The 144,179-nt window shown below is 36.7% G+C and overlaps 1 protein-coding gene across 1 annotated transcript; it reads right to left on the bottom strand.

The window, feature by feature from the left end:
- Positions 1–24,194: 24,194 nt before the first annotated feature.
- On the bottom strand, positions 24,195–137,379 carry LOC131736818 (contactin-associated protein-like 5). Its single transcript, XM_059021998.1, has 24 exons — positions 137,115–137,379; positions 107,416–107,526; positions 96,008–96,201; positions 83,456–83,603; positions 82,516–82,719; positions 81,388–81,572; positions 80,851–80,994; positions 78,733–78,994; positions 75,145–75,294; positions 74,400–74,571; positions 68,214–68,320; positions 62,031–62,150; positions 61,389–61,577; positions 51,932–52,088; positions 51,523–51,650; positions 49,348–49,518; positions 44,348–44,566; positions 41,184–41,423; positions 40,678–40,902; positions 38,521–38,654; positions 38,178–38,265; positions 30,016–30,234; positions 28,824–28,895; positions 24,195–26,831 (listed from the first exon to the last, which is right to left on the bottom strand). Exons 1-24 carry the CDS (start codon positions 137,200–137,202, stop codon positions 26,635–26,637), a joined length of 3,924 nt encoding a protein of 1,307 aa, XP_058877981.1. The 5' UTR covers positions 137,203–137,379; the 3' UTR covers positions 24,195–26,634.
- Between the last annotated feature and the right edge of the window lie 6,800 nt (positions 137,380–144,179).

The following is a 144,179-nucleotide window of genomic DNA, read 5'->3' as shown; positions in this document are numbered from 1 at the left end:
CCCAGAATGCCCGATTCAATTGTAAAACATTTTTATCTGCGATCAAACCTTTAGTTGATTAATCAGTCCAATTAATCTGTTAAATCGGAACAGCCCTAATATATACAATATATGTATAAAAGTCATAATTGTCTATGTTATTTTTTATATGTAATAAACTGTGACAGTGTTACATTGATTAGGCATTGATGTTTATTGAGATCACACAAAAAAACTGACAGCAGACAACATCACATTTATGGCTGAAACACACATTTATAAAAAATGTAATTATTTCGATGTCTGTGCAAAGTGTATATCACCTGTTATGATTTCACATTTCAAATTCTGTGAGCACAAGGTCCTTTGTTGATAACAGAATACTTTCCTTGAATGTGAGTATCCTGTTAAGTTCTCTCCTGTTAAAAAAAAGAAAAAAGAGATTTATAAAACAAGAAGTTTTTTTTGTTTTGTTTTTAAGTGAATATATATATATATATATATATATATATATATATATATATATATATATATATATATATATATATATATATATATATATATTATTTGTTTATTTAGCAGACACCTTTATCCAAGGCGATTTACAGAGACTAGGGTGTGTCAACTATGCATCAGCTGCAGAGTCACTTACAACAATGTCTCACCCGAAAGACAGCGCACAAGAAGATTAAGTGACTTGCTCAGGGTCATTTCTACTTTCTCTGCTCTTACAGCCCCAGCAAACGCCTCATGAATTAAGTACTTATTTTGAATGTTTTAGTATTATTGTTTTTATTTTTATATTGTATACTTGTTTTTACTGTGAAGTGCTTTGGGATGCCTTGGCATGAAAGGTGCTATATCAAATGCATTTGATTGATTGATTGATTGATTGAATGTAAGGATGTGTGTAAAAATATATATCAAAGTGGAGTCTAATCTTTGAACATTCATCCAAACAATACCTACAGTTAATTCTCATTAAAATGAACCTGGATTGGACTAATTTCCTGATACAACACATTATCTACATGGTCTAATATAAACCTCAATTACCTGCTACAAATTTCACATATATTTTTAGCCAATCAGGATTTAAGTTGAATCTTTATTTTACCACTGGTAGATTCCAGTTAAACTTAGAAGGGATAATTTTGAAGTTAGAAGGCAAATTTGCAAATATTAACAAATAAACAAGTAATGACTACAGAAGAAGTTTTTTTTTTTGTATATTTTATAACCATCAAACTTGTTTTTATTCCTCTCTTTAAACATGATATTAAAGTGTTTTACAAGGCAGGACAGGGAACACATTTTTTTAAAAAGTAGTACTTTCAGTTAAACCTAGCACCATATTACTCCCAAATAATTGGTACTGCTAATAACAACTTGCTATTAACCATTACACCAAAGATATTCTATATAGTCAACTCAACCTTTATTTCTATCGCACGTTGCGCAAGGGATCATGGGATATAAAGAGAGCTCGAGGGCTATTTTCATATTGAGTGCCTATGGAAAGGGGTCAGACTGGGCTGATTTTATCAGTGTTTAACAATTTAAAAAATGTTTGAATTCTGTTTCATTGTTGCCCTGGGTCCATGGAAGAAATATATTAACCTGGTGAATGATGACATAACGTAATTGATAAGAAAAATGAACTTTGTCCTTCATCCGTGCATGTGCAGTTATGGTCACCGGTTTTCTTGTGTAAAAACATTTTGTGATTGTAGTCTCATATTTACATGTAGCAAAATACTTTATTTACTGTCAAAATATTTACTGCAGTAGTATGGTAATAAGCATTATATTTTCTGTACCAATGCAAATGTACTTAGGCTACTGCAATTGCTATATTTAATAATACCATAATAAAATATTATGTGAAATACATTCAATAATTAACTTAATTGATTCCAGAATTCACATTTCTCTTATTTAATTATGTATAAAACATCTCCAATACAGTTTAATTAAATAAATATTGCAAAAAAATAGCATTTCCATTAATTGTGATCGCTAGATATTAGATTCTTGCCAACTAGCAGTTTTATTTAAGCACAGAAACACGCCTTTGGGTATTACACGCACCCTTGAACCTCCTGTGCCAGTTCCTACCTAATTCATTGCCTATGCAACACCTTCCTTTTCCTACCATGTATAAAAAGTCTTGAAGCAAAAACAGCTTTCTCACCGGAGTTAATTCTTCCTGTTGAAATAAGTCATTTATTTCTTTGAAGTTCTTATAAACAAGGAACTTCAAAGCAGTTTCTTTCTACCACAGTACTCTCATTATTGCAGATTCGTGCCTAAAAAAATCAGACTCTCTTAATGAGAAATGTGACATTCTGTATGTACTGTAAGAAGTAAGAGTTTTGTCTCATTCTAAATGCTGACAGATCTGTATACTACTGTCTTTTTTTCCCATAGGGGAGATTTATTTAATATGATTTATCTCCCATTTTTGTTCTGTTTTTCTTTTTTTATTTTATGGTACTTAATACCTCCTGTGTTAGACTTGACTTAATGGTCCACCAGACTAAGGATAATGATATTGAAATTTACCACAGGAATTAACAGAGGGCCATTATATGTCTCTCTCTGTGGTTAACAGTATGTCGTAGGCAAATACTGTGATTTTACTACACTAATCCTAAGGATGACCCAGAGCATTCTGATGTAGCTCCAAACACACCGACAGTAATAAAACAAAAGCATTTGTGACAGGGGTCATTAATAATCTCTTCCTTGTGCTGTGCCTTTTTGACTCTGCAAAATCCCAGCATGAAAACTTCTATCACTGGGATCCAACGTCATCAAATCATTTGAAAGCGCAGTTGTCAATTCAGACAGCTTGGTCAAACTCCATAACGTATATAGTGAGTATTGCAAATGTCAAATTCATCATTAACTTTAGAAAACAAAAAATCCTCTCACCAAATGTGTTGACAGCAACAAGCAGATTTTAAAGCTAGAAATTCTCCATGGAAAATAGATCCAGTACTTTTAAAAAAGTGATGAAGACTGCAAAATATAGACATAATAAAATAAACGTCCAGACTTCAAATAGAGATCAAGAAATTGCTGCTGGTAAATCAAGCCAAAAATAGACTCGAGGGCATTAGTAGTATATTACAGCAGAACTTATAAGTGATTTATACATTTCAAATACACCTTACAAATATTTAAATGGACAATGGACATGGATCTTTTTTTAATAGTCAAGCCCCATGTGTTACATTTAAATGGGGATATGGTCAGGACCCCAAAATAATGCCAAATTTTACAGAATGCTGATGTGTGAAGGGGCAGGATTAGACAGGTTTCACTGTATGTCTTACAAAGACAATTGGTAAACAGTAAGTAGCTGTGGAAAACACTGCAAAGACTTATTATGTTTTTTTGGATCTGCTCCCAGAAATGTTAAAACTGAGTTTGCCTTTGTATTAAATGTTGATTCAGAACTTGAAACAGTGACACGTTTGTGTTTGTGGTTTTATTCTGATCACTTTTGAATACCAAATTGAGCAGCGGAGTGAAACGTTAACTCTCCATATGATGTAGCAGGCATAACATGTTTCATTCAAAATATATTACATTTATAGATTATGACAACTTAATATCCAACCTACAGTTATGGCCAAAAGTTTTGCATCACCTATAATTTTAAGATTTAGCCTTCATGTAATCAAAGAAACTACAAAATGATATCGCAAAAGTCTACCGAAAGCCATCATAGTAGTATAGTATTTAATGTTAGATTTTGTTAAGTATATGGAAAACTACAAAGTGGTATTTAATTAAATATGCTAATGTGACACTATTCAGCAGGTTTCATTTGACTTTATGAAGCAAAATTAGTTAATTCTATAGGGTGATGCAAAACATTTGGCCATAGCTATACACAACCCTATGGCACAGTAGGCTTTGATTTGGTGCTGATTTGATTTGAGTCATTTTTAATAATATTAGGAACAAATGTTTTATTCTTTATGAATTACTGCATTGAGTATTATGTTTTATGTTATGTTATGCTATGCTACAGCATGCTTTTTCACGCAATGCATAAACCTACCTCCTATTTAATCCATATTAAATTCATGTACATTAATGATACACTCAGCATTAATTCATATAAGCAATTCTGTTTTTTGTTTATGCTAATGCTGCCCTTGTGAGTAAGTGTAAGTGTAGCAGGTTCCAGTGGGTGCTTGCGCTTCTTATAGGAGATTGACATGATAAGGTGAAGCTAACGGATTCTCATTCAGAAGCTGGGCAGGAACCAGTACCTTGTGCTCTCATCTTAAGATATTAAACACTATACAAGAGAGTCAGACCTGCTTACATGATCTGTTACCAACCTGGTATATTTCCCTTTGTATGCATTACCTCGTATATGCCACAGGGGTCAGTCTTGGTCTGACTCCTCTTGACCGTGTTCCCCACTGCTGGCCTGAAGTCCCATCCATGGAAATCCCACACAAGGCAAAAGGTTTGTACTGCCCAATTTGGACACAAAAATCTGGGTGAATAAGTCATTGAAAAGTGTACAGCCCTTCAGTATCAGGTAACGTCTTATATCTTCCTGTATAAACATCTGACACATGCCACTCGATTTCTGCACAGACATAATGGAATTGAATGCACTGTCAAATACAGTAAGCATTTTGTATGGAAATATTTTTTTCCTACTGTGCTGCATGTTCTGGACAGGCTCCCTGTTGCCCATTAAGGATTACACATTAGCACCTTTGGGTGAATACCAAATTATAGCTTCAGGGTGTTGTGAGGGAAAACACTATTAGGGGCAAGTCAGAGCCACTGTTGTATGATACTTAATACCAACATTGGCCATATATATTTATATATGTCTTAAAATATTTAAATAATATTTTAAATAATGTGTTAACTATCTTTATACAGCTTTAGGCATACTAGAAGTATAGATGACAAATAGCATCTAGTCAAGACACATACGGCTGGCTGTTTTAGTAGCGAGGAATGTTTTGGGTTACAAAACTTAAAAAAGTATGACTGGTATAATAAATGAATAAAAAAGAACATTACCTTTCAATTGGATATTAAATATTATTTTAGATTTACTACTCTACTAAGCAGTACAAAACACAATTGTTTTGTGAGGTGAAAAGTTATTAGCACACATGTGCGTCTGTGGGTGAATACAGAGCTATCAGAAAACCACTTGGCTAATTAACACAAGTAAACTAAGAATATAAATAAACTCAAATATTAATTTGGCAATAAAACTGCTTAGATTTACAAAAAAAAGGGGGGCTATCGAAGGTTAATTATATATATCGTCATTTGAAACAACAGCTCTAATTGAACTTTGTCTACCTTTTTCCCCATACTGTCTCCAGGCAATTTACACCTCATTTCAGTCTGGTTACGTGCATTGTGGACTCTGTAGTTTTTTAACAAGCACTTGTATACCAATGGTGTCATGCAAGTATGTAAAGAAGAAAAAAACAGAATGCCACCCAGTCAACATACAATTGCAACGTAATACAAAAATACATCAGGGATGATAATACAGACCTGTCTGCTACTTAATGTTAGTTTATAGATTTTTCAAAATGTTCATTGCTAGTAAACTGAACAGAGGGATTTACATGTTTAAAGGTGTGGTGGTGGAAAAGTACCCCTTGCAATTTTCACTCTACTGAATTAGTGAATGGTACCACAGTGGCAATAAAGGCAGAATAATCTGATTAGCAAATGTAAACCCCCCAACCCGACCCCCAGTTATTAAATATATAATCTATGTCATAACAGTTTGGGACTGACAAACCGCTGGTTTAGGCTTAATTCTTAAAACTTGTAATTACAAGTCTTTGGATGCACAGAATCAAAAGGCAGTATTTGAGAATCTCTTCGGATGTACACACATTTGCTTTCTATTCGGCAAAGTTATTAAAAATAATTTACTTACCACTTACCATCTCAGCATAATTATGTGTGTCTTTTAAAATGGTTATAACATCAAAAACATGAACCTCATGGTAAAACTATAATAACTAACATACACTTTTTATTAAAGCCAATATAAAAATGATCTAAAGGGACTCGGTATAACTTTCTGTAGACTATTTTTTGTTTTCTTCCTTTGTTTTTCTTTAGCAAATAAGAAATCTTTCCATTTTTTACCCGAGAAACGATACACAGAATAATCTGGATGTATCAAACAGCGAAAACAATTCAACCAGCCGCTATTGACAAAATGCAGCTGCGCCTAATAAATAAAACCATCAAAGTACTGTGATTATTATTTATGTTTACTGGAGCAGTTGTACTAAAGCATTCAGAAATATTGTGCTTCACTGATTTGTATTCAATTATACGATGAGTAGCAAACTGCAAAGTTCAGGAGCAGCACAGAGTGCTCTGATCAGAGTTCTCCATAGGCAGAATCACCAGGCACCTGCTTCACCCACCCTAATCAGAGTAGAAATCTGTTTAATCGGAATCATGCAAGCGTACAGGTTGGATGAGAGTTTTAAAATCTATACTATACTAACCTTTGAGCTGCTAAACAAAAATGAAATATTGATGTACAGTGGTTTAGAAATAATATATAATACCGTAAACAAATCAATTCCAGATCATTTCTGGTTTTTAGTGGTGAACGGCAACCTAATTTCTTATTTGATTATCGTACAGGCATTTATCAATGATAATCGATGCATTGACGTTTTATTTTTCAAAATAAAGAACAAATATTAGTTTTTAACATAAGATCCAATAACTTAAAACACTGTTGTGCCTAATAGTTAAACAAAAAGGCACAACTTACATTCAAATTAGAACACTTCCAATTATAAAAAAAGAAATACAAAGGACTTGAGTGTTTAACAAGTGGAAATTAACATTGTTATAATAATAAAAAATAGTATTGTAACGGCGGGCCTGAGGTGGGCTGGTGAGATGAGCGGGGCAGGCAGAGCAACCCGGAAGAGCGCACCCTGCTGGTTGGGGCGTGGTCAGCGCACTGGAGTGAACGGGAGAACTCAGCCTGTACTTTTCCATCCAGCGAGGTTACCCGCAGCCAGGCTGGGGCCCCGCCCCCTTTCATCTAAAGTGTTCCGATCCCCAGACTGAGGCACCTGAGCTGGGGGATTTCCATACAGCTGTCATTCTGGAACCTTCCAGCAGGGTGAGGTGTCCGTTCTGGATTGGTTGGAACGGGCACCGCCTCCCTCCAGCTCTCCTATAAAAAAAGTTGATAGCTGGATCCCGGGGTCGGACTGAGAAAAGGAGAACAGAGTGAAGAGAGAAAGAGCTAGAGAGAGAAAGAGCTAAAGAGAAGAGAAAGTCAACTTGTAGAAGCGTAAGATGTGGCTGACAGCAGCTTTGTTAAAGCGATTATTAAGGCTAAAACAATATAAATTTGTTTTGCCTTGAAACCTTGTCTTGCGTCCTTCTTGACACCGCCACACTATATTTTAAGAGAAGTAATTTCTATCTGAACTATGGTTGTTCATTACTGTTAACATTTTATGTCCAAAGCAAAGCAAAACATTTGAATTTCACAAATCCTGACTAATTTAACTACCATGCTAAATTCTGCTTCTTTGTATATAATATTGCCATATAATCCAAACACAACATGCTTTGAAACAAAACGTAATCGGTAGATTTAATATTGGCATTCTTTTGAAATTATAACGCATACCATAAAAGGCATTGGAACAGGGGAGATCTGTGCTGACTGTCTGGCACATGCATGGTTCTGCAGGAAGAGGGCAGCAACTCGTAAGATCCACCTGTCAGTCATGACAATGACACGGAGAGGTGGGACGAGGGTGTGTGGTCTCTCCCTTTCTCTGAATGGTTGGGAGGCGGGCGATTGCTGGGCCTATAAAAATACGCTCTGTTGTTCCCTCAGCTCGACCCCTTTAGGGCGACAAATGAGTGAGCGGAAGCTCTATAGCCAAACCGAGAACGGCCGGAGAATGAAAACAAAAAGAAAGGACAAAACAAGAGAAGAAAATAAATATAGGGGTAGTGGAGAAACTGTAGGCAGACCCCAAAAGTATAAACCGTAGTCTGAGGGAAAGGTAGAGTGTAGGACAGACCCGGACCGAGCGGGTAGCGACAGTCAGGGAAACGCTATTTATTTTGTAGTTTTGTTAGTAGTGTTTTGTTTTCCCTTTTTCTTTGTTCCCTTTGTTTTTATTATTATTTTGAGCACTTGTATGTGCACTGGACTGTCTACCTGTATTGGTAACCCTGTGGTCCTGATTACTGTTGTCAGTATTCAAGCCAGGGACAACATCGCCCTCTGCGGGTAAAAATAAATCGGGGCGCCTGAGCGGCATTACAAATAAAGTTCTGTCAACTGAAAATGCAGTCCTCCCCAAGTTTGCTGTTGAAAAAATATACCAATTTATAGTCTAACAATATTTCCTCAGTATCCTATTTTTTTTCAGATCAAATATTTTGCTGCAAGCAAGACATTAAGTGAAAAGCGGACTTACATGTGATTCTTAAAATAATGGATCCTAAAGAAAAAAGCATCTTAAACAATTACAAGTACTTCCATTTTGAAAAAAATTAAATAATGATTTTATATTATTTTCTTTTAATTTTAATAATGTTAAGTAGTATATATTAATCTTTCAGTGGCATTTTTAAAATGTTTTTATGATTTAGAACGATGACAAATATCACCATAGTAATGCAATTTTTTTCATTAGAAACTATTACACTGCATCACATTTTTTTTAAACACAAGAAACTGTTAGTACTGTGACAGCTGGAGGAATAATGTGTTCTTGTTGCTGAAATGGCTTTAGATGATGAAACTCAGCCTCTGTACACACAATCAGCATACAAATGATGTGGATCTGCTGTTTACAGTTATTTCCTAAGGTTTCTTTGTAACCAAGGGAGATGTATTTTTCATCTCCAGAAATAGGGGCCTGTGAAAGGTTATGAGGTGGCTTTTACTACCTTATTAACTTGTAAGAATAGTTATTTATGGAAGTATTTTTATACCCTGACATAAATTGCAGGTGAAGGCTCAGGGTTGCAGATAGTTTTGAAAATTGGTGCTAAACTGTTTTGAAAGTTTAGGCCCAGACAGCCTACCTGGTGTTAAATGATCAATTATATATTTTTTTTCATAAGGTTATATTTGTCATGCTATAATGCAGGGTGTGGATTAAAATGAACAACTGCAGGCCTCTTTTTTCCTGTATCTTTGAATGCAAACTAGTAAATATCACAAACATACCCCTGAGCTCTGCTTATTTAAGATGATAAGTTTGTACTGAATACTACAATAATGTATTCCGATTTCCTCATTTCTCGAATCTGCTTCATGTAAAGTAAGAACCGAGTTTGTACCTAACTCTGTAAATGTACAAAGATCATCGGTTCAGCGCCCATCCTGAAAATATGACTGTCAGGAGCAGAGGATTGGCAAGTCAAAGGTTTCCAGCTACAGTTCACTCCATTTCTCTTAGTCTGTGAGAAAAGGAGCGTGAATGATTGATGGGTGAAAAGCATCATTTTACGTAGCCTCGCTGTGCATAAATGCAAATAAAAATAATCCTAGATTTACAGTTTTCCCCATAAGGCTGAATGATTATGACAACTGGAAAATTATATTCCAGATGGACATAAATTATGTATAGGATTCAGTGAAATCAGCCTTGATGTATATCTTTGTTCTTGTGTTTTGAACCTGTTGAAATTCAATATATATATATATTAGCTCAAAGAGCCAGCTGCCCTACATATATATATATATATATATATATATATATTGTAACCGGCCGGCACTCACGGTCGTTCGTTGCCCCTTTAAAAGCAGGACCCAGGACACAAGAAATGGATTTTCAAGCGCTTACGCGCTAATTTTAATACACACAACAATAAATAAACAAAACGAAACAAAACACCTAGCTCCGTTTTGAGCACTAACTAAACATTTTATGCAGGTCCCTGACTAGCTCGCAGGACGGCTAAGCCGTTTACCTGTCATAAAAACACTGAAACCACACAAGTTCAATTCAGCACTTTGACTGCTCGGAAGCAGAGCACCTCTCTTCTGCTTCCTTCTACTCAGCAGCCATGTGCAGACAAGCTGCATGTCTCAAATACCCCGCGCCTGGCATTAATTTACAATAAATATCAGGTGCGGGTGATAATTAAACAATAAACAAATTACCAAAATAATAAAACAATTAAACAAAATGTGCATACGCACATGTTTTCTTCAGGGAGGATACTAACCCCCTCCCTGATGTGTTACAATATATATATATATATATTTTTTTTGGGGGGGGGGGGGGGGGAGGGGGAGAGTAACTATGTACTTTACATATATTAGAAGTCAAATGTAATGTTACAAAGCAATCTCAAATTATATCCTATCCATAAAGTCTTATTCCCCCTTTTTGTCATAAAATGCACGCAAAGACAATGCACATGGAAGCTTAATTGGATTAATTGTTGCAAACTGTTTTTCTAAATGGATTAATTGTATACAAGCCCTTTTTGTTGTTGTGGGTACGCTGCACTTCACTCAAACAATGGCTGAAGATGAAAATATAACCTACAGTTTGGAACGTTCCAATATGAAAATCAAATAAATAAATAAACATATCTACAAACACTAACAATTATTATCTCATCTAAATATGTTTGAATTAAATATTTTTCATACAAAGCCTAAAAACTAACTCACTTGCAGTTACTCAACAGTGGAACATTTGTAAAATGTATTATCTCACTGAATTTGTAGCATCTAATGGAATAACTTGTCTAACCTGGCATCACATGGGACCAGAAAAGTGTGCTGTATAATAGAAGTAGTTTATAGAAGTAACTACTGTCAAATATAATACCTTAAAAAAGGTATACATGACATAACTATTTAAACACTCTGAAAAACTATTACAGTAGATACAGTAGGAGTACTGTCCAGGTATATCCTGCAATTCAAGGACTGTATTAATTTTAATACAATCTACCCACGGGATATGTGTGTATATACACAATATATCTGATTATAAAAGTATAAAAGAAAAATTCATGTGACTTGATGCCAGACTGCAAAGTCAGATTTGTATTGTTTTTCATCAGACAAGACTTACAAATCATGTCTGATTCTATAATAGACAGGTTTCGGGATTGTAGAGGGTATCACACCATTAATTTCAATAGGGATTTGGTCGGGACCCCAAAATTATGCCAAAACAGAATGTCGATATGTAGAGGGGCAGAATTTTACTGTGTGTTTGGTTACTGTCTCTTTAAATAATTAAAACGCAATACAAAGTGCAGAAATCCATGTATTTTCTTAAAGGTTTTGTTTCGTTTACACTTGTATATTCTATAGTTGTTATCCTTATCCTGTTTACTATGGCTCTTTCATTTTCAGTTTTTCTGTTCCATTATTCTTTTATTTTTTTGCCTTTTGAATGTTTTATACTTGTTTAATGTTGATGATGACGATGATGTCTTTGTATTTAATATAACATGAATAAACTGACTTTTAATAGCACATTTGCAATATCGGCTCTTCAATCATATTCAGAAGATAATGCTTAGAGGACAGTAGCTCATAATGTTTGCCTATTATTTCATAAAATCTCTGCAGGCTTGTTTTTTTATTCTCTATAGATTCTTAATTATTAAATCCCTTTATGCTAGCATTTGCCCACCAGGTAGTCTGAACTTTTTTGTTTTGTAAAGCACCCTAGGATGATTCATCCATACAACTATAAAACACTCTATGGCAGGGGTTCTCAAACTTTTTTTGCTGGGCCCCCCATTGGAAATGTTTCAGGCTGTGATGACCCCCCACCCCCGGTGTGATATCATATGAAATTACTGTACATCAGTGGTCCCCAACCTTTGCTGGCCCATGGGCAACAACACTAGTAACGCACCGCGGGGAACATCATACTCTGCTCTACCTATCAGCCTGAAGAAACATGTATTGATGGCAAGCAAAATATAGGAGACAGCATTGCTCTCCCTCAACCTAAGGAAACATTTATGTGTGGTTGGGTGCTGGTGATGAATCGAGATTTTTGCACATGGCTGATTTTTTTCATTGTCCCACCTAGTTGAATAATTCATTTCGGCGTTGGTTCAAATCCCTAAAAAACAACCCCCTTAACTACACCACTGACCTGGACACATTTTTATTTATTTTAAATAAATAGCAATAAAGTATAAAGTAAAATAAATATATAAATAACATTAAAAAAATACTTTAATGCTGACATTAAATGCTGGGCGAGATTGGATCTGATTTAAGAAGCTGACTGACAAGAGAAATACAAGAAATAAGAACATACCATTGGTATGTAACAAAGACAGAGCCGGCAGATACTAAACAACTACCTGTATAATGCAGGAAAGCTTAATTATAATAGACACATACAGCAGTATATCAACCCTAGATCGATCAAGCAACAGTTTGCACCTCCTTACCTTGCATTCACATAGATTCCAATATCAAAGACACTGCTTATACAGTAGTAGACTAGGCTACTGAGTACTGTACTGGTACATTTTATCGGTGTTTTGAATGTAAAGTTAATGTACGAAAGGTGCTCCTTTCTTATTCTACTGACCGTTTAGCCCATTTTATTTAAGTTGAATTAATTGCCCACCAGGTGTGTCAAGCAAGTATATATATATATATATATATATATATATATATATATATATATATATATATATATATATATATATATATATAGGCTAGACAAAAAAAGATTCCAGCTGGATTATTAATATTATTAATTGTCGTTGTTGTTGTTGTTGTTGTTGTTAATGTATGTATGTATTTTCTTATAACAGATGCCTTTATCCAGGGCGACTTACAGTTCTTACAAAAAAACACATTACAAAAATCAGATCAGATGGAGCAATAGCGGTTTGATAAGCAGGATCACGGCTAATACTGAGAAAGAAAGAAAAAAACGGATGGTATCGTAACAGAAAACAAGAAAGTAAAAAAATGTAAATTAATTAGAATAGTTAACATGTACTCAAATTTGTGTGACACCTGTCAAAATGATGGAGACAGAAGTAGAGAAATCATAAACTCACTTCCCAGCAAACAGCACAGCATAGAGACATCTGTTTGAATTCTGTAGAACTTGTGATGGCCCTTTAAATATTTAGCTTATCAGCCATGCTAATTAATGCCTGTGATAATGATAAACATTAGATACAAATGTATGTATGTGCACAAATGTTATATGCTTAAGCACAAAAATATTTGAATTGCTTCAAAGGCCATATTTGAATGAAAATGGCTAAGTTTTGTGATAAGCGTGAAAGGTTTGCAATGCTCAGAATGTTTCCATGACATGCGTTTTGCTAAGTGCCCTATCCTCAGCAACATTGGCAAAGGGCCACAGTGCCTAAGGGCTTAATCCGTATATCCCTGGCCAAAGGCTGCCTTTCCTTTTCATGCCACTCATCTTGTAACACAACCCACTGATACAACCTTTAATGACGTTGCTGGAATGTTGTAATTTACTTATGTCGTTTCTATAAGGTTGTGCGCAGGCAGCGTTTTCATGATTGCATTTGCAGATGTTAGTAACCTTACATAATAAACGAGTCAAATAGTCGTCGGGGCTACTGGCAAATATTGTAAATAAACGCTGGGGAGTTTATTTATAGTTTTACGATATTCATTCTGATTACCATAGTGTGGCACAATAAAATTAGCGTGCACCATAATATGCCCAATGTTTCCCGCGATAATAAATTCAATTGCAATAGTAGATACGGAAACCATTAACATGCACAGTAATTGCAATTATCGTGTACCATAAAGTTTAGTGCCCTTTTTTAAATGAGGCACGAAGTACACTATTTTATTACACATATGATTTAACAAAAGGTTTCTTTTTACTTTCTTGTCTTTCACAATACTTTAAATGTATTATTATTCATTAAACACAGTCTCTTAATAAGCCAGTCAAGAAACTATTAAGTATTCCATTTTCTAATCAGATTAGCTAAATAAACAAAGGCACATTTAAAATTAAATAACAATTACAGGTCTGTTATAAATATGACATTTATAAAAAGAGTTCCATTTGTCTCAAAGAAAATAAATAACTAGGAAGAGTCTTATCAGATAATAACCATTGTAGTTAGAAACAGAAAAAGGCAACTCAAACACATTTAAAGACTGTTTTACATTTTCAAATACATTTAATACCCTTATGTAAACTCTGAGTGACACTTAATGCACTGCATACAAAAAGTATTATATTAGTATTATATCTATGTTATGTAATGTACAATTGTAGAGATCTTTCATTTCATATTGCATGCGCAAATAGACAGACGATATTAATGTATCAAAATATAAACTGTATTTATCAACATCCACCCATGACATGAATACTATACTGTAGCCTCATTTACAAAAGGGCGCTAAGCTTTCTGGTGCACCATGATTGCCATCAGTGTACACGTTAATGATTTCCGTATTTACTATTGCAATTTTATTCATTATCGTGTGCGATTATGATGCACACTAAATTCAGTGCTTCACACTAAGTTAATCAGAACGAATATATGATTTTTATGGTAATTCACGCTGATGTGTTTAAATGAGCATCCTGCTCAGAATAATCAGATGAGTTGTATTCACATGGTATTTACTAAAGGACATTCATTTTAGTGAGCACATTAAAGTGATCATTTATTAGTGAGTATGGATACCAGGCTTTAACCACTGACAAGCGCGCTATTTAAACCTCTTTTTCTAGCCTGAAAATTAATGATGTGCAGTTCAATTCTTTTTACTGATTTGATTCATTCAGTTTAGTGAATCAATTCAACAGATTTGTTCATTTGATTCACTTGATTCACTAACACAAAATAAATACATCTTGCTGAATTACTTGGTTATGAAAATTTGTTTGAACAGATGAAGTCCAGAAATTATTGATATTTGATTGTAGTTGTGCTTACACATGAAATGGTGTACAGTTAAAATAAAATAAAAAATACTATGTTTTATTTTTATAAATTTAGCAGTCACCAATATTTTTTTTTTATTGTTTTCTCCCCAATTTAGTAGTGTCCAATTATTTTTAGGCTCAGCTCACCACTACCACCCTTGTGCTGACTCGGGAGGGTGAAGACAAACACACGCTGTCCTCCGAAGCATGTGCTGTTAGCCACCCGCTTCTTTACACACTGCAGACTCACCATGCAGCCACCCAGAGCTGCAGCGTCAGAGGACACCGCAGCCCTACACAGTGTACAGGCAAGCCTGCAGGTGCCCGGCCAAACCACAGGGGTTGCTGGTGTGCAGTGAGCTGAGGACACCCGGGCTGACCTAACCCTCCCTTCCCCCGGGCGGCGGTCAGCTAATTGTGTGCTGCCCCCTAGGAACTACCGTCCACGTTGGCAGTGGAATAGCCTGGACTTGAACCAGCGACGTCCAGGCTATAGGGTGCATCCTGCACTCCATGTGGAGTGCCTTTACCAGATGCGCCACTCAGGATCCCCTCGACACGGGGCATGTTTTCTTTCATTTTTTCTCTAAAGGGACCAGAACTGCTTAAGGGGTTTGTATTTTTGGGACACTATTGCAGCAGATTTGTGTTGTTATATTGCTTATTGGGGCTTAAGTTACCTTTTGAAAGAGACCCAATTTGCAACGAGGAGGCTGTGTGGTCCAGTGGTTAAAGAAAAGGGCTTGTAACCAGGAGGTCCCCGGTTCAAATCCCACCTCAGCCACTGACTCATTGTGTGACCCTGAGCAAGTCACTTAACCTCCTTGTGCTCCGTCTTTCGGGTGAGATGTAATTGTAAGTGACTGTGCAGCTGATGCATTGTTCACACTCCCTAGTCTCTGTAAGTCGCCTTGGATAAAGGCATCTGCTAAATAAACAAATAATAATAATAATTTAATATTCATAAACCTGAAAGAGTACAATATGTTTGTCCCACATTGTAGGCTATATTTACAAACTTTGTTGAAATAATAAAAAATAATTTAAAAAAGAACAGCAAGTGAAGTATTACTGAAAAATCAGAAATGAAACTAGGTAGATGGATGTAATGTACAATGAAAACAGAAGGTGCAAGTCTGCTGCTCCTCGAGGCATTTAGTCTGACAGCAGATTGTTTCTCCCACCGGTGCTGTCAGGAAATAATAAGAAGGGTGGGTCTTGCTTAGCTGTATTGAAGTGCCAATCTGTGATATGCTGTGAAAAAGAAAACTGCTGGAAGTAAAGGTGCCAAAAATGGTGTCATCACATCTGCTCCACAGCAGGCGGGGCATGTTAATGTAATCTCGTATTAAAACAACATTGATTTAATTACAGTAAACATGTCACTGCTGAAACTGGATGCATGCTATTATGAAAGAGTTACGTTCTGTTCAGAATGTGAACAACCGTCAGACACTTGAAAAGGAAGCAAGTCAATCCTGTCCTACCCTAACACACGCATACACACACATGCCTCAAAGGCAACTGAAAATGGGAAAAATATGTAACAAAAATGGTAACGCTGTACTGCACAGTCCTACTAGGGTCACCTATGTAATCAGGAAAATGATACAGACTTTGACAGCAATGAATATGTTTCACCAGAGTTATTTACTCCCTCATCACCAAAATGTACTTCAACTATACATTCAAGTACTTTTTCTTCTCGCTGTTAGGTTTTTTTGCACAGCAATTTTGGTTTCAATAATCCACCCACTTAGCCTTAGGTAGTGAAAGATTGTGTGAACACAGGGAAAAATGCATACTGTATGCTGTCCTCCAGTAAAAAGGTTATGTACATAGAACATATTTTTCCAAAGCTTGGCAAGCGATAAACCCACCATAATTTACACATGCAGGTTTTTGTAATTCTTTTTTTGTATTTTTTTTGTTGAGGTGTAACATTTCTAAAAACCTCCTTTTAAGACTATGGGCCCAGTTTTGATAACATGGGGGCAAGCGCAAGGACAACGCTCAAAGTCGTTGCGGTAGCACTGCAGGGAGTGGTCTGTCCTAGCGCAAGCATAAGCCGACACAATGGCCCTGAATATAAGTGTCCTCTGACCGTCCGAAACTCACTGGCTCCATCTGTTTTAATCTGACTCTCATCCCGAACGTTGTTTTCATCAAAAAATGAACAACTTTTCTGATGTTTTCCTGACAGGTGGAGGTGGCGCAACTTACATAAAGGTGGCGGAATAACTATTCAGTATTTAAATGAGAAACCTATGTGTTCATGACGCAAGTGACAGTTCTTTACCGTAATTTCAGGATTTCAATCAATGGACAGGTGGGATTGAAAGGTAGTAAGGCGGAGAAAAATAAAACAGACTTGTGCTTCAGGAGATATGGAAAAAGATTTAATAGAACATAATAATAAGCAAGTACCTCAGGACAAAGAAAAAAAGTAAAGTTGGAGTGCTCATTTTAATGTAGCCTAATTTGTTTATATATACTGTATATATATATATATATATATATATATATATATATATATACACACACACACTGTATTAAATTATAGCTTCATGTACCCGGATATGGAGGTCATTTTATGCCAAAAAGAAAAAAAATAATAAATACAAAAACAAATACATAAATAAATAAATACATGTAAAAAAATAGATATATAGACATTTATTTCTATATTTGTAGATTTATTAATTTATGTATTTATTTTTCATTTTGGCATAGCAGCTACATTATCCTTTTCATCCTCAAAAATTGCGGCAATCTCTAGCAGCACATTGCGCTCCATCACCATAGTCATCAGAGTCCCTGTACCTACATCAAACCCTTTTTATTTTAGACAGAGCATGTTTGAAATAGGTTCCCATCTCCATTAGGGCTCTTTGAAACAGGGAACCACTTCAGACAGAAAATACTCAATCCGACCACAGCAACCCTTTTGATTTTTGCACGGGAGGTATGTTAATTAGGTACCCACTTAATTTGCATACTGTCAGAATTGGGGTTTTGCGACCGTTCTCATGCTTCCTGGACATTTTTTATTTCTGTTCGGAACACGAAAAGTTGGAAAGTTAAAACCCTGGCATAAAAGCCCTCCCCGACGATTGGAAAAGCATTGATTTTCAGGCCCAATGTCTACGCCAGTCACTGCCAAGTGGGAGGTGAAATCTGATGCCCAATCGCAAGTCAGTAACATTCCCTTTAATAAGCTATTTGTGCTGGCGCCAGGACGCTCAGCAATTTCGAGTTGAACAAAAGAATAAGCAATGCCAGCTCTGTGTTTTTGGTATCTAACATGAAAGAGACACTATCACAGCATGAAGTGGAATTTGATAATTCGCAGACAACGAAAGGAACAGTACTAGATATTTTTACAGGAGGTTGACAATAATATATAGCACAAAACATCGAGAACCCAGGGCAAACAAGTCATAAAAGTCATGTGAACGCATTGCTGCCTCAATGAATGCTTCTGTAAATGGTTTGATGTTTTGTCTTTACGTTCCTCTTCTCTAGTTTCTCCACGCTTCATTAAATAGTGCTGTCTGAAGTTGTAATAGTAGATTCAAAGCATGACTACTGCCATCGTCATGGATTGCTATCTGGTTATGACAAAAGACAATGGCTCCAGAATCTATTAGCACAGAAACTAAAATCACAGAACTGCACATGTCGGCATACTTTATTGCATGATGCTGGTAATAAAATACACTGGCATTCAGGGACTTCACTGATGGAAAAAAAATCCATATGTAAATGTGGAAGATTGTGTATGCTTGCCAGTGGCTGGAATCATACATGCAGGGATGATCAAATATTAAAATGCAAAGCCGTTTAAGGGTAATGTAGAGGGAACCAATTAAATAAACCTCAAAGAAAACATGCAAAGAATGGGTAAGTAAGCAAAGAAAAAGCTGAATTGAATGAAGTGAAATGAAGTATTAGTGATGCTTGGTAATTACGTGAACCCTTACGCAGATGGTTATTAGAAAGTAACATGCATAGTTTTTGTCAGTATTGCTTGGACTCTGCTGCTGATCGTGATACAGTTCATGCTTCCTTCTAGTTGTGCATGTTTTTAAAGAGTGTATAGTTGAGGAGCCAGATATGAAACTGTGTTTGCTGTGCTTGAAATGAAATGTGTCTATTTCAGTTTTAAGTGATGCATGTTTCATTCACTGCTTTAGTAAACTGCAGAGCTATAACTGAGGGTATAGGCACTATAAACTAACATGTATACTGCAGTGCTTTAAATATTTTTTAAATGCATAGTACTTTTACAAAAGGAACATGGGTCTCTGCTGGAGGCTAAAACAATATTACTGTATTTGTAATTCCATCAGTTTAGCTTGGTTCAATGTTTCTATTCACATCTGACCCTTCACACCTGTTGTACAGCTTTTCTTGAATTATGAAATATCCTGACTTCATTTGGAAAAGGTGTCAAAAGCTGTAATTAAGATTAAAAGCCTTTCCCATCTCTCAGTGGGTACATGCAGTGCTGAAGTATTGGATACATTTGATAAGTAATGATAAAAAAAAAAATAACTTTGTAGTCTGAATCTCAATTACTTGACACCATAGGAGGATGAATTCTAAAAGAGATTGCATTAAAACCTCCTCTATATAACTATTGTGTGAACTTATTTATGTACGTTTGACTATGAACAAAATAAATAATCCAAGGTTAGTTCTTGAAACAAAGTGTTTCAGAAAGCCCATACAGTGTGGAATTAAGTGTGGTGCATATTCCCTGAATATGATAGACTATAAATATTCAAGCAAAACTAAACATTTTGCGCTCCACATCAATTGCTAAACAAGGTGCTGTCACTCTGCTAAACAAAACTGTAACTCCGGGACTCTGCCTGAGAACAGGACCCAAGAAGAGAAAGCAAGCTGCAAGCGACCGAATGCAACAAGATTAAGGCCCGGCTGGAGGACTGTCGTAAAATAGACTTTTATCAGACAAACCAGTCTGGGTCTGCTGTACACCTAAAACCTTAGTATCCAAAAGAGACTGCATTCTTCTTTTATTAATTGTAACACATTTTCATACAATTGAACTATTAATTGTTTACTTTGCACACCTTGCGTGTGGAACAACTTTTAGTAAAACTTGGGTGGGCTTCTCCCTCTCGTGCTGGAGAGAGCGGGGCTTCTCCCTCTCACGCTGGAGGCGGGAGCAGCATGTAGTCTCCCTGTAGTGGTGGAGGCGGGAGCAGCATGTTGTCTCCCTCTAGCGGTGGAGGCGGGAGTGGCAGGTAGTCTCCCTCTAACGGTGGAGGCAGGAGCAGCAGGTAGTCTCCCTCTAGCAGTGGAGGCGGGAGCAGCAGGTAGTCTCCCTCTAGCCAAGTTCATCAGTCTCCATGCATGTGTTATTCTTAAGGCCCTAATTTAGTTTTTTTGTGGAAATAGGTTTGATTCATATTAATATGAATTAATACTGTAGCAATCCTTGGGGGAGCTACCAGCTGCACTGTTCTCCACTAGTTTCTGGCTACACACTTGTGGCCTCCTTATGGTGCATACGGAAGTGCGTTCCCCCCACCCTGCACTTTATTAAAATCAAACATTCAGGCAGGTGAATACATCATGTTGTACTCTTTCTCTTAAAATGCTGTACATAGTGAGATGACTATGACAACGTGAAAGCCATGTGCAGTGTGTGAGTCATATCAAACAGCCTCTGTTCTTTCAGGATTCAGATGAACCTCCTGTAGCTTGATGTATTGTCATTATTTCTACTGTCTTGTGTATTGTTCCTTTAGAAGACTAAGGTTAGTAAGCTGAAACCAATTTTAAAACAAAATGCATATCTATTTGCAGCACAATAATATTTCTGATACATAAATGTCAACTACCAAGGAAAATTAGAAGCTTAATAAAAAAAAAAAAAAAAAACTCATAACCTTAGTTTAGTGCTGCATTCCATTGTGCAAAATAACAACTTCAACAATTGGAGCCTTGCTGATAAAAGTTTTATTTAGATGTGTCGCCTACTCAAAAGCAGCATATAATTGGAATCTATAAAAAATCCAACAAACAACAAAATTACTCACAACATGACCTCCGAGTGCAGCTCCTGTCTTTGGTTTCAAACCAACCAACCTTTAAATACGGGTATCCATTTCAGTATAGTTCTAGTAACTATTACATAAAACAATAAATCTACTGTACTGCTTGTGGAGTTTTTCAACTCTTCCAAATGCTTTCCGATTTTCCAAGGTGTTCTCTATCCTATCATCTTTCAAAGGCATCTTAGTTTTGCATTCTGCAGTGAATTATCTGGGTGTTATAAAGACTGCAAAAACAAAAATAAAACACAGTGAATCACTTAAAAGTTCCCTCTTATAAATTAATTATAAGACCATTCAGGCAGTCAGAAAGGATATTCGAAGATGTACCGGTACCTGTAAGGTTGGTGATATTTTTCTCTTACAGTTCTTTATTCGTTATTATTGACATACATTCAACTTGGTTCCATCTACACATAGTAAAAATTGATGGTTTTATTTTCTAAACAGATCGAGACAGACCGTCAAACAGTAACAAATATCTATGTTTTATTTAGTTTTTCATCTACATGTGTTGGTTGAAAATACTTGCACTCTGATGCACACACACAAAAAAAACGTTGATTTTATTTTTAAACTGTGAACTGGGACAGCAATGTAGCATTTCTTTTTATAGTCTTTACTTCTTACTTTGATATAAAGTGTTAACTAGAATCACATCTTAGAATACAATTAAAATATATATGTATTTCTGGAAGAATGTCTCTCAAAATCTATTTTACTGTAACTCATTATAATGTATATCAGTGTAAAACCTTAATGATATGGCAATTTCAAAACAGAACTGATGAGAGAACTACAGAAAATTCCGTTGTTGGGCTAAAATAAACCACAACTGGTATGGTACTGTATGTTGAAGCTTAAATAGGCTTCTGATATCTAGCAGTCATAATTAGTTTGTTGAAATTGAATCCACAAAGATGTCTTTTTAAGGCTTATTTTCAGGTTAATTCCTCTATTCAGTGTGTTACTTCTTTGGGGTATACAGCAGGTGATGTCTCTGCTTACAGATCCTGTATCTCCAGGAGAATGGAACAGAGGAAGCAAGTCCCCAAGATCCCTCTCAGAATCTCAGCTTAGCCTTATAATTAAATCTGTTTAAGTTGAACTTTGCAATTGACCGGAGGTGTGTGTGCGTTTTTTAAAGCTAATTATGGTTGTTTTGTTTGTTACCAATTTTTGTTTAAGCCATTTTCTTTGTGCGGAAATACTGTAAAACATGAAGCCTTACCCTGTGATTATTTTAGTGTTTAACTTTATTGCTGCTGTAATTTTCAAACTTTGATAATTCAATAGCGAATAAACAAAACAATGAATAAATGAATTAATAATAAATGAATTAATACTAATTACAACATGACAAATAATATTGTGAAAGTGTAAATAAAAATACATTCCCAGGGTTTTATTACAGATGGCTTATACCGTTTGCAAACCTCTCTTTAGACAGTTGATTGTTATTCATGCAAGTGACAGTTATGGAACAAACAAAACTAAACAAAAAAAAAAAAAAAACCACGAAGGAATGTTTGCGAATCACACACTGACTTACAAAGGAGACTTCAAGATTTAATAACCTGAAACCATTTAAGTGGATATTACTGTTGACAGTCATATCTGGTAATAGCAACATCTTGAATATAGCATGTTTCAACATTTTCTTTCTGCAAAATGTCAGAATCATGTAAAAAAAAAATACTACACAACCATGTTTAATCTGAAATTAAACCCTGAACCAGATCAAATCATATAATTAAACTAGTGACTGTGAGATATGAGGAGGTTATGAATCTAATCACAGTTGGGTCAGTCTATAATATGAACATAATCACGCTAAACAGAGTTTGAATACTGAATTGGGCAGCAGCTTGTATAAGATCCATCATGGTTTTCAAGGTCATTACCAGGGAAGTATTTAGTAAAGGTCAGATCCACTTGATTATTAAAAAAAATAAAAATAATAATAGCTAGATAAGAAAAGGCAACAACACACATTGCAAACAAAATGATATGTGAGGCTGTTTATATGCAGAGGCTAATTCTGTTTTTTGAATGCAAACTTAGTTCCTGAAGATGTCCATTTACATTTCTAAAACATTTTGCACAATTATGAACTGGAAAGCGGCAGCACTGTTGGAGAATGAAGCATTATCTGGTTACAATATACATACTTTAACGCAAATGTGAGGTTATAATCCCAGCAGATGTATGACCCATGATGTATAAATAAGGATTACAATATGTTGTGAAATATATAGCGGTACATACAACACAGAATACAGCAAAGGTAAAGTAATGTACCCGTGCTGAATTTTAATTTTACCTTCAATTGTTCTATACTTAGTACTATAGATGCTGGCAGCCAGACACAAAGTGTAGATAAAGTCGATAAACACCCAGATAATTATTAAAAAAAAAAAACTTAAATATAACAAATTAACTCAAAGCTTGTTTTATATCAGCCATAGTCTAGTTTTTGACCTTCATAATGTGTGTCTGATCCAGTTTAACCTCAACCGCTTGCTGTATCAAATTTCAACATCAATCAATTAAATATTTAAAAAACGACATACTGTAACCAATCAACATGCAGCCCTTGCATTACTCATCAGTGCCAAAACGTGATCAAAGTAATAATGTGGTTGGCATACGTGCATCTTTATCTACTGAGCTTTCTGATAAATCAACAAAAAACAAACAAACAAAATCTACAGCTCGTATGTCAGAATAAAAGGGCACTCCAGGGCAGGATGCCTGTCTAAATGATGGGTCAAATTCTAATTGATGATGCAAAATCTCAACGTGATTCCAAAGTTACTGGCGGAATCTAATAACTTCACCACTGGAGAGGAGCTTGTCTCTGCTTGCGTTATACACCCTTGAGCAAGCAGTTTTAGTGCATAGTCCATCAATGAAACATCCCATGGTAAATAATTGTGATTTGATACACAATGGTGTCAAATCTACTTCCCTCAGTTCTCTATAGATGCATAATGAATGGTGTGCTTGGTGTTGCTATATTGATTCAACTCAGGGAAGTGTATTTGTTTCTGGCTTTGTTATCTGACAAATTAGCAAACTGTTGTAATTTTCACAGTCACAATCTGACTACATTGAATAATGCAAAAAAAAACACAATCTCACAAAATGGCAGCTGATTCTGAATTTACTTTATTACATTTACTTACAGGAAATCTTTAAATTCAGAAATAATTAAGTCAAATCAATTTACACTGAAAAAAATGAACAATGCATCTTTATAAAAACATCTAAACAATGTAGAGCTTACATTGACTAATAACAGTTAATAATTTAATATAAACTTTACATTCTGACCTTGAGATCAAAAGTTGAGTGCCTTGTCTGTACATTTTAACAAGTTCCTATGACAAAAGCATGTGGACTCGGATACATCTGACTCACTCATCTAATAAGATCAGACCAAACAGGCATTGGAATGGTACTGTAATTTATTACAGGTCAGAAGTACTGTTACCAGCGAGAAAGTAAATACATTGCATAAATGAGATATCACATTAAAAAAGTATAGATACAGATTGAAGATGCACCATTTCTGAACTATATGAAAGAAGAATGTAAGGTTTCTATGTGTTTAAAAAATGTGTCATTCTCAGAACTAACTGGCATAATTGAGATGTCTAGTTACCTAACAGAGGTGGGCAAACATATTGTAAATAGCATATTACTGGGGAATAATGCAGTGGTTACCAGATGTTTTTTTTTTTGTCTAAAATTTTAAAACCTTCCAACTGGATTATATATTGTCGTGCTTCTCAGAACATTGCGCATATAGCAAAAATACAGTGCATCGAAAAAAAAAAACTTTTTATAAAAATATAGGATATTATATCCATTGCAAACAGAGGCACTACAATAATAACCTTTTTGTTAAAGCCACAAAAAAAAAGAAGTACACATTTGCCCAGAGAACTGAAATCGAACAGGCACTCTAGAAACTATTACCACTTACAAATATGTTTATTACAGCAGAACGGTGGCAAGGTGAAGTAAATGGTCTCAAAATCATTTTATATAACGATGAACAAATACGAAGATTGAATTCAAATTAAGAGCAATTACTAATAACTGGTAAATAAATCCAGTAAGATACTTAAGACAAAAACAGACATGTTACTTACGAAAAATGATCAGTTATCAATTAGCTGGAAGGTTCTGAATCGTAAGATGCATGTCAGTTAAGATAGCACTGTGTATATATAAAAAAAAGAAATCCCAAGACACTGGCAAAGCTGCAAGCTGCATTAGCATCCACTGATGGTGCGTTGCTGCTGAGTTCCCAGCATACCCAAGGGTTATGAAATATAATGAGCTATAACCACATTCAGGAAGGACAGAGCAAGTACTTAATATTATGTTGCTACTTCACAGACAAGAGGGAGACATGCATACTGGGATGTTAATATACAATACAGTAGTGCAGATTATAATTTATGAGCGAGGAAGACAGAATAACTTGCGTGTGGCAAAGCTGTGAGCTTCAGGAGTTGTTTTAGTTTTTCCAGCAGCAAAGTGGATGTATTCATTGAGATCCCACATGTCTCCATCAGAGTTTATACCACTTGCAGTTTGGCTTCAGATAAAAGTTCATGTCTTAGATATATCTTCTTTAGGTTGTTTGATTGTGTTTATGAGGCACTATTTAATGGCAAATGTGTTTCGATACATATTAAATATACAGGATCAGTACACAGGAGTTTTGTAACAACATATAAAGAGCTATTTGTGTGTTTTGTTTTTTTTTACTTTAAGGACACATCATTTTATTGTAATGTTCTCTCTAGTTCTGACAGCAGGTGTACTTGGATTGACATTCATGCCCTTTTGTACCTTCCAATGACCCTGTACTGTTCAGTAGGCTTATAATAATAAAATAAAACAAAGAAGTTCTCAAACAAAGTTATTTAGCTACTTGATATAACAAAAATCTAATTTAAATTTTTTTTCCAATCTTTTTTAATGGTTCTTGTTAGAATGTTAGAGCTGGATGATCCGTGGCATCACACCTACGCTTGTACTGCACAGACTTCATTTCACTTTCAATAATAACAAAGCATGGTTTTCTGTCCAGCCTCTACATTTACACAAATAGCACAGCTGTGACTCACTTTGATCACATCTAACGCACATTTAAAATGACTTCGCTTTTGGTTACTACTTTAGGGTACGCTTATATTACCTAAAATAACATGCATATTTGACCTTGTTACATTTTAAATAAACCAAAATAAATAAACACAGTAAAATAAAAACAATTGAACAGAAACGAGTTAAGCAAACTTGTTGAGTATGTTACGAACATGTCAGAGCAACATTTACATAGTGCAGAATATCTACAATACAGGAATGTGAATGACCGGAGCACAACCTCTTGATTATCACTCTATGTGGAGTACAAAAAGCAAACAAAAGATACAATGGGTGAACATTTGAATTTTGCACAGTTTAATCTATTGTGCCTTGACAACTGAAAACTGCTTTTGCACAACAGATTTTTATGTCTAAAGACAGTCTTGGCAAAGCTTTGCAATTCCTTATGTTTTGTTGATCGTTCATCATATGAAGTATTCCCTTTGATTTTCACTCAGTGTATTCTGTGAGTTGAGTTCATTTTTTAAAGTAAGGTCTGAGTTGTCATCATGCTGTGGTCCCTTTGCTTCCCTGTTCCGATAGGTTTCTTTTCGTTGATATAAAAACCGTGCCATTACTGCGACAACACAGAGGATGACAAATATGATGACTGCTATCACACCTGTGGATTGAGATAAATGAAGTTATTTCACTGAACCTTGAACTACCCAATCATACCGTACTGGTTTAAATTAATGTTTTGCAAGCTAAAAATATACAGTATATTACTTGGTTAAACAATTAAACTTACAGAGTACTATCAAATAATAATAAGCATAATACTACATTCAGTTCTTCTGTATTCCAAATTAAGAATCAAATAAAAACTAAACCTTAAGAATCAAATATTTAAACTGCAATCTTAGTATTTCATAGCATGTAAGATTCTGCCTTTGACAGTTACCCCAAATATATATATATATATATATATATATATATATATATATATATATATATATATATATATATATATATATATATTTCAAATCAATTACTGCATTAAAGAGAAGCTGTTATCTGATAAGACTTAATTTGCTGTAAACTATTAAACACCTCACAGTAATTGTACCTTATTTTCAAATTAAGATCTTGACTTCAAATAGTTTACCAGGAAATGTGCTATTTTAACTGTTCTGGTAAATTTCCGTCATGATAATATTTAATGAAATTAAACTATACACTGCAATTGAGAGAGCAATTTATGAAACAAACCTCCATCATTTGTGTGTCATTATGCCTGGCACATTCAATTACCAAGAGAATAAGAAACACCTAATGAGTGTCAAGACACAGTTCAAGTGAATTTCATACGACTTTGTAGTGGATTTGAAAATTGCAAAGTATTTAAATATAGCTGGTATTAAAATCCTTCTTAATCAGCAAATAGGTAAAACCACAAAAAAAGGTAATTTGTTTTTGGTGCCCTTGTCACAGTACATCCAAATAACCGCGTTTTGGTTTTACTTTATAATTTATGGTAGGCTCCTAATGTGCTGCCATTATTTGGATGATCCTTTATCTCTTTTTGAACGCAGGCAGGGAGATTAGACTGTTTTCCTTAGCTGCTGGATGCTCAGCACTGAGATTTCCATGAGACAGCACTGAATTAATCAATGATCTCCACAACAATTTTTAACACCTTTTGTGTCTCTTCGATTCAGTGCCCTTTCTGGCTGCCCATGGTGGCCCACACCCTGTTGATGGTGTTATTACAATCTTATGTTTTAACTTTTTAGTTTGTGTGTATAGTATACTTAGCATCAAAAGAAACATATCACTTATAACTGAGCATCAAAAGAAACATATCACTTATATCTGAGTATCAAAAGAGACTTATCACTTCTATTTGGATAAAATTCACTAGGTGTGATCGAAAAATGACACACTCTGTTTTAGAGCAGGTGCAGTGACTTTTCATTGTGCTGGTTAACAACTGACTTCACGAAGATGCTGCAAAATGATCTGCTGATCTTGGGCAGGTGTTGTGACTATTGGTCTACCAGTTCGTGGCCTGTCATTGACAGTGTGTCTCGCCAGGTTTGAAATTGCTGGCTGTGAGCACCCAAGACGACGAGCCACAGTACGCTGCCCTAGTCCAGCCTCCAACATGACGATTGCACGAGGGCACTGCTCTCTTGACAGATGTGGCATATTGTTTTTTTTCTGTGATTTTCTTTATTGCTTTTATTCAAGCTTGCAATTCAACAGCTGAAATCACTCCATATCCAGTGTCCAATCAACTGTCTCACTAATTAGGTGATTAAGTGCATATGCTTCAGTCATAGTCACTCAAGCATGTCATGGTCAAAAGGATGAATGATCGAGTGATTAAAAAGAAACCAAAAACATTTTGTCAATGTCCACCATTTATACACCGTATTTTTTCGAAAATAAATGTGTTATAATAGTGATAAGTTTATTTTGATGCTCGGTATATTATTATTGATGGTTTATTATTGTAAGGATATATGAGCTGCACCATTAAATAGTAGGCATGAACTTTTAGGTCCTCGTATGACTTAATTCAGTAACATTTTCTTTATTATAATGGAGTTTATATGGCTTTTTGTATTTTGTTCAAATATATTTTGGTGACAGCTAATGTCCCCTTTACCTCCAATAAGAGCAGAGTCACTCCTGATTGCATTTACTATTGGCTCACCCTCATCTAATGGACCAGAATGATCTACAGCAGAAAAAAGAATAAGAGGACAGGCAGTTAAACAGATCTGTATGCTTCTGTTAATTGGAGACTGATACAGAACAGAAAAAAAGTAATGTGGTTTTAAACAGAAAATAAATATGGACACAAAAAAGGCAAAGAAACAGAAAAATCTGTACTCTTGTGCATATTTTACCACAGGAACGAATACAACGGTTAACGCCAAGAGCTACCCCCAGCCCTCAGATGCATGTCCATTAGAAATAACAATATCATATTGTAAACACCTTCATTTCAACACAGTCACATTTCTGTAATAAACACATTCATATAATGTTAACCGTATATTGAAGTTTAACTGTAAAAACAATATTGATTTATTTTAAGTCATCTTAAGATGCATACATGTGTTCACTGTATGCACAGGTTCTTTATGTTTCAACTATACCCTAAGTTTGTGCCTATTCCTTTTGCTGTGTTTGCTTCCTGCATTAATGATGTAACAGTGGCTCCTGTTAAGCTGCATATCTTGTGTTGTCCATACATAATGCAATAAGAGCAACCACAATGTACTGTGTAATGCCTGTAAAGTAGGATGGCTTTGTATGCAGCTATGGCCGAAAGTTTTGCATCACCCTATAGAATACTTAACGAAAAAAAAAGAATATATATATATACAGTATATATTAATTATGTCTCAATTCTAGGTGATGCAAAACGTTTGACCACAGTTGTACACTAGTTTCTGATAAAAGAGGAATACATGTCCCCAACAAAGGCTATAATTGTAACTAACTGGTTTAACCTTTCATAACCCTACATTTACCCACATAGTCTATTGATCTGTCGAATCTAGACCACTGTGATGCCATACAATTGAGAAAAGCATTCCTAAAGCTCTTTAAAATGTTATGAAATATTATGAATAATAATTATTATTATTATTTTTAACAATTGGTTGACTTTTTATTTTACATACAATTATACTTTGACAAACAACAAAACAAATTACTGTACCATTTCTGCTACACATTTTGCTAACACAATACCATTTTTTTTCTACTGAACCTGCTGTCTATCCGCCCCATGCTGTCCCCGCCCTCTCTCATACAAGTAATGACTTTCTAACCCCTCCATGAAATACCTGACAAGGAATGCGTTGTTTCAACTGAGGACGGATCAGCTGCTGAAGAAGCTCCACAATGAGAATCAACCAGCTGTCCTTTCACTGTGACTGGGGCTGAATCAGGGTACAGCAACGCAGCTTTTAATGGAGCAATGTTGTTGAACTGCACAGAGGAGAGACAGCCACTGAATCCAAGGGAGTTAACCCTTGAAATATCTTGGTCCAGGTCACTGCTTTCTATATACAAAAAACAGAATTAGAACAGAATTAAAAATGTCTTGACATATGATGCAGCATTTAATTCATATTTCTTATAGCATATTCTTATAATTATGCCATGCTTACTGATTTTCAAGTGAGATGTGGACACTTTTTAGCATTGCTCTTTGCACTGAAGCCCATATGTGAAGTGTCAGAGGTCGCTAGAGTAATCACGGAGCACAGTGTATACCAGGAGAACATTCCCGCAACAGGGCGATGTCCAATCAGATTAGGTAGACAGATCCTAGTGAAGTGGTCAGGCAGTGTATATAATAATAACAGGAATAGTCTTCTTACATTTCTTACATTTCTAATATTCAAGTTTAAACATAATGGGGGACAGGTATCAAGTGTTTGTGACAGTATTAAGGCCATAGTGCTGAGTTTACACCGGTCTTAAAATTGCCCCGTATGTACCATGACACTTTTGGCAAGTTAAGGCTGTGTTAGCACCGCCAAAATGCTCTCCGCCGCTCATTAACCACGCACTTTAATGTGTGTCAATCCTTAATTATATGCATGGGCAAATTGTAGGTGGGGCTTATATGTAAATGAAGTCTGTGATATCAAAATGAGATTAATGAAGCAGCAGAACAGCTGCTTCATAAATCTTCATATTTGTGGACCTAAAAGGGTCCACAAATAAGACCGATTTCAAATTGGTCTTATTTGGGCGCTATGAAAAAGTCAGAAAGCAGCTGATAGGAAAGAGCATTATGGTAGCAGTCATATAGAGGCCTGGAAAATTCACAGTATTTTTAAAAGAAATTCACAAACGACTATAAAACAAGCAGACAAAATAGATTATTTAAAAACAACCTTGAATGACAAATTCAGCAACATTTTTTTAGTTTTGTAAACCTTTAAAACGTTAGGTTACTTACCGTAACCCTGGTTCCCTGAAAAATAAACCTCTCACATGACCTGAGCATGTGTCTGTTGCATTCTGGAACAAGACGCTGGAATGTCACACAGCAACCTTCGCAATTTGATTCCATATGGCAATAAAGGCGAGCTAACGACCTTGTAAATTTAATAGTTGACATTTCTTTTTCAGGGAACCAGGGTTACAGTAAGTAACCTAACATTCCCTTTCAAACTAAGGCAGCCACAGAGGAATCAACGGGGTGGAAATGCTGGAGCCCCAGCTTCTCCGCGCCATGGAGGGCATACAAAAACTGCAACTCCTTCACAAAGTCCGGGAGGACATGGAGGGGCTTACAACGGTGTGTAGTCGACACAGAGTTTTCAAAAACTGATTGGCGAACCTGGGTCTCCTCAGTCCAAGGGCTCTGGACCCGGGCAGTAGCTCTGCTCACAAGGGCTGCTAGCTCATCTGCCAGCGGACCGCTAGGAGCCATATACGTCTCCGAAGGGGAGCCCTCTAAACAGGAGGGGTCCTCTGTTCCCCCTTTGAATTCGCCTTCCTCCATGGAGGCGGCCAGGGACAACACATTGTCCTGCTCCTTCTCAATCAGCTGAGGGAGAGGAGGGACCAGTACTGGGGCTGAGGGGGTCTCCAGTACCCCAAAAGTCGGAGTGGGTGCAGCGGGAGCTATCAAATTGACAAGATGCTCCAGCAATGACTGCTGATTAACAACCGTGCTTGCTAGCTGCATCATTTGTGCCTGTAAGGCTGACACATCTGCATTGGGAGAGTGCCTGCGCGTCTGCTTTCTTGGTCTTGTGCTCTGGAGAGCGAGACACAGACCAAGCACTGCGGCTCGCAGACGCCTCATGCGAGGAGCTCCTCGAGAGAGTCAGCAAAGGCTGCAGAGAGTCAAAGGAGCGACCTTCAGCATGGTCTGCCCTCTTAGCCCTGGACCTTTTTTGGAACCGGGAGCACACAGCACAAAAGGGGATCTGTCAGTGCTCACCAAGCATGGTCAGGACCCAGGCATTGGATGCACATATTGTGGCCGTCCTCTGGAGGGAGGTTGGCCCCACATGTCATACAAACGTGGAAAATAAAATGCATTTTTTTCATGGTAGGCAGTCAAATACACGATTTCCGTGAAATTCGTGATAGCGTGAATTTTCAGGGGCATTTCTTACGACAGAGAGTGCAGACTCCTAACCTTCCTGAACAACCCAGAAACAAAGGGAGAGTATTTAAGGTTACCCTTTCTGTCCCTGAGGATGAAATTATAGCTCAATACCAGCTATTTCATTATGTACAATTGTTTGTATTGGTTGTATAATAAACTTGGTTCATTATATCATTTTCATTATGTATATTTGGTTTTATCCGTTGTACAATAATAACAATATAAAGTCAAGACATGATTTCCATTACATGAGAGTAGATGTTAAAACTTCATGCTGATTTGAACTTGGCTCTCGCCAAGATAAGCACCAACTAAGACATAGCTTTACAGTAAACTAATGTGATCCATCTGCGTCTCCATCCATTTGCATTTCCTTCCATCTGATGATGTAGATATCCTTCTGCCTGGTGTTGATGACTGAAGTGTAATGCTGGCTCCGGGGATCAGCTTATTTTGCCTCCCCAGCGAATCAGCACACACAACAGCTGTGATACTGGCTCTGGGGATCAACCAGAGTGCGGTCTCCACAGCGCATCAGCATGACAACTGTCTGAACTGAGCTAAGTAGGGTACATCTCTGTGGGCCATCTTCAAGTGGGCTCCTTCCATCCTTGGTGTTTCGTCGACTAGCCCACGACACCTCAAGAGGGCTTGACGGTGATGTTTTGATGGAACTGGTGGCGACTTATTGGTCATGTTAAGCTTGTCTTCCATGGTCAGCATGGGTCATTGCCTCTCCAAATGCCCTACCTATTGTTCAACTGAGGTAGCCCATTTGGAGGGGAGACACTATTTTTCAGATTAGTCTGTTAATCTGTGCTACCAGTAGCCCATTTTGCGGGACACCGATGCAGCAGAATTTTTCACACTTAAATATGCCAGTTTTAAGCCGTGCCTCATTAATTTTAAGCCAGTAAATACATTCTGGATGTGGTAAAATTTGTGCTGCGGCAGAGCGATACTTTACTCTCCGCCAATTTAGCACTGTGTTGGTCAGTCTTGATACATGTCCCCCAATAAATAATAATAAATACATGTCTGTTGCCTCAGGCCAAACCCTCACAGAGGATGAACACACTGAAGGTACCTTTTCTTTTCTTTTAAGTGCTGCGTTATTCCATCATAACGATTCAATTTTATACCATACAAGTAATATACATAGTTTCATTTAACCTTTGCAATGCCTACAGTTGTTATTTTCCCTTCCATACTTTGTATTTGTACATCAACCAATAAAATTATTATAGTAAAGGTGGTATTTTTTTCACAGTTATCACAAATCACACAATTCCAAAGAAATGTACCCAATGCTGTGTAATATGTAGTTCCCTGTGAAAATCCTCATTTCTGAAAGAATATTGTAAACATATTTTTTAGCACTACTTGTCACATTTAGGAAAACGGCAGCCAGTTTAGTTTGCTTCCTGTAAATGATTAAACACATTGCATACAGCTGTACACGTTTTTTAAAATGTCTTCAATGAAAAAGACAGCAGCTGTACAAAAGATCGGAAATTGCTCTACAAAAACGGGACATTTCATGTGGCTGGTGATACCGGGCAGCAGTGTGGAGTAGTGGTTAGGGCTCTGGACTTGACCGGAGGGTCGTGGGTTCGGTCCCAGGTGGGGGACACTGCTGTACTTTACCTAGATTGCTCCAGTAAAAACCCAACTGTATAAATGGGTAATTGTATGTAAAAAAAAGTGATATCTTGTAACAATTGTAAGTCGCCCTGGATAAGGGCGTTTGCTAAGAAATAAATAATAATAATAATAATTATGTGTTGTTCTACATCCAGTACTGTTGTGGATCATAAATGGAAAGCTACATGCAGTTGCCATTTAGAAGACTTGTCACATATAGAGAAAAAGAAAAAGCTGAATTCCACTGCAGTTTCCTCAGCAGAAAAGCAAGCAACAGTGACAGAACAGGAAACAAGAAAAATGTTATATTACCGTATACTGTATAGCATTTTAGAACATTTCTATGATACTGGTATGTGGCTCAAGTAAAAATCACATCTTTTCAAAAGCAAACAAACAAAAAAAGTCTGCTCCCACAGATATTTACAGGGACACTACTGAAATAGTTTTTGCAATAATACAATTGTTGTAGTTAAATTGCCAAATACCAATGTGCTGAGAGTATAATGCCTTCAGATTTGTTATTATTTCGCTGTCTTTTCATGAACAAAACTTCACATTTTCCACAGTATTTCCTGTATAATCAATCCCGTAGATCTATTTTTTTTCTGTGCTATTTCCACGTTACCACAGATACATCTCCCTTTTTCTTGAATTAAATCCCAGTGGTTTAACAAGCATCTCATAAATCACTTTGTACTTAGTACTCAGTTATCCCTACCTATAGTTACTTCATTTGTGCCTTTTGAACTGTATGAGTTCCAGCTATTCCGGAACCACACTCCAGTGGCTGGTGCCCCCACTCTGTCTTTCAAAGCTATGAAACTCACAAGGGAAATTATGAGGCTATTATCGGGATCACCAGGTTCAACTTTTCTTACATCTTTACTGCACTTCAGCTGTTATTTGTGCCCTTATCTCATGAAAATGTAACATTTTGTTTTGGAGCTTGTCACTCCCGATGCGATATCTTAATGTGTCCCCGGTGTACTGTGAGGGCCTATTTGATATGAGGAATATTACTTGATATATCCATTCACATTAATCTGCTTGTTGGCAGAATATAATAAACAGGATCATTGTTTCCCTTCACCCCTACCTATTTATTTATTTATTTATTTTTAATCAAAAACATTTAAACATTGTTCTGCAGCAGCCTAAACTAATCGCTGTCACAGGTCATATTGACATTACAATCCCTGTCAGGGAAAAGGAGATTTTAATCTTAATGAACAACACACAATGTATCACAATCATAATAATAATAATATCAGACCGTTATCAGCCAGTAGAAACCGACTGTGACATCAGCACTGTTATTTAAATCAATCATTTTCACTTTTCAGCTTCTTAAACATGTCACTAGCAACTCAGCAATGGGTATCTTTCCTGTTTCAACAACATCAAGCTGATTATTATTATTATTATTATTATTATTATTATTATTATTATTATTATTATTATTATTATTTTTATGTTTGAATGCTGTTCTTGTTTATTTAATAACCAGGACTATTTATATTAATGCCTAATAGGGTTAACAAATGATTCAGAAGTATTAATAATAGGGTTAAAAAAGGATTCATAAGTATTAAGCTTTGCTACAGACGCAGCAAGATGTCAATTTAGGAGTCCATTTCTGTTAACTTTACCTTCAGGCTCTGCCACCTGTTACACACAGAATAGGTGTGGTATGAAAAAGGCATTGCATAGTGTTTCTATACTTCAAATAAATGCTGAAAAGAGAACAGTGAACACAACAAGAACTATTTAAAAAATGCCATTAAGGCAGAGTCCGATTACCTTGATTCATGGTTCAGTGTTTTGTCTGCTGATAAGCAGCCTTTATAATGAATAATAGACTGGGCTAAATTTACATTGCAGAAACTGTCACAGGCCCTTTCATTCCGGTGGAAGTATTCTGGCATTACATACATCAAAATGGTTTAATCTTATTTTGTTAAGTAGACTCATACAAGATTCATATCCCCCCCATCCCCCATTTGAAAAATAACTAATTGTATTTTTCATAAGTTATCAGGATATCTCCTGTACTTTAGTAGAAATTTTGACTTTGTTTGGTCTTAAGTGATCAATTTTAAACAAACCTCAAAACAATGACAATAATGTTTGCTGTAACATGCCCAATCCGTTGTGAACATATTACAAATAACACAAAGAGCTTCAAGCAAAATATCTTTTTGTGGCAAATCATTTTCAGACAGTTTCTCCAATCTGCAACTACTCTTTCGACATTTTGACATAACTACAACTTTTTGTGTCCTAATTGGAACATACTGTATAAGGTACAATAAACTTGATAAATGACTCACACTGTCAATTAAAATATGGAAATAATGTAAATTTCTCCACGTGTTTTTACTAGATTATTGTTACTGTGAAAGACTTCACTTGTAATAAAGGTCCGATAGCCCTTTTGAAGCAGACCCAGAGTCAGAAATTGAAGTTTTTAAAGCACTTTCATGCCATTTTATTAAATTAAAGGAATAAAATAAAAACAAAACAAAAACCTAACTCACACATAGAGTTCTTTTTTAAAAAAAATTTAGTCGTTGCCAATTATTTTTATTATTTTCTCCCCAATTTGGAAATGGCCAATTATTTGTATTATTTTCTCCCCAATTTGGAAATGGCCAATTATTTTTAGGCTCAGCTCACCGACCCCAGCGCTGACTCGGGAGGGCGAAGACGAACACACGCTGTCCTCCGAAGCGTGTGCCTTCAGCCGACTCACGCTTTTTTTCACACTGCGGACTCACCATACAGCCACCCAAGAGCTACAGCGTCAGAGGACAACGCAGCTCTCGGGCAGTTACAGGCAAACCCGCAGGCGCCTGGCCAGACTACAGGGGTTGCTGGTGCGCGGTGAGCCGAGGACACCCTGGCCGACCTAACCCTCCCTCCCCCTGGGCAGCGCTGCCCCCTGGAAGCTCCCGTCCTCTGTCGGCAAAGGAATAGCCTGGACTCGAACTCGTGACGTCTAGAGCGCATCCTGCACTCCACGTGGAGCCTTTACTGGATGCGCCACTCGGGAGCCCCACACATGGAGTTCTAACTAAACTTTGCACAGTTCCTAAACTAAAAAACTGTACAGCTAAGCTGTTTACCAGTCACCAAACACAAACATTATGACAAAAACACTTTTTTTTTTTTTTTTTTTAAACCACACAGGTCTCTTCACAATGACAGCCTCTCTCTTCACACAGACTAGAGACTGCCTAGAACAAACATTTGATCCAGTTTTGAATACCTGCTATAGGTATGTGACAATTAACTTTAATGACAAATAATTACACATGTGGCTGTGCGAACACAGCCACACTCCCACACTTCTCTAGCAGGAAAACAAATTAACCCTATCCCTGCCAACCCCCAACACATTTCTTCCAGGCTGAGATCCGCTATGCCACACTACATAAAAATACTACTGATATTTTCAAAGAGACTTAAGAATATTGAGTTTTGTAACATACATTATTTGTACTTCTGTGTGAGAGGTTTCCATTCCTTTACTTTACTTTGATACAGACCTGAACTAAATGTTAATATAAACATTATGTATATCAACACTTGTATACAATTAGTAAAATTGGACTAAACTTTAGAGTACAATTAAATTAACCTCTCTTTTTGGAAAGGCATATGGGGGAAATACTGTAAGTTAATGTAACATTCAGAAATAATTTGATTTGGGTTGAAATACTGTATATTACAGATGTGTTACTCAAATCAAAATAAATATTGCTACACGTTAGCTGCAGTTGTTGCTCAAACGTATAATATACATTGCCAATCCCAGTTAATTAAAATATTTGAATTGTGCCCAAACTATAGTCTTATATTGAAGTATTCATACTGCTAAACTACATACTGTAAACAATAGTCTGGTTGTCGACCAGTAATGAATTTTAAAAATACAGTACCCAAGGGAGGGAGGGGAGTATCAAGCAAATCCTAAGCAGAAATCACCTTGAGGAAAGTGGTAAACACCCTGCTGAAAAAGGAAAGTACTGATGCTCACTTCCAGCTGCGCCGCAGGGTTACCGTGGTATATGTGCCACGCCTCGAGGCACCACAGATCTGTTGTGGTGTGGTGGAAGTTTTCCACCAAACCCACTGTACTTCTACAGTAGATGTGTTTCTCACTGATGAAACAGACAAGAGCAGTTGGTTTCTAAGAACTATAACAACTGTAGATTTACTTACCAAAGATTTTTCCAAGGATGATAGATTTGATGGCATTAAACTCAAAATCAGATGATAGACTAAATTCTTCTCTGGGATGCTGGTCAATCTGAAAAAAACAAACAAAAACAAAACATTCAGCGCCTATTAATTAAAAAAAAAACTTAACAGTGCATATTAATAACTTGATTGGTTGTTTGACAACTCTAGTATTCATATTATTTTGAATAAACCCACTCTTCATCATTAATTGTAGGGGGGTTTCTCAATATCAAGGCATTACCAATAAGAAACAGTAAGCACCCATTAACTCATTAAATCGTTAGCAAAAAAGAGTATGCAATAGTACAATACAATGTGTTACCTGTACAGAAAGCTTGTCTCCTTCCCTATCAATTTCAACTTCGTGAGGGTGTCCATTTGCCAGGTTTCGGAAATTTATCCTGAAAATGTCTGGAGCTTTGTTATTATGAAGCTTATACTTGATTTGTAAATGGCCTAAGAACAGAACAGAGCAGACAAGTATTGGACAAGTAATACTGTAACACTATTTTAATGATATGTAGTTCCTGTTCCTACCCCTCAGATATGTATATCATACAGACATACATCAGGACACACTGCACAGTTTAAATATTGAGTAATTTAATGAAACAGAGGACACATGCACTTTTTATAAACAATACTTTTTGTCCTGCAATTCATATGAAGGCAACACAAAACACAAAAACACATTTATTGTGAGGTTATTCATCATCGTATTTGGTGCATATTTTATGTTTCTGTTAGCTTGTATTAACTACAAGCAACAAATGAAATGGTCCATGGTCCACAGAGCATTTTTTTTTCTTTTTGTAATTTAAAGTTGAACGGCTTTATTTATTTTCAAATCAAATACAAAATATTTGAAGCCCAGTTAAGATAACCTTGGTTAAGGTCAATTCTTGGTTACTATCAACTTTGGTTTATGTGCCTGAGCCGATGATAACGCTCTGTTATGTCGTAGTCATACAGTACCTTTCACGTTAAATGATTATTAAACAGACATAATATATAGAAAAGAAGTGAACACTTTTTTTTTTAAATATGGGACTGGGAATGGTTGTACTTAGGTAATGAGCAGTAACAGCATATGACTGAATAGTTTAATATGGGTTCTTAAATAAAATAATCTTGTTTATGAACTAATCAGAGCATTACATACCCGTACCTCCTATGTTATCAATGCAATAAGTTCATTAATAAAAACATGGGAATGAATGGCCATGTTGAGCAATAACTGAAATTGTAAGAAATGATGTTCAATATTTTATTCCCCACGGTTTCAAACATGTTCAGCCAAACTATTGTATTCCCTAAGAGGAGGTTTGACATCCAAGGCTGCTGTTTTTAAGAAGCCTTTAAGAAGAAGAAAACACTGTACTGTATATCAGACAATAACAATCATTGTGCAGAAGGAATAGCTTATCACAGTATAACATTTAAAAAAAATGCAAATCATGAGCTTGATTGGACAAACATTTAATATGCTACGTTTTGGAGAAAACAAATACATTGTTTTCTTCTTGTAGTTCTGTATTCCCTGGCAGCAGAGCAATTGAACAAGTTAACATAATTACTGGTTCAAGAGTACACCTGCAAGAAGAAAGATACTCCTGCAATCAATCAAAGTTTGCTTAACCAACTCAGACTTTACAATCACATAGTTTTATTGTTTCCTGTAAAAGGAATTGTTAATTTCATTGCCTGTCACATTTGAGTGAGCATTTTTTTTTCTCACAGAATTGGGAGTCAAATAAAACAATGCTCATGAATTAAATCCTGACAGCTGCCACAGAAAGTGCAGAGTCCTTTGATATGCCAGAAGAGATTTCAGAATGGTAGTGTGCTTATCCCCTAATTGGTAAGTCATGGGTGCATGTAGAGTGCAACTGTCAAGCAAGCTGGCCTTTATCTGCCACCATGTTCATACCTTCTTGCATTTTTTTCCATTTATAGCCGTCACCCCTCCGCATGGATTCTGCTAGATGTTTGAATATCCCTGGAGGTATCAGGCACCATTCATCTTTCAAAGCCTCAGAGAGAGCTTTGTTTTATAGCAGATTAGGGTCCCAATACATGCTGAGATTGTGTAAGAAGTTATTCCTATGATGTAATGTTTACTGGCACAAAAGAAATTGTCTGCCCAATGAACACATTTTACTTCATTTCAAACCCTTGAATAATGTGATCTGGAAAAGCCACACAAACCTGCACATTTTAGACTTTGAAAGATGTGTGGTTAATGATACTGCAGCATCTTGCTTTAGGCACTTACAGACTCCAGATGACCACTGGTAATGAAGTATATCAATATGATTTGGTAGAATAGAAATTAATAGTTCTCCATGCATAACCTGAACAAGATGGCATGTAGTCTGTAAATGCTTCCTTTTTGCTCTCCCTGCACCACACACATACTGGTTTGGGATCATTATGTATGGCATCTTTCTATTTTTCTACAAAAAATAAATGAACTCACCATTTTTATTCAGTGTAACTGCCAGATATTCCTTGTAATAGGAGCTTACATATAATAGTAAGCTTGGTGTCTGAGTTGTACGGAAGCTAAAATAAATCTTCTCACTTCTAAGTGTTACATCAGAGTAAATGGAAGATGACTGAGCACTCGAGTTTGTATTAATCTCATGAGGCTCCTTAAATGTATACATGACAGATGTTCCACTCTTAAAGTATGCAGCGACCTCTGGAAACACAGAAACAAACACAGAAAAGTTATTCATTTTAAGAAAACCTTTCGAAAAAGAAACACTATACATCAGATGTTTTTATGAACAAATTATCTTGAAAATGAGGTGATGGATTTTAGTATTTTTAATTTTTTGTTTCCAATTATTAGATAATACATAGGAATACTACAAAATTAAAGTTACATGTGCAGTATATATATATATATATATATATATATATATATATATATATATATATATATATATATATATATATATATTTAAAGTGTTTTGTTACCTTTCTTGCAAAATGGCCCTGTGAAAGCTGAGTAACTACAATCACATGAGAAGCCATTGTATTTCTCAATGCATTTTCCTTTGTTGTGACAAAGACTACCATAGCTGCTGCAATGTCCTGGACAACCAGGTTTCACACCAGGGGTAATCTTGGCTCTCTCTTCAAGGTCAAGTGTTATTCCATTTAACTGCAATGAACGGATACATCCAAGAAATCCTTTTTGCCTAGAAGCAGTGCCTCCTGCAAGGAAATCAACATCATTACGTGAGTTATCTTTTGAGTGCAGAGAATTACACTTCACTTAAATACATTAGATTGCATGGACTTTTGTTATGGACCTTCTCTGATATTGTGAGCCATACAAAGCCGCAGATGTTTGTTTGTAGAGGACACAAAGTGACTACATCCACAGGCGGCGTGTATAAGTGGCTTGGGGAGGCTAAGCCTCCCCAAAATAAACTGCCAAAACCCTCACAAGAAATTGTTCTGACCAACACAAAAAATATTTGTCAGAGAAGATCGATTTTTTTTTTTTCATACAAGCACGCAAAGCAGGTCTAACAAACATATTTCTCATTTTCCTACTGTGCAAACACCAGACTGCTATAGGGCAGCTGGGATATCAAGGTACAGGATTTATTTACATTTCAATGTCATTGTAGGAGACAATGCTTGGCTGGTTTAATGTCAATTCATCCCGCCGATCTGAGCCCCCCATACCGCTGCAGGAGGCAGCGGACGAAAACTCGGAATCCTTTTCGCTCATTCCCTTGCCTGGAACATCCTCTTCACAATTTCAACATTTAATCAAATTGTTGTTATTTATACAAACAGCTTGATCCAAATCTGATTTTACAGAACTTTTGGCAAAATATTTTCGTAGCATATAATGTCCGTTTTCACGCACCACCGCTTTGCGAGAATTTGATAACTGTGACGCTACAGTCAGAACATACTTCCTTCGACTGTTTGAACAAATGCCACTTTTCAGAACACTGTTGGTGTTGCCAGATTATGAATGTTTCTGAAGTTTTTTCTTTAGATTTTTTCAGTCCTTCAATCCATTTTCAGTGAAAGTTGGGTCTTTTTAACTTCTGAAAAAGTGTATGCAAGGAAAGCAGAAAACTGCATCTGCCTGCTTTAATGTACGCTAAACATGAAAACGTATTTTAATATTCTGATGAAAATGAATGGTTTTGCTTACCAAAGACAGTTTTCAGATACACAGGTAAACAAGGCCATGACGGCCCTGTTGCAGTATCACCAAGGTCCAAAATACAGGATTTAGTGAATTTCAGTGTCATTCCTGGAGACAATGCTTGGCTGGTTTAACGTCCATTCTTCCCATCGATCTGAGCCCCATATAGATATTCGAAAGTTTACGGTAAGAACGCAGTTATTTTTTTTTGCAAATATGAAATACGTTGAATGCCCCTTGATTTTAAGTATTATAGTAAGTGCGTGTTTAGAAGCTTAATAGACAGTATTGATGATTGATTTAAATTGGTGTGAAGTGATGGAAATGGTGTTCGAAATTGGTGTAGGTACTGTAGGGCTGCAGAACAGGGTAACGGATTTAAAGGGTTAAAAAAAACAAAAAAACAGTGCAGCTTGTCATCCTGACTGTTTTTCTAATTTGCTTAAATAGGCATAACATGTTTTAAAGTACAAGCTAGTGCTGTGTTAAACTTCATTTATTTGGCCGCCTTATGTTGGGGGAAAAAAACAATGTCAAATATATATGTAGCATCCCTGAGTGGTTTCGGGGTCTGGTTTGTGCTACAGATTATTATACAGTACAAGTTCTCAAAAAGACGCAGGAGAATGAATCCGGTTTACAGCTTTTATTTGTGTCCGTCAGTCCAACTATTTTTCAAACTCAACACAATGAATGAAACGTAGTATTCAGACTCACTTGTAACAGAGTAATAAAAAATAATGCAAGTCTTAATTATATATATATATATATATATATATATATATATATATATATATATATATATATATATATATATATATATATATAATGTGTGTGTATCTTACTGTACATTGTTGGGTTCAATAAATGCAAGGGGGGAAAGTGTGGAATAGCTTCCCCAAACGAAAGAGTCTATGACTACATCACAATTTGGTTATATCTTTTCTTGCCTTTTGTGTAATGTAATGATATGATTTGCCCATTAAATTAGGTGAAACTCCGCTCAACAGATTAGTGTTTGTGAGTTGTTTTTCTTCTTGGGATTGTCCATTGTTTTAAGGAAAAAAAATATGCTTTGGAAAACCCAAAAGGCATATGATAAGAAGGGCTTTAATGAATTTTGTGACTCTATCCATTTACATTATTGTTTAGTTTTGCACAAACACTAAATAATGATACATTCAGAATGAGGTAACCAACAACCACTCCAAACACTGTATCTGAATTTTAATTCACGCAATATTCACCATATTTACCAAACTCAAGCCATCTTTAAAATGTGTGCATTCAGCGAGGGGGGTTAATGGTTAAATAAATCCAAGTGATAAATGGTGCTTTATTGTCAATTGTCAGTGAATCTTTCAAGCTTGAAATGATTCCTAAATGAATGTCTACCTCATAACACTATATCACAGTAATACACAGATTTAGTACATCAATGTCCCACTTCATGGGAAAAGTGTATTGTTTTTATTTATTTATTTTTTAATATTAAATAGTACATTTGTGTCACAGCCAAATAGAGGAATTGTTTTTTGAGCTAGCTCCATGATTCTCGCTGATTGCTAAGAATCAATGAAGTCACATAAACATATGACTCATGGTGGGATACAGCAATTGGAAGAGAGTTCCAAAGACTGCTGAGGAACCATATAAAACAGTGCAGTCAGACCTTGATAACAGTTCAATCCATACAGAAAAAAAAACATCTAGCAATAACATCTGTTTACCTTTATTTAGACAAGGTTGTGTGTATAATTTCAAACATCGTGATCTACTGATTGCTAACCTGATTGTTAGTAGTCTGTCTATCTGTGTACTATAGCATATTCTCCCTCGCTGAATAGATACTCAGTGAGGGAGCTTCTAATATAATTTATTGGTGGAGGGCTGCCAAATATCAAGTCAGTGGTTCAGCAACAATCACATCTTGCATAAGCTTAAAAGGGAAATGATGATTTCTTACCTACAAATAACTGGCTGTTGAGTTGCAGGTGAATGTGTCCATCAGCGGGAGCTTTCTGAGTCCTTCTTGGTATCTGATCCACTTGAAGCGAAGCTTCTTTTACATTCCGCTCAGCCTTCACATAATGCCACTGGTTGTCATTTAAACGTGTAGGCGTCTTCACGGTTACATCAAAGGGACCGTTTCCCACGTCATACGAAAGATTTACTTCTGAAGGAGCTAAAAGTCAAAATTATTATATTAATCAGCTAATGAATGTAATTTAGTGTTTATCTTCAAAACTATCCAGCCATACACAATCAATGATCTTTATGTGTTTTTTTTAGTTTACTAAACAAAATGCTTGTTGAATAATACATCACACTGTGCCAATCAGAGGCTTTATAAACTCACTATTAAGGCTAGAAAACAAACTCAATGATCTGCTTAAGGTTGTACATTTAGAATTATCAGTACAATTGCCACTTTGACATCGCGAAGCCAGAAAAATGAAAGCTAATTTCTTTATTGATATTCTGCCTTCAGTCAGTTATAGCATGTGTTTTTGTCTGCATTTATTCCTATATTAAATATAGTATCTAAAATTAAAACTCTGATAAAGGTTTGATAAAAGTGCTTGGAAATAAAGATTATAATGTCATACATTATACATAAGGCCCTGTGAAAATCACAGAATTTTCTTTAAAATTCATGGCAGTATCACAGGTAAAGTATCGTATTTCGCAGGATTTGCATGGAACTATTTTATAAATTATGTGTTCAGATTATTATTATTTTTTTAAAACATCAAATATAGATATAAATGCATTGACATCATCAAAATCAACGTCAAAGTTATTCAAGCACATTACAATAGCTTGTGAAACGGTGTTGTAATTAACAGCCTGTAGGTAAAATGTATCTGCAAGGACAGCTTTCAGTTCTAGTATGTCAGATGCATGTTCACCATTTAGGTCTTGCAAAACAAATACAATGTGTAACTAATACTGATCTTGGGCATCAGTCGACTTGTCAGAGACCACTGTTTTACCAATCCCATAATCTCCTGCTTGTGATACTCGGCAACTTTAGGTCAATATTCATGTCTCAGCTGGGCTGATGAAGGAATCACTCCACCATTTGCTACACTCAGTCTGAAGAATTTACGTAACTTTTGGTTGTCCAATTTTTCAAGCGGGATATTTGTGCAAACAAATGCCTCTGTCAGGTCAAAATTTAATGTGTTTCGTGCTTCACGGTTGTCAGTGGACGTTTAGAACATGGAAGTCACAGTTTATTGTTTCTTTGCAAGTAAAGCAGTCGCAGTACTGCTCTGCATTTCTGCTCTTTCGGTGAATACTTGAATCTAAATGCCTGTCAGCAGCTGATTCTTGGTAGTGATCTACAGTAACGTTGCAGGACGTACAGAAGAGTTTATCTCCATCGCTGTGTATAACTCCTGCTGGATACTGCTTTACGTGATCTGCTGCACGTCAGCGGTTGCTTGTGTCACCTATCCGCCTACATCTATTCTCTAACTATTTTATTAACAGAAAACATAATACTAATTAAGACAATGATAAGTAAAAAAACATAAAACTGCAGTTATTTAAAAATAATCAAAAACTGAAACATGTAACATGTTATTTTGCATGATTTATTGAAATTCAGATATCCATAATGAGCAATGTGGATAAGATATAAGAAAATCTGTTGTTTTAAGGTCAAAATTATGTCTTGTTGGACATAACTAACCTGTAAGTGCACCTCAAAGCCAACTATAACTGACAATAAAAATTGACCGTCTGTTACTACAACTCGAGTTTCAACAAATTTTCGATTGGCAATCGAGTTGGTAGAATAGACCACTGCTCTATTTTCAGCAATTCATTTTTCTATGTGCCTGTGCATGCTCAGCCAATGACATTGCCTTCAGTTGTCTCGTTATTCTTTCTTTGGCGCAGCCTTGGGGTAGTGGAATGCCCTTCTGGATTCCACTGTGTCATTGTCAAGCCTCTCCGGGTTTAAAACTGCTGTTCAGCGTCATCTGCGTCTGAGGTGAACTTGTTTTAGTTATAATGCAACTGTTATTAAAATATAAAAAAGACGACAAATATAAGTAATTAGCAAATATTTATTTTTTACATTGATGTACTTTCAAAATGATTCCAATTACTATAGCAGCTGCTGAAACATGTTTACTGCAAACTGGCACCATCTTAAAATTGTGTGTGGCACGTTAAGCAACAGCAAACCCGTTGTCAGTTTTTTGCTTGTGTATATCAGGCTTCAGTGAATTCTGGATTCCCAATGCCCCTGCAGCAAAACTCCAGATTTATTTCCTGGGCCTCAGGTCCATGCACACACAGGCTGTTCTTTTATTCAAACTAACCTTGCAGCCCCATGGCCATCATGTCAGTGCGAGCATATGTGCATTGGACTCCTTCCCATCAAATTTGTTGACAAAGGACGCAATGTTCTGTTCTGTCACCAGTTTACACAAAAGTCTATGGAAAATAACTATAGTCCTTTTCATGTTCTGTGAAACATATGTCTCCACCATTGCTGTTAAGTTTCCCAGTTAACCACTCTTTGCTGTATAGTACATGGATCCCAATTGTTGTTATTATTTAAAGTTTATTTTGAAAAACTGAGCCACTGTACCAAAAATGTTTTTTAAAGTGATCTATTTGTGGGTCACTCTTCACATGACCCAGGCAAAAATGACTTTATACCGCTCCCTTGTTAAAAGGCATCTGTCTTACAACAATGGTAGTTAGTGGTAATTGTTTATTGGTTATTATAATGCGCTACTCAACTACAGTAATATATGCTAAGTTTTCTTTCTATTAGAAATACAGAAGAGACACTTAGACAGAACACACCTTTAGAATGTCATGCCTATTTATTTTTACACAGATAGCAGCTCTTGAATAAAGATTCAAGACTGATTACCAGACATGTCTGATTTTTAAGCTTGTTGTAGGTTGTTTTTAAGCAGGATACATTTATGGACGTTACAGTATATATATATAAGTATACAGTTTGAATTTGCCTATTTGATCTAGTCTGATCTCTCAAAATTGAAAATAATAATAATAATATTTGTGGCCAGTAGTTTCTCATTGGTGAGTTCATACATAACAAGTGTGCATTTACAGTACATGCTTCAAGTAAAGTTTTACAAGCCTGGAGATGTTCATACTGTAGAGGACTACCTGAGTGACAAACAGTTGACTGGCACAAGCTATTCAAATGAATAGATGTGCATGGCAGCAGGCCTGGTGCCAGGTTTTTGTGGGCCCTAGGCAATGGACCTCCACTGCCCCCCGCCCCCTCACCCCCCACCTTCACCCCCAAATCAAAAATATTTTTCTATCAAAAAGGTTTTCATAATCAGTAGTCCCTCGCTAAACCAGACATGTCTTGAGGGAGGCACGAGTTGTCCGATTTATAAGAGAAAAAAAAAAAAAACATTTGGTAATAAATCTGTACAGTAGGCCTATACAGTATTAAAATCAAATGAATACCTATAGCACACTTTCTTTTTATTTTAGCCTACCGGTAACACAAAATAAAGCATGCTGCTGCATTTTACACATTTCTGTACAGTGTGAAAATATTAAAATATTTTTTTTAATTAAAACTAAATGATTTTAGCACATTTTCCTGTTTTTACTGTAGCCTAGCTTAGTACACAATTAACACAAAACAGAACACACACTTTACAGAAATAATATTTTTTTAATGCACATATAAAATTTGCTTATTGCAGTTTTTTTTATTGTCTTTTTTTGTTGTCTTTTCCTTCCATTTTTGACATCCAAATTTGTGTTTGTTTTTATGTGGAGGTATGGCAGGTTTCATTTTTGATCGTTTAAAATCGTATAATTATAATTGGTGCTATGATAGTAATAGACGTTATGATAATGAGGCTCGACAAAACGCTTGTGAAATGAAAGTTGGATTGTTGGAAAGCAAATGTGCCAATTATAGAATGTCTTTAATGTATGTTGAGATCAGCCAATAGCTTTTGGCTTTACGATGACATGAGGAGGACTGAAGCTAATAGAGAGTGAGAAGAGTCGAGACTAAGAATGCATACGGTTTAGTTTAGTTTAGTTTAGTGCAAAATAAGCATTTCTTGCCCTAAAGACTATTTGAGTAGGATAGCTGGCACAGAAATAGTACATTTATTCATATTTGCAATTTTATTTCTGTATGTGTATTTCTGGCGCCAGAGCCCTGGGCGTTTGCCCGGGTTTCCCGGGTTCTGACACTGGCCCTGCATGGCAGATACATTTTATGGAACTATTGTCCTGCAGTAACTATCAACACCAGGCTAAAGAAATTTGTGATGCTATTGAGAGCATTTTTCTTTCTAAAGGCCTAATCCTTTTCATAATTTTCCAAACACATTTTTTGTGTACATTACTGTTTTGTTTGGAGTACTATACAGTAATCTGTTGCATATCCGACTGCGGTGACAATTACTACATTCACAGAATTATTGTTTTGAGAGTCAGCTTTTATTAAATCCCTTGTTTAGAAAGATACAGGGTATTTATTAATGCTTGTCACAGAGTAGCCGTCTGCCGTGTGTGTGTGCATTCACTGCTGAATGACAGGCAGGAGATCGAGACGGAGGTTGAAGTTGATAAGCCCCGCAGGCGAACAGGATTTATTTACATATCAACACACTGAACAGCTCACATGACACTACCAGCATTGGCAGCGCACGGAGCACATACAACACAGTGTACGGAAACTTTGGTAGGATCAACAATATCTGAACTAATCTTGTCTGTTCAATAATAAACATTGCTGAAGAGGTTGATCATGGCGGATATGTGACGGGCGGATACGTGACGGATTACTGTGTTTAAAATGTACTTTTTGGTCTTACATATTCAATGTTTTATTATTTGTAAAAACAATAAGGAAACTAAAAGCAACAGTAATTATAAATATAATGTGAATGATCATGCTAAAAAAATAAAAACTATTAACCATTTACTTACATTTGAGTTCAATCCTAATAAAATCTTTAATTCCAAGATTTTCCAGAAACACACCAGATGAAGCTGTGGTTTTGAATAAGAATGATATGTCTGCACTTAGTTCACCATGGAATGTTGGGAAGTGCAGGTAGGAGGTTTCTGTATTGAAGGAGGCTGCATTCCAAAAGTGCTCTGTGTAGCACAAGAAGAAGAAGAAGAGGAAGAATAAGAAGAACAACGACAACAACACAAAAAATGAATTAAGGCCCTATTAACAAAACTTTGAAAATATATATTAAAAAAAATTGATCAACAGTGTAGAACATTTGTATAAATATCAGACTTTAATTCAATAAACAAAGCCATAATAACTGAATTCTTTGTGAATAGTCACAGTGGATTCTTTCACAGAGCTCAGATCCTGAATTGCACAACATCCTTTTGAGTCCCATCCACAATTGTGGAATGGAGTTTGTATTGATATACATCAAGTATACACTGTATATTACTACTTGGCCAACTGCACAGTCATATAAAAATGTATACAGAACTCTCATATATTCATGATGACCTGACAAAGTGCGACTCAATCTCTGGGCCCAGGATTTTTTCTTCTTTTAAACCCCTTTAAATATGAGCAGAATATAATCCATTAAAAAAATAGACATAAATACAAAATATTTTAGATTTTTTTTTATTAACTATTAAACATGTCTGGTTATTTGTTAATGATAATGTGGACTGTACAGTAGAGGTCTTCACGGGTCTACCCGGACCCGAGGACCCGAGACCCAACCTGTACCTAACAGGTTTTCGGGGGAAGAATTGTCATGCACCACTTGGGTCGGGTTTTTGTTTACTCAGTAATACAAAAACTGTCGATTACTACTAAAGAGGCTCTCTTTGGTACTAAAAATCATTATTTATAATTCCTGTTGCGTGGATTGGCTTCCCCCAGTAGCACATGACATGGCTTCCAGAGAGCAGCAGCAGACACGTGACCCATATTGAAGGTGCTTCTTTTAGATCATTCTTAAAAGTCGGAGTAATGGATTTGTTTATGAAGGATGTGAAAGAAAAACTTAAGAAAAACAAATTCCATGAACAAAAGCTCACAGAAAAATGCAAGTCTGCGGTGTGGGAATCATTTGTTGTTATTGTGGACAAAGAAGGAAAACAAATTTGACATCTCAATTGGATTTGCTCTTGTGTTAAGTTTGTAACAAAATCACTCATTTACGAGATCGTACTTCGGTTCATTTGTTTTTCAGATACTGTATTTATCTTTGTATCTTTTACACAAGCATCTTATATATTTCATTTTACTGTCCTCTGTGTAGGTTCATGATTGAAATAAACACTGTCTGTAGTTTAGCAAAAAAAAAACCCACTGCTTTAATACTGTATCTAGTCAGTGCATATACAAAGCTGGGGAAAAGAAAAGCGCTCCACTTTTTTTCGGGCTGGGTTGGATCCGGGTCTAATAACAAGAATTTTACATTGGGTCGGGTCGGGTAAATGATTGTCGGTTCGTGGTCAGGTCGGGTTGATTAACTTGGACCCCTGAAGACCTCTACTGTACAGTATAACAATACATTCAACTAAATAACAATGCTGAATAAAAAACAAAATCCTGCAATACACACTGCCCCATCAGTTTAACATTGGCCACTTTTTTATTTAAGTGTGACGTTCCTTAATTTTTGTGCTTTCTTATTTCTGGGCATGGTTTGTGGAGTTTATCGACAGAATCCAGGAGATAACATTTCAATGAATTCTTCTGAGTCATGTATGCTAATACTGTGTGCTTAGCTAAATATGTACTTTTTAATTCCACATTTTCATCTCTATAACTTATACCAGGCACAAACCTTGGTCTGAGTGGTGAAGGACGTTATGCTACAAAACATGGTTTTAACATTAAAGCATTTATCTTAAATATATACAGATCTCAGCTATATGCCGTTTCACCTTGATATGAAAAATTGTCTGTATCAGTTTTGCATACTTTAAGGTTGTCCCAAATGGATTTGAGTAAGAATTTCACATTTTACCCTTGTGTGGCTGAAGCAGAAGGTCCTTTGAGATTGTAGTACAAAGACAACTGTAGTAAAAAAACTCAGCATGGTTTTCATATTGTATGGCTTACATAGAATACATCACAGTTTTTAACATTAACTCCATAAAGACACTTACTGTCACCATTGCACTGCAGAAGTCCAACTTTATAAGCAGCTTCTGAACTGGCTCTGTTTATGTCACCAATTACAATTTTAGTAACCGGCAAATGTTCTTTGAAGGTCAGAAGACCTGAATCATTGGTCCTAAATACAATTGGAAAAACAGTAAAAAAAATAATGTATATGTATAAAGCATTTATTTTCATATAGAATTACCATACATTCATGAAGATAAATAACAATTATATATATATATATATATATATATATATATATATATATATATATTTATATATATACTGTACACATCTACTGTTAAAAATATATATTTTAAGTTTAAAGATGCTTAGTTCGTGCATATGTGAATTACACAATACAGTACATGTTTAAAACAATATAATATTCTATGAAGAGTGCAATATTACCATTCATTTCTGTCAGAATCACAATTACAGAAATGTTTTGTATCAATGCAATTTTCCTTAAGGCCACAAGCACATGTCTGCCTCCCAGGTACTGCACCTCCCCAATATGTTTGCAATTCATTTGTTCTTCCAACCCACCAAGTGAATGGCGTTCCTTCTACAAGATAAAGCAAAAAAAAAACAACATTGTATGATACAATTTAAAAAACATTTTGGGTATATAGTTTTCATGACAAAATGTTAGGGTTCCAGTTATTAGCTTAATATTCCTGCTTTTAATAAAGCAGTTAAATTGCCTGGGAATGTGATAGATTGCAACATGTTTTCTGTATACAGTACTTCACGCAAAATCACGTTTTAACTGCGGTATGTCAGAAAACGTTAAAGAATTGTGTAACATTTTGCAACACAAAATACTGTATCAGTAAAAAAAACAAACATATATTTTAGAGCCTTTTATTGCTATTCATAAAACTGTAATGCCTGTATTCATAGAGCCTATGCTGCCCAATGTTTTCTCTGCTATGATTTATTGATGACTTAAAAAGGGTGACTTCAGCCCGCTTCGACATGTACCTGGATGAAGGTGCCTTTACTAAGAGTTGATGTCAGACTACAGAGAGCACAAATTCACCCAAACAAATGTTTATTTAGGGTTGGCATTATAATTTACTTTGATTTATTTAAGATAGACCAGAAAAAGTGCCTGGGTCACATTCAGTAATTGATTCTTGTAATGTAGATCTTATGATACAGCTTACCTGTCAGAAGCTGTCACTGAGATCATTTAAGTCAACGAACTAGGATGAATGAGGTAGGGGTGGTTACAAATATAACATGTATGATGTTCACAGTGTTTTACAGTATGAAGATTCAAAACTTCACAGGTTGTCACGCACATTACATACTGTATGTTATACACATATAATATTGTACTTTAGTAGTATAATTTGCACTTACTGTAAACTATACTGTATTAAAATATTTACCTGGCATTGTAACCCTGTATCACCTGTAAGTCTGCCAAATACATCAATAATAATAATACTAATATTGGGGCATACCCAAGACCTCACTTGTTTGCTGTGTTGAGTGGAGTTATTTGTCGTAGACATCTTCAGTGTTGAATGAATTAATGGATGTTTTGTAAGAGTACAGTGACTGATCAGAATCAACTGTAAAGATGTACAATAACAATCAATTCCTTTAATTTCTTAAATGTGCAAAAGATGTGTAAACACAGAACCTTAGTTAAAACAAATTACTGGTCAGCATGATAAAGAGCCCTTCTGATTTTACTTCTTGTAAGTTAGACCAACTCACTGTATATTCAAAATGAATCTTTTGGTCAAACTGGTACGCGTAATTTGAGTGACCATGAAGCCAGCATGAGTCTCAGAGGTAAAGGCTGCCAGTAAAACTGGAAGAAGCACAATAACATGATCAGTATTGCTGTTTATGTTCACTCTGATTTCCCAAGCTTGCAGACAGAACACATGTAACCATACTCCAACTTGAAAGACGGTGTGAGTCAGAATTGGAACAATGGAACTGACGACCACAAAAAAGTCGAAGCCGTACCAACGGCTGGATTTTATTAGCTGACAGAAAACAACGTTAATGTAATATCTCTCCTAGAGAGATGACCATATATATTAAAGCCTAATGTTTTTGAAAGTTATCATTTATTCAACCTTCTATACCATATGCTAATCTCTGCCTTGAGACTTTCAGAACATTCAATCATTTCTCTGGAGAGACTTAAGTGTTAGAGCATGACTATCTGGTAACTAGGAACCTGCAACTATCTGAGAAATCCAATGTCAAAATACTTTTCCAATTAGATGGAGGCACAGAAAATGCCACTAGCGTCAGAGACAAGTAGCCAAAATGAAGCTTTATACCTTCTGAAACACATGGACCAGTTAAGATATCCACCTAGGAAATAAGACAAAAATGCCACCAACATTTTCCAACATGTACATGTTGCTCAGACTCAGTGAGTAGGGTAGCAGATGTGATTTTAATATTGACAGGGCAATGTTTACTAACAATACATGTATTTTACTTTCCTCAGACACACAGGCACTCATTGGATCCCTGTCCAATACTGTTTTTAAAAAACTGAAAACTAAAAAAAAAAAAGTTATTTTATACTTACATGGTCCAGGATTGAAATCAAGCTAGATATATACTTTAAGCTTTAGAATAATCTAACCCTGTGTGGGTTCTTTTGAAAAGAAGGGTCGCTTAAAACTGTGTGCAGACTCTAAGTAGCTTACTTTTCAATACCAAACAAACAATACACAGTGAACTAGGTTATCAGGCAGTAATCAATCAAAAGTCATTGTACTCAAATCAGCAGATTTTGTCAGAATACAGGTAAATGTGATACTAACTAATTGCACTTTCTACATACAGCAATACAGTATTAAACCATATGCATTTACATTAATAAATGTCACATATCGTGATATAGTTTATACACATAATATTATGCAGATTATAAATTATGGCAAAAAATCTGTATCATAATACCACTGCTTTAAAATGTGTATACAGTTATCCAGTATATCTGAAAAGGGTGTCAATTTATATGTAAAAGTCAGAAAAAGAATTTGGTTTGAAGCAGTTTTTTTTACACAGGAGTAAACATTTTGGTTCAAAACATGTTTTTGGTATGCTTCTGAGACCACCACTTGAATATTTCTTAAATTCCTAACTCTGCTACAGATAAAAGAAGAGCAATTCAAGTAATGTTACTAATTTCCAACTTATTTTTGTTTGGATCAGGATGATGTTACTGAGATTTAAATAATATGTCCAATGGGTCAAAATAGTTGGTCATACCTTATCTAAAGTTCATCATGGGTAAAAAATCTAGAACTTGGGACTATCGGACTACTTCTCTGGGTAATTAAGTTCACATCTAGTAGCCTTGCATTAAATGAATTACACAAATTAGAAATATACATTTCCTCTTAACAAGAGAACTTAAGTAAAGATGGCATTCTCTCCAGCAGCTTTTTCAACTCCTGCACAGTGCTGTGCCAAGACAAACTGTGGCACGGCATCTACAGCAACTGATCAATTAATATTGGAATAGCAGTGTGAAACTTACTTATATGTAATTGGATCTGGTGGCTATTTGTCACTAAAATTAGGTCTGGATTTGTGAACTCTACAGCACAATAACAGAGAAACAGCTGTGCATGTGATCCTGTGATGAATTTCCCAGAAAACAAATAATGGGATTTGTGCATCTGGGACATTTTTGGTTGTTTGGAGCTAAGTAGAAGCTGTAGATTGAATGGTAGAAGGTTACAGCAGGACCAAAAATAATTTATTTTAAACGTTTGTAGTAACTGTGAATCCTGCATACAGGAGAATGTACTCAGTACAGACAGATTGACTGATGTTACCTAATTAGTTGGCTTTTTGAGGGAAATGAGAGCAATAACTTCATGTTGTGTCCACCTGACAAACTATAATGACAAAAAAAGCATTCATAAAACTATAATGATTACAGTTATTCATAATTCAAAACTATAAGCATTTCACCAGTCATGTTTTTTTTTTGTCAGGAATCTCGAATCACATTGGGGCGATATTATTGAATTAACTGTATTAAAAAGTTAAAATGAAAGAAGACATTTCAAACTTCGTCTGGCAATTTGTTGCATGCCTTAAATAGTCAAGGTAAAGAACTTTAACAAATCCACCAACAGCACACGGCTTCAAGATGAGATAATGCAGTGAAGCGTCACATATGCCGCAGGCTGACGTGCATTCAAAATGTCTATAAACAATAAGTTAAGAGGAGCAACCCTACATTCCTTATTGCAGATTGTTTCAACGCTTGGCTCTCAAGAACAACAACTCCAACTGGGTTCAGAGATTGTTTAATTATTTGTCTTGGAAAGGACAGGGATTCATTTCTGGATTAAAAGTACAGAAAGACTAGTAGGATTTACTAGCCTTGCTGGAAATTCCAGCACTGACCAGCTTGGAACTCAAGGACAAAAGTTAAGGACAAATCCTTTTTATGAGAGGTGAGTAGCGTACTACATTTCAACCACAGAAGTGGGACACTATGTACAGCACAAATTACGTTCTATCCCATAAACATTGGCGCTTAAAATTTTACTATAATGACAAGTTGCACTTCAGAAAATAAGTCAAACTGTAACTCAGCACATTATAAAAAAAAAAAAAAAGTTTTGAACCAAATTACAATGTTCAGTTTATGAAAGTGCTGATTTACTCCCAAATGAAAAACTCCCAAAACATAGTAGGCTAAATGTTACATTTAACATTTGCTTTTTTCTTGAATAAGTGGACAGTTCTATTTTCGCAACAGAAGAAACTGCAGAGCTAGCAAAGACTCAAGAGTGGAAAACAAACTCGTGAACCTGGATTACTGGATTGAAACAATGAATGTGATGAAGGAATGGATACAGTTACTATTGAAGAAGAGGTAAGGCAGCAGCACGAGAATGCAGTAAATTCAATTCTTTAGTTTTTCAGCAACTGTAAAGGATTATCTATTTGTCCCCTGTATACACTAATGAGTACTTAAAATACTTGAAAATACATGCAGGCCCATGATAAAATACAATCTAATTAAAATAAAAGGGTACATACTCAGTGTCCTGTTTACAAACACTTTTTACAAGTGCAAGAGAACAATCATTTTGTTGCACCCAAAAGATATGGAAAGATCTGTAGTTTACTTTGTTAGCTGTTAAAATGAATCTTGCTAGCTGAATGTGGGTCTCTGCATATGCGAGGTAACATACATTTTCCAAAAAGTATGATTTAATAATGAACTCCAGCCATGATCAACAAATAAATTAGTCTACATAAAATAAACAGAGAAGTAATCTAATTCAGATTATCAGAATACAATGTATTGACTGGATCTGAAAAAATGTGTAGACTAAAAATGAAGGGCAGAAAATCTCATCTTGCAATTAAAAAGTCTGTAGTGTACAGGTGTTGAAAATCATTTTCATAAATAGTACATACATACATTCAGGACGGGGTTTACCTTTTGTGGGCCCTGCGCAAAGGCTCAGTTTGGGACCCCTACACTTTACTAGACAACCATACTTCAATTTACCACTGGGCCTGCTCGGGGCCCTGAGAAATCCCAAGTGGTAATATCAGCTAGAATTAAAGAAATGTACATTTAAAAGACAAACATGCAAACTTTTGTCTAGAACTGGACAGAGCCAAGTTATTTTCCCTAATGTAGGTGTCATTTCTTCATTTAGGTTCAGATTGGAGATAATGTGTACATAATGAAAGAAAATGGGAAAGAATCAATGCACTACAGAAAGATTCATTATTTGTGAAATCCAGGGATCCAGCAATCTGACGGAGAGAAGTCTTGAAGGCAAGAGTTGTACAAAAACTAACACTGTAGTTAGACAACATTAAACTCCTCATACATATAAAGCATTAAAGGATTAATATAGTACCGATTTGTGTAGAAATGTATGTGATGGCTATATATATATATATATATATATATATATATATATATATATATATATATATATATATATATATATAGTGTCACACCAGTAGTTCTGAAAACATTTTGTATAACAATAATACCTTTGTATCCTGAAAATAAATTATTGAAGATTTCTATCATTGAATGCTTATTGGATTTTTTTTTTTTTTTTTTTAATGAACTATAATTTTGGAAAGTGTAAATTCTTAATGAATGGTAATGTATTCTGTGTTAGGTTGTGTTGCTTGAGTAGAAACGGTGTAATATCCTTTTTTGTAATAGACTGCTACAGAGAATGGCTTCTAAAGAAGAATCTGGAGGAGACAGAACTAAACAGTTAGCCGGTACATGACAGAAAGAATTATGGACATCAATAAACTATACAAAAAGGCAAAATGAAAAAACCCAAGGCGCACGTAACACACATGAATCCCTAAACCCTTTGTCTATACACCCAAAAGATACATTTAAAAAAATAACCCGTACAGTTCTACTCATGTAAAAATGATATTTGTAGCGCTCCAAATGTCAAATAAAATGTTGTCAGCTATCACTTTATCATCATATTTATGACATTTCTATTGTGTTTTACGTGTTGTTTATGTGATGTGTGTTGGTTTGTGATCAATTGATTTTTCTTATTGTTTATTCATAGTATTTTTTAAATTCTATACAAATATGTAGTTTGTTCTTAAATTGTGTTGTTTTAATGTAGAATTCACAAGATTTTAATATTGATGGTATTCTGCAGGTCTGTTATTAATAAGGTGTCAAATTATTATATGTAGGAAAGGACGCTGGCGTTGTTCCCCAATTATTTTTTTTATACCACTTTAAAAGTATTTTAAGGACATAGCACATTATTCTGAATATTACTATATTCAGTTGGGGGCTCTGCTTGGTGGGATTTTTTTTTTTTTAATCCCCCATAACTTTCAGAAAGTATTGAAGTATACAAGCAATAAAACCCTCCACATCAGGTATTACCATGTATTAGGAAGCTTTAAAAGTGTCAGAGATTTGCCTCAGGTATCATTGCAAACCAAACTCTATATATAATCCATGGAAATTAACTTTGTGACGTGGCTTTTTTTAAACTAAAGCAAATGAGTTCATGTAGAACAAATAACAGATACCGAATGATAAAGAACAGACATCACATTATATAAACTACTGTCTGGAGGAATAATCATTAATGTGTTGAATGGGAATTTGTCTCAAGTTGTAGATCCTGCTAATATTATCACATACATTAAACCCTCTTTAATATATCAAACCCATGCCAGGACAATCATTTTTTTCAGATTAAGTATGTTTTGGGTATGTTGCTAATAATTGTTATGGAAATTAACAGTGCTTTTTTAGATAAAAGACATTCCATACAGTTGTCAAAATTTGCAAAGGAAGAATTTACATCAGAACCCTATTTTCAGAATGGAGGAGGAGCTGGGAGATGTTGCTCAGACCAGCTTAGAGCTGGGAGATGCTGGTCAGACCAGCAAGTGCTGGTAAACTGGTCAGACCAGCTAGGAGCTGGGAGATGCTGGTCAAACCAGCAGGAGCTGGTGAGCTGGTCAAATCAGCTTAAGTTGTTCCAAAACACAACATTAGCTGGTGACCATCTAGACCAGCTTGAGCTGGTCAGTGCTGGAATTTCCAGCAGGGGTAGGAGCAGCGCACAAAAAAGCAAGGCAGTTTTAACAGCGACAGCGTGGGAGCGACATTGTGTGAGAAGTGCTTCGTTGAAAAGTGCAGAGCAGTTAGAAGCATTTTGAAAGCAGGTTGACAGCTGCAGAAACTAAACTTAAACTTACAAAATAAATAAATAAATAAAAGAAAATAATAATAATAACATGGCCTTCAAGCCAGTAGCCTGTGACACCGGCATGATGTAGGAAATCTGAGAAAACCCAGCAGAACTAAACCAAGTGTATGTAAAGTGCTGCACGATCCAGGACTTGCTTAAATGAGTAAGTATGCTAGAAATGGAGCTGCAGCAAATGAGACAGCAACAGGAGCTTCAGGAGCTGGCACATCCACAATTCTTGGAAGTCTGCACCCCTAACAGACAGAAAGCCACCAGGGAGATAGAACAGGGTCAAAATAGCTGGGTTCAGGTAGGCAGAGGCAGGGAAAAAATCAAAACAGCAAACAAATTTCAGCTGTTTTAACCTTCTTCTAGACTAAAAAGAAAGGCTTGAAATAAAAAAAAAACAAGTGTGCTAGGAGGAGGGGGCGTGTCTTGTTTGCTGCAACGAATATAAGCGGATATAGACTGTATAGGAGACTGGAGTAGATTGGAGTAAAATAAAGAAAACATCCATGGAAAAAGGATAGCTGTTTTTTTAAAATGTAGTACTAGAGGCGTAAAACAATTACATCCCAAAATATTCAGAGAAAAAGGCACTTTACAGAATGTTTAAAAGAGACCAAGAACAATGTACACAGAAAGAGTACTTGGAACTGCAAACACAAGTCAAAAAGAGAGTCCAAGAGAGAGATAGAAATGAGCATTGCTAAGGGGGCTAAAACCAATTCCAAAAAGGTTTTCCAATATTATAACAGCAAGAGAACATTCAAAGAGGAGGAAAAATGTCAAAGAGATACAAATGGCAAAATCATAGATGGAAGAGAAAAAAATAGCAAATATATTAAATGATTACAAAGGAGGACACGGGCAACATGCCCCACATGTCGACCTGTTCCTATCCAGTTTTAAATACCTTTAGCATAACAGAGGCAGAAGTGTTAAAGGGACTATGAGCTCTTAAAATAAACAAATCCCCTGGGCCGGATGAGATCCTCCCAATAGTACTCAAAGAAATAAAATAAGTTATTTACAAACCGCTAACCAAGATCATGCAACAGTCTCTTGACACGGGTTGTACCGACAGACTGGAGAATTGCAAACGTAATGCTGATCCACAAAAAGGGAGACAAAACCAAACCAGGTAACTACAGACCAATAAGCCTGACTTCTAGTATATGTAAACTTATGGAAACTATAATACAATCCAAAATGGAAAATTACCTATATGGTAAACAGTACCCTGGGAGACAGTCAGCATGGTTTTAGGAAAGGGAGATCATGTCTAACTAACCTGCTTGATTTTTTTGAGGATGCAACATCGACACTGGATAGTTGCAAAGCATAACATGGTTTATTTAGATTTCCAGAAAGATTTTCACAGAGAACTGTGAGAGTCTGGAACCAACTCCCCAATAATATTGTTGAAGCCGCCACCCTGGGATCCTTCAAGAAGCTGCTTGATAAGATCCTGGGATCAATAAGCTACTAACAACCAAATGAGCAAGATGGGCCAAATGGCCTCCTCTCGTTTGCAAACTTTCTTAAGTTCTTATGTTCATGACAAACTTTTATTTGTAGCTGTTTTAACAGTGTTTTGTTCTTGTGTTTTTTTGTACCACTGTTTATATTCACCAGTGGCCCACCATCGCTGGTAGTGTCACATGCTTTTTCTTTTGTTTGTATGTACTGCCTCAAATAACTCTTGCATAGCTGTGCGGCAATTAAAAGAAAGCTGCCTTTGTCTGTCCTGTTCTGTCTACAACCTGCACAAAGAGAACTTACATTCACAGAACGATAGAAAGGCGCTAACTTCAAAAAAATAAAAAATCCAGTCCAAGTAGCACCATAGATGGGACCACATTTACTCTGAATTGCCTGTTGTCTCTTTCTAGCATTGAAGTCAACAGGGGCTGTGTAATAGTGGTACCCTAGTAAATGAAATATGCCTTTTTTGAAATTCACTAGCTGACACTCTACAGTATTTAAGTATGTGTGTATTTCCCCTTTTGAAACCTAAATATACAGGTTAATACAGGTCATTCCTTCATTGCACTGGAGCAAAATCTTAGTAAAACCATGTTTATATTGATCTGTCAATCAATATTCCTTAAAAAAAAAAAACTTACCAGGAGTGTTTAAAAGACGTGACTTTTTACAGTGGTAGACTAGCTCCTGTTCGCAGTACTCTGCTTGGTTAATTATAGCCTGGAGTTGTTCCATGTTGGCTGTGTAGTTAAAATAAACTGTGTGCTGATTGGAGCCTCTCACTTTAGTCAGCTCTGTGTTATTGTGTTGTAGCACCGTCCATGTTTTATCTTAAGAAGAAACAAAATAATGCAAGATTTTAGTTTTACAAATGAGGTAACATGGTAGATTTAAAAAACAAACAAACATATACAATTCTTTATTCTTTTTAAAAATGTGGAATTGGCAATTATTTTACCCCCGATTTTCTCCCAATTTGGAATGCCCAATTATTCAACCCGGCTCACTGCTGCAACCCCCGCACTAACTCTGGAGAGACGAGGACAAGCACTCGCGTTCTCCGGAACATGTGCCGTTAGCCGTCCACTTTTTTTCGCATGCCTGCCGGGAAGCCACAACAGAAGTACAGCGTCGGAAGACCATGCAGTTCTGAATTGCTGACAGGCAGGCCTGCAGGCGCCCGGCCAGCCACAGGTTAGACCTATTCCTGATTCAATGTGAATTATAAAGTTGTATCTGCAGCAGTAAGAAGCATTTAGCAGCACAGAAACGGTGCAGCTTACCTGTCATGTTGCAGTACACTAGCAGTGGTCTCTGCAGGCCACTTCCATCTAAATCAATGTAGTAAAAGCCTGATGCATTTCCTTTGTGCTTGTATGCCTCACATGACTGTTCATAAATTGCTTTAAAAAGACAACAAGTACAGTACTCAGTCAGGGTTTATATTGCAATCATATACAACACAGAACAGTTTATGATAGTAACTTGCTTACTGACATTATATTTGGAGGATTTAAAAATAATACCATATACATACTCCTCAGGGTGGGTAAAATCAGGTCGCAAAATGTGACCAATTTGAATATGGCCAGTAGATTTTACTGTAAACTCGCCACGTTAGCAACAAAGCATTTACTGTACATAAAACAGAACTTTGGCTCTATAATAAAAGGCTTTCTGCTTCAAAACTGGCAAAATCTACAACATCTCTTTTGATCTTGCAGAGCCAATACTTTTGAACTCGTGGAACCAACCCCCTTTTATGTTTCCATAGTAACGCACACCAGCCAGTCAAGTTAGGGTAGAACAGCAGAAATAATTTATTCTGCTCTGTCTGCAGTTCGAAAGACATGGCTTTTTCCAACTTTAATGAAATTAAAAATCTTTAAAAGCAAATAGATATTTTTCTAACTTCAGATAGTAGGTTGACAACAAGGGACCAAGGGAATGTTGAGGTGTCTTTGCAGCTCTACAGCCCAGGCGGGCATGTAAAATAACGGGATAGCTTTTAAAATGTCTCCGTGCTGCCATAGAGCTGCAGGCCATTGATAAGGCTGTATTTCGTTATGGATATTAGTCACGGATTTCACGATTTCCATGAAATGTACCCATCACCATTTAATATGTAGATCCTTGTGAAAATTCCCATTTCTGAAAGAATAGTGTAAATATACATATTTGTATCACTTAAAAATAAATACAACAAACGTTTGCCTTATTGACACACCATCTGTTACACGGCACTTAGTAACCTGGCAGCCGGTTTAGTTGGCTTCTGGTAAATGATTGAACACACTGCATAGAGCTGCACCATTTCTTTAAAATGTCCTCAACCAAAAAGACACCAGCTGCACCAAGGATCGGAAATACTGCTAAAGATCGCTCTGTCTAGTACAAGAAGGGGACAGTTCACATGTCTGTTGCATTCTTACTTTTATTTATGTTTTTAGCATTTTAATATTTAGGAACATTTGTTTGTTTGTTTTTGCAGTTGGAGATAGTACAGTAGCTAGGTTTTTGTGGGGAGGAGAGAGAGAGAAGCTGAGACTCGAGCCCATCTGGGGGTACAGCTTAGAGGCGATTAAAAATAATAAAGTAAATTCTCATTTCAAGCAAAGTGTGCTGAAGTAAAATCTGCTGTAAATTGTATTGGTTTTTTTAGGAATCAGATTTTGTGTTGCTTACTTGACATTTTTAGAGTTCAAACAAAATCAAATATGACAATGAAAAATAAAGAAATATGTTCACTTCCCTAGAATTTGTATATAGTTATCTTCCCTGGTATTTTTATTTCCTGGCATTTTATATAGCTCGATTTCCTTTTTATGTATATGACTCACTGGCATTTTATGCACAGAATACAGTTCCCTGGAATTGTATGGAGTTGGTTCTCTGGCACATCGATTGTATATAGTTCCCCTCCCACAATTTAAAGTTACTAATAAAAAATAAAAAAAACCTAAAAACAAAGCATGTAAAAGTAATTTGTGTGCAAAATATACATGTCTCCTCTTGTTCCCATTTGAAAATGGCCACCATAAAAGTTCACTTGGCCACCATTGTTTTTTTAAAGCGAGTGGCCGAATGGCCACCAGCATACACAGTGATTTGTCCCACCATGATACTTCAACAGTATATCTAACATTGAAACAGCTGTATTTTTTCCTTGCTATCTGCGAAACACATTGCAATCCATTTATCATTACTGATCCTTGTACCTTCATACACATTATACAAATGAATGTAACCTACTAATTACAGTGACCTATGCATGGTTCAGAAACTAACTGTAAGCCAGGATACATTATGGACAAAGGACACCAGTTTGACACATAAATACATCTTTCACAGATATACCACAACTGTACCTTGGTGTGTAATACACATACTTGCTACAGTAGAAACAACATGATTCAACTGAACTGGGAAACCAAAGGCTTATTATTATTAATTAGTCATTTAGCAGGCGCCTTTACCCAGAGACTTACAGAGACTAGGGGGTGAACCATGCACCACAACTGCACCTGCAGAGTCACTTACAATAGGACCTCGGTTTTACGTCTCATCCGAAGTACATCATTAATAGAAAAGCAGAGATATTAAAATCATTCTTATCTCAAGTGCTGTTGGTGAGATATTACATACACTTTTCTCTAAATTTACTTTAAGACCCAAATGTCTCCTTAATGTAAAAGCACTGAATTATAAATGTTCATCAGTACACTGCTGGTGGATCTGTCTATTAGAACGACAGGGTTACAAACCCAAGTCTGCTAGATGGCAGCTGTTTTGTCCTGGGTATGTGCCTAATATCATATTTCTACATAAACCCTTGGTTTTTCTCAAAACATTTTTCATTGTATGTTCAAAATGCAAATAAAATACATACAAAACACTCTGAATCTTAATAACTAGATATGTTTGAAGTGCTTTCACTGCTGAATGATTCTCTGCTATCTGTATAGTCTCCCAGGACACTCAAAATGACTGTATCGTTTCAACTAAAATTAGTTTTTTTGTTTTTTTCTGGTATTTTTTTTTTCTTTTTTAAATATAATGTATAGTATATTTAGACTTGGGTGGCATACAGACTGCAAAGTAGCATTTCACACTACCTATAATAAGGCAATCAAACACTATATGATCAGTATCAGAAATTAAAATACAATTAATTATTATAAATGGACAAAGTAAACATCTATTCATACATTTCACACTTGCCTATATTAAAAAAAAAAAAAAGAATGGACTGCACATATGCTGCTTTCAATGATTTCTTGCACGGTTGGTAGTTTAAAATGTGCGAAATTTCAGTAGGGCACCATGAATAAATTAAGTATGTTAATAAAGTAAATTCATGGCTGTGTGCTGCCAGTGTAACTGCACAGGAGCCTAGGCATGGTTTGTAAAAAAAATGTTTATTTTACACATTTACGCAGTTATACTTGTGTTAAATCTTCAGATACGTATGTTTTTTTTCCTCCCTGGTTTCAAAAGGTAGCACTATTCTCATAATTATGTTAAAACTGTTGAATGAAAACTGGAACAATGAAAGCACAGGGTTTTATTGATATTTGGCTGCAGATAGATCAGCCCTTCATTGCCAATTAAACATGCATCACTAATAATCATTAATAAAACTCTCCAATTCAGTTCACAAATTATCAGTAATGAGATCAATAACTAGTAAAGAAGTAAACCAAAGTTGTTGTGATGCAGTTGGGTTGACCTACAGGTAGTATATCACATGTTTTTCTCTTGACAGATCCTGGGAATGGTGCAGTTCAGAAATTAAGTAGGGTTAATTAGGGTCCACTCTGGTCTCTGGGTTAAATTATAATGTATTCTTGGAAGCACTGCTAAACTAATTATAAGCTCCATAAGTCATTTTTTTGGGAGGAACAACAATTATGAGGCGACACTGGGCCGCAGCAGCAGCACTCACTCCTGTCTAAGGCAGGTTGTTGTTCAATTACACAGGATTTTGCCAAAATTGGATTTAGTACAAAACACCAGTATAAAGGTATTGGCCTTTTTTGCTAACCTCTAAAATCACTCTGTTATATTCATATTCTACAGATTTGTATGACACACTTTCCCTGTAACTTATAAAAAATAAAATATGTTATGTTTTTTTTTTTCACAGAATTGTTTTAATTAATTTTAAAATCGGTACACAAGAGATTATTTTTTAAGTCTCATTTTCCTGTATTCACAGAGGAATCAGAATTAATGCAGGGGAGTGTTTTGTTCAGATACATTTGTGTGGGGAAAAAACATTAGTGAACATCAGTATAAACTACCAACATGCATGTGTAAAGTAAGAACATAATCACATAATGTAGTGGCAATCACATAACATACTTCACATAAACCCTTAAGTACAGGCAACAGCAATTTAAGCGCCTCATTTACTAAGCGGCGGTAATTTGGCCAGAATTGCGGGAGGAAAACTGAGATGACTGAGCATGGTATTTCCCAAAGTGTCACATCCTATTTACTAACTAATAAGAAACAAAAATACCGGTCAGAAAAATTCTAATTAGCATACATATTGTGGGTGGCAACAGGTCTGAAGTTGTGCCCAGTATTTATTCTATTGACAGCAGGTGAAGGTTACTGATGGCGGCAGGGATGAAAATATGTGAAGCCTACAACACATTGGCATGGTTTGTTTTCTACTGTATTGTTTAAGCCTATTGTACATATCTATATTTTTACATAATGTAATGTGTACAAACACATTAATGTTAATATTATTTTAGATTGAAACTAAATTGTTTCAGCATATTTTAGTTTTATCTTAGCCTACTTACAATGCCCAAAATAGCCCAAAATAAATCATAGTGTCGCATTAGCACATTATGGCTATACAGAACCAGCCATTTCAAATCGGTATTTTTATGAAACACAGCTTCCGCCACTTTGCGGCGGCATTCAGTTGGCGGAATTTTTTGGTAAATTATGCCTGCGCAAAATCCTTGTCAGACCTTCATGAATAGTTCATGAATGTATGGCAGCTCATTATCTGTGTTTAACATGCTGCTTTGCATACGTACACATCATTCATTCAATGTAAATGAGGTGGCGGCGCTATTCCGCTATTTTGCATCCGCTAAATCCTTGTTTTTCGCATGGAGATGGGAATAGTAAACAGGACAGGGACAGAACTGTGCACGATAATCATGTTTTGCGTACGGGAAATGCTTTGTAAATGAGACTCTAAATATCAGACAGGACGCTCAACAGCCAGTGACAATGATACTCAATTCAATAAATTAAAAGTATCAAATCATTTACTATATTACTATTGATGATAAAAGTCAATTTAATACATTTAAAAACATATATTGACATTTATTAACAATGCCAGTAACAGTAAATTCAATCAATTGTAAAATTAAATCATTAGCATTTATTCATGTTGTCAGTGACTATAACAAGCTATTCAATAAATTGTGAACAATTACACTCCTTTAATCTACAGTCTATTACTATTGAGGCAATAATTCTACAATTCCAGTCAAGTAAGTTGTCTCTAGATAGGGTTGAGTAATCGCAAATAAACAATGCTATCGGACTGCCTCAGCAACAATCAATTGTATCTTAAACTTTAAAGGAGAGTAAATGATGTCATTATTCTAGAAAAAATATATACATATTGATCAGATGCTGTGTGTTTTGTTTCATAGTGGTGTTATTATAGTCTTTCATGACTCCAAGGGGCTGTTTGCACAGAAGACAGAGAGGTTTGCTCTCCTTCTCAATTACAAAATATTGGTCTTGAAATGTTGGAATTATTATTATTATTATTATTATTATTATTATTATTATTATTATTATTATTATTATTAATGTCATATTAAATTGGGAACCAACAAGGAGAGCTGCATTGGCCTATGCACTTCCACAGGGTTGGGGAGAAAAGTGGGGCTAGTTTGCCTCATCGTGCTTCAGCGACTACTGCTGGTGAGGCACCCAACAAGTCCAGGCTTCAATATAAAAGGTTGTTTTTGATCTCCATATTAAAAAGAAGTGATATCGGAAACAGAGGTAGACCATTCATCTTCTGTCCCCCTAATCAGTAAGTGAGTTACTGTAGTCAGGCAACTTTTGAATTGGGAATTTCAAATAGAAGACACACATGAAATTGAGAAATAATTGTTTGAATTAGATAAAAATGTGAAAAAATTTAAACTGCCAAAAAGAATGGATATATGCTAATCAACCAGACTTATAGGTGATTACAGACTTAGGCCAAATATTCAGGGTTTTCTTTTTTTTTTGGTGTGTTTTTCAGATTATTAAATTAAACTAATTTAGTCCAAATTAATACACTATCCTTGTAAAGCTATCAACTGGAGCTGCTGGGCATGAATAATAGCAAAGCCCCTGACCTGTGACCTTGGGCAAAATATAGTCCCACCCTGCCCAGTTTTAAATATTTTGAAATAATCAATACTTACAGCTATGGCATGTGGCTCCAGTGTAACCTGTATTTGTACAGTTACAATAGAATGTATTCCAGGACTGAGAACATTTGCCACCATGTTCACAATAGTTTGGAGAGCATCTGAAAAGATCAAAAGTGTTTTTAAAGTCAATACAGGTGACATTACAGAATTTTCACTTTTAAAAATACAGTAGGGTCTGAAAAATAACATTCAGAATGCAGCCTTTCATACAGGACATATAAGTACAGTTCCATTACACATACATATTTATACTATATACAGTGCCTTGCATAAGTATTCACCCCCCTTGGACTTTTCTACATTTTGTAGTGTTACAACCTGGAATTAAAATGGATTTAATTAGGATTTTTTGTCACTGATCTACACAAAATAGTCCATAATGTCAAGGGGGGAAAAAAATCTACATATTTTTCAAAATTATTTACAAATAAAAAACTGAAAAGTCTTGATTGCATAAGTATTCACCCCCTTTGCTGTGACACCCCTAAATAAGCTCTAGTACAACCAATTGCCTTCAGAAGTCACATAATTAGTTGAATGGAGTCCACCTGTGTGCAATTAAAGTGTCACATGATCTCAGATTAAATACACCTGTTTCTGGAAGGCCCCAGAGTTTGTTAAAGAGCATATCTAAACAAACAGCATCATGAAGACCAAGGAGCTATTAAAACAAGTCCGGGATAAAGTTCTGGAGAAGCATCAATCAGGGCTGGGTTATAAAAAAATATCCCAAACTTTGAACATCCCCTGGAGCACCGTTAAATCCATTATTAAAAAATGGAAAGAATATGGCACAACTGCGACTCTGCCTAGAGAAGGCCGTCCACCAAAACTCAGTGGCCAGGTAAGGAGGGCATTAGTCAGAGAAGCAACCAAGAGGCCAATGGTAACTCTGAAGGAGCTGGAGAGATCCACAGCTGAGATGGGAGAAACCATCCATGGGACAACTATAACCCGGACGCTCCACAAAGCTGGACTTTATGGAAGAGTGGCGAGAAGAAAGCCATTGCTGAAAAAAACCCATATCAAATCCTGTTTGGATTTTGCCAAAAGGCATGTGGGAGACACAGCAAACATGTGGAAAAAGGTTCTCTGGTCTGATGAGACCAAAATTGAACTTTTTGGCCTTAGCGCAAAACGCTATGTGTGGCGTAAAGCCAACACTGCTCATCACCCTGAGAACACCATCCCCACGGTGAAGCGTGGTGGTGGCAGCATCATGTTATGAGGATGCTTTTCATCGGCAGGGACTGGGAAACTGGTCAAGATTGAGGGCAAGATGGATGGAGCCAAATACAGGAAAATTCTAGAGGAAAACCTGTTTCAGTCTGCAAGAGACCTGGGACTGGGGCGGAGGTTCACCTTCCAGCAGGACAATGACCCTAAACACACAGCCAAAGCTACACTGGAGTGGTTTAAAAACAAGAACCTGAATGTCTTAGAATGGCCCAGTCAAAGCCCAGACCTCAATCCGATTGAGAATCTGTGGCAAGACTTGAAAATTGCTGTTCACCAACGGTCCCCATCCAACTTGACAGAGCTTGAGAATTTTGCCAAGAAGAATGGGCAAAAATTGCAGGATCCAGACTTAGAGACTTACCCAAAAAGACTCACAGCTGTAATTGCTGCCAAAGGTGCTTCTACCAAGTATTGACTCAGGGGGGTGAATACTTATGCAACCAACAAATGTCTTTTTTTTGTTTAATTAACTTTTGTGTTACAATAAAAAAATATTTTGCACCTTCAAAGTGTTAGATATGTTGTGTAAATCAAATGGTAAAAATCCCAATTAAATCCATTTTAATTCCAGGTTGTAACACTACAAAATGTGGGAAAGTCCAAGGGGGGTGAATACTTATGCAAGGCACTGTATATGTATATATCTTCTGTACTTTTTTTTTATCATTCAAAAAATGATCATTTTTAGCAAAGCAGTCACATACTTGAGAAAAATAATTGTGCAAGGTCTGTTGATAGGGCATTGTTGGCACCACTGTAAATTCCAGCATCATCTGCATATAGATGAATTTTAACATTTCTAGAAATGGCATTTATGGAAATTGTAATAAAAAAGGGCCTATTGCTCCTTGTGGGATTCTATTGCAGATGCATAACCGCAAACAATTACTGGATGATTTAGACACAACATTGTTTTTCATCCAATTTATTAAATCACCCCCAACCAGCTTTTAAAATAATAAGCAATGATCAGAACTAAATTGAAAGCTTTGGTAAGGTGAATGAAGGTCAATACAAATCGACAATAACTTCTAAGCAACTAATTATGTCATTGGTAATCATGGGATGTACTTCTATAACATATATATATATATATATATATATATATATATATATATATATATATATATATATATATATATATATATATATATATATTTGTTGATCAACAAATCTTTCCATTATAGAGTTAGCCATTGTAAGAACTGATCTAGGTTGTATATGTCACAATCATATACTGTAGTTAATCACCATTTACTGCAAACAGAAATAGAAATATGGTTGTAGAATTGACAAATTCATGATATGCAGAAGGGGATATGCTATTTTCATAAAAAATGTAGGCCCTACTTATTTTTCCCCCCTAGCTTACCGGTACTTGCCCACAGATCTGATTATGATAGCCAGTGTTTACTAGAAATTGTCCAAGTAACCGCAGCCAGTGTGGGGCATTCAAAACACAAGCTCATTTTAAAGTCAACAGCTCTCTGTTTATAATCTCCACTAAATTCAATCCATAAATCAGTTTTCATACCAGCGACCACTGAACCAATTGTACATAACTAATATGACCACGGACAGGAAAGACAAACAAACTAACACTGTACTGAGCTGCTTTGAGAAAATAAGCTGAAACGTAGTTACATCAGATAGGTCATTTCCTGGTGACCTGATACAGTAACCAGTAGTCTCTGTTAAAAAAAAAAATGTTATCCACCAAGACATCATTTATGAACACAGCCTTCCTGGGTAAGGACCTGTCTGTGTTGAATAGCGCTTAGGCTGGATGATGAGTAAGGTGCCATAAGGTGAGTTAGATTTGCACCAGGTGCTTATCAAAACCATGATGCCTATGGGTCAAACAGTACTGATATATAGTATTTCATTCACATAAGAAATCGCACAGCCATAGGCACTGTGAGACATGTCTTCCTTCAAATCGCAAGCTCATTACACTTGGATATTGCAAAAACATGTACTAAAAAGAAAAGAACAAATCAAGGCTGAAGCAAAAAAATGCAACACACAGCACGAGAAAACAAAACCCTGTTATCAGTCAAGGTAACACTCTGGAGCCAAAAAAGGCGTGATAGTAGTACCATGCTGGGCCTCCCATTGAACCTGCTCATCATACACAGTGCTAATAGCACAAGCCCAATCAAGGTGACGGAACGAAAGATGGAGCCCTCGCTGTGCTGCAGTGTCAGGAAAGGCAGTCACAGCAGGCAATGAAACAACAGCTAGCAGTCTGTAGAGCTCCCCAGGTGAAGTGACACTCACTGAGACATAAATAATAAAGATGACACGGGGCTGCTCCGGTGCACCCATCACATCTTCTTGTCGGGAGATAGTGCTAACAACATTACCTCAATCAAGAAGACATGCTGGGAGACAGACCCCTAACCAGGTTGAAGTCAGTGACAAGAAGCAAGTCATAGCTGGCCTTGAAACAGACTCACAGTAGTAGGCACTCCAAGAGGACAATATTAGCTACAGGCAAACAGTTTGAGGCTGAGAAAGCAGAGGTCCACAGCAGTAGGTACTAATGGGAGGTGATGTTTAGGCCAAAACAATAAATAATATTTAACAGTAAAACTATGATGAAGAAAAGGGGAGGTAAGAATGAAATATTGAACATTTTAACTACGTGGAGAAAAGAAAAGTGGCAATATCTACATCTACAATTTGTTTATAAAATACTCAGAGTTTTCACAAAGAACACTGAAGCCAATCATTGTTGGATCAATGGTTTTGGTTCTTGGTCAATAGTACCGGTACTTTGAGAAAGACGAAAACAGATGCTTATTTGACCTACTTGCGATTCACAGATTTACTTCAAATGTAATAGGAAGCAATTAACTAACTGTTTAATTCTACAGAATTTAATCCAAATCAGAACATCGGTTCTACTCCTATTGCGAGAACATCGAAAACAGACAATTGGTATCGTGTGACCTTGACCTGGAGGTTAAAAGTCAAAGGTTTCCTACAATCATATGACCTAGTCTACCTGTGTGACAATGGCTTTCATGTCCTTCTTAGTTTGTGAGTTATGGAGTGTGAAAGACAGGCAGGTGGACAGACAGATGGAGGGAAAGTATCAATTTAGAATACTACATCCTGCTTTGCAGGCTTCACTTATATATTTTTTACTCTGCAGCTATTGTGGACAATTTTATATAGCATGCTCTAAATTCCGTGTATTTCATTATATATTTGTTTATGGCCCATTTTTTTATTTTTCAGTACAATATAGTTATAAATGTAACTATATTTGTCATTCATATATTAAAAATGACAAATAATTAATAGTAAAAAAATTCAGTATGCAAAAAAATAAAACAATCGGCAAACCATTATGTTGATTCAATTAGTGCAACCATTGCAGTGAATCTTATCTTAGACTCCAGTCAGCTCTCGGATTTCTGTTACCCAGATACATGTCAGTTGCATTTTACTGCTCTTGTATAAAGAATAAAATTAATCCCCATTATATATATGTAACAAATTAATGCACTTACCCGTCACACACGATTACTGACTCTGCCACCTTTTTACTGATACAAAGCCCATCTCTTCAATGTTATAATGTACTTCTTTATCTGCCACATCCCGCATTTTTTTTTTCTCTCACATGCCAAATCAGTCTGTCTTGATTGTGCAGTTACACAGGCTTCCTCCAATTTCACATGACGAAAATGCAGCAAAAACAAAGCGAACGAGACAAGCTACGTAATGTAAAGAAGTTTATCAGTTTTAGATACTGTGATGCATTTTTTAAAATCTGTGATCTTTAGTTGCTTTTGGGCATTTTAATTTGCAAGTGAACTGTGACATTAGGGCCTTATCGAGCACTATATTCTGCAATTTTGAAAACCGACTTTGGATACTGTTTTAATTCTGGAAACTGGTGGTGTTGTTTATTTAATCTTTTGCTTAATTGCATTGCCTTTTACGTTTTATGCAGTTCTGTGCATGGGTAACATTTTGATTTCATTTTGCTGTTGGGTTGTTAATGGGGAATTTTACATACTGCTACATACGCACCGGATTTAAATGTATTGTAGTGCTGAGCATATCCCCTTCTGTACATCATATGATGAGACAGACAACAGTTGCGGTTCAAAGCAGTGGAAACCGCTGTATTTATTTATTTTTTTAGCTTTTAGTGAACAATGGCTTTCATTCCTGTCCTCTCATTCACACACTCAACCACTTCTCTCAACTCTCTCAATTCTCCCACCGTCAGGTCCTGCTTCTCTCTTTCAGATTGTAATCTCCACACACCCCAGTCCCTGTCCCTCACTCACTGGTCCAACATTCCCTATCTCTGGTCTTGTCAGACCTGCTCCCACCCCCCTCAGTCTCAGCTCTCAGTCACATGAGCACCAAAACACATAGAACGCTAACAGATCTGAACAAGAATAACACAGTTTACAAACACACATTATTTACAGAGCACTCCCATCCCCTTCCCCAGTCCATAATCAGGTCCATTCCCACATTGTTTTGCAAATCAGCTTCCCCCCGCTACAGTATGTACTGTATTACAGTCCAGGTGTCGTCTCTTTTGGCAAGTGATATTTTCAGAAATCGTTCTGAATTAAAATACTTCTTCTGTTGAAAATATAGTAATGTACCAACAAAACCAATACGGTACATCAAAATGGAAGCTTACTTATTTTAAAACACAGTCCTTTCAAATATGTATTTTTTATATTGTATTTTTTTTTGTGTTCCCTGAATAACGGACAAGAGTTGAAACGAGCCAAAATGAAATAATCAGATATGTGTCACACACATTTAACTGTCACTGAAGTCAAAATTTTATAGGGTCAGATATGTGAGTGCTGACTGTATTAAACCAAATTGTAAAACTAATTAACTTGATCCAAATTCCATGGCACGCTGTCTTAAAAGACAATAAAACAGTCATACCTGTCTATAATACCACACAAGTCTACGTGCAAGTCACTGAAATTCCCTGTGATTCTTTGTTGCACCTGGATGAGATTCACATCCTGCTTGTCTATAGATATAAGTCTCATGCATCCTTGAAAAACACTGAAGGGATTCTTGCATCCTTGATTACTGATGATTTCAGGACAACCTGTAATAAAACAACACAGAGAATGTGAATGAATTGTGGTGCCTACAAAAGGTCTTGAAGTGGTAACACTCAGGGTAGCTGTGTCAATGGGAGCTTTCTCTGCATTGACCTGGGAGCACAGCAGGTGAGTGAGTGGTCCAGAGCCTCAATTGTAAACGTGTCCAGTCACAATTTGTGTGTGTTTTTTTGTGACACAGACCTCTGTCCACTGAGGCCTAAGAGAAGATCACAAGTTTAATCTTATTATTCAAGCCTAAGCTGCACTGTGGTGTCCCAATAATTTGCACTTCACTGAATATAACATGTGGTAAACAATGTGAATACAATAGTTGACATTTTTGGTTTACTAGCATGCATTTTATTATGGTCAGACTTTTGTTTTAAAACAGCATATCTGACCAACGTAGCTTGACCTTTTTTTTTTTTTTTACATTTATTCACTGTATTAACTTTTAAGTTATGGAAATATTTGTTGTTACGTGTACCAGTATTAGAATAAAAAAAACCTTAGTTTACAAGCCATTATTTAACAATTAGAGTATTGCTTCTATTCTGTAAAGGAATAATGCTTACCACCAAAATAATATTGTCCTCCAGAAAAGATATAAAATGGTGAGCTGGCATGAGCTGCTGCAGAGGCATCATTGTCCAAAGTTACACTTAAACGATTCCTTCTAGCACTAAGTTCAATAGAATGCCACTGTCCATCATTCAGCGTGGTTCCTGTAAGCACAAATATTTCCAGTATTGTAGAAGTAATGACATAAACCACAGCGAAGTGATGACAAAAGGTATTACGCCTGAAAAATTAGATTAAAAATATTTTATATAACACTTGTCTGAGAATACAATATTGCCCTGGAATGCTTATGCATGGTTCCAACTACCTTGTAATCCTAAAACACAGCAATGCTCTTAATAATTCAGTTTTAGCTTGTAGATACATGTTTGCTTCTTGTTTCTATACATATTTATTGCCTGTTATATTTGTTACAAGCTGAAGTACCCGGCGTTGCCCGGGGAAATTCAATATTTCAATATCTCATGCATGACAAATTGGGGAATGGTAGCCTTATGGTTTCCTATAAGTTACCGATCTTGGGTGTCACACAATGCGCTCAGACCCCTTTCCCTTTTTATAACTTTTTTTGTTTTGCCTAGTGACCAGCAATGCGGTTAATAAATAAAGTACCCCGGGGGTCCAACTTTTGGATCCAAACATAGCCCTCGAACTTCCCCTGGATGAAAGAGGAGGCCATGCAAAGTTTGGTTGCACTGGCTCCTGTGGGGTCTGAATGCATAAAGGAACAGATAGACAAACATTCTTCTTTAAATATGAAGATTAGAAAAAAAGACCCCACTGGTTTTGTGGGTTTTTCAATTCCGAGCTTCATGGAAGTAACCACCATCAATAACGGTTCTCGGTGTGTAGCACACTGGTATGCCTGTCATAAAAATGTCTTCTTGCATTTTCTTTAATATTTTTATGGAACTTAAATGCATTTGCATACTACTGTATATTCTTTTTTTTGGAGTAAAACCATTCTGCTGTTATACTGTATGTACAACTGCTCTTATAATAGTAAATGCTGTTGAATATTATGGCATAAAGTTTCTTGGGATAAATCCACACATATCATAATAATAATAATAGTATCTTTATATAGCGCCTTTCATAGTGAACCACTATCACAAAGTGTTTTGAACTGTGAATTATATGCAGAGTCACTTACAATAGGACATTGATTTAACATCTCATCCGCAGGATAGAGCACAGAGAGGTTAAGTGACTTGCTCAGGGTCACACAGTGAGTCAGTCAGTGGCAGGGGTGGGATTTGAAGTGGTGACCTTCTGGTTACAAGCCCTGACTGTAACCACTGAACCACACTGCCGCCTATATAATCACCCATGTGATGTGCCATTGTGGACTTCAACAGCACCCCTATGGGGTTTTTATTACACCACTGTGTTCCCCATGAATTGTTCTGTGCACCAAAATTCAGCACTTTATGTCGACTAGGTAAGTCACAGCATGTGTGTGTAAACCAAGCTACTTTATGCCTGCCCTACGTAACTGCAACTAACCTTTAGAATACATTTTAATTATGGTATGCTATCCACATACTGAAACAGCTTTTGGAAAGTATCAAATGGGATAGCAAAAAATTGCTATGTAAATAACTGATGGCATTTTGCATTTTTAGGCAGCATTATCATTAGTTAATTACACAACTTTTTCATAGTTATTGTTGTTCAGTATTTATTTAAACGCTGCAATAAGGATAGTGGTGTCATCATTTATTGTTTCTTTATTCATTTCTGAGAAGTTGCATTTGCCTTTGCTTCAGAACTTGGCTTTGATGTAAGTTCTTTACAAAAAGACCTGCAACTCACTAAGGAATTATAACAAGATCATTTTCAAAATTAGTTACACATGTCTCTGGTGCCGGTAATCTGGCAGTTACTGCTGGAACTTGTTCTCACAGCACCCAAGATGCAGTGATGGAAACCAGGACAGTCTACTGGTGTCAGTGGGTATTTCTACTGTATATCGCTGATATCTATGAATAAAAAAGGGCATAATGCCTTTTCAGGACAAATCCATACTATTCATCTTACTACACTTCCAACAGGACATCCACAACATAAGTATTTTCTTTTTACTCAAGAGTTAAAATAACTCTTCATTCAGGTTTTATTTGTTTCTTTTGTGAATGATCAGTAACATTCAATATTATGAATTGTATCTGCACATTACTAAGTCATATCACAAGTATCTAGATACTGTACTATTACCATAACAACATTTTCCCTTTGTAGTAAAGTTTGATAAATGATAATTAACACTGTGCTCAATGGGTCTATTTGGTTTTTGTAATTGCCACTGGAAAATGAAAACAGTGTGGTGTTTATCAGTCACTGCAGTTTCAAACAAACAAACAAACAAAAAAAACATTACTGAAGGGCATTTTAATTTCCTACCTAATTATGCTATTAAATATTTTTCCTATTAACTGCAGGGCTCTGACAAAAATAAAAGTATTGAAATATATAAAATGATCCACATAGTTCACAGCCCTAAAGGAATGTACTTCAACCCATAATCACATTAGCAAGTCTGAACAATAGACCATTACAAATAGTTTATATCCATAAATCCCATAAACATGTATTATTACAAATGTCTTGAAATAATGAAATGCATCTTATTATTTTATAACAAAAATGTAGGGAAATAAGAAGTACTGGCATTTGCTTTATTGTACAGACATTGATTAACTTGCAAACAAGGCCCACAAGTTCTGTTTAATGCAATGTTACAAAGGGAATAAATGTATAAGTGTGTTGGGGGTTTTCTCACTCATGGTCCTACACTTCATACAGCTTAATTCAGTTATTTGATTGATACACAACCCTGTAGTCAACAATGGTAACTACGACTGTAGTCAACTATAGTCCCTTTCACACTGGTACTCCTACCTGGGTCCGGACCCGGGTCCTGGCTACCCAGGTCACAATCCCGTGTAGTGTGAAACCACGTACCTGGGTCAGACCCGGATTAACCCAGCGACCCACCCCAGGATGTGTGTTGTCATGCTTTGTCCCGGGTTGAGTGAGACAAAATGCTTGACGGCCAATCGTGAGCCGACGCAATAACAAACAGCCATGCCTGCGTGAAGGTTTCACTTCCACAAGGAACGTTTCTGTTTATTCAGTTTATCCATATTTGTATTGCTTGAGACACACCATGAGTCACTGCAGCAAGGGATGTAGAAACATTTGCTCTAACCAACATTTGGGCCGCTGGTTCAATCCTGAGACGCTTGGATCGTCAGTAACAAGCTGCTTCCGGGGCACTGATACGCACATTGTGTACTTGCATCTGTCACCCAGGTCAACCCTGTTTTATCAAAAGCAGCGTGAAATCGCGTACCCGACCCGCATGACACCAGGTTCTGCCCGGGTAGGTTCTGATCCTGGTAGATCATGCCAGTGTGAAAAGGGGTTATGATTTACAACATACTTAGATGTACTACTCTGCATTTCAAATCATTGATTAACAAAACAATTCTTTAAATATACTTTGAACCACTACATTGCATTGTAATTTGTACTGATCCACTGACCACACACAACAGTGCAATTATTGATTAATGTACCTGTAGTAACATCGACAAGGTTCCTTCCAGATTTGGAAATTGACAGTTTTACTTTTCCATCAATGAGGTAAAGCCACAAGACTCCGGAACCCTGATACAGTTCGCTTCTTAGCAACAAACCAGCTATGTTCCACGTACGGAACTGGAACTTGACAGATATACTGTCTTTCTGCAGGGATCCAGGCAAAAGTAAGTAGCTAGCAGGACTCACAAAGGTGACTGGAACAGTGGCTTGCTCTGGGCAGGAAAAGGTCACATTACCCTAAAAGTACACAAATGATAAATACAATTAAAAAAAAAAAAAAAAAAAAAGTTGTGTGCAAAAAAAACATGTAACTCAGGTTTCTCATTGTTTTTCACTTTCACTCAGGTGAAGCCAGTTTTTCCTGTCACAATACAATGTGTTCACTTCTTGTGTTACTGCTACCTGTAATAGAACTCCAACTAAGCCTTTCACTTACATTCTATTCTGCCCGTAGGGAACTACAGTATGTGGGATCAAAAGGGGTCGTTTTACTGTACCTCTACATAGGAAAGTGAATGGAAAGTGTTTAGTGTTATAAAAGAATAAGTGAATATAAACTGAAGTCTGGAAAACAAAAATATAAACAGCAACACAATAAGGGAATTGTGGAGGACGTATGGTATTGAAAGGTACAATTATGTTTTTACTTTCTTGGTTACGAAGACTTTTAGGTTGTTTATTCTACGAAAATGCTTTGCATGCAAATACTGGAGAATGCAAGGTCAAGGGCATTTATTTTCCTTTACAAAAGTCAATAAATCCAAGGTGAGTTTCACAATTTAGTAAAAATTACTGTATCAGAAAAGCTACTGGAATTGTAAGAATTTAAGCATGGTTTGCTTTTTACCAGGTATTTACCAACTGAAATGGAACATACAGATACAGTATTTCAAACTACTGACATTTCAACCTATATACATTAGCACTATGAATTGTATTGGTGATAATGTATGTAGTAAATGTTAAATTCCAAACAGTGAATTCATACAAACTATAATGAAAAGATTACTTAAAATCGACTTATACTACCAGATAATAATTTGAGATCATTTGAAAGTCTAATTATCTGCATAACGTGGTTGCATATAGTTATAACAAGAAGAATAATGTTTAGCTGTTCAATGTAAGCTGGCATGTGATATCACCCATGCTGCCATGTGTATCTGGTTTTCTCTATTATGTGGGGTTATCTGATATCCAGTTGTAGATGAGGCCAGTGCAGAAGGTGAAATAACATCAACCTTTTCAAGATAAGAAGTCTGCCTGCGTTTTTGTTTGTTTGTTTGTTTATGTTGATCCACCATCCACTACGCCAAACCAAAAACAGCTTAATGGCATCAATCACAGCCTAGAGATACCAAAAAGCAACCTTGGTGATTTGTTATGGAAATTCTATTGAGATTATACGTCATTGTATTTTGTCTTGCTCTTAATTGTATTAATACTTGTACTGTGATTCTTGAAATGTATTTTTGTTTACGACTGTAAGTTGCCCTGGATAAGGGTGTCTGCTAAGAAATAAATAATAATAATAACAATGTACAAAACACACTAAATGCCATGCACTTATTTAGTTTGAAATAAATGTTCATGACATCAGTTAATATGAGAAATGATTTATGTGCCAGACAGTTTTATGAACCAGTTTCATGATAAACCATCTGTACTATATAAAATGACATTTCAACAGCATCAACCAGTCCAGGCTAATGGCTACATCACTCTATTAAGCCTGGGCATTAAATGTCAACGCTCAGTGTCCACCACCTGTTTACAAATGCAGTTACAGGCTCATTATGTTCTGTTTTTAATTCATTTGTTCTCTGGGCAGGAACATTCTCACCTTCCTGTAAATTAACATCATTCTTCTTTAGGTCTGAGATCCCACACATCCACATTGCCATTCGCACGCCCAATGAAGTTACCCAGCCACAAAACAAAAAACGCATGCAAGTAACCCTAACTTCTTTCTTACTAGTTTTAGTATTGTAATTCCCATTCTTATATACAACAATAATGATGGGGAGTTTGTATTTGTACAACTACTATATATTTGATGTATCTGTGTAAATCATTTAAATTAAAACCCTTACCACAATACGAATCCCAGGTTTTTGTCTTTTAGCCAGATCAATGATGTTTATTCCATTGTAGAATACATTTTCCAGGCACCCTTGGAAGCTCTTCTTCAAAGAGGTCCCTGGTTTCCCTGGAACTGGGATACCTCCAAAGCTGAGCTTGTGAAATAAAATCATTAAACATACCAATTCACTGTCTAGGAAAAACACAGCCACAATAGTAATAATATGTTAACAATTATGGTACAGTATATGGGTTTAGTATGCATAATGAAAGAACAAAAATAATTTAGAATTAATGTCTCCTGCCTACAAAATTGTTTTTTTCTACATTCATACTTTATTTCAACATGACTGTTCACAAACTAAAAAGGTACTTATTACAGTAAATGAGATATTTGAGTATTGTTATATTTATAATAAAAGCATGCTATTATTGTTAGCAGTATTATTATTATTGGAAAAATATGATATTGTACATGCAAAAAACAGGGGGGTTGGGGAGTTGTGATGTTTGAAAACATTGTGAAATATATGCTAAAAGTAACACACCTCATAGTCAATATTCAGGGGGTCAAATTGTCCTTTAATTTGGAACTGTTGTGTGTTTTTATCCACAGTGAAATTGATGTGCTTGTTCACTCGTTCAATAAGTACACTATGCCAATGCTGATCATCAAGAAGGCTGCCCAGAGTCACCAAGGCATGACTGTCAGAAGAAAGTGCCTTGGCGCTGTCTGCAGAAAAATAGTATTAAACACCTTTAGTGCATTCATTTTCAGTACCGTTTGTGTTCATTACATATTTGGTTAAAATATGGTTCATTTGAAATACTGCTAAATAAATACACAATAACACATTCAAGTTTTTAAAGTCAGGTTATTGGAATTAGAATTATTGTACAGAGTGGGAACAATGGTCGTACATATAGTGAAGACTAGACTTTTCAAAACATTTCCAAGTGTTGGAATACACTTCCTTACATTCTGTCTCTGTTCCTATCCAGAGCAACACATGCAAACAATCATTTTAATATTGGTGATGGATATAATAACTATAACGTTATGCTGTATGATTTGACAGTACAGTTATGCTTCCTGGAGGATGAATGCACTGTCTAGTGACATGGTGTAAAGACTCTTTTAGAACAGCAATGGCATGTTTTAGCATGTATGCATCCCATCCCATGCAAGGCAAAGTTCAACACAGCTCTAATTGAAGGCTTATTGTCTGAGATGATCTGAGTACAGTTATAACTTACTGTTGCGGAACTATGATTTTAAACGACATATACAATTATTATTATTTATTTCTTAGCAGACACGCTTATCCAGGGCAACTTACAAGATATCACATTATTGTTCACATTACTATCACATTATGTTTACATACAATTACCCATTTATACAGTTTTTCTTTTTTTTTTTTTTACTGGAGTAATCTAGGTAAAGTACTTTGCTCAAGGGTACAACAGCAGTGTCCCCCACCTGGGACTGAACCCATTACACTTCGGTCAAGAGTCCAGAGCCCTAACCACTACTCCACACTGCTGCCCCAGATTATGCATCAAATTCAATGTATATTAGTGATAACTTTCTACCTGACATTAATAATAATAATAATAATAATAATAATAATAATAATAATAATAATAATAATAATACATACATACATACATACCTAAATTAATGTGTAGAAAGAGTTTTCCTTTATGCAACTCCAATGTAATGTAGTCTCCATGCTGTCCTTCACCATGTAAAATGACCCCTGTATTCTGCATAGTCTTAAACTTCATTGAAATTGCATCTCTGATTGTTTGTATTGACTTTTGACTGAACCTGTAGAGTAATGAGCTGCTGCCATCGAAACCTGCTACATCAGACTCTGCAAACAACATATTATAAGTTAACTGAAACAAGCATGACAACATTTCCAGTATCTTTACGTGACCTAATTCCCAAATACATATTTGATAAAATAGGATATTTAATCATTTAACAATATTAATAATATTAACTACTTTCATCAGAAGAGGATGAGGTAATATCAAACTGGTAAAAAAAAATACATGTATACAGTATACTTCATACTTTTACTGTTTGCTTAACTGTAACATTTATAAAGCCTGCATAAAAATTACCAGAACATTCCTCATTTTAATGAATTTCCTAAATGAGTGACTAAATATTTTAATACTGTAAGTTTGAGGACAAACTCTGGGCCACATTAAAGGGTTTTAGAAAGTAAAACGCCTTGGTATGAGTTACATCAACACTCACCACATCTAAACAGACCCTGACTTTCACGTCTGTTCACATGACAATATTCCCCTCATACATATGTTCGGTGTTGTATAATGCTGTAATATGGCACAGAATTTATCCTCAAACTTAGTGCTGTGGCAGGATAATCGGGGAAATGAAAATCTGCAGCATAGATCAAATTGACTTCTGAGAAAGTTATTATGCTAATGAGAAGTATGAAATGTTTTTTTCAATTACCCCTTGAAGATAAATACAAACCTTTTAAGCCCATTATCACAGCCCTGAAGACCTCTAATACCCTACCATATCATCATAATCCATTTCATGCAAATAGTAAGTACTTCATTATTACTTACTGTATAAGCATCCATAAATCTCCACTCTCATGCCTATCCTACCATTTGCATTCCAGTCAAGAGGAACAAATCGCAGAAACCTTGCTATAACATGCTGCTGCAATTTATATTGCACAACACTGTCTGCATTTGTATTTCCTGAAAAGGCCTAGGAAAAATACAAACATTGAGAAAAGTTATCTTGACACCATATTTTTTTTTTTAAGAATTGTATTGCTGAGGCTCTGTTCTGATTTTCTTTATAGACTATTCTGAAAAGGTTGTTTCTCTAGTAGCTCTACAAAAAGTAAAGGGTCTGCAAGCTGATGTTTTACTCCAGTCTACATTTATTTTTAATAAAACGGTGTACATTTGTATCTAGTTTATTAACGGCAGTATGTCATTATAGTTAGAAAGACAGGAACAGAGACAAATGAAGAATTAAAATCACAACATTCAGGCTAGCTGACAGTTTCTGAGATGAAATGCACAAGCTTGCGTTCATTATACATTTCTATTTGAAAGAACAGTACCTAATTAAGTAACAAGAAGATGTGTAAATTGATAATAAAAAATAAAACATAAATTTTATCATGATCCTGTAACATTTGCCTCTGGCTCAGTCACTGCCCGCTTAGGAGCTGAACTAAGCTCTGAAGAGCTACTACATAATAAAACAGTATTTTAATTAAACATGTTTTTTTTTTTTTTCAAATAAATAATTCAATTACAAATGATCAACATATAGTCATACAGTTTTACAAAATGTAAGGAACATTTTCACCCTCAGGCTCCAAGGTCTAATATTACTATCAACAATTAATCACTAGAACTATAAGACATCCAAAAACACTGAACTTTTATTTTATTACTGCAGCTTTGACAACCGAGATCCCACACATTGGCCTCTTAGTAATTATTTATGCATACAGTTTCACTTCCATTTCTGGTGTAGAAATGCTGAATGTCTTTGAAAATGTCATTAGTTTAGGAAACATTCTTCATTTGGGAATACATTATTTCTTGTTACAACTGTAGGGCTGTGAATAAAGTGGCATCATGGTTGTTTTTCTGAGACTTTTATTAGTATTCTGTCAATTTGCTGCAACATACCTTATGTTTTGGTTGGTGCTTATGTTGGCTTCTAGTAAATTCTGTAGTTCTGTAATTTAACAGTGCCACTTTGGCCTATTTTATAAAAGTTTAGTTTAACAATTCACACATACCATTCAGGACCGTTCAAACAGTCCCTGCCTCTTTTGCCTAACTAACCCGCTGGAGCAAATGCTACTCTCCCTGCTCACCACGCAGATATGCTTTTACCAGATGAGTAGTGTTCCGTGTTTCCGGTTTATTCCAAATTTTACCGAAAAATTACAGGGTGTAAAGTGTGTGTACTGAGATTTTTCCCCCCAGATTTTTACGATGTTTCAATTAAAACTATTTATTACCGATGTTATCCCTATTTTAATATATGTAAAATAAACTCAGAAAAAATTCCTAGAAAATGTTTTTATAGATAAAAACACAAAATGCGGAACACTACAGATGAGCCACTCGGGACACCCAGTTAAGTTTTTTACACAAATTACTGTTTAATTTTATCTTGATAACTACATGAAAAATATTAACCATGACAAGCCTATTTTTCTTAAAACATTTAAAAAGTGTAATTAGGTTTGAAAATGAATGACACTAAATATGAAAGCACCTTATAATGTACAGCTGAGGCCAAAGGTTTTGCATCACCTGGAATTTTTGGATTGAGATATCATTAAACAAAAAAAAACTATATGAACATAATTTAGATCTTTTATTTAACATCATGCAATCAAATAAACTACAAAATTATATTGCAATAGTCTACCGGAAACCATAACAGTAGTACTGCATTTCCTGTTAGATTTTGAAATGTCACATTTTTCAATTTGTCAGTTTTTGGTTAAGTACATGGAAAACTACAAAGCTGTATTTAATTCAATATGTCAACGTAACATTATTCACCAGGTTATTCACTTTATGAGTTAATTCTACAGGGTGATGCAAAATATCTGGCCATAGCTTTATGTGAAAAAATGTAATTCAACAACACTTTTTAATCAGGTTGTTCTATAGTTAGAGTATGTTGAAATTGTGTTGTAGACTTTCCTGTAGTGTTTCTTGAATTAGAAAAACATCCTCTATTTTTCTTGCTGACTGTGACAGGATGACTGAGTGGGTGACGTCATAGACCAGGAAGTGGATGCACACAAGTACTGCGGGTGAGTTGCTAATGCGCTCATCTCTTTCTTTATTGTAAATGATATAAAATACACTCACAGAGCAAAATAACAGTTCAAACAAAAACCAAGTATCGTGCTGGTCTCAACCCAGCACGTTTAGCAATTGTTTTTATACTTTGTCTCTCTTACTTTCTCTCTCCGCTCTCTTGTTCCTGCTCTCCACTGAACAAGCCACCATGGTCAGCAAATGCTGAAGGTTTTTATATACGCGTGGCCATCTCCAAATTAACAAGCATTTAATCCATTTGGAGATGGCCACATTCTGCACGAGATTTTTAATTTTCGTGGTCGACAGCCAATCGTCAATAAATCATTAGCTGCCGACGATGTGGTTTGGCCCCTGCCAAACCACATCAAACTGTAACAACAACATCGTGTTTCTAAATAAACACAAAACAATACATTTAATTTGAAATCATACAAATACAACAATAAAGCATTATTTTTCAAATCATAATCATAACAATACATTCACCAGCAGGGCTCTGCCTGCCACATTGACACTTACTGTAATCTGGAGATAAACTGTAATATAAATTATTAGCTGCCTTTGGCTTTTGACTAGCTTTCTTTGATAGTCTTCATAAGCAGCTGATTCATTTCTATGTGACAAAACATTGCCTTCTGTTCCTTCATTCTACATGTTTTTCTAATGAAGTAATCTGTTTCTGTCACATTTGGCTTACACATTCATGCCTGCTTGCCCCAAGAGCTTAGAAACCTTATTAAAAATAGAATAATTTATTGGATGCACAGTGCCACTGTACACACATAAGACTCGTACCCACATAAAGCACTGACTTTGAACAATTCTTGCTATTATCTATATTAGTTAGTGAGTATGAAGGGTTTGAATACAAACAATAAAGAATAATTTGTTTTAAATGTATAATTTAAATTAAGTAGCCATATAAGCATTTGAGTGTTTTTTTTTTTTAACAATTTCTTGATGTTTAGTCCTCATTCTGCTTTGTATGTTTTTAAATATATTTTTAAGTCTGTGTTGTGCTGTCTTAGCTTTGAATGGTTCCCTTTAATGCATATTCATAAACCTGCCAATGCCCTGTGTACACCCCAGAGAGGAAGGTGTAGTTTTATTTAGTAGTTATTTCCCTTATATATACACTGCAGTACCAACTATTGGTACCTGGAAAGAAACCGGTAACCAGAACAGAGATCTGATGTATCCATGTTTTATGTCTAGACGCTTTATTACAGTCCATTGTTAGTTTATGTAACTATGGATAATTTACATGCAAAGGTCAGGTTAGTGATTGCTGTATATAATGTATTTATGTACAACACATTATCAATGTGCAGTAGTAGGAGCATGCATATTTGGCATTCACAATAGTAAGCAAGACAAATGATTTCTGCTGGTTCCTTGAAATGCATAGATGACTGTAGTTTGACTCGAGTAAGCATACAAAGTCAAATAGAACTAAGGTTCTTCACCTGTCTCCCTTGCTATTTTAAACGCTGGCCAGTGTATATTCAAACTTGATGAAACCTTGTTATTACCAATATGAGTTTATTAACACCTTGTTGTCAATCCTCTTGAAGAATCATCTAAACATCTTTACTGTATCTCAATACTAAATTTAAGAGAAAAAAGGACAGTAACCATTAACTTATTCAATTAAAATGATGTCAGTGAAAAGCAAAGTTACCACAGTGGTGCTGGGCTTGTTTGCCTAGCAACCAGGTAACACTTAGAATATGTAATGCTTCACAGAACTCTATTCAATTGCACAAGAAATGCTTCTGCGCACTGTGCTCTACAATCCAGTAATATATATATATAAGTATATAAGTGGTAATGTAGGAACACAAAAATGTGAATAATTGATAATAAAAAAAACAAAAAAAAAAATTATATCAGGACGTTTTGGACTACAAGACAACTTGTTTTTAACAGCTTGTTACACACTGCTTTTTCCATCCAGCTGTGTACCTACATTACCTAATATTAATTAATATAATATTATAACAACTTTGGCTTGCATAAAGCAGGACTGGAAGACCCAAAAAGCTGTCTAACAAGAATGAGAAATACTTGATAATAATATCCTTAAGGAATAGAAAGAAGACAAGCATTGAATTGACAACAGAACTGGCAGAAGGCACAGGTGTCGTTTTCCATCCATCAACGGTCCAAAGCACCATTGGCCAGTGTTCCATAGTCCAATTTCTGTGTTCTTGTGCATATTTTAGCCTTGTTCCCCTATCTTAACAGGTATTCTTACTGCAACACAGCCTTTAAGTCCTGATTTCAAGAATGACCTTCGTACTGTTGATTTGATGGACAACGACACCTCTGCCTTCTGCCAGTCTATGTAAGGAGGCTAAGATTACCACACAGAATCAACGTCTGCCTCAAATTCACAGAAATGCACGTTGGAATTTGGGAAACTTATTTAAAATGGCCTAATAGAGCATATAAGAAAGCCACAAGAAATATGGTAGGTCTGTATTGATCAGCTATATTCATTTTACTTCTATTATTTTGGCGGACTGTGTGTATGTCTTGGGGGTGCACTTACTAACTTCTGTGTGGAACCCCCACCAAACACACACTCATGTTGAATGTATTTAGTAGTTTTCTCCTAGTTTTCCTTCAACTTTGCACTTGATTACAAACAGGGCCCATCTCAACAAGCCCTTGCCTTTTTAAACCAGCATGTCTACATTGTGCAGTGGTGAATCATTTCCACCTGTTGCACTGAAAGGAGCTTGAAGGTCGCTGTCCCTGGTGCTGATCCTGAAACCAACCTTCAGAAACACTGCCACTGTCTCTCATCTCCCACCTGGCTCAAACCTGCAATCTGAAAATACTTCAGGAACCCAGGCAGGCTGACCAAACGAAGCAGGGCTGCGTCTACCTGCCAGCCACTCTATACTGCCTCAAAATCAGATTATTCTTGGCATATGTTACCCAAAAATGCAAACACCCCTCGCTAGGCAATTAAATCAGTTTAGCACTACATAAAGATATCCCATTTGTATATTCATAACTAAAAGAATACAGTCCCTCGGTGAAACATGCTAACCTGGACCAAAGGAAAATAAGGAATGACCTGGTTGCAACTGTGAGACTTAATACGGTACCTACAGTACAGTTGTTGACAGCCATCTTAAAAAGAAAATGCAGAGCCCCAGGAATACAAAATGCGTATTTCAGAGCAACAATTTCCTCTCAGGGATTTTCATCAATTCAGATACATTGGTAACTTTAAGCAGCCACAGAAGAGCAACCCCATGAAGAGTGTTATGCATTGTCAGAGCAAAGGGTGTTTACTCAGTTATAATGCTTTGAAATTCAGCTAAACTCTTACTTCCAAAGGTTATTTCTCAAATGTTAATTGTAATAGGGATAAAACAAGGTTCACAAAAACATTTTAAACTGCTGACATGAGATACCCAAGTAGCATAAGTCAGCAGATTTCCATACTACGGTTGAATATTATGTTCCATTGTAAAATATTTTCAGTTGACCCATATAATTTAATAAAATAATGACAACAAAACTATAATGTAAGTAAAGTGCTTGGTACATCAGGAGCCATATGGATTGCATAACACATTTACTGATAAAATACATTTCTATGCTTATCAAATCAAAGTCAGAAATGCTAACAACAGGTTTTTTTGTAATTATTATTATTATTATTATTATTATTATTATTATTATTATTATTATTATATGTGCTATAGGGCTATGTTCACAAAGCTTTAACTAAATAGTTACTATAGTTAAATAATATTTTTTTTTCTACTCTGTAGAAATAAATGAAGATAGTGTCTGAAAACAATTTATATACTCATATACATTACACTTTATCACTCATAATATCTGCCTACCCTAAGAACTTATTATCATTAAAAGGGGATACTTGGACTCATACCTGACTGAATCAGTGCTTCTCACTTAGAACATGTGGCAGGTATATACAATAAAGCACAACTTCTGGTTGTAGCCCAGGGTATGCAACAGCTGAAACATTGTACACCTCTGGGGAATCTGAGTTCCTGGCTCTAGATAGACAGCAAGCTTTGCCTCCCTTCATCTTCAGAAGTTCCAACACCATGACCAAGACATAATGCCTTCTAGCACAGAAAAAGCTAATCTGGGAGCTGGCTACAAATAGATAGCAAGCTTTACTTCATAGCAATGTATGACTTGTTGACAGAGATATGTCGTAGGGCATTAGGCACAGTGGTTCTCAGAGACACACTCCACAAGCTTTCCCTCCATGCCGCCTTGGTTAACTATGGATCAGTGGCAGAGAAAAATAGCCCATTCTAGCTTTTCAGTTCTAATAAAAGGTAGCCAGAGACATCAATGAAATTCACATACAATGTCCTCTGATTCAAAGGTTATGGTAAAGACAAATAAAAACAATCTCCCTCTTTCAATTGCATTGCATTGCACACATCAGATCTAGTTTCATGGTATGTCTGGGTGGGATATAAACAAAAAACGATTACAGTAATCCGTCGTGTCTCCACCAGTCACATAGCCACCCTAACCGTTTATCCGTCATGGCCAAGCTCTTCAGCAATGTTAGTTTATTATTGAACAGACAAGATTAGTTCAGAGGTGGTAGATCCCGCCAAAGTTTTCGGATACTGTGTTGTATGTGCTCCATGCACTACCATTGCTGGTAGTGTCACGTGAGCTGTTCAGTGTGTTGACTTGATATGTAAATAAATCCTGTTCGCCTGCAGGGCAATACAACTTCAACCTCCATCTCAATCTCCTGCCTGCCACTCAGCAGCGAATGCACACATCCACACAGCAGACGGCTACTCTGTCACAAGCATTAATACACTGTATCTTTTAAACATGGGATTTAGGGGAACTCCCTCATAAACGCCGAATCTCAAAACAATAATTGTGTGGATCTAGTAATTGTTACAGCTGTGTATAACGGTATTTAAAACAGGATTCACTTAACCGACTTTTTACATATCCGCCCTTACCCTGGTCCCACCGCAGTAGGATATGCGACAGACTATTGTACTATCTTCTGTGAGTTTAGCATAATATATTTCGGTTTATTCTTTATTAATTTAGGTAATTTAACAGGTAATGAATGACAAAATTAGAAGTGATGAACAAACAGAACGTTTTCCCCCTGTAAACTCACAGGAGAAATTAATCATTTCAGAGAGCAAATATGTGCCAGCAATGCATTGTAGACACTTTCAGTTAGCCACCCCCTTTTCTAGATTAAATACACATTATGAACACACTCCAGCATACCAAGGAATTGGGAGAAAAATAACAGTCAACAGAGGATTGAACAACCAGTGGGGCAAATGTTAAGGTTTAAAAGAAGAAAAAAGCTTACGATAGGGTGACCAGATTTTCAAAGCTCAAAACTAGGACATATTGTTAAACAAAGCCATAACTAGGGGTGGGCGAGCGGGTCAGCCTTGGGTGCAAAGCCGTGGGGGACGGAAAAATGACTTAAATGCATTGCCACTCGAGTAATGATTTTGTTCAGCGGTTCTCAATGTTTTCACTTGTCAGCTGTCAGCGCCCACCCAGCGTAATCTGAAGTTCGCATGTGCCTCTGCACTAGAAAAGGGAACGTGTCACTTCCTTAACAACTTCCTTAACAACTTTACACAAACCAACACCATAGCGTTGCCAGTTTGTTATCATTTTGGCATATCTGTGTTGTTCGCTTCCCCTGCGGTGTGCATTACTTATTTGTTTATTCGCTCCTGCAGCCTTCAGGACCAGCACTACTATAAACGTAATGAAATGTAAAGGCATGTTTCACAACAGGTTTTAACCACCTACGTAATAAAGGTAAAACAAAAACATTATGATAGGATAGACAGCCCTTAAAACTCACCATCCTGAACTACAAGATGTTAAATGTGGTACCACTATTTATTGATTGGAATAAAATTCAGAACAAATTGTGTTACGATTATTTTCAATCCATGCTTTTTTACAGTACCAATGAGAAAACGCCACACATGAACTTAACTAAAAGTTATATAGGATATTATAGAAATAGTAAAGGATTTTGAAAGGGTTAATGTGGCTGCTAAAATACAGTCGTTTTTATTGTTTACAGCGACACTGCTAAAATTCCATAAATCTGTGCACTTACTGATCAAGTTTTAATTTGATCAGAAAAAAAACACAATGTAATCATCCTTATTATAAGCAGATTGCTTGATCTCTGCCTTAGTTTTTACTGAGGAGTCAAAAACTAAACTACAGCCCTGACTAACAAAAAATATCCATACGTAAAATAAACTAATTATCATTGGCTGGTACTGAAAATGCGTGGATTGAATATAATCGTAGAGGCAGGAAATACAACCTTGCAGTTAACACATGTTAACAAGTTCCTTTCAGTTTTAAGTAATGTCTTGTTCCTTTCAAACATGTTAAAGGAGAGATTATGAAATAACAATAAGTTATTCAAAACTATGAGACGTGAGCAAATATACCATCCCAAGTTTTAACACCCAGACAGAAAATAAAACGGCGGGGTGGGGGTGCGGTGGGTGCAAATATGACTGCCTGCCCCGGGCACTAAAATGCCTAGTTACGGCCCTGTTGGTAAATTGATGAGACTAATTAAACCATTTAAATATAGGCTATTTTAATAATACATTAAATCATTAAAATACATTTACGTTTTGGCATTTTTCTTTCTTTCTTTTTTTACTCACTGCGTCAGGCTCTATTTATTGACGTTGTGGTTTAACCTGGTGGATTCGGATGATTGCAACCTCTCGCTGCTCTGTCTGGGCTAAATCCCACCAGAACTGAACCGCTACAAAATGACCGTATTACACACACTTGTAGATTCATATTGAATACATGAAAACGCATGGCGCACTCAGGAATAAGCATGCATGCCTGTGTTAATCAGTTTATAAAAATGTACCCTAGTACCTTTTTTATTTATTTTTTATTTAGTTTTCACTGCAGGTGCCATAAACTAAAAGCGTGTGTTCACGTTATTTTGACAAAAGGTATTTAGAGTGTGTCGCGCTACATGAAGTGGCTGAGACTTTTTAAAGATTTTGAGAAAAATGTCGGGACACCAGGACCTTTGATGAAAAACCGGGACACCTGGTCACCCTATTAATGGAGTACTCTATGTCTTGTTTTTGATGCTGAAATGCAATAATATGAGGTAAGTTTAAAAAGGCCTGAGTCAAAGCTTTACTAGAACCCCTTTTAACTCAACAACCCTTCCATATTTCTACATCAGATTTCCTTTCAGCTTCCCTCAGGCTTATCGAATATAACCACATGAAGTTTCCACAAACTTTCTCCCAGGTGCACTTGGATGTTCTCTGGCAACCAAAGAAACGGTGGAATCAAATGTACTTGTTGAAATTTTGTTGAAAGGCAGCAAGAGAGATATGTTTTATATTTTGTGAAGCACACTGCTAATTGCAACTCAACTCGCCCCAACACAGCATAGTCAAGAGCCTGCCTCTGTTTGCAACATTAATTTATAATTGCTAAATTATGCCATATAGTATTCAGTGTGAAGGCTTAAGGCACATAACTCAAATGTAAGGACAAGCATCAGATACAAATTCACCTATAGACTATATGTGTTTAAAAGCAAGCCCAAAAAAGTGGTACCATTCCCGTGTACTTTGTATTGTGTTAAAGTACATCTAATGCAAATATAATTATACTAATAGTTAAATCAAAGAACCTAACCTATCCAAACAAACACAATATATTCATGGGATGGTAATGAAGTGTGTCTTGCAGTTACATTTTTAAACTGGACCAATGAATCTAATGGTTGAGCAGCTAGTGTATATCAATCAGGAACAGTTTTTGGCAGGAGATTGATTGAACATTTTAATGTAGCACAAAACATTCACTAAACAGTGGTAACATGTTTTGCACGCAGTAAGCCCCTTTACTGCGTGCTTTGTACACTTGCTGTACATTTAAATATAATGAATGAGTCATTTAAATATAATGAATAATGTTAATGGGTGGAAATGTAAGCAAATTACGTCACAAAATACCACAAGGGAGGTGTTTGAAATGCAAACCAGGCACTAACTTTACTCGGTGCCTCAGCGTGTGTGAAAAGTACCGCTTATTGAAACCAGACGGTGTCACAGAACCAGCAGAAGAGCTGCACAGGAGAGCGAGAAGAAGAGTCAGTGGGAGAGTATTTCAGACCAGGCAGACGTTACTAGGGCTGTGTGAGGAGGAGGTAATAACTAGATACAGACTGAGCACAGATCATGCTAGCCTTATATGCAGGGCCCCAGAAAATTCACAAAATCACGAATGTCACAGAAATCGTGTATTTGACTGCCTACCGTGAAGAATATGCATTTTATTTTCCTTACAGTATTTTACATTACTCTTCACCTCTCCTGTTCATTTCATACTTTTATCAAGTAGAAGCAGTGCTACAGTAGCTGTACACGCTCCGGCGTCAATGCCGTGCATTTGGTTACTACGGCAATGGGGTCAAACACATACCAGCTTCATGATTGGTGAATTCCTCATACTGTACAATGATGTAACATGCGAGTCAGAGGCGGGAAGTTTAAAATGGTTGTTTAGCTCGTGTTGATTTATTAGCTTGCAGTGTATGATTAACATCAAAAAAGCAGACAGCTGACAAATAAAAAAAAGCTAGTGTTCAGAACTACAAAAAGGGGACGTTGCATGCAGATGGTGGGATTCTGTTTTGCTCAACTTGTAATCTTGAACCTATATTTTGTATTATTATTATTGTTTTGTAAAGGTATGACAGGTTAAAAGCCCATCCTCTATTAATGTCTTATTGGTTTAAGTACTCTCATGAAAATGCGTGGCAGTCAGCTAATGATTACTGAATTGGCTGTCGGCCACGCTGATAATTAAACCTATGCATATGTGGCCAGCTCCAGATTAATTGAATAATTTATTGATTTGAAGATGGTCACATATAGAAAAGGGGACATCAGCCATTCGAATAAGGAAGGAGAGGAGTTCGAGAGAAAACAATTGTTATCTACCTGCCTATTTACCTACCTACTTACCTACGTGCTTACCTGCCTACCCACCTGCCTCCCACCTTCCTGAAGGGTACTTGTATTTCATTTGCTTGTGTTTTGTTTAGTTTGGCCAATGTGCCATTTTTTTTGATTATTGAAAAGTGTTTATTATTTAATAAACATCTGGAGCACAGCCGCGTCTCAGTCACCCGCAGTGCTCATGTTGCTGCTTTCATTTCCTGGTCCGATGTCACTCTACAAGCCAACCTGCCACAGGCTCCCACACTGAATTCCTGTTACAGCCAGTCAAAATTTACACTTTTCACTTTATTAAAATGGTCCAGTATGCTAGGCAACAACTAATCAAACATTTTGTATTTCTTACTTGTGGTTTGCATTGTTATTTATTGTTTAAAGTGAGACCCAAAAATGCTCCAAAATTAAAATGGATAGTGATAATAGGAGCATGCTGAGAAGTCCTTGCAATATTCATTTTAGTTAGGAGAAATATTGTCAAATATTGAGACGCTTTGACAATTTCATTAACGCAAAAGTACACAAAAGTATGATGAGTTACAATGATTTTAACTTAATGGAAGAACTAAATGGAAGAATGCACTCTAACCTCAACAGTGGGTTTTAAATATTTAGTGAAATAAGAACTCAAACAATAGCTCCTTGCAAAGAAAGCCGTAGTCAAAGGAATATTCTACGATATAGCAGCGTCCATGCTTGCCTTGGTACTGTGATGTGGATCTCTTAGGTGTGTACTGAGCAGTGTTGAGTGGGGCACTGCCATTATGGATTTGCCAGTTCATGCCCAGTCTCCACCCTGTTGCATGCACAAGGCTAAATACTACAGTGCAAGGCTTTTTTGGCTGTTTGGGATAAGTTTAGTTAAACAAGCAAATAGCTTTGTCATGTCTCCAAAAAGCTGATAAATGAGAAGGCAAAAAATATTTATCCAGTAGCTAAAGGCGACAAAAATAATAAAAATTAAGAATAGTTATATATTTGTTAAAATAAAACCAGTTTAATTGCATTATAGATCAATGACTTCATTAGGTTAATGGTTAATTAACTCAAGAAAAATATTTACAGTAGAATATTTATGTTTGATATATTTTTTTTCTAGCCTAAGGCTATATTTTTTTTTAAGGAAGTTTAATGTTAACCACAGGAAATCCACCCATACATCTGTCTTTCTGCTATATGAATGTGTGAATGTGAATGTGCTGAGATGTAACGTATGTATGCTGGCATTCAACAGATAAAGCTGTGTCCTTACCCAGATGCTTTCTTCTTGGCGGTATTGCTTCCAGTTTCGACCGGTGTCACTAAACATTAGGAGATAACTTGTCACCCAGTCTGAACTCCCATATCTCCCTTGAGTGGCAACACCAGCTATCTCAGTTCTCTCTCCAAGATCAATTTCTAGCCATTGATATTTGTTAGAATCCAACGGGGACCAACCTCCTGCTCCTTTAAAAACAGAACAATAATATGACAAAAAGGTAAGTCAGAGTATAAAGCCTATTTTCAATTTCATGAACAATGGGACTGATTGATTAAATGGAACACCTAAAAAGACATTTTCATTCACTCCAAAAAGAGAGCCAGGTGATATACATAGCAGAGTATTCTTATCACATCAGGCTTCAGTCTCTGCGTTTATATGTTTTGAATAAAAATAAAAATAAAAAATTAACAAAAAAAAAACAGTCCAGGTAAAGCTCTGATATCTCTGCTGCTGGCAGAAGATCAAATCCTAATTAGGATTATACTCCAATATATTTTAATAAAACAGACTTGACTATGGACTTGGCTGTTAACTTGTTGTAATAGTGCTTGAATGCTATACAGCACTTTAATATTAGCTGCTGAACATTTGAAATTTGCAGAATTTAAGTGCAAATATATTAGAAAATGGAATACAGCCAATCCATTAATGGTTAGTTATGGCCCCCAGAATACTGTCTTTGAAATTATGTACAATAACTTCCACCTCAATCAGCTAAAATGACTAGAAGTAATACGCATTGCAGATTACTTTGTAGAAATATGTACATTGTATGTGTAATTTTACTGAAGAAAAAAGAGTGATTGACACTTACATTTTTAATTAAATCTAGAGATCCACTTATCCAAGTGAGAGGAAACATGTTGCTTTAATGCCACACAATCTATTGTGTTAGAAGCAAACAGGAGAGACATTTCAAGGACAGTAATCCAAGAGGAAAACCAGTTACATTATTAAAGAGAAAGTTACATTAACAGTTTTTATGTGCACTGCCCCATTATTATGCTGTTTGCAATCATTTTGAGTGGTTCTTCCTACAATTAGGTCTGTGATGAGGTGCTTTGGCTAAAGTTCAGAAACAGTTCTTCACTTCTATGTGCCTGACAAATACATAAGTAACAAAGGCTAGATAAGCCATGTGTCTATTATGTTTAATAACTAACTGGTATACAGACACATTCAAACAATCAATCAATCAATCAATCAATCAATCAATCTTTTTTTTATATAGTGGACCACCATCGCAAAACACTTTATCATTGGCTTATCAAACTTTTTTTATTTGTCAATTTGTCAGCTCCAAATGACTGGCTTGATTTGAAAGACATTATTTTACACAGAATGGGTGTTCCACGTAACTTTGTGGATTTTAGGAATCTCTTTTGTGTAATTACCTCAACAGATACTTAACATATCTGCCATTTTGGGACCAAGCATTCCCATCATGCACTGTAAATTAGATTTGCCAGCCCTGTATCAAAGTGTAATCATGAACCTCATGTTGATAACATACTCCAATCAAAGCTCCAATTAAAATGTGTTAGCTTTTCAATTTACACATAATCCTCAAAACAAACTGTATATTGTTCTAGTTCTTTGGGGTATGATGTCTAGTTTCACCAAGTCTAGTTTTTTTTTTTTTTTTTTAATATGGTGAGAAAATTCTTAAATGAAAAAATGTGAAAAAGGTGATTCAAAAGTGAAAAAGTAGATCATAATAACAAGTTCAGCAGATATTCTAATTGGCATACTACAGCAGTACATGGAGCAAATACTTTGACCTTTGCCAATTCATTTGAATGCAGAGGAACAAAGGCTGAGTGGAAGCACAGAATAATGTACTGCCTCAATATCCAGAGTATCACCAGAGTCATTTTAATCTAATAGCTGGTAATGTCTCACGTGGAATGGGTCCAGATATTTCTCAGACGATCCTTGGAGATGTCCGTTACATACCGTATCACTAAAATACCTGAATTTACTTTTGTTATTTCATTTCAAAGGCATAGTCAGTGTTATTCTTCTCTCTTTGGCTGTCATTTAAGATCAGGGTCAAGGGATTTTTCTGTCCCAAGCACAAAGGCATGGATAACATTTAACTGACAGGGCCACTGCAAGACTTGTATCACAAAAAATATGGTAAATATTATGCATAGCTATGGCCAACATTTGTGCATTACCCTATAGAATGAACTAACTTTGCTTCATAAAGTCAAATAAAAGCTGCTGAATAATGTTAGTTAACATATTGAATTACACAACGCTTTGTAGTTTTCCATATACTTAACGATAAACTGACAAAAATTAAAAAATGAGACATTTTGACATCTAACATGATATAATGTACTACTACATAATATATAATAGTTTTTTGATTATGTCTAGATCCTAAAATTGTAGGTGGTGCAAAACCTTTGGCCAGAGCTGTACGTGTATATTCACTAAAAGTAGTAATAGAATGAATTATATGTTTATTCGCTCAATCCTGTTTTTGTAATTGTTATCATACAAAAAGCCAGACGTCGAGAACTATACTTCACTACACAAAGTTCTCAACTTGAACAAGTATCATGTGAGTGATACGATATGTTTGTAAGAAGTATAAATGTTTAAATATGTTTGAATTATTTTGTCAATGAAAACAGTTAGATCACCACCATCAGTGAGTTGCTTTGTTAAGAAATCAACAATTTTACAAGAATGGCTTCAAAACTGGTACTATTGGTTTATACCAGTTTGAGCAAAAGTACTCGCTGGAATAAAATACAATTTTTTTCTTTTAAGCTAGTTGTTTGATCAATACACTTTTTTCTTTTTTTCTTTTACTCTGGCTATTTATAGTTGCAGCATAGAAAATCAAAACAGATAAGAACATAGTGAGCCATAGCGGTTTTTTGGTGTAGCATCTCTTTTTATGGTAATTTATTTATTTTTTTGTGCAAGAGCAGAAACAATTTTGCTGCAGAGTACGTGACTGTAAATTCAAAGCAGTCTTGTGCATCAAGTGTTTTCTGGTATTCTGCCAGTAATCAACCGATCGCAGACCTTTAAGTACACAGTTGAATTGCAATCGTTGACTCTTTCCTGACTAGAACGTCCTGATGGTTTGACAGCGTTGATCCTCATTGAGCCACATGATGGTTGGCAACCACAATGGAAAATGCATCTAATTTTATAACGATAAGGCCCAAGGTTTATGTTCTGCAATTTCACCACAAATCTGCAAAAATGTGTATCTGAGTTTTGGAACGATCTTAGGTACAACGTAAGTTAAGGTACAGTATTAACATCCATCCATCCATTACCTGTAACCACTTAATCCTATAGCGGGTATAGAGGTAGAGCCTAACCTGGCAGACACAGGGCACAAGGCAGGACTACACTCTGGATGGGGTTCCACAGAGTTACTACCCCCACCCAGAGTCAGCATATTTGTAATTTAATACCACTGCACATATTTGCAGTCGTTCAAGGATGTAATGTTTTTGAAAGACATAATAATGTCACCACATTGGAACAGGAAAATTATGCTTGTGAAATGTAGGATTTACTACCGCAGAGGAACACCAGTGTGATGCTCTGGCCTTTGTTTCAAATGATATAAATTCTATTAACTATGACTGGAATGAGTTAGGACGGTGTTTATAAGTGATTTTCTTAAAACAAAACAGTAACACTCTTGCTCTGCCTGTAAATAGTGTTTGTGTGTTTTGGTGGCGGTTGGCAGGGATGGGGTTAATTCGTGTCCCTGCCAAAAATATGTGAGAATGAGGCTGCTCCAAATAGAATAATTGGTGATGACTGAGAGCAGCCACATCATATAAAAGGAGAGATCAGGGCTCCATTAAGAGAGAGACTACCAGGGAGCTAGAACAAAGGAAAGGTACTGTGTGGATACTTTGAGAAAAATCTATGTTTGATATTGGTAAACGGCTTAGCCATCCAGTTTATTAGTTTACAAATTAAAATGTGTAGTTAGGAAGGAGTCAGGTTTTTGTTTTGTTCATTTTGTTTTGTGTTTAAATAAACATACAGGCCTGCCCTGTTTAAAAAAAAAAACATCTAAAAATAAAATAGATCTACCTTGTTGGAATGCTGTTTTTTTACACAAAATGACAAAGACGGTCATGCATATAGCAAACTCAACCCAGTTTGTCACAAAGACGTTACCACGATTCTATCTGCATAAGACTAACCAATCAAAAGTGTCATCTATAATGTGTTTAATTAGCATGACTCCACCCCTTCATCTTGTTTAGACAATAATACCAAAGAATACTGCAGGTTTTGAACAAAAAATTAAACATAAACTGCCCTTTGTTCATTTAGATTCAACATGTCTGCTGTTGTTTAATGTCTTAGAATGGAACTGGACAATTCTCTCTAGTTTTTTTCAACCATGTCCGTACATCAAAGAGGACTGTTCAGACAAACACATCTGTCTACTGGCTGTGTTGTCCAGTGGTTAAAGAATGTTTATATTTGTAGACAAGTATATGTAGCTAATGCAGTTTTGATACTGTTGATTATCTTTGATACATAGTACACATTTAGGATTTATTTATGAATTTTGAGATTTCTGTTCTTTTATATTTATGTAAATAATATAATGTCCTTATTTATTACGTAATAAAAAAGTAGTGTGTTAGATTATTCGTTACATATTACTTGTTCTATTGCTTTCTCTTGTCTTGTCCTGTGAAACAGCTGTTGTGACTACTTACTATTTAACTGTATGTCTGGTAATTCATTGTATTAAATGTGTCCAAACAGGTTTTTAAAATGTATGTAGTACAACAAACAAACAACTCTTAAGAATTGACTGGATATAGCAAATTGTAATCATTACAAGTCACAAGGAGTGAAATTTTAAAAAAAATAAACTTAAGTTACATAAAGGCTTTTTTATAAGAGAATAGAGTGTTAGTTGGGAAAAATGGACAATGTATATAAAACATTGTGTTGGAGAAAGAAAAGTTAACGAGACAAGCTCGTTTTTAGAAAGTAAATATTACTCCCATTGGAAATCGAAAGCGTTATATTATCATTATTGACAAAAGTAATATTACAGTAACAAGTTACTTAAGTTACCCCACCTCTGTCAATAAATTGCTGTATCATTCAACATACCATGCACTCAATGCAGTCACTTGCTAGAGAAGGCACATTTCACCTGAGACAAAATTAAAAAGGTGCTCCCAATAACACATAAAACAAGCATACAAACTTGGTAAATTGGGCCCTGTGAAATCTATTTAATATATAACAATCACACTGCATTTAAATATACTTTTTAAAGCTGTAGCACATCTTTGCCCGACATTAATGTTTCCTATATATGCCAGACCAGGTCCCCCGGAATTCCTGGTTGCCATGGTGTTGCAAGGCCACAATGTGTATATATTTAACAAGAAATGTATGTTGGTAAAAGCTACACTACCAAGGACAGAATTGTACTTTTCTGTCTTTATCAATTTTTTAAAGGGAATTGGTGCTGTTTTACTCTTTACAATGTATAGTAAATAAGAGCGTAAATTCCTTAAATTGGTAGAAATTCTAGCAGCTTTAAAGTAAAGGAGGAAAGCTAACACTGGAACTGTTTTTTGGGGTTTTTTTTGCATCGGTGCTGTATCCATTTTGAACAACAGGTCATGTTATCCACATCATTTAAGTTTCCTACTGAAATGATACTTTCCACCTTAAAAACACTTTGCAGGGAGATTGTGCATGAATTCCTGTGGAGAACAGATGCACGTCTAATGGACTGGTGATTTTCTCATCAATAATTCACTGGTTTCAGTGCTACAGATAATGATAATTTTAAGGCTAAGCATGCCCTTTTCGTAACAAAAATGTCTAGCAGAACATTATATTTCCAAGCCACCTACTGCATTTTGTTCAATTAATTGGAGAGCATGTACATTTCTAGTCATCTAATTAATCATTTACTTAAAATATGTATGCAGCCTTGCTTCTAATGTTCAAAATCTTATCAACAGGGTATCTTATTTTTAAGTGCGGGTCTCATGCAAGGTAAACTATCAACTGTATAATGGAACAAGGATTGACTTTTAATTTAATACATCATATGGGTATGTGGCGGAGTGTCCCGCCCCTGTATATATTTGTATTATTATTTGTAGTCTTGTTTACGGCACAGATCAAAGCGCTGCGTATTTGTTATTGTTTTGTTTTTTAAAAACCTCGTGAGGATGCGTGACTGATCAGCTGGTGATTTATTTAACTAGCTGACAGTCACGCATCCTTATTAAGCTCGTGCAGACGGTGACCATCTCCCGAGTTAATTAATTGATTAATTGTTGCTAATCGGGAGATGGTCACTGTATATAAACCTGCAGCTCTCTACCCTGGGGGGAGAGTGTATTAGGAGTGAGAGCGGAGAGAGCGAGGAGAGAGAGAGAAAACGAAACTTAAAAACAACTGCTAAACCTTATTTGTTTATTTGTTTGGCCAACGCGCCTTTTTGTTTTGTTGTCTGTTTAAATCTTTTGGTTTATTATTTAATAAAACACTGACCGGCGTTGCGCTCAGTTTCACCACCATCCATCCATTGTTTGGTTTCCGTTTACTTCCTGGTCCGTAACGTCACCAGTCACATGCCACTCAACAGCTGCTCGGCCACAGGATATCATTTATTTTGAGCACTTTGGTTGACAGAACCAGTCAGATGGCCCTCTTACCCACCCAAAAAGTTCTCAAGAAGACACTCTTATACCATCACAATTTAGTTCTGAAGAACTTTTTGTTTAGCAGGGAGATAAGGGAGTGATAATGTTGCCAATACTAATACAATAAAACAAATAAGGTTTGGTTACTACTTTAACTGTTGTAAGTGACTTTTAGAGGGTCCAAGTATCAAATACATACATACATAGGGCTCTAAATTGGCAAAAAAAGGGCAAGACCAAAATGGCCTTCAGTTCAATAAATTTGTAGAGGGCACCAAGGCCACTAAGCTTAAGCAGTTCTGTAGCCAGCCATGAAAAATCACTGAGGCACTTGCCCATGCAGTGCACAGCCCCCCCACCTCCACCCCACAAACGTTTTATAACGGGAAAAAAGATGAACAGTTTTTTTTTTTTTTTTTTTAATTTAGTAGTCGCCAATTTTTTTTGTTGTTGTTTTCTCCCCAATTTAGTAGTGTCCAATTATTTGGTTTAGGTCAGCTCACCGCTACCACCCCTGCACTGACTCAGGAGTGGTGAAGATGAGCACACGCTCTCCTCCGACCGCTTTTTTACACACTGCAGATTCACCATGCAGCCACCCAGAGTTACAGCGTCGGAGGACAATGCAGCTTACAGGCAATCCCGCAGGCGCCCGGCCAGACCACAGGGGTTGCTGGTGCCCGGTGAGCCGAGGACATCCTGGCCGACCTAACCCTCCCTCCCCCCCGGGCGGCGCTCGGCCAATTGTGTGCAGTCCCCCTGGTCGACCGTCCTCGGTCGGCAAAGGAATAGCCAGGACTCGAACCGGCGACCTCCAGGCTACAGGGCGCATTATGCACTCTATGCAAGTGCTTTTACTGGATGTGCCACTCGGGAGCCCCAACGGTTTTTTTCTGAATAAGATACTAGTAAATAATTAAGTACATGAGGTTCTAAATTTCAGGAATAGCAGTGATCTGATTGGCTTTTTTTTACGCAACATCATGTGCATATGATTTTAAATGTAGTTTGCCAATCTTCCTGTGACCACTGGCATCAAATTACTCATCTCTGTGACAGTCCAGCAGGGCAAGACCACAAAGCCGATCTTCAGACATGGAAGATCTTGTCGGGCCTTCAAATAATTAATAATAATTGTGATGATTAATTATTTCCTTGCATTAGAAGAGCAGTACTTAAAATGCAGCGCAATTCATTTTATTCCGCCACCTTCATTCTGCATGTTATTCGCTGGAGTAGAAAGGTCTTATTCGGCTCGTTTCACTTTTTAATAAAAATAGTCAGCAAAAAACATATTTAAAGTCAGGTACACTCGTCAAAAATAAAACCCCAAAACCAGAAACTATATACTGATATTAAACTGAAATACAGACAATACCAAACACATCAATCAAAGCAACTGTCTATATACCTGCCACTCAGAAAAGGAGAGAAGTGAGGGCTATACAGAGACTTGACATAAAGAAATAGATACAATTTAAGCATGCAGTATGTCGAGCGGCACACTGGCTCAGTAGCTGCAGCGCCCAATCCCCTTCTCCTCTGCTATAGACAAGCAAAATTAAAACAAAAAAACACACACTCCGGCTGTGAAATCACGTTTCAGCGTTTTTCAGGTCAGCACTTTAGAAATGTTTACGCCACTTAGAAGTGGTTTTCTTTCAGGTTTAACATATTTACTGTACGTAACTTGAATATGCTTCAATTGCCGTTATCCCCTTATTTTAATTTCCTTATTTTTTACCACGAAACCAAAATGGTAGGAAATACTATTCTACATTGTGTTACGATGTTTATTATCATTATTTGTCCATCTCGTGGTATTTAGGGGAAGTGGCCCCAGTGATCTGTTCCTTTTGATGTGGATACCGCTAGGACTGAAAAAGGAAACAATCTATTAGTGTCGGAAGTGTTTCTTATTGCATTTGTTTGTTCTGCTAACTGTTTGTCATTTGTGTTGTCAGACGAGTCAGCACTAAACTCGGACTACACTGCACCACTTATTCACAAACTGTTTGTTTTCGGGACTGTAAACTCTTGTTTTGCACGGAGCGATACACATGGCTGTGTAGTGCCCGTGCTTATTAGTTAAGTGTTGTTGACACGCAACCCAGCCGAATAAAGGAGCTTTTTTTTTTAACTTTAACTGTCTGTGTGTGTTATTATTGCACTGCACCAACTACACCTGTGTACTACCAACCACACGTTCACAGACACCCACAGTAATTGCTGCATGGCAGTCGTTAATTTTGAGCCCTGCATATAAAAGTCACCATAATAAATAAGAGGTAATATTACTGCGAAACAACTTCCTCTCACACTGCCTGGGCTTTGATACCATGGCAGTGGCAGCGTTGTACAATTACCAAAATAAAAGGTTTAACTGTTCTTGTACACAATGCCAAAACATCACCCCAGTATGACAGCCATCTTAGGTCACAGGTCAATATTAAGAGTGGCGGTAGAATGTGTCCAAAATACTGGACTGAAAATATGAGTTAAGCTTCTGAAATGGTTAATGATACATTAGAAGCAGCGGCAGTTGAGGCGGCTGCAGAGTTATTACAGCAACATATAAGCACACCTCACAGTGATGCTTAATAAATGTTAATGTTCTTTACAAGTCACATGCAAAATTCTCCTTTCATCATATGGAGTTGGGCAATTTAGCATTAAGAAGGTGGTGTTCTTTTGGATTTAAATATAAAAGTAACCAAATGATAATGAAAATGTACTCAATGGTTTAGCACCATGTGGAGCTGCTGCTGCCTGGCACTGATGGAGAGCTGTCAGGCAATGAGAAACCCTGCTGGCCAATTAGCAGGATAAGAGCAGACAGTGGACTGAACTCCACAGCCATCCTTGGCCTGGGATGAACCAATCAATTTCTTTCCAGGGAGAAAGCTTTGTTGCCTGGCTGGAGTACAGTTTTGCCCATGCCTAGAAATGTCACTGTCCCCACTACCCTACCCTATTTGGACAGATGAATAAATGCAGAACAGCAGAGGATGGCATAATTACTGCCCAGTTTACCCACTCAGAACCCTTGCAATTTTTGGGGGGTAAAACCAGGAATAGTGCATGGTATCCCAAATATTAATTTGTAGTACACTCCACAGTTACAAGTCGGAGGCCCATAATGACATCTACAAAAAAACATTTGGTTGTAAACACATACTGCAACAGGGCTACTTATTTTCTGCAATCGCAGAATTAGGTATTTTGGGAATGGAATTTTGCAGTGTTTTCTACTCGCAGATCCAGTTTTCTGGGTGTTTTTTTGCACTACACCCAGCCAGGTTGAGTTAGTTCTTCATGTGACTTCACTCACTTGTCTCTGCTGGAACTCAGCATGGCGACTGCACCAGCGAAGAAAGATATTTCAGCAAAAGACAGAGCTAAAACATTTTCTTATTATCTATATGATGATGGTGGGATACTATTCTGCAAATGTCAATACCATTAAATATCATATTGCCAGTTGTAAACACGTAGAGAACAAGAAAGCAAAAAAGACTGCAACAAAAAAGGCAAAGCACTGCATTCTTCTATGCTGAAAAACTTAGACCCAAGGTACTGCACTTAAGATGGGATTTCCCAAAGTACATCATCTCAATTAATTGCGTATTTCATTATTGTTTAACTTATTTCTTTCCACATTTAATAAAGCTGTAATTTCCAATGTTAAACTATGGCCGTTTCTTAATTAAATTATATTATTTGACGATTAAGAAATGAGCTCAAAGCTATTTCAAAGGAAGCTCAAAGCTATTTCAAAGGAAGCTCAAAGCTATTTCAAAGGAAGACTGTAAACATGATTCTCACAACAGTGCTGGACATTTGTTTTAATATAATTAAGTGGTCCTGCTTATTTTAATTTCAGCAATGAGCCAAGTGATGTTTATAAACATTATGACATGTGTCTTCAGGTGCTTTACTTAATATACATACCATATGGGAGATACTGAAATTGAAGAAGGAATCTATGAAAAAGATCTAGGGGTTTATGTTGACTCAGAAATGTCTTCATCTAGAAAATGTGGGGAAGCTATAAAAAAGGCCAACAAAATGCTTGGATATATAGTGAAAAGCGTTGAATTTAAATCAAGGGAAGTAATGTTAAAACTTTACAATGCATTAGTAAGACCTCATCTAAAATACTGTGTTCAGTTCTGGTCACCTCGCTACAAAAAGGATATTGCTGCTCTAGAAAGAGTGCAAAGAAGAGCGGACAGAATTATTCCGGGTTTAAAAGGCATGCATATGCAAACAGTCTAAAATAATTTAATCTATTCAGTCTTGAACAAAGAAGATTGAAAATTATGGCTTTAAATAAAAAAAGGAAATGGAGGTAATATTTGTTAATTTACAAAGTTTAATTATCAACATTATATTTATGGTCAAGTGCCAAATTGATGAAAAGTGTGAGAAAAGGAATTGGTCATTTTTGAAGAACGGAATTTGCTATTCCCCTGAATGGAAAATCAGTAGGCCTAGAGAAGGATTTGCAACACTGGACATTTTGAACAGCAGACTGCAATGCACTGTACTTGGATTTATTCAGGTATATTAAGGTACTACAAATTTATTGCAAAAACAATATTTATCTAAAATTATTTTTGCACCTTCAGTGCAGGATTATTAGCCTCTCTTTTACCATATGCCACATTTGCCAAATGAAAAATAAAGTAGAAATAGTGAACTCACCATCCCGTCTGTTAAGCTTGGCAAAGCCAGGACTGTGACTATCAGACAGCTGTGATGAACTATTAAATGATGTCTGAGGCGATGTAGGTACCAGTGGATCGTCACAATTACCTGTCAAGAGAAGAATATGGAAATCAGATTTATAAGCTACTGATTTGTATTGCTTTACAAAAAATAATCACATAAATAAATAAATACAAATATTTTGAATCACAGGTTTGAAGTTGATATATTCCAATAAAAAAAAATACTTTTAAATGACCAAAAATAAAATGTTTTATCAATTTATAATATACAGTGTGCAAACTCCTTTATATTGAGGTGTACTTTTAAATCACATTTCGATAAACTCCTTGCTAGGAGATGACATGTCTCTTTCAATATCTCTAACCATATTTATTTTCTTTGTTAATCCTTGAGGGGATGCTCTTATCCAGTTTTGTTTGCAAACCTCTCAACTGAAAATGACTGTTTTTTAACTTAAAGATTACAAAGTTCCTGAAATTGAACATCCACAATAAAATCAAATTACAAACAAACCAGGATGTGGGTCGACAAGTTTTGATCCTGGTTGAGAGAGACAAAATGCATGACAGACGTTCGTAAGCCGACGCAGTAACAAACAGCCACTTGCGTGGCTGTCACCCAGGTCAATCCTGCTTTACCAAAAGCAGTGTGAAATCAGTTGTATATCTTAATAAAAGTTTTGAGCCATTTGAAATTTCCAACTTTGGGATATCACCATAAATTATTTAATAGTTATATTCCTTTTAGATTTAATCCTACTACTAAGACTACGACGACTACGACTATGACTACTGCTAATAATAATAATAATAATAATAATAATAATAATAATAATAATAATAATACTCAATGGCAAAAGCATTTTCCACTGGTTTGTAAGTGTTTTTGATCTACTATACAATGAAATCAGTGGTGGGTGTGTATGAAAACTACCAGCACAGATGCTCCAGATAATCTGTCAACTGAGCATTTGGAAGGTACATCTATATAATAAATACAATATTCAGTGTGTAAATTCAGGCCTTTTGTTAAGTTTATTCCACCTGCAGTGTTGGAATTAGAAAAGAAAAGTTGTGTCAGCATTTATTTGCGTCACAGCCATATTGTTTGTTATCATTAAAGCAGATAAGAATTATTATTGTTTTTGTTTCTATTGTAAGACCAAGTTTTTGTACAGTAGTTCAAAGTAACATTACAGTTAAAATAGAAGGTTATTGCATTAAAGTATGTACAGTATTTATTGAAAGTACTCATGACTTTAAAGGTAATGTTGCATTTTACTCACCCAAAACACATTTTACTCACATAGGGCCTAATTTACTAAGGGGCACACGTTATTTAGTGATCAGTTTAAGATTGCAAATAGACTAATGAGATGAGCTGTATTCACATTTACTAACAGGCATTCGTGTTAGTGTGCACCTTAAAGTAATCACTGATTAATGCTGATGGAAACCAGGCATTTAGCACTGATAGGTGCGCTATTTAAAGCGCTTTTTCTGGGATGACAAATATTTGGCATCATGGAGTCATTGCTCTACAGAGGTTACAGATACAGAGGTTGAATGGTTTAGGTTCCAGAGCTGTAGAAAATGAAAGGAGGCCTTGCAGGAGAAGACAGCACATTTTCAGCCCCATCAAACTCTTCTAGGCCTCACTGAGGAGATGGTGGGAAGGTATCGATTGAGCACTGAGATTATATTAGCTTTGTATGCTACAAGCTGATCTCGAGCCAACAACTGCCAGGAGTAATGCTGTGTCTGGTCTAGTGAAGCTGCTGTGTTCATTACATTATTTAGCCTCTGGCTTTTCAATCTACTGTGGGTTCAGTTGCTGGGCTTTCCCAACCCAAGCTCACTGGGAATTATATTACATTTCCCCCACACAGGACTGGTTTACAGGACTTGAAAGTGGGCTTCTACCAGGTGGCTGGCTTCCCCAGTGTGATGGGTGCTACTGATTGTACTCACATAGCACTGCCACCACCAAGTGAGGGGAGCATATTTTCCAAAATAGGAAGCTTTTGCATTCTCTGAATGTACAAATGGTGTGTGACTCTCAAATGACAATCCTGAATGTGGTTGCTGGCTATACTGGTACTGCCCACAATAATTATATACCGACATAGTGGTCTGTTTGATGATTTTGAGACTGGAAAATATGGGGAAGGGTGGCTGTTGGGTAGGTGTTATTACATTCCAGGTGTTAATGTTGTTGATAACTGTAACTTTGCAAAAATCTTGTTTACTTGTTTATTAGGTGGTGCCAGCTAGGGGCTAAGGCCATGGCTTTAACCCCTGTGACTGATCCTAGCAGTCCAGCAATGTTTCAGTGTAATATAGCACACATGTGTCTACACCCTCGATCACTGAGCGGACATTTGAGCTGTTGAAAAGTCGATTCAGACATCTAGACAAATCAGGAGGGGTGCTACAGTATAGTCCTGCAAAATGTTGTCAGATCGTTGTTGCATGCTGCATTTTGCACAACATGGCTTTCAACAATGATTTACCAGGAGATCATGTTAGACAACCTTCCCCCTGATCCACCTATGGAGCCTGCTCTGCTGGGTGATAATGAAGGACAGGGAAGAGAAGTGAGGCTACGTATCATCAATCAATATTTCTCGTATAAGTATAATAAAAAGAATACAACATTATGCCATTGCACAACATAAATTTTATTGTATATGCATTAAAGGAGAAAGGAAAAAGTTTTTTTTTTTTTTTTTTTAAAGAATAATTCAGCTCGCATGTCCAACATATGTAATGAGTGTAGTGGTTCTCAACCAAAAAAATCAAGGCATATTTCACTTTCTCAATTGCAGTAATTATTTAACACGTGATTTTTTAACATGTACATACTATCATATTTGTGACAAATTAACATTATATAAATGGAAAAAAAAAACTTTTATACATAGTGGAGCATCTGCTTATTATTTATTTCATCTGGACTTTCTCCCAGGAGCATTTTTGTGTGATTGATTGGGCATCCCTTCTCTCTGTCTTCGTAAAGTAATTCTGCGTGTGTGTGGAGGACGGACATTTGGAATTGAAGATGCTGAGGGTGCAGCTGTGGTTGTCATTGAAGTATCATCCTCTTTGGTGGATGATGTGTTGCTGCTGTTTCTGATCGTAGTATTTATCATCTCCAGACCTCCAGTAAGTGAGGAATTCAGTGCTGTGATTCCTGCTGCTATATGTTGATTTTCATTTGACATATTAGCTGACATCATCTGTAGAGCTCTGGTATGCCCTTGTAAAGCTTGTGTTTGTCTCTCCACAGCCTTAATGAGCTTTCTTAGAGGTGCACGCTGGTTTTGGATAGCTGTAGCTTATTCTTGCAGATGAACATTCATATCGCTAAGTTTCAGGTCTAACAGCTCATACTGTTTCTGTTGGACTGCATTTTAGCAATCTACTCCTAGTCCTTGATTTTCAGGGATTACTTCACCTTCAACTGGTGATCTGAATGGAACAGGCTCCAAATTGAGAGTCAGCTCCTGGTCATCTGGGTTTTCATCCCCCACATGTGCAGGAACATTTGGCTCCTGAAAAGTCTGTTCATCCTGCTCATCTTCCGTTGTTACCCCTGGTTCATCTTGTGACGGATTTTGATCTTCCCCTCCTCAGCTAGAGGCACCTATACTATAATGACATTTTTATTTACCTGTAAGTCCAATAATTATGTTTTGGTATTAACTTACTTCCATTCATAATGTGTTAAAATAGGCCAGTAACAATTACCTCTAAATAAGCTTTTAAGGGCAAGAACAGCCATAAACTTTCATGAATGTTATAATTTCTTAGAATTTTTAATACTATTTCATAACATTGGTACACATAATTGAGTGGTTAAAATATATATTTAAATTCGTAAATCAGATTTAAATCAGATCAGATTGACATTAGATGTTATATGTTGCATAATTATGAAATACACTTTAGAAAAACAGTTAAGCGGTTTGTGTTATATGTCATTTACCTGTAGGTTGTGAATCATCCGCAAGTCAATGACACCCCTGCACACCTCGTAGTTGTTCTGGGAGAGGATGCTTTAAATTGTCCTTTCCAAGCTAGTCAGCTCCACCTGTCCTGATGGGCCTCCTCCTGGGCCTGTAACCCCAGACTGGTTCTGAGCAAGCGTCTGGAAGCAGCAGTTTTGGAGGAGGCTGGACCAAATAAGCTATTATAATTTGAGACAACCTCCTCCACTAGAATTTCAAGCTCATCTACGTGAAGTTTAAGTTTACATTGCCTCTGCCTGTCCCCTGCTGAGGCCTGTGCCTGTTGTCCAGTCATTTTGCCAATGTAAGCCACCTTCACCTTTCACAAAAAGTCACTGACAAAAATATAGGCCTGCACTGCTAGGGCCTTTTATGTCCTGCCTCTTGGGAAATTTCTCCGATTATCGTGCGCCTTAAATTACCACTCACTATAAATTAACACGCTCTGTATATTTAACGCGTGTGTGCTATGGCATATAAATTTGCCAAATAGCACTGTGGCAGGGCGGAAGCCCTACACATGGGAAATATGTAGTTTTATTGTTTATTTTTGCATTATTTGTTGTAAATTGATTTAATTAATTGTTTAACTGCTGTGGTGCTCCGCCGGGGACGATTACCTGTCTGCGTTGAGTAGCAGCTGAAAGCAATCGGCTGTTCCAGCAGGCAGGTGGGCGTGTCTCAGCGGAGCGTCAGTATAAAAACATAGAGATCACTATGATCGGGGCTGCTGCAAGGCCTGCCATTTTCACGGCACCTTTGATTTATAGTTTGTTGTATTGTGTTTTATTTTGAGTGTTTGTACAGTCGTGTATCGTCCTCTGTGCACTACCATCGCTGGTAGCGTCACATGACATTATTGTTTACTTTTTGTTTATGTTTATTGATTACATCCCGTGCGCCTGTGTCGGCGTATCAACGTCAATCTCTCTACCTCAGTCTCTTCTGTGTTCTCCTCGGCCGCCTGAGGCAAGTACACCAGGACTCTACCACAAGCACACGCACATATTAGTACCTTTTCTGTTAGTAAATCAGGTGGTAAAATTAGATTTAGTGCGCACGTTAGGCTCACTAGTTAATGGGCAGACTAAATCTGAATTTAGCGGCAATCAGTAAATGATGCCCATAGTGTCCAAATTGGAGAATAAATTACTCAATGACCCAAAACCTTATTAGGATCAGGTCGACCCCATCAGCTTAGGGTTAAAATTGACATTTTTAGAAACCCGTAATCTTTTCGTGTTCAGCTTGGGGTTGTCTTGTGAATGACCCCATCGCGATGCAGTCAATTCACTTCCCAAAGCTGATCTGAAGAAGAAGATCCATCACCAGAAGATCCGACCATTCCTTGATATCAAAGTGAGACTACTTTGAATTACTGATCTGAGTTTTCATCCCTTCATGTCAAAGTGATGTGTTAATCTAGGCTACTTTGGAAATAAAACAAACAAACAAAAAATATATATAGCCTTTTTCTGAGTGATCTATGTTTAGGCATATAAACATAGATCTACATATGGGTACTCCCACTTTTTCAGGCAAAACAGTTCATTTTCATTCAGAAGTAAACCTGGCCCAGACCTCCATTAACCTTCCTGTTAATGCCGACTCTGTTATCTGGGGTTTGATATACATATAGGACATGAAGTCAAATCAGAAATCTGTGACTTTTACTTCAGGAAGTGTTAGGAAGTGTGAGCCCTTATAGTTTATAGTTAGACAGAGACTTGTAACTCTATACATGTCTCACTTTGAAAGCTGCATCCCGTTTAAGCAGACATCCCGATTATCAATATCCCGATTAGGCGGCGCCGACTGGATTACATATTGTAAGAAATTACAAAGCTACTGGATGTGACAGTGGCTAAATAGATTTATAAAGAGAGAGTACATCTAGTACTTGTACTAGTACTTACTGCTTTATGAATAAGCAGCTTTGAAACAAATCACTGACCTTGATTTTCAGGGAGTAACAAAATCTCTTGAGAGATGGTAGCCTTAAATGAGTCTAGTTTCTTCCTCCCACTCCTCTCCCCTCCCCTCAAAAGCAGTGACATCATAAAGTAGACACTTCTACCAACAATGCTAAGAAATGACAAGAGTATTGTGCTTTTATAAATTGCACACTTTTAAGTGATAAGGATTAAGGCTACATGCAGAGTAAATAAAGGCAACTCATTTTATGGTTCAGTGTAATGCATCAAATCTTTAGATTGCCATCAACAGTCAAGACTGTATATTGTTTCATTTTTTCTTGGTAATGTCTCTGCTGAACTGCAATCTCTGTACCAAAGGGCTCTCCTCCCCCATTCTTGGTCAGGGTACAGAGAAGGTGTTTGTTTCTAAACCGTTCTATAAATACTGGTTAGCTACTGTACAGTATTCAATACAACATCATTTAAATTTTTTTTCAGATTTTTTAGCTTTCTGTATTTTTTTGGTATTTAGGATGTTTTATTAAGACCAGTTAAGGAGATAGGATTAGGAAATAGAAAAGTAGGCAACATGCCGCAGTTAAGTTATTCATCTTAATTATTATACATACCACTGCTAGTTATGTTACTCATGAGCATAAGGCAACATAGCTTGATGTGTCTGGTCACAGAGTACGTTCACATGAAACTTTTTTAGTAGCCTAAATGGCACACTTCCATATAATTATATGTCAAGACACACCTACGACAGCACTGTCACATTTCAACTGTAAATCTCCCAGTTTGTCCTGTGCCAGAGGCAGCAGCAGTATAGTAATGTCTTTAAAGCTACTGTTCTACAAAGCTTCAAGTAGATTAAGATTACTTGAAACCGTTAGCAGTGGGTATTGGAAATGCTGCACCTCCAATTTAATAAACAACATATCATTTTTGATCTATTGAGAAAAAAAAAGATAATAATGTGGCTTTATTGAAGAAAATATTAACTAGTGGTCAATAAGGTTTGTTGAAGTAAGCAGTTCAAACTTAAAAATGGCTAAATGCTCCTCAACGCTTCCCCTCTCTGAAGATGATTTATTGACTAGATCAAGATTTGCTGTAAACACAAAATTCCCCAGCTACTTGCACAAAAGTATCATTTCAACCACAGCCTTGGAAGATTCCATAATTCTCAGGCAGCAGCGTGTAGCAAAACTGTAAGGTCAGCAAAAACGATGTTGCTTCAAACAACAGTTAGGCAACCTATCCTGATATTTGACTGACTATTGATGATAATGATAATAATAATAATAATAATAATAATAATAATAATAATAATAATAATAATAATAATAATAATTCCTCCTTGAACTGTCACAAAATTCTTAGTTTACAAAGCTTGTTTACTGTAAATAAAAATAAAAAAAAACCTGCCTGCCAGCGTATACTTATTTCCCCCCATACAGGCTAATCAAAATGCATTTTGCAGAATTAAATAAATGATCACAGTGAATGATGTGCTGATCAGCATTTACACTTGTGAGCTACCTGTGCCAGCTGACTCTTGAGACCTGGTCTCTCCCAGGCCGCTCCAGACCTCTTTACCTTTGATCTCAACTTCCTGCCCCTGTGGGGTCCCAATATGAGCACTTGTGCTTCAATTACAAATGCCTGTGTATTTATTCTGTTCATCTTTTACATTTCTTTTTGGGAATAAATACCCTGTAACCTGAATAGATATAAGAAATAATAATAATAATAACAAAAACTGTTCGTCAGAGCCTGTGACGCAGTCGTGCCCGCTCCCGAGGGCATATATAGACTGTACACACAGATCTCATTATCATTTTTCCTTTCATCTGACCTGAGACGAGAGAGACTACAAACAGATAAGTATCAAGTTACTTATATCTGCTTATTCGCTTGTGTAATTACACGATTTATGCTATTTATTGTTATGTACTTACAGTATTTGCTACTTACACATAATGTGCACTCAGCTATGGTTTTCGTTAGTCCCTCAGCGGCCTTGTTTCCTGTGCGAAGTCGGCGGCTCCATCACCACTTCCCTGGGATCGAATAACCTTAAGTCAGCTACTTGTGTTCCCCTTTCCCAGCGAGCGAGGTTACAGCACTGGTCCGTGCCATGTGCACCGTGGTGTGGGCACCATACTGTGCCGTGCGCACCGTACCGTGGGCACCGTGCCGATTGGTGCGTCTGCTCGGTTCAAGCAGACTTGGTTTGAGTCTTGACTCGCCCTGTTTTAATCTTTTTAACACGTTGCTGCTTGCGCTGTCTGAGGCAGCGGGTTGTTGTTGCTGAGGCAGCAGTTTTTACAGTACTGTACACTGCAGACATGTCCAGACTCGGCTGGGGAGTTACCTAGAATGGCAGGGGGGGAGGGGGGGAGCAGGGGAAGTGCAACCCCCATTGTGCAGTCCAGTTACTCCTTTTAGCAAGCTGAGACCAATCCTTGACCAGGGCAGGTCAACCTGTATCTGAGCCAAAGGAGATTTAAAATGCTGACGACGCAACAGCTGTTGCACTCATTCAGGCCAGACGATTGGTACACCACTGTGGACCTCAAGGATGCCTATTTCCATATACTCATAAAAACCGGCACATTTAAGTACCTGCGGTTCACTTTTCAAGGAACAGTGTACGAGTTCATCGTCTTGCCGTTTGGCCTCTCTCTAGCTCGCCATGCCCCTGGGTGTATTTTGGGTTATTTTGTATAGTGTTGGTTATGGAGTATGGGTGATTTAAAATGTATGTTGGTATGTGGGCACAGGGAAGTCACAATTACTTCACGTGCAGACTGTGACGGGGCAAGACTGAATGATTAGCAATCAATCCTGGCACAGCTGCTTAAAAGAGTCACAGTTCTCGCACTCGGGTTGGTGTGTTCAGAGGTGAAATGAAAGAGACAGCGATCTAGAAAGGCACATTTAAAATAACAATTGCTACACATGCTGGCTTTACACCAGCACACTACTTGTTGCTTTATTTACCTGTTTGTTTTGACCCTCATGCCGTTTTGTTTTGTGTTCAGTGTTTGTTTTTTGTTTGGTTGAAATCTTTTATTTGTTTAATAAAACGTGCACACCAGCACATTCAACCACAGTACTGTTTATCTGTATTTCCTGTTCTGATGTCACCCTTAAGCCTGCCTTGCTTTCGAATTACAGTTCGTCATTTGTTTGGTGACGTATCCCCACTGGTCGTATTGATGTTTTATTTATTTTATTCATTTAATTTAATTTATATAGTACCTTACATCATAGATCCCTAGGTGCTTTACAGAAAACATAATACACACAGCATAATAAAACATTAAAATAGCAGAAAAAAGATTATAATACAAAGACTATTTTAAATAAAGGTAAATACATTTCCAATCATATTTATTTAAAAAAAAAAACAATAAAAAAATAGTAATAATAAAAAGACTATAATAAAAATACCTGTGTATATAAATACGTCTTCACTCTTGACTTAAAAACAGCAAGGCTCCGAGCTTCTCTGACAAAAAAAGGCAGAGTGTTCCATAATGTAGGAGCCTTATAAGAAAAGTCCCTTCCTCCCATACTATTAGTATTTACTCTTGGAATAACCAAGAGCCCTGCATCCTGAGAGCTAAGATTCCACTTAGGAATGTATGGGATCAACAGCTCTTGTAAATAACTGGGTGCTAATCCATTAAGGGCTTTATAAGTTAAAAATAAAATCTTAAAATCAATTCAAAACTGACCAGGAAGCCAGTGTAAGGAGGCCAAGACAGGAGTAATATGTTCACCTTTTCTGCTTTTAGTTAGAATTCTTGCAGCAGCATTCTGAATAAGCTGCAAGCGAGACACCAAATACTTTGGAATCCCAGAAAAAATGCATTACAATAGTCGATTCTCAATGAAACAAAGGCATACATTAGCCTCTCAGCATCAGATACAGAAATAATAGATCTAAGTTTAGCTATATTTCTCAAATGATGAAAAGATGCTTTAGTAATTTGGGACTCAAATGATAGAACAGGATCAAAAATGCCCCACAAATTTCTTGCTTCAAGTTTTAGTTCTGAGGAAAGGCTGCTAAGATCTATTGTATATAAATCAACATTTTTAATTGGTGCTGTGAACCCACAAGCATGACCTCCGTTTTATCAAAATTCAACATCAGAACATTCTGTGACATCCAACACTTTATGTTTGCAAAGCAAGCAGCTAATAGTGCCCCAGTAGAGGGATTGTCTGGATTGAAAGACAAGTACAGCTGAGTATCATCTGCGTAACAATGGAAATTCACTCCATGCATGCGGGTAATATCACCTAATGGCAACATATATAATGAAAACAACAGGGGACCTAAAATAGAACCCTGAGGAACACCACAGACAACCTCTGACAAATCATCTCCCCGACAGAAACGTACTGAAACCTATTAGAAAGATAAGATCTAAACCAAGAATGGACATCGCCTGCCAAACCCACTAAACTCCCAAGCCGATTTAATAGAATGGAATGGTCCATGGTGTCAAAGGCAGAGCTAAGATCAAGAAGAATTAAAATTGAAGGAAAGCCAGAATCTGAGCTAATCAAAAGATCATTTACTACCCTAACAAGAGCCGTCTCAGTGCCATGTGCAGATCAAAATCCAGACTGAAATTTCTCAAATAAAGCATTACAAGCTAAAAATTTGAGTAATTGATTGGCAACAACTTTCTCCAAGACCTTGGCTAAAAATGGAAGATTGGAAATTTTCCTATAGTTGTTAATAACTGTAGGATCCAAATTACTTTTTTTTTAAGCAGGGGTTTAACCACTGCAACCTTAAGTGCAGTGGGGCCTTGTGACAGAGATCGAATGACTCTTGGTGTTAGATCTCCCTCTCGACCTGTGAGGGCACGGTGCAAGAGGAACAGAGTACCCTTAATTAAATGGCACGACAATTTATTCCGTAGGGTAGGTGGAAGTCGGTCATTTAGGAAGGGGGCAGAGCTACGGCACCCAAGCTCATTGACCCGGACGGTAAGCGGCGTGGCATCCGAGGACTGGAGGAGCGGATGCGCTCGTTAACCTCGGGGTCATGGGCGAGGGTATAAATAGGGGGCATGGCTTGAGTGATCTGTTCCTTTGTAGATGGTTAAATTGTCTGTGTCTTAACACTGTGTGTCTTTTGTGTTATTTTCTCACTAAAAGAATACTGAGCACGATCCGGAGCTGCAGCCGCAGGGCAGTGAAAACCCGGACCTCAGCACTCACTTTTCCACTGCAGGAACTGTCTTTGTTTGCACCACTAACACCAAAATCACGCACTGTCTAAATTGTGTCTGTGTTTTGTGTTTTATGTGGGTGATGAAACGGGACTTTTGGGTTACGGGTCAAACCCGTTGGATTATAAAACGGAGTGATACACGCCGCTGTACCACTTCCTACAGTGTTATTATTTGCAGGTTTGTCTTAAGGCTCTGGACATTTTCTGAATAAAATAAACACCCTTGCACCTGTACCAAACGTTGTTTGTGTGATTACTCTGCACTGCACTCACCTGCACGTATTCACCACTCTGCCACAGGCCTATACCAGATGAAAGTAATTAATTTATAATTGTTAAAATGCTTATATTAGCAACAGTAAATACATAGTAGTTTAGTAGAAATAGGATCAAGGGCACAAGTGGTTGGTCTCATATGCCTAACTAACGCTGTCAGCTCTTGCAAAGTAACAAACGAGAAAGCCTCCATCATAACTTTATCAGGTCTAGTTCATTCAAAGTAGGAGGAAAGGTCCATAACAGAAGGAGTCTGTAAGATCTGATCTCTAATGTCAAGAATTTTATTTTGAAAGAATTTTAAAAACTGAGTGCAACTAAAAATTGAACCAATATTAGAGGTAGAAGTAACAGAAGATAGATTTACTAATTTATCTACAGATGCAAAAAGAAATATAGGATTATTTTTATGTTTTTCAATCAGGTGAGAATAATATAAAGCTTCAGCTTGGGACAAAGCCTTCTTATATTTAACTTGGTTGATTTCAGTTTCCGAGTAAAATCATTATACCATGGAGTGCTTCTTTTGGAAAAACACCCTCTGTGTTTTAACTGGAGCTATAGTATCAAAAATGTTAGTTATGGAGGTGTTATAGGTGTCAACCAACTCATTTAATGATACAGCCTGAGCAATTGGCAATAAATTAAAAGCCTCACAAAACTTTGTAGCTGTTAATGAGTTAACTTCCCGAGTTGTAATTATACAAGCCTGGTTCTTTACAATTAAGGGTAGTTTAATCTCAAAATAAATTGCAAGATGATCAGAAATAGAAAGGTCAGAAGTTACTATATTTTGAACACCCAAACCACGAGAAATCACTAAAGTATGCCCACGACTATGAGTAGGACCTCTAATATGATGTACATAATTTAGAGAATGTTGTACTTACCTTCACATTATGGATTTGACTCTCCAATCATAGCCCAGTTCCAAGATTCGGCAGGAAAGCATTCTGACAGGAATCGTCTAAGACCATCTGACCAACACTGCAATGTTTCATTTTTCAGCAATCCTTAATCCCAGTCACTCTGTCGCTGAACGCTCCTCTTTCCAGTAAACTTCATGCTCAAAATCCACAAAGGTAGGAACGTAAATTTAGGCATATTGTTACTTCGCCTTGAAATGCATGACATCAAGTTCAGGACTGCGTCACCTTGCTTGTGAAAAAAAGTAACTTTTCCAGAATTGTTCCAGCTAGTTCTCAGACACAGCCCCATGACGCATAACCAATGTGGCATCAGGTACACATCTTGCCACGGGGCATAGCCGAATGCGAGAGCAATCACAGAAAAAAGAAAATACATTGTTTCACCGTTGTTAATGTAACACAGGATCACAATGTAACATACATACTTTACAAGTTAGTCTTCCAAACGCTGCATTTGTACTCCCATGTTTCACTATTTTAGTACAACGTTTCAGCTCAGTCTGTATCAAACCTAACACGCCGAGCTCCATCACCTTTCATCCTTCGTCCTGATAATAATAGGGAGCGACCTCGGAGCGTTGGACATGGAATCATATAATCATGCTGAATGTTTTGAGACACTGTAGCAGACAAAGTTCTACTGAGGTATGTGTATGTTTTCGATAATGAATGCTAGGGTGATCCTGCATAGATATGGGACTGGGAGAAGGGCGTTGTTATTTTCAGTATTTAGTTATTGTTATTCAAGAGAAATAAATAAATAAATTCACAAATGCAAAATCTGCAAATAGAATCCTGCTTGATAATAGGTAACACCTTCCAGCACGAGACTCTCTATAGGATTCATGCCCTGTTCAAGACATCATCTTGTACGAATCAAACCCTTTTCAAAGACACGCATTATGATCTAGCATTCAACCTAATGGCAAATTAGGTTCCCAAAACACTGAGGATACTATAATACAGACTGGAAATTGTTACCAGATTCCGTACTCAATCATACTTTGTCAGGTTGCATACTGAAAATCTTATAATAGAGTTCTACTTTTGCTTTACTCAATGCAATTAGTGTCTCTTTTCACAAACGTCATTACTCATCAGATTGCAATATTACTCATTAATTGCAGTTCAATCATGCTCTGTCATGTCTACTACTCAAAAATCTACTATATAATTGATGGCTTTCACTTACTTAATGCAATTCATGTCTCCCTACGATATGCGTTACTAATCAGGTTGACATATCACCTTCACTACTCGCAATTAATGTTTCCTTTAACTCACTATCTCAGATACAAACGTCGCTGCAGGACATTCAAAGATCTGCTACAACCTTCAGGATACAAATGTCGCTGCAGGACATCCAAAGATCTGCTCCAACCTTCATCTTTCAAAACACCCATCACAAAAAAGTCCAGGAGTCCTGTCAACACACTGCGCTCCGGATGCTTCTCCCCGCCCAAGGATGTCCTTCTGGAAACGACATTCATCTCTGCTACCATGGGTTCCTCTGGCACGGCGAAATCACCACCAGAACCAATTCCTTGATCCATCATCAGACCCCCACATTGGAGTCCTTAAACTTCAATCTCAGGGTCATGTATTTCATATTTAAACTGTACATTTAAAATGTAAAATATCATACTAGTTGTATTGTCTTTTTCTGCTCCTTCTAGCTACCTATTGAGGTCCTTCTGCAGTTCAAGGGGTGGTTTATATCCTTCATAAACAAAGTAAATCTGAGAAATTTAAGGGAAGGAGTAACTGTTCAAATTGCTCTCACTAATTCTGTTTTTTGCCCACGCATCCATGCTGAGATATCTGGCCTTCAGAACCTGCCAGTCTCCAGATCTTGGTTTTCTGCAAGACTCCAAGATCCAACATGACAACCTTTCTTCCTCAAACTATTTGTGCCATTGTTGCAGGATTGGAGCTGCAACCACAGCTGCTCAGCGAAACATTCCTTCGCATGTCATCAAAAAGCTTGCTTGGTGGTCTTCAGATGCTCATGAGATTTACATAAGAAGCAATATTAAAGACATTCTCGTTGCCCAACAACACACGGAACCTGCATCCTAATGAAGGACTTTACTCCAGGATCCAACCCTACCATATCCTTTGTCATATATAAACAAAAAATGCATTTTTCTATATGATGCCACCTATGGATAAATATTTTATGTTCGTTTTTTTTTCTTTTTAAGATTTTTTTTCCTTTTCAGTTTTTTTTCTCTCCGTTTATCTTCGGTCACTAAATTTAGATATTACATTGTGGAAGGGTGTGGGTATTCACTGACATGGGAGACTAAAGGTTGTAATTGAAACACCTCTCTGGTGCCCAGTTTCATTTTTTACTCTCAACTTCCCCCTGCAGGATGGTGCATGCGCCAGATAGCCAGCACAGATCTCCCCTGTTACACACAGTATGTGATTTTTGGAGAGTTCTCTATTTGTATTGGATTTTTTTGCGCATTCAACATATCAAAATATTTGTTCATGAGAAAGGTATTGGCAACTTTACATTAAAAGTCTATTAAAATGTAATAGAACTAATTAAAAAATATATTCATTGATTGAAAACCATTACACAGTAATTATGTTGCATCATAAAGTCAATAGCCAGACAAAGGAGTTGGATTTAATTTGGAGATAAGCACTCATAGCAAACTACAACAAAGAAAATGGCTACCGAACATTATCAAAGAAATATGGAATACGAAAATCCACAATCAGAGCAATAATCAAGAAGTACAAAAAGCCATACAAAGGCAACTGAACACAGAAAATGTGTATGCATGTCAACCTCGCTGCAAACCACTGTTAAAGGAAATTCAGAAATCAAACCGTCTAAAATGTGTCAACAAATATGAACAGGAATCTGAAGCATATTTCAACACAATTCTCTGGAATTCTTGAAGAAAATTAAAATAACAGTTCTGGAATGGCCTTTGCAATCACCAGGTCTCAATCCAATAGCAATGCTTTGAACTGATATGAAAAAAAGCTCTAGACAAGCATTGTGTATCCAATCTGTCTGAGCTGAAGGAAATATGAAAGACAGAACAGACCCAGATTTCACCAACAAGATGTAACATACTGGTTAAGAATTATCATAAACGAATGATTGCTGTCATAAAAGCAAAGGGAGGACACACAAAATACTAAAGCAGGGTGCCGATACTTTTATCCTGAACAAATACTTTAAATAAAACACGTTTGTTTTTTGATAAAGATTATTAGTTAAATTACTAGAAATTGTGTATTTTCCTTTATTAAAAAGTGTTTCAAGTTTAGTAAATGCTTGTCCATAATTTGTTACTTATGGTATAATAAGCATAGGGTGCCAATACTTTTGTCTGTAACTGTATTCCAAGAGCAACTATACTGAACAATAGTCAGGCATCATTCTAAATGAACTAACCTGCAGTATTATTACACCGTGTAACAATTTTTTTTTTTTTTTTGGTTCCTGGGTAGTAAGTGTTATTTCCTAATTGCTTATGCCTCAAAAGTATAGAAAATGGCTATTATTCCCCACAAACTTTGCTTTTGTGACCAGGACAGTGATATTTTGAAATTTACCTATTTCCAATGAGAAAACGGGCGAATTTGTGTCTTTTCGTTCACATAAAGTCAGAAAAAAACAACATATGAATCCAAATTAACATGTATTTATACTAAAGTAATACAAAAATGACTACAAAAGATTTAGAAGTGAGTAGTTTTTCGAGATTTACGATTATACTGTAAATCACTTTCACGAATCATCCCCCAAATGTAGTCTCCTATCATGTTCTCGTTATAATGTCCTTGGTAGCGGCGTTCAAAGTCCAGTATATCCTGGTGGAAGCGCTCGCCTTGCTCCTCCGAGTACGCTCCCATGTTCACCTTGAATTTATCAAGATGAGCATCAAGGATATGGACTTTGAGGGACATCCTACAGCCCATTGTGCCGTAGTTCTTCACCAGAGTCTCAACCAGCTCCACGTAGTTTTCGGCCTTGTGATTGCCCAGGAAGCCCCAAACCACTGCAACAAAGCTGTTCCAAGCCGCTTTCTCCTTACTAGTGAGCTTCTTGGGGAATTCATTGCACTCCAGGATCTTCTTTATCTGTGATCCGACGAAGACACCGGCTTTGACCTTTGCCTCAGACAGCTTAGGGAAGAAGTCTTGAAGGTACTTGAAGGCTGCCGACTCCTTATCTAGAGCTCTGACAAATTGTTTCATAAGGCCCAATTTGATGTGCAGTGGTGGCATCAGCACCTTCCGGGGGTCCCAGCCGTACTCATCATACTTCAAGGCGTCCAGCAAGGTCTTGATGCTGTTGTAATCCTCTTTGAGGTGCACCGAGTGAGCCAGGGGAAGAGACGGGTACTTGTTACCATTATGGAGCAACACGGCTTTGAGGCTCCTGGATGAGCTGTCAATGAAGGACAGTATAACGAAAACATGATGGGAGACTACATTTGGGGGCTGATTCGTGAAAGTGATTTACAGTATAATCGTAAATCTCGAAAAACTACTCACTTCTAAATTTTTTGCAGTCATTTTTGTATTACTTTAGTATAAATACATGTTAATTTGGATTCATATGTTGTTTTTTTCTGACTTTATGTGAACGAAAAGACACAAATTCGCCCGTTTTCTCATTGGAAATAGGTAAATTTCAAAATATCACTTCTGGTCACAAAAGCAAATTTTGTGGGGAATAATAGCCATTTTCTATACTTTTGAGGCATAAGCAATTAGGAAATAACACTTACTACCCAGGAACAAAAATTGTGTTACGTAGTGTTATATTCTTGAGGATTTTATTATTATTTGTCATAACTCTAAGGAACATTTTTTATTGTAAAACTGAGGACATTCTGCTATCGCATATTATTTTAATACCATAAACAGAGTTTAATTAAAAGTTATGAATATTACATGGAATTCTAGAGCAACTCTATAGAGAATATTTTGAACTTCAACTTGCAGTGCAGACACATTTTAAAGCATGTTTGAATCAAACCTCTGTGCTACCTGTGCATCTGTCAAATAAAAATCTGAAGGAATTCTCATTTCTTTCTGGCTTCAAACCCTTAAGGTCTTCTCTTCATTAACTGCCTACTGTGCTGATAGGATTTCAAAAATGATGAAATATTAACCAATTTAAAGCTACTTCGGAAAATCAAAAGCTTAAACATTTAAATATACAACACCCACTCAACGGGTGTTGGGGTCCAATATAAATCCATTATATATCGAGGGCCGCGATATAGTGAGAGACCCATAGAAAAACAAATAGGCTAACAAATACTGTACAACCACTCCCTCATTTTATCGGGGGTGTCAGGGTCCAATATAAATCATCTACGCAACCCGCTTTTTCTAATTTTTCGTATAAAAAGCAGCACACCGTTTTAATTCGTACTGTGGAGGGTAATTGCTTCTCATCAACTTCAGTCTCAGTTCACTTTTTTTTGAGCAAAACATTTACTTGAAGTGCTTGTTTCTGCTTAATGTTGCTGTTCTTTTTCTGAGCAGCACCTGTGATTTGTTTTTTATTGAGACTATAATCTACAAAATAAAAAGAGTTGTGCTTGAAAATATAATAAACGTGGAATTACTCTAGAAAGGTGTTTTACTTTGCTTCCTGGACTTGCTATGTGAACATCTACACTGATGAGCTGCATAGGGCAAAGGTCACACTAGACACATGAGCTGTGCAAACAGTAAAATACCCATCTACCAAAGACTGCCTACTCCAGTTTTAATTGGTATTTTAAAAACTGTAAAGAACCAGCAACAATACACTACCCAAGCAAACATTTTAATAGCTACTGTACATAAAAGAGCATGGCTGAGCAGTTAGAAAGCCACTTATATTGCATCACCTCATCTTTGCTGTAAGGGTCATTAACATACTGACACTCGTACCTCCAGAAGCATGCCATGCTACAATATAAATTAAGCAGCAGGAGGCATTGGTGCACTGTCTTTGATATAACTGTCAGAATTCCACTTGCAACAAACACCCCTGAAACAGTCACTTCTTCTTAGACTTTTCATTCCAAAGAACTTTTTCCATTGTCCTCAGCCTTCCAAAGCTTAAGTGACCCATTTATTTACTTTGTTTTGAGACGTCCTTTCCTTCTTTTGTTCCTGTTTACTCAATATAACTAACACCATTCATGGAAACACTAGTCTCCTTTTTTTCCACATAACATAGCCTTTAGACCCGCTTGTTCACCCGCCGGGAGAGAAACATTCAGCCATTTCTACTTGCTAGATACTGGATTTCACTTGATTGATCAGAACTAGGCATTACCCAGCACAGTATATGTCAATAAGCTTTATGTTAAAATGGATTAACAATATGCAGTAGAGGTTGAAATGTATCAAAACCAGACTCGTAATAACTTACATTTAGATCGAGGGACCAGACATCTATATCTATTGTCATAAAGGTGAAAAGCGAATTTTATCTGAAATGTGAGTAACACAGCAGGACACAAACAGCCACACATGGAATTGACAATGAGAAAGAACAAACAGCTGTGCTAAAGAGTTTGAGCCTTAATAACAAGTAAGACATTTACTGCCAGTGCTTGCAGATAAAGGTGATAGATGGGAGTGAGCAGGGACAGGAGCAGCTGGTCACCTCAGCGTTCAACAAGATTAAGAAATACACGTTTTATCAACTACACAACTGGATAACTTCAGATCATACTGGTGGAACATTCTTTTTTTATGCATGGTAAATAAATACCTTCAAACTTTGTTCAACTTTTATTAAAAAAAAAAAAAAAAAAAGATTGCTTTTGGCAACTTGTCATTAGTATCACATACGATCACACACAACTAACGTTTTCCAGGAAGACAAAATACAAATAATAACTTGCTCTCAATGGTGTACTTTTTTTTTTTTTTAAACACCATACAGTTTAAACCTTCCTCTGTGACCTGATTTTTTTCAGTTACTGAAAATCCACAATTTATGGTAGGTAAAAATATACAAACATCTGTACACTACCTGTTTGAATTCTCCCAGAAAGCATTATTTTTAATTAGTCTTCTGCACTAATGGGAAAATAACACTTAGAGAATACTTTACCACATCAATATCAATATCGATCATAGTTACCAAATATGTACATCATGGGCAAAGGGGAAATAAGCCTCAATCAGTATTTTTTAGCGCTGACTATGTTCAACAGGCATAGCAAGGATTCCCACAATACCAAGTTGATGAGAGCTCTTATCTAACCCTGCTTCTACCATCTCCTCCCTCTGTGCATTCCTTCTCAATCCTGCCCTCTGCCACCTCTGCATGCAAAGTGTCTGCCGATTGAAGCTGGCTGCTCTGGGCCTCACCTCCTCAAGGAGAAGGGGGTCTCTGGGCTCAAATACAAAATCAGACCCCCAACAGAGTCATTGCCCCAGCCAAGTGAACATGAAATTGGCTGAGAACAACCAGGGACTAAAAACCATGTGTCAACCAAAGAACAAAACAAATATGTAAGTGAAGTGGCGTGTGTGTTTCACTCATTGCATAGAGAATACAGCAGTTTCCATGGTTTTTAATCTTTTAAGGAAAGACCGTCAACTGTATTTAATCTTACTGTTTCTTTCATTAAATTTGGCTTTTGGCAAAACTATATTATTAAATTACACTACATGTCGTTTATTTTTCCCCTTCTTTTTTATGTTGCAAAATGCTTCCTGTAGGGAGGACCACTTATTTTTACTGTCTTATTGTTAATAATTTGAACTGATAAAGAACATGGACCAGTGCAAAGTTACCTGGATTTCTTAAGCAGGTACATTATTCTTTGTCACGTCAGCATTTAAATGCTGTGAGACAGTGGTATAAATCATAATGCATGCTTACCAGACAGAAGTTAATATACAAAAAAATAGCTTATCATATGCAGTATTGTATAACCTTGACTTCTTTGAGAGAGATTGTTTCCCATTCTTGACCGGCATTTATTGTTATTAACGGTGTTAAGTGGGGGTGGGCAACAATATTAAAATTGTATATCGATATCATGCACGTATTTCGATAGTGATAATATCGAGGTCTTCCAAAACACAGAAATATATACAGACGTTAACTGATATTTACATATGAAAAGCAATAAACTTACTTTAACTTAGTGGTGCTTTGCTTCACAATACCCATGGAGAAAAACAAGGTCTTGTTATACTGTTTTACTATTCCATTATCAGCCACCACAAAACTGAAATATTTCTATACTTCACTGCACAGACTTTAGCCAATCCGGAAGCAATTGAATCGTCAGCTGCTGTGTGTGTACATGCTGACTCAGACACCTCTAAGAGTATTAAGGACGGTGTCATGCCAGATTCTGCATTATTTAGAGATGTTTCTGTGTTTTAAAAGTACATCTCATTTATAATACCGAAAGTTCACATTTTAAAAAACATTAATAATAGTGTAAGTAATGAACCGCTGAAGCATGAGCATATCTCAAAATAATACAAAACAGATGGCCAATGGTGCTTCTGCAACATGCAAATAACATAGCTCTGTGACTATGACGGTTATTACGTTTAAATCAATGTATTTATTTATTTCAATTGTACTTGTCTTTTTAAAAACGTGTAATTAGTTTCAACATTGCTGTATTAATTGTTTCAGTTAGCATATTCTGGTTGTGTGTCATTTTAATTACATTAGCCCACAGTCAGTTTATAAAAGTACTCTCCAAATTAATCCAATCATTTTTCCTGCTACATACCTGTAGTGTCAAATAAAGACAATGTGACAGCATAAATCAGCATAAGAGCCCGCTGTTTTAGATCCTTGAAGAAGAATGAGAAGCTGCACAGTTTAAGAGTAGGGTGTAAAGTTTAGAGTTCCAGTTCTGTTTTTGTTATTGCTCATTGCATTACCAAGTACTATGTTTAACTCTTCTACTAATACATCTAATAATACACAATAATAAACAAGTTTGTTTTACTTATAACAAAACTGTGTTGTGTGTGACCACAGTCACTCTACCCAGGAGTGGTCGTCCTACCAAAATCTCTCCAAGAACAAACCAGAAAATCATCAAGGAAGTCACAAAGGCCACTGCAGGCCACTCTCGCCTTGGCTAATGTGAGTGATCATGACTCAACTATCAGAAAAAGACTGAACAAGAACGGTGTTCATGGAAGGATAGCCAAGAGGAAACCACTGCTCTCGAAAAAGAACATTGCTGCCCGTCTGAAGTTCGCCAAAGAGCACATAAATGATCCACAAGACTTCTGGAACAATGTTCTCTAGACAGACGAGTCAAAGGTAGAACTTTTTGGCCTCAATGAGAAATATTATGTTTGGCGAAAACCAAAAACTGCGTTCGAACAGAAGAACCTCATCCCTACCGTCAAGCATGGTGGTGGGAGTGTGATGGTTTGGGGCTGCTTTGCTGCCTCAGGACCTGGACGACTTGCCATCATTGACACAACCATGAATTCTGCATTGTATCAGAAGATTCTAGAGGAGAATGTTAGGCCATCCGTCCATGAGCTGAAGCTGAACCGAAAGTGGGTCATGCAGCAAGACAATGATCCTAAACATACAATCAGATCTACAAAAGAATGGCTGCTGAAGAAGAAATTCCGCGTTTTAGAATGGCCTAGTCAAAGTCCGGACCTAAACCCCATCGAAATGTTGTGGCAGGACCTAAATCAAGCTGTCAATGCAAGGAAGCCCTCAAAATGTCACAGAGTTGAAGCAGTTCTGTAAGGAAGAATGGGCCAAAATTCCTCAAAACCAATGTGAGAGACTGACCAACAGTTACAGCAAACGCTTAGTTGAAGTCATTGCTGCTCAAGGGGGTGCCACCAGTTACTGAATCTAAAGGTTCACGTACTTTTTCACACATGGATATTGAATGTTGAATCATTTGTGGATAAATAAATGTTGAAAAAGTATCATGTTTTTGTGTCCTATCTTTATCTATTATTAGGACAGATTAAGATATAATAACATTTTAGCTTTGAAATATGTGAAATATGTGAACAGAACAAGCCCATTTTCTTGCATTTCATCTCAAATGGAGGAAACGGGTCTTGTCCAGACACTTGTAAAATTCTGCCAAAAGCAGCTACAGGTGGCGGCTGCGAAGCACGTCATCACACTGCAGTTCAGTTAGTTGGAACTGCAAGTTTTCATTTGTTTCTTTAATATTTACAGTAAAGGGGCAAGAGAAAATCTGAATCTCCTTGTCAATTGTTGAAAAGTCTTCAAAGCGCTTGTTGAACTCTGCAATTAGGGCTGATATAATGACCACGTATTTCCCCACTGATTCTGAGATACGTTCATTGGGAAAACTATCAATGACTGATTTTAATGATGGGAAGTGCACCGCGTTGTGCTCTTTTGCGTGTTTCTCAAACAGGTGGAGTTTCACTACAAATGCTTTGACCGTTGGGTGCATTTATGAAACAAAGGCGTTTTTCCCTTGAAGGCTAGCATTGAGCACATTAAGTTGCCCAGTGATGTCAACTAAAAAGCCAAGGTTCGCTAACCATGCAGGATCTGTGACGTTGTTAAGAAGCTCTCTCTTTTCTGAGTGAAAAAAGAGTTTCAATACTGAACCTCGACTGAGCCAGCGTACATCGGAATGATACATTACGTCACCGTATTCAGCTTCCACTTCACTGAGGAAATTCCTAAATTGTCTATGATAAGTGCTCTCGACCGAATAAAATTGATTGTTTTCACAACTGTTATCATTATGTTTCCCAATTTGATCACTTTGGCACACAGAACTTCCTGATGAATTATACAATGCAGTTTAACAGCCTGAATACCCACTTCTGAGATTTTGTTGCAAAGCATAGTTGCCAAGCCATTGGCTGAAGTGCCATTTGTTGTTACACCACATAACTTATGCCAAGGCAAATCAAACTTTTGAAGCGAAGCTGGCACTGCTTCAAAGAGATCGGACCCCTTTGTTGTCCCACAAAGGCTCTGGAGATCAAGGAGTTCTTCAGTGATACTGAAATTATCATCAGCTCTTTTGAAGAAGCACAAAGAAACGGGCAACGTTGAGGACCGTAGACGCAGTGGTCGGCCAAGGAAACTTACTGCAGCAGATGAAAGACACATCATGCTTACTTCCCTTCGCAATCGGAAGATGTCCAGCAGTGCCATCAGCTCAGAACTGGCAGAAAACAGTGGGACCCTGGTATACCCATCTACTGTCCGGAGAAGTCTGGTCAGAAGTGGCCTTCATGGAAGACTTGCGGCCAAAAAGCCATACCTCCGACGTGGAAACAAGACCAAGCGACTCAACTATGCACGAAAACACAGGAACTGGGGTGCAGAAAAATAGCAGCAGGTGCTCTGGACTGATGAGTCAAAAATTGAAATATTTGGCTGTAGCAGAAGGCAGTTTGTTCGCCGAAGGGCTGGAGAGCAGTACCCGAATGAGTGTCTGCAGGCAACAGTGAAGCATGGTGGAGGTTCCTTGCAAGTTTGGGGCTGCATTTCTGCAAATTGAGTTGGGGATTTGGTCAGAATTAATGGTCTCCTCAATGCTGAGAAGTACAGGCAGACACTTATCCATCATGCAATACCATCAGGGAGGCATCTGATTGGCCCCAAATTTATTCTGCAGCATGACAACGACCCCAAACATACAGCGAAAGTCATTAAGAACTATCTTCAGCGTAAAGAAGAACAAGGAGTCCTGGAAGTGATGGTATGGCCCCCACAGAGCCCTGATCTCAACATCATCGAGTCTGTCTGGGATTACATGAAGAGAGAGAAGTAACTGAGGCTGTCTAAATCCACAGAAGAACTGTGGTTGGTTCTCCAAGATGTTTGGGCCAACCTACCTGCCAAGTTCCTTCAAAAACTGTGTGCAAGTGTACCTAGAAGAATTGATGCTGTTTTGAAGGCAAAGGGTGGTCACACCAAATATTGATTTGATGTAGATTTTTCTTCTGTTCACTCACTTTGCATTTTGTTAATTGATCAATATAAACTATTAACATGTCTATTTTTGAAAGCATTCTTACTTTACAGCATTTTTTCACACCTGCCTAAAACTTTTGCACAGTACTGTATATATTTTAAAGCCGTTCAATACAGTAAAGGAAAAGATGGAAACAACAGGATTTCAAATAAACTGCTCATTTGCCGGAAATTGAGATACCGGTATCCTCATCTCATTGAGATACCCGCATCCTCATCTCATTGAGATACCCGTATCCTCATCTCATTGAGATACCCGTATCCTCATCTCATTGAGATACCCGTATCCTCATCTCATTGAGATACCCGTATCCTCATCTCATTGAGATACCGGTATCCTCATCTCATTGAGATACCCGTATCCTCATCTCATTGAGATACCGGTATCCTCATCTCATTGAGATACCCGTATCCTCATCTCATTGAGATACCCGCATCCTCATCTCATTGAGATACCCGTATCCTCATCTCATTGAGATACCGGTATCCTCATCTCATTGAGATACCCGTATCCTCATCTCATTGAGATACCGGTATCCTCATCTCATTGAGATACCGGTATCCTCATCTCATTGAGATACCGGTATCCTCATCTCATTGAGATACCGGTATCCTCATCTCATTGAGATACCCGTATCCTCATCTCATTGAGATACCCGTATCCTCATCTCATTGAGATACCCGTATCCTCATCTCATTGAGATACCCGTATCCTCATCTCATTGAGATACCGGTATCCTCATCTCATTGAGATACCCGCATCCTCATCTCATTGAGATACCCGCATCCTCATCTCATTGAGATACCCGTATCCTCATCTCATTGAGATACCGGTATCCTCATCTCATTGAGATACCCGTATCCTCATCTCATTGAGATACCGGTATCCTCATCTCATTGAGATACCGGTATCCTCATCTCATTGAGATACCCGCATCCTCATCTCATTGAGATACCCGCATCCTCATCTCATTGAGATACCCGCATCCTCATCTCATTGAGATACCCGTACCCGGTAATGAGCAACTTTACACTGGCTCCCTGTGCAGTATAGAATTAATTTTAAGATGTTGCTGTTAACTCGCTGACATCCTTATTAAACCCGTGCAGACTATGGCCGAGGGGTAATGGAATAATTAATAATTAGTTAACCCCTCGGCCAGGACATAAAAAGCCTACCACTTCCCTGTCTTGGTGTGGGGGTTCTGAGTGGCGTGTTTTGGAGTGAGAGAGCGAGCGAGGAGAACGAAACCGAAAGTAAAACAAAAAAAACTTTAGGATCAGCCTGACCTAAGTATTTGCGTAGTTTTGTTTTGTTTAAAACTTTTATTATGTGCTCTGTTAGCAGTGTTTATTTGTTCAATCTTTTTATTTATTTTTGTGTTAAATAAATATAGCGCCGCAGTGCACTTGCACCCAAGTACCTGTGTGCTTGCAGTTCCTGCTTCTGGCCTGACGTCATTTAGCGCCTCCTGGACCCAGGCCAGAGGAGGTACTGCAGGTATCTTATTTTTTTTGAGAAATCTGTTTTTGTTTTGGAGAATGGAAAGGAAAAGCTGCAGGAGACAGCAGCAGCAGGAGCAGCAGCACAAGAGGTGGAGGTCACGGGTTCCAACCTGTCTGGGACCCCCGGACTGGGCAGCCGAGCAGGAACAGTGGAGGGTTGAAGGGACCCCCTGTGCGGGGCCTGTGGCGAATTCAGTCACGACCAGGAGGACTGCCCCTATAGAGACCCCTGTTATGAGGAGGCGTGTTACTAGGGCCTGGTTGGGGACGTGACAGAGTGGTTCGGGCTGCAGACCAGACCCGGACATCTCCAGCGCCCAAGAGGGGGAAGTCCAACCGTCCATCGCCCAAATAGGAGCAGCCCGATCGTCCTACGCCCGAGTGGGAGGAGCCAGAACGTCATACACCCAAGTGGGATGAGCCTGAACATCCTATGCCCGAGTGGGAGGAGCCTGAACGCTCTACACCTGAGTAGGAGGAACCAGAATGTCCTACGCCCGAGTGGGAGGAGCCAGAATGTCCTATGCCCGAGTGGGAGGAGCCTGAACGTATTATGCCCAGAAGGGGGGAGCCCAAACATCTTACGTCCAGAAGGGGGGAGCCCGAGCAGCCCAAGAGGAGGGAGGCTGAGCGTCCACAGCCCAAGAAGGGGAAGCCCACAAGTCCAGGGCCTAAGCCAGCAGCAGAGGAAGATTACCTGCTGCTTCTGCCCACAGCCATAGGAAGATTATCTGATGCTTCCACCTCCACCAGAAGAGGAAGATTACCTGCTGTTTCTGCCTCCAGCGCCATGAGAAGAATACCTGGACCCATTCCTTGAAGTCCTTGTACCAAGGTCACCCGAGGCAGAGACTCCTATATACAAATAGTTCCTACATACCATGGCTCATACATCAAAAAAAGTTTAGAATTCAATTGTATAATACTGATGAGCCCCCCATGAGCCCCTTTTAATCCTGTAATGCTACATGCTGATCTGAACATTACAGATTATGTGGTGCAGCCCATGATGTTGCTTAAGTACTCTAAGCAGATGAGCTGTTCCAGGATGACAATGCACCCAGACACCTTGCAAACCATGTGTCAGAGTGATATGCAGAACAAAATGTGATGTTTAATCATCTAAATTCCCCAGGACAGTCACCAGATCTATATACCTTTGAGGGCTTATGGAGCATCTTTAAAAGATTATTGGACTGTGACAGGGAGAGCCCTGTCGCTGGTACCTGCGCAAATGTGTGCAGCTGGGACTCGGAACAGGAGACAGATTGCTGAGCAACCAAGTGAGCAGTCAGGCTCGCCCAGCGCTGAGCTGATCGGGAGGTTCGGATTGGCTAGGGGGCGTGCCCAGACGGGCGCTGAGTGAAAGCTTGCTCTGGTTGACATTGAGGAGGCGAGTGTCCACGCTGCATGATTAACAACTACAGAACCTTTCAACTGCAAGACGGTGCTCATGAAGGCACTGCCCGGCCGTGGCCGTTTGAAGAGGCAGAAGTCACCGTGAGGATGCCGGGACCCTGGGAGTCCAGAAGTAGGTTAGTTTAGGGAAGATTGATTCCAAACAGTGTATACAGATAGTTTTCGTTGTGCAGTAGGTTCCTGGAGAAGTTCGTCTCTTTTAGTGAGACTAGCACTTGCCTTGTGTGGCAAACTTACATTTTTTAACTTTGTTTTGTTTTCTTTATTAAATGTGACACTAGGGCTATCATTGCTGGTACCCTAATGGCAGCACCTATTATAATTAAATATGCGCACGTGTGCAGCGTGTCAACACCCAGCGCTCTGTGTCTGCCTCATGATTATTCAGTGACGACCCACACATGTAACAGTTCCCCTTTTACATGGACAAATAAGAATTTGACAGTGTTACAGTTTTCTGCTGGCAGAGGTTTTTGACAAATGCATAAATACAGGAGATGCAAATATGGTACACATTCAAGGGAGATAAGGCAGAACCAGGGAATAACATACATATGAGCCTTCATAACATGTAAAATCATTAAATCAATCATTCGAGGTAAACTACAGGATTATTTATAGTAACAGCATTATAGGAGAGGGCCAACATAGATTCAGAAAAGGACAACGCAGTAACTGCAAGCAATGATATAAAAACAGTAGATAAAATCATCAAGCGCCGCATGAAACACTAATCCATCAATTGAAATCATTGGAAATACCAGGTACTGTGGTACTGTAAATGCAAGTGGATACAATACTTGTTATAAAACAGGGAGCACAGAGCACTTGTAAGGGGAGAAACTGCTAGTTGGCGCCATGTAGCGAGCAGTTGGGCAACAGTGTGGAGGAGTGGTTAGGGCTCTGGACTCTTGACTGGAGGGTCGTGGATTCAATCCCAGGTGGGGGCAGCACTGTATGTAAAAAAAATAGTGTGATACCTGTATAATGTATAATGTGATATTGTGTAATAATTGTAAGTCAGGAACCCTGGATAAGGGTGTCTGCTAATAAATAAATAATAATAATAATGTTCTCAATGGGGTGCTAGAGGGATAGGTGCTTGGACACATGCTTGTATTTAGAGACTTTCAGCAACTCCAAAAGGATTTAGACCACATTGCATAGCATGCCCAGAAAGTATATTTGCTGTACACTGTGGTCTAAATATAGTATGGGAATGCCCCATTTAAGGTGGATGAAATATGAATGGAACAATAGAAATGTGCAACAATACATAGCACAAAAGAAGCAGCAAGAGCATATCATGAGAAAGTTTATGTTCTCTTACAGTTTAATCTTGCAGCTGAACTACAATAGTGGCATTGTCGCTATAGCTTGGTCATTTAAAACCTTTGTAGAAATGTGTGTGTGTGCATATGTCACTGTTTCCTACATAAAAAATGATATCAAAATAACAACATAGTATTCCAAACAAAAATAAATGTTTCACTTATCTCCGGTATTGTATCTGCATGTGCTGTACAGACACTTCAACTCCCACAATTTATGACTATTCAAGTACATTTTAACTGTCTGGAAACTAATTCGTGTCGTATATATTCAAATATAATAATAATAATAATAATAATAATAATAATAATAATAATAATAATAATAATAATAATAAACAACGAAATTTGGAGGAAACGTGTCGAGCTACACAAAGCACGACACAATCGTACTACTACAGCTAGTATATTCAAGTGTGTCTTGTGATCTGCTACTGTTTAAATAATACATCTATCCAACACTGCATGTTTAATTTAATGACTAAATCATATTTCTAAAGAAAAAATGAGTAAGACCATAGAAAATATCCTAAAACATTCTGTCTGAGCACTACTAAAAGAAAAAGAAAATATACACACAAAAACCTTTAGCATTCATGACCGGTTCATAATTTAAACTGATCCAGGCAATCTCTTTTTTCTAGGACGATAGCAAACAGACAATGTTTTATCAACCATTACTGTTGACTATTCAAATGAAACAAAGCAAAAAAAAGTTTGTACCTTTTTTTCTTAAAAAAAGTTTAATCGCTCAACTAAAGGCATTGAGATAAGGGGTAACCTTATATATATATATATATATATATATATATATATATATATATATATAATTTCAAATCAAAATCCTCTATCCTCACATCCTCTATATATTTAAATTCGCATTTTACACAGTGATGTTGTTTATACATTTACAAGAAAACAATCGTCTGCCAAAGTTGTCAAAACACAACTTCAAGTATTTAAGTATTTTTTAATTATATTTTATTTATAAAACTGCATTATTAGTTAACGATAAATATGTTTTAAATGGATTTACTTACGATTATTTTCTGCCAGAATCAGGCAAATGCTTAGTGAGACGAAGAGGAAATTAAGCATTCCGAACACTGGTTTTAGAACAAAATCCATTTTCACGTTTGTCGGCGCTGAAGGAACTGACAGTCTCTTCTTACTCCTGCCTGAGTGTGTGTTCTCTCAACTGACTTTCCCTTCGTGCAGCTCTTTCACGACATCCTGGTGCCAAATGCATTTTAATACACTGCCTGCATATCCTCCTCAGACACACCTACAGTCCTGCCTCCTCTGAAACAAACGCAGCCACTGTAACGCGTTCATTCGAGAAAGCCTCTGGACCTACAGACTGTAGTACAGTCCAGCAAACAGCAATATGAATGCAAGGGCTAGTACCGTGGGGTGAAGTACCAGTGAGGAAGGTAAGAGACGGTGTTTTATCCCAGTTATTTAAAAAAAAAGAGCAATGCCTAAAATAATATCCCATGTTTTCAGTCGAAAGAACACATTTAACAACATTTTTGAAGATTAAATATTTAATGGTAAACAATGCAGTTTGAGCAAAACACCACCAATTCGTTAAGATTACTTCAACGCCATCATCCAATTAGTCAAATCTAATTTCCAGCTCAGGAATAGTTTTAGCAGTCATAAAACAAATTATATATAGATGTTCACACATTATTGTGATGGTTCCCTTAGCCTCCTGCAAAAAGGTATTTATTGTGGGTGTTTTTTTTTCTTCTTTCTTTCTATATACAATACATTATATAAACATTTGATGTAAGTAAACCATGTTTCTTTAAAATCTAAATGTCCTAAAGATGATTTAGTTAAATTAAAATGAACAGAAAAGCATAAATGGTTAAAGCTTAATGACAAGCATCCGATAGATGCACAGATACATTAATTGGTGTCTACTCATAGCTGGACTCTTTATACATTATTGATTAAGCTTCTGTTTCGGTTTGCTGCCCTACTACCGTTTCATGACTGGGTGGCACAGGGGATATGCACCTCTGCAGGTAAAATCTAGATGTGCAGTTGACATTAGTCTACATCACAAATTAAAATACCACACAACGTGTCACTCTTGACTCTCTGCTTGAGAGAGGCCAGGGACTGATTTATATGTTCTATGACATACTGAAGTAATCTGGCAGAGCTTTGTGTGGAAGCCTTCGATGAATCTTCCAGGAATGTGCCACACAGTTCCATGAGCTCTAACCTTCTATGAGCACTGCATTTTGAAGCACCAACAATGTTGGTAAAATGTAACTGGCCACACTGTTTCTTCCCTTTGCGGGGACAGTGCTCCACCATGCCACACACACTAGGTGATCTGAAATAAATAATATTTTAAATCAATATACTGTACTTGAGCATTAATGTCCAACGCAGTGGTCATTACCTGTTAGGTAGCCGATAATTCCAGCAATCGAGTATTAGTCTGTTGAAATCAGAAGTTGTCATTTTTGTATTTTTATTCAGTGTTTTTGTTTTATATGTTTGTTTGTTTTTTTAATTTAAAAAGGACAGTTCCAAAATTCTAACATGGAATAATAAGAACATAAGAACCTAAGAAAGTTTACAAACGAGAGGAGGCCATTCAGCCCATCTTGCTCATTTGGTTGTTAGTAGCTTATTGATCCCAGAATCTCATCAAGCAGCTTCTTGAAGGATCCCAGGGTGTCAGCTTCAACAATATTATAGGGGAGTTGGTTCCAGACCCTCACAATTCTCTGTGTAAAAAAGTGCCTCCTATTTTCTGTTCTGAATGCCCCTTTATCTAATCTCCATTTGTGACCCCTGGTCCTTGTTTCATTTTTCAGGTCGAAAAAGTCCCCTGGATCGACATTGCCAATATCTTTTAGAATTTGTAATGTTTGAATCAAATCACCACGTAGTCTTCTTTGTTCAAGACTGAATAGATTCAATTATTTTAGCCTGAGTGCATTCGACATGCCTTTTAAACCCAGAATAATTCTGGTCTCTCTTCTTTGCACTCTTTCTAGAGCAGCAATATCCTTTGTAGCGAGGTGACCAGAACTGAACACAATATTCTAGATGAGGTCTTACTAATGCATTGTAAAGTTTTAACATTACTTCCCTTGATTTAAATTCAACACTTTTCACAATATATCCGATCATCTTGTTGGCCTTTTTTGTAGCTTCCCCACATTGTCTAGATGAAGACATTTCTGAGTCAACATAAACTCCTAAGTCTTTTTCATAGATTCCTTCTTCAATTTCAGTATCTCCCATATGATATTTCTAATGCACATTTTTATTGCCTGCATGCAGCACCTTACACTTTTCTCTATTAAATGTCATTTGCCATGCGTCTGCCCAGTTCTGAATGCTGTCTAGATCATTTTGAATGACCTTTGCTGCTGCAGCAGTGTTTGCCACTCCTCCTATTTTTGTGTCGTCTGCAAATTTAACAATGTTTGCTTACTATTTCAGAATCTAAGTCATTAATGTAGATTAGAAATAGCAGAGGACCTAATACTGATCCCTGTGGTACACCACTGGTTACCTCGCTCCATTTTGAGGTTTCTCCTCTAATCAGTACTTTCTGTTTTCTACATGTTAACCACTCCCTAATCCATGTGCATGCATTTCCTTGAATCCCTACTGCGTTCAGTTTGAGAATTAATCTTTTATGCAGGACTTTATCAAAAGCTTTCTGGGAATCTAAAGCTAATGACCACTCTACTCAGAACTTGATTGACTGAGACAATCTGTGAGGATTATAATTATGGCTATTTTACTAGCCTGTATAAGTGCCTACACAAGCATTCCCGGCTCCTGTGTGACTTGGTTAGAGTGCTGGATGGGGAAGTGCAATGTCCTAGGCTCAAGCCTTCAATCAACCTTCACCTCCCCCTCACCCCAAGTAGTTTGCTTATGGAACCCAAGTGCTTGTTGGATTGCTTTAGTAGTAATACAAATCATATAGTAATGCTATCCCTATTATAAAGTTTCATTGGTGTAGTCTATGAAATTATATTTGCAGGCATACAAGAATCGAATGCTTGCCTGATGAGTTTCATTACTTCAAAACTGCCAGATATTGAATGGATGTTTTGGAAAAATGTCAAGCGATAATGATATGCTTTTTGGTGTAGTACTGATCAAAAACAATTGCAAGAAGCAAGAGCTGTTTTACAGTCCTCGCAGATGTCATGCAAATCAAAAAACACTATCAAAAATGTATTATCCATGAACCATATAATTTAACACCGAATCTGTTTCTTCAAATGATATTTTTAAATTGAGTTCAGAAAAAAATATGGCATGAATATCTGAAAACATCTGTTTGTGTACTGTAAGAAAGAACCATCATTGTCATAAATAATGTTTATAGGAAACTGAATGTGGTACCCCATGCAAATCTGCCATCTTTATTGAACAATTTACAATCTACCGTTTGTACAAAAAAAAAAACTTCACTTACCTAAGATTTTTTGAAAATTGTAAATAACTTGTTGAAACAAAATCACTTTATATAACAAGGCTATCCACAGTAGTCACTTGTTTCTGCTAATAAACTGAGACAGTGAAACCTGTATTTGTGTCGCTAACACTTTCCTCCAAAACCATAAACAAAATGCAGTAATCAGTTCACACTAAATTAAAATAAACATTTAGTAGAGCTATCAATAAGGTGATAATGTTGAATAACTATAGCTTGTATTAGGCGGAATTATAATACAATCATTATAAAGTTAAATATCATAAAAAGTATGTTTCACTGAGAGTCAAGAAAATATAGTCTTAGTATAAATTATTCTGCTAAGCCTGTGTATCTTTACCTAACTTTTTTGGGGCTCTGTAGTGCTTTTATTATTTTTTCCTGATTTAACAGTACGTGCACCAGGCCACAATGAAGACAGATAGGACCTGAAAGTTGCAGATCCAATGGGATTTGTGAAAATGCAGTCAGCGGTCACAGAAATGCCAGTTTTATCAACATCAAACATTATTTTATTCATAAACACAATCTGTGAAACTTAATTGATTCTTACATTTTGCCTTTATTCTAATGCAAAATACATAACAATTACACTGTGGGAATCACACCACTTGTATGTTTAAACAATATCCTTGCATCTAAAAGTTCAGGGCCAAGGCAGCAACTGATTGGTGAGACATTGTTTTCCAAAATGCATGCATTTTGTTGAATAATAAATATTTTATGCTTGCATTTAATATTGTCTAAAACCACTAGCATGACAGTGCCATCTAGGCTGCTCTGATTGGAAATTACTTTTATACACTGAATTACTGCATCCATTCAGTCTGAGCATGATGTGGTAGGGTTAAAGGTCATTTATATACAATAATTATGTTCTAAAGTATACTTTGTTTAATTCTTCAGATAAAAAAATAAAACAAACAAAAAATACTTGGCTTTATTTGAGTTTACCAGGAATTTCCTTAATGTTTTCAGGTTCCAACTGTATATTGTCCCTCAAACTAAATTCTCACTTACTGTAAAGTTGGTCCCATTCATTGCTTACAATCAATTTCTGCTTTAACAATTCATGTCATCAGGCTCTTGAGAAATAACAGGCACAGGCACTTGTGTATCTCTGATAATGTAATGCTAACAAAATGTTAGAGATTAGCAAGAACATGTACAAGAAGAACACAGAGACCAAAACAAAGTGCCATAGTCTTTTGTTGCCAAAGTGCATCCATGATTCATGAATGTCGCACGAAACATGAAATGACAATACAGTACTAAAAAATGATGGAAACGATTTATCTTTGGAACTAACATGCCTTGGTTGTTAGTTGTTTTGATCTTAAAAAATACAGAACTTAAACCTGTGAATAATAAATGACTGAGTCTTATATTGTGCATTAACAATACACAAAAGCTAGACAGATTTGTGGATATTTGAGTCCTACCTTTGTAGTTTCTGTGGGTGCATTTTACATTCTACACAAAACCATTACACATCACAGCACATCTGACAGACAGTGCGTAGAAGAACCGCTTGACTATGTAATATGAGTATCACATGTCCATCCAGGTCATTGTTGTGAAACAGTAACAGAGTTAAACTGGACAGGACAAAAGACAGCTGGTTAGTATATTTGTAAGAGTTCAGGGAATGCCTTGTAAAAGGATCCATGTGATCTGACTATTCTTTTGACGCAGCTACTGTTGCACCCTTAAAAGAAACACTCACAAGTCTGTTTTCTTCTCTTTGTTGCAACTTTATTTTGCTTCGGTTCGAGTTAACTTTTTAATAAAGCAAGGCGTATCATTTCTTTATGTCCAAACGGCACACTTTTTCCTGCTCACCTGGAGCAGTGTTCGTTTCAGTGATGGTAAAGCTTTTACATTTCAGCTATATTTTCTTTCCTTTTTCTTTCACGTGCAGTCTCTGTTAACACTCTCATACACTCTATTTCACCCCACTTCTCATCTCCAACCTTTCATCTCATTTTATATGACAATGACATGTCCATGACAATGCATCTTTATATGACTAACTTGAGACTTAACAAACGCAACCAAACTAGCATAATAATATAGAATGCATGGAATTTTTTGCTATTTTGCCTATTTTAAGGATACTATTTTTTGTTTTTAATATTACACATTTTAATACTTAGTATTTTCTAGGGCTCCACACCACCTTCCACCATTGTACAGTTATTTAAAGAGGAAGATACAGGCTTTATGGGGTTAACTCTGCTAGGAATGAATGCATTCTGATGAAAGCCAAACACATATTGCAAGGATAATCTCTCATTATTCAAACATTTATATATTTAAAAAAAATCCAGTTGCAGATATGGTCATTAAAATGTATCTTTTTTAAAATAGTTGCAAAAGTAATCACTTTCTGAACCATTTTAGAGAACACAGGAGGAATGGTCATATATCCATGATGGCCCTACAGCCTATTGACTTTTAATGTCATGTTTCTAGAAAGAAATTCCAGCCACATCTGTATTTCCTTCAGCAACAAATCTGTTTCCATACACTCCAAAAACTGAAAAGTGAGGCAAGATGGAGGAAGACGTTGTCATCCATATGACTTCAGCTCCTGTCAATCAGCAGTTTAAAGGTGGAAAGCTGGTAGTGAAGCTCGTGGTGAAGAAAAGAAAGAAAGAAAAGAAACCTTGAGGAGCACAATCAATTGAAAATAACACTGCAGCAAATTCCTCTCTACTAGAAAAGAAAAATAACTTATATTGTTTAATTACTAAAAAAGGAAAATCTTTACAGAACAGAACCTATGTGTATGTAGTTATTTGTGTTTTATTGTTTATTATTTTAAAGAGGACAATTGTTCTTTAAGATAACATGGTGTAAATGGATGAACTCTTTTTTTTTCTTTCTAAACAGACAATATTAATGATCAACAACAACAATTTCATTTTCTGACTACGCTGTTTGATTATAATAGGTTAGGTTATTTCAATGTTATCCAAACAGCAAGTTAATTTTTATTTACAGTATTTGAGTGCTTTGTAAATAGCTATTTGTTAAGTTCAATGATCCTATTATTGTCTGGCATGCTTTAGTATATGTAGTATATTTTAAGGTATGCTGTGCGTTGTGCTAAAGCTGGAAATTATTTTAGAAAAGCCACCATACAAGTTTTACATCTGTCATAGAGATAATTTTGGTTTCACCCCCCTCGAAAATGACCAGCTTTCAAGATAAAAAGGTGAGATTACTTCTTACACGTCTTTTTAAATTGTCAATTGCATACTTGTCACCACACATTAAAAATGAAAAACCCAATTCCATAGATGCCAGCGTTCCATGAGATTTGATTTGTTGAATAATAAAAACAAATGCATCTGTTCAAATTTGGAAAAAAAAAAAAAAAAAAAACTTCATGCCTGATGTATTTGAAAAGCTTTAAAGCTGATCTTGAATATTTTATTTAGTTGGATCTCATTTTGGAATTCATCTCGCATTGTTTCACATTCTCCACTATTCTACACAGCATGCCTAAGCAGATGTGGAGCTTAATCTAAGAAAAGTGATTCAAATGTGTAATTTTGACATACAAATACTTTAAGTTAATTGTACCTGTCTTTTAAACAGAATACTGAGT

Source organism: Acipenser ruthenus, chromosome 1, assembly GCF_902713425.1.
Source record: "Acipenser ruthenus chromosome 1, fAciRut3.2 maternal haplotype, whole genome shotgun sequence".
Lineage (NCBI taxonomy): Eukaryota > Metazoa > Chordata > Actinopteri > Acipenseriformes > Acipenseridae > Acipenser > Acipenser ruthenus.
This window is presented reverse-complemented; position numbering and strand designations above follow the sequence as displayed.

What these genes read in the sequence shown, in the direction of transcription:
- LOC131736818 (XM_059021998.1), bottom strand. Translation starts at nt 137,202, where the DNA reads ATGGATTTTGTTCTAAAACCAGTGTTCGGAATGCTTAATTTCCTCTTC. An exon ending in GCCAAGAAGAAAGCATCTGG is followed by an intron (nt 83,604 to 96,007) that starts GTAAGGACACAG and finishes TATTTTTCCTAG; the next exon opens with GCCTTTTCAGGAAATACAAA. An exon ending in CCTTGTCGATGTTACTACAG is followed by an intron (nt 75,295 to 78,732) that starts GTACATTAATCA and finishes TTGTGCTTACAG; the next exon opens with GAACCACGCTGAATGATGGA.